This window comes from Lathamus discolor, chromosome 9 (assembly GCF_037157495.1).
Source record: "Lathamus discolor isolate bLatDis1 chromosome 9, bLatDis1.hap1, whole genome shotgun sequence".
Taxonomy (NCBI): Eukaryota; Metazoa; Chordata; class Aves; order Psittaciformes; family Psittacidae; genus Lathamus; species Lathamus discolor.
The window spans coordinates 4608889-4751492 of record NC_088892.1 but is presented as its reverse complement, the minus strand read 5'-3'; the positions used below and the strand labels follow the sequence as shown (position 1 = coordinate 4751492).

Below are 142604 nucleotides of genomic sequence, written 5' to 3'. Positions count from 1 at the left end.
TTACTGTACGGGCATCCATCACGCATTTGAGACCTGTACAGCAGCACGCACCATGCAAAAACTGTGGAGGAAAGGCAAATAAAAGACATCTTGGCAACTGAACAGCTGACGAAACTACTCATTTTTCTTTTGTGCTTTTCTGGCTTCATTTTAGTAGTAGTCTTAGCTTTGACTGCTTTTCTGAACTACAACTTCTTTTAAAGAACTAAAACTAGAAGAAAGAAGAAACTAAAAGAAAAACAAACTTGCTGCTGACAGTCAGTTTGTCTGACTGCAATGGATTGAAACTTCTAATGTGTATTTTATCTGTTTAATAAAAGTCTCCATTTACTTTGGTGCCTGCAGGCATCCCTTTACTGTCAGGGATCAGCTAGGCAGCTGTAGCTAAGCCAAAGATTTTATTGAAGTAAAGATGAACAGAGTCAATGAGAATCCTAAACCAGCCAACAGAGTTACACCCTCACGTTCCCAAATTAATAAGCACTAAATGTTTCATTGCAATCAGTACTGAATTTGAAACATAAATCAATTTTTACCCAGGACAAACTGTAAGATTAACCAAGCACAAACATCTTCCACAGATCAATAATCCACTCATCCCAAAAGTTATATAAAATAAGGCCAAAGGACACTTCAAATGCATAACAAGAAAATGCGTTTTGTGATATTTTGCCACAAAACAATGATGTATTAATATTACTTGTATGTGCCATGACTATGAGCACACACAGAATCCCAGTTCCCTTGCCTATGAATTCATGATTGTGGGGCTGCTGCACAGCCAGATGAACCAGGCTGAGGGTTTGTCGTGTCCAAAGCCCGCATCCTGCCTGCTTCTGGTTTAACAAGAGGCGTCACAGCAGATTTCACATGGCAGCGAGGGAAGCCTCACTGTGCCATCACCATGCTGCCACCCTGCTGATTCCAGAGACAGCAGTGTTGAAGAGCAGCACAATCACTGCCTCTTCAGTAAGACCAAGTTTTCATCCATTAGAGATGAATGAATCAGGGAGTAAAATGCCTTGGGCCTGAAGAGCATGACTGTGAGATCTGTGAGAGCACTGAGATCCTGTGGTGGAATCTCCTAATGCTCAAAACTTTAGTGAATTTTAGACAAAGGAATAAGAAAGCAATATATCTAACCGCCTATTTGGGGAAGGCTAGAAGTCAGTCACCTAAGAGTGATTTTGGTGTATTTTGCCTTTATTAAGGAATACCTTGATCTGCTTCAGGCCAGGCAGGTGATCAAGGAAAACATCGTCAAGTACTACAGATCTCCTCCAACATCAGGAACAGGCTTTCCACCTCTGCAGGACATTCCTGCAAATAAAATGCAAATATTAGTACTGAATTTTAAATCTGTGCTTCATCTGCAGTGTGCATTTTGATCCAACCACCTGTCAAGCAAGTTGTTCAGAAGATCTTCATGGACTCTTCAACAAATTCCTGTTCCTTTTCCACCAAAGTTCCACAAAGACTTAGCAGACTATATAGAAAGAATGAAACAGTAACTGCAGGGAGAGGGGCGAAACCTCTCAAGGTCACTGACAAAAGCAAGAGCAACACAACCCCTGTTGGTAACGAAGAACCTCTGCTATTGAAAGTACTGCTATTGAACTTCTTGCTCTTGAAAGAAGACAAAGAGCTCTTGAAATGTGTTTCAGACAATTTTTGGTTCAGAAGATGGAGAAAACTATTGAAAACGCTATTTAAAATCTTGATTAGTACAGGAGAACTTGAAGGGGACATTATTAACAGGTAACAATACAGGAACATGCTCTATTTATACATACTGGAAGGAAAAACAAAACAAAAGAAAATCTTATTACTGACAGAAAAGAGGAACAAATAAAGGAAGACACACACAGAGAAAAGCTGTACCTTTCACTTCAGCCTTCAAATAAGGTGAATTGCCACACAGCTTTTTTAGGAAGATGATAGCAACAGGTAGCAGCAGGAAAGAACAGACTAGGTTGTATCTGGTTATGCGGTTACACTGAGATGCCTGGACAATGCACTTCCCAGTGTTTACGCCAGTCAAAAATCATGGCATTTGATGGTTCTACATTGACTAAAGGAAAAGTGGACCTGTGCATGGAAAACTGCTCAGCCCAACTCCGAAGTCCAGGAAGGTAATGAACTATTGGCATATAAACCCTTTGAGAATGAGGTAATGTAAAAAGTGACAAACCAGAAAGTCACCATGAATTTGTCCAGAATAGGGGGAACAGATGTTCAGAAGCAGCACTGGAAGGGATCTGGGGATTACAGGGAATCAGGAAGAGTCTGAACCAACACGGTGAGGCTATTGCAAAGTTGTCAAATGCTGCGCTGAGGCAGGTTGCCTGATTAACCTGCTTATGGGATAGAGGTGTAAGGAAGAATGCAAAGTTGAATAGTCCAGAGCAGGCAGAGAATGAGAAAAGGTTAAGGAATTACAGCCTATGAGGTCATGACACCAAAGAGAATTTGTTCAGCCAGAAAAATGAAGTTTAACAGGGGATATGGAAATATTATGCACAATGGATAATACCATGTGCAATGACACAGGATCTAAACAGGTAAGTGTAAATTGATGTTTATTAATTGTTCTTTGGATCTGCTGGACACTGGATGAAGAAACATAAATTCACAATCAAGGTACAGTTTCAACGCTGTGGAAAACCTTGTGGTTTAAGGAGAGCTGAGTGCTGCAACATGCCACCTCGGAAGACTGCAGAATGTCCTTTATTGTAGGTTTTAGAAAGGGATTAGACTGGTTTTTGGGAGGAATAGTCAAAATTTCAGAGCAGCAGCTCCTGCTGTCTTAGTTACCAGGTGTTTTGCTCCTAAAGGTGGTATTAATACACTTCTTTTGCTCTCCTTACACAAGATACGGTGGAAACCCTGACAGAAATCACCGTTAGCTACAATGGAAATAAGAGCAAACGTTCCTTAAACCCTGCACAAGTCGGAGGCTTCACTTTATGGCCTACCTCAGAGTCTAGGCCCAGCTCCAGGGACGATCTCACTCGCCTCAGCTCTGGTCTCACAGACCAAAGGGCACCTCAAAGCCCAGCCTGGTCCCACAACTCCCCGCTCAGCCGCTGCTCGGCCCCGGAGGCTGCTGCACTCCGCGGACACCCCGCTTCTAGCCGGCAGGGCCGGGGCGGACAAAGGCCGCGGCCCCTTGGCGGGCTGAGGCACACGGGGGGGGAGCAGCGGCCCCTTCCAACAGGTACCGCACAGGCGGGCAGCCCTGGCCGCCGCGGGCCGGCCAGCTCCTCCCGCCGCCCGCTCTCTGCGGCGAGGCCGAGCGCCCCGCGGCATGGCGGCCCCCCGGCGCGGCGGGAGGGCCAGGGCCGCCGCCACGGCGGCCATGTTGTCGTCCTGCGGCCTGTGGTAACTTTCGGGGAAGTTTCTTTCCCGGCCTCTGGGGGGAACGCGGAGAAGGAGGCGGGGGCGAGCGGGGGGAGTGAAACCCCGCGGGCCGCGGCGGGGCCGCCCGCAGAGGCGGCGGGCAGGGAATGCAATGGGGTGCCCGGCCCCGCTGCCCCCCCCCACCCCGCTCCGCGCTCCGGCCGCGGGCCGCGCTGGGTCCGCCGGCGGCGGCGCCGTATTCACCGCGCGCTTTAGGCCGCGGCGCTGCGCAGACAGCGTACCGCCGCCGTCCCTCCGCCCGCCAGCGTCGCTCGCGCCGCGGCCGCCGCCCCGCCCCTCCTCGCCTTCGCCCCGCCTCCCCGGGCCGCTGCTCGGCCGCCCATTGGGCGGCGCGGCCGTCAGTCGGCGGCTGGGCCCATCTCGCGCTCCCCATTCATGCAGTTTGGTTGCGTGTTGGTGTATTTTACTGTTTGCAATAAAGAGGGGGGGATTTTTTTTTGTTCAGTTTCTGCTGCAATTAACTCTTGGTCCCTTTTATACATCTTTTTTTTTTTCCCCCTTTTTTTTTTTTCTTCAATTTTGCAGAACGGTTGAAACAGTTTGTTGGTTTTTTTTTTTTTTTTCCTCCCCGGTGGTTACATTTATTTTTTTTTTTTTTTTTTTTTTACATCTTATCTAGATCTATATATTTTGCAATCAACTATTAAGGTGCAACTATGCCCAAAAGAAAGGTAAGTCCGGAAATCAGGACAAAAATAGGGGGAGAGAGAAGGGGAGCGATTAAAGCGGCGTTCGCAGAATTATCCGCGGGGTTTTGCGCGCGCGCGTGTGCGTGGATTTTGGAGTTTTTTCCCTTTTTTTTTTTTTTTTTTTTTTTGCATTTTTAATTTCCCGTGCATGTCCTAAAGCGGAGCCGGGGACGGGAAGGAGAAGGTCTGCGGCGGGTGTGGGGCTACCCAGGGCGGGCAAAGGGAGGCCGCGAGTTCACTTCGGGCCGTTTTCGCTGGCGAGGAGGAGGCTGAGCAGTGTCTCCATGCTGGATTACAAACAGCCATGGTGCTGCCGCTGCCCCTGTGGAGAGAGCACAGCCCGGCGCGGCAGGCTCCGCCGCTCACCCACCGCCCAAACCATGGTCCTAACCCTCCCGGCCACCTCCGGGGGTATTTTAGGGCAGATCGGGTCCTTCCCCGGGAGGATTTGGGTTTAAACGGTGCTTCTTTCTCCTGCGTTTGCCTTTGTTCTCCTTTTTTTTTTTTTTTTTTTTTCCTCCCACTTCTTGTCATACCAGATGGTTGTGCAATGGTAATTTGGAGCCATTAGGCGGCGCAGAATTTGAAACTGTCCTTGAAGGAAAGCGGGGAAGGGATTCACCACCATAATTAGGAACTTTGGCTTCAAGGCCAACACCGACCGACTATTCCCTTTCCTTTCCCCCCCACCTCGCCCCATCTCAGACCCTCCTCATTCCTCCCCTCAACCAAGGGCACCGAGGCCGCCAGCCGCCACTACCGGGGCCGGGCGCTCCCCGCCGCCTCACTCGGCCCTTAGGGCTCGCTCCCGACGCCCCGCGGCTGAGGGAGGAGGAGGAGGAGGCGGTGGTGCGGCCATCATGCCCCCCCCCCCCCCCCCCGACTCGCCTGGCTCCTCGGCCGCCTGCGGGGCTTCGGTCCGGTCCGGCCGCCCCCGGCCCATTGGGCCGGGGGCGGCCGGACCGGACCGAAGCCCCGTGAGCGGCCTCGACCGCATCGGTGCCGAGCGTCCGGCATTGTCCTTGTGAGGGGCCGGCGACGACCTTGTTGTGGCAGGTAATTTGGCGGGAACTTTTTAAATGCGGCGACGCCTCGGCGCGGTGACGTGAGCTCGGCGGCCCCGGGGAATTGTGGGAGTTGTAGTCTGAGGAAGGGGGGGGGGGGAAGCCCGCCATCGTTTTACTTCGGTAGATACTGGTCTTCTCTGTTAGATACCGGTCTCCTCTGCTAGATACCGGTCTCCTCACCCCGTAGGAGCAGGGAAGAGGAGCCAGGCATGGCGTTCATGTCTGCAGGGTGGCACTGGGTGTCCCCTGCTTACCCCCGGGCTCCCTTCAGGGCTGTGAGGGAGCTGACCACAGGAGATGGCGACACCTTCTCACCTCAGTCTCTCGCTTTCCTTGCAGGCTCCAGCTGAAGGCGAGGCAAAGGAGGAGGTAGGAGCTGCTGCTTCTGTGCTAGTACCCATTCCTCCAAGGACTTGGGTAGTGCTCCACATAAATTATGAGGCCCCCATGCCTTGTGCATGGCCTGCAGCCCTCAGGGGTGGGTTTGGGGTGCCTGTGCCCTTCACTTCACCTGTCACCTCAGGTGGGTTCTAGGTGTCCCCGCTGCAGCCAGTGGCTCCACTGGGCTGAGGCCACTGGGTCCAGCAGGAACACAGAATCATAGAATAGTTAGGGTTGGAAAGGACCTCAAGATCACCCAGTTCCAACCCCCCTGCCATGGGCAGGGACACCTCACACTAAACCATCCCACACAAGGCTTCATCCAACCTGGCCTTGAACACTGCCAGGGATGGAGCACTCACAACCTCCCTGGGCAACCCATTCCAGTGCCTCACCGCCCTAACAGGAAAGAATTTCCTCCTTAGATCCAATCTAAACTTCCCCTGTTTAAGTTTTAACCCATTACCCCTTGTCCTGTCACTACAGTCCCTGACGAAGAGTCCCTCCCCAGCATCCCTATAGGCCCCCTTCAGATACTGAAAGGCTGCTATGAGGTCTCCACGCAGCCTTCTCTTTTAGTCAGTGGCTCAGTGACAGGAGTCTTCATGGCACCACTCCTGCAAGTAAAGAAACTTCATTCCTTACAGTGGGGTAAAAGGGAGGTAGCATGGAGTGAAAACTAGAGAACAAAGCTGCGCTTTGGGGAAGTCATCGCCAAAATGGCCGTAATTTAATAAGTTCTGGAGTTTGTATGGGGCTTCAAAGTGCCGTTTTATTCTGGGTTGTAGTTCTGAAAAAGCACTGCTGTATATGCTCCCTGAATTTTAGTGACACGTCTTTCTTTACACAGCCAAAGAGAAGGTCAGCTAGACTATCCGCTGTAAGTATCTTTATTTACACTTTTCATATTATACTCATGTAGGATGCTAAGTTTTAGGGGACAGTTATAGCGAAACTATTTCATCTTTTCCCCACCAATATTGTGAAAGGCATGGTTAAAGTATTGCAATATTTAAAAGTAAAAATTCCCATTCTCTGTGTCTAGTCCTTGAGTATCAGCACATTACAGGCCTACTTTAGACATGTGTTAGCTAACATTCAGTCTGGATGCATGAGTATCCAGAGTCAAGGGATACTGATTTAAGCATGCATTTGTTCTCTGTAGGTCTTCTCCATGCAAATACCTGCTCATAGTGCCATAAATTACCTGCTGTCTTCTTATACTTGTAGTCTGCCCAATGAATTTATGGGCCCAGCTGTTGGGGAAACTGAGACCTAGAGGGTGTAAATCTGTCACGTGGGTTCAGCCCAAAGTCACAGCCTTAAACAGGCTCTTGGCAGCCTTTTCTACAGACACTCAGTGCACCCAGCCCTTTTTTAAGCCATCTTGGAAATGCCAAGTTTGCTATTTAAGAGAGGAAGTACTTAATTTTAGTGAAAGCTAAGCTGTGTATTCATACATAGGGTTATGTGCAAATGTTAATACCTTTATTTTTGACACACACTTGCCTTCACAGCAGACAGTAACACCCAGGCACAGTAATGATCCACTTACTACTACTGTCAGCATCTGTACCATGAATACCATAAGATAGATGTGGAGACATGGGTTCGGATAACAAACCATGCTGATCTGTCTCTGATGTTTTCTCCTTTGTAATACAGAAGGAAGCAGTCAGCTCTAAACTACTTTTTGTTCTATAGAGTTCAGAAGTTACCAATACGTTACTAAAACATGTATAGCATTTGTCTGACTGCTTCTTGTGTATGTTTCGTGCAGAAACCTGCTCCACCTAAACCGGAGCCAAAGCCCAAAAAGGCAGCACCTAAGGTAAGTGTTCAAGATCTCTTGAACTGAAGTTGTGCTTCTCTTTCTCAAGGTGTATATAGAGGTAAAAAACCCATCCACAACTAGCCATTTTGTTTCTTCATCAGTTTCTTTAAAGGTTTAAGATTTAATTATGTGAGTTAAAAGAACGTGAAAGATGTAAGGATAATTTTATCCTGTTCCTAGTGAAGGAATGTGGTAAACTGAACAGGTTTTAAATCGGTTGTGATGAGGCTTTACTGCTTGTCTGGCAAGGCCATTCTGAAGTTTCATGTAATGTATTGCTGGGAAAACGGTGCTTTGAATAGAGATCAGAGAGTCAGTAAGAGAAAGCATTCAAAATCATGTTTTTAATTACAGTTTCTTACCATGTTTTCATTGAAAAGCACATTTTTCAGTTAGTTATCAGTTTATCGGATTTTAATCCGGAGATGAAGTTCTACGTGCCCGTTTTCTTAAGCTGGATATATTTGGAAATGTCAAAAATATTGGCATATCTGACAGTATAGTTAAAAAAGAAACTATTTAAAGCTCATTTTTGCTTTGGAAGAACAGTTTGGAATTTAAAAGGGGACAGCTGTGCAATCCATGAGGTGTTCCTTATACCCCTTTTCTGCCAAACTCCCCCAGCGGTCACAGCTTGGAGTGCTTTTTTTTAGGTCTGTCTGTCAATATGCAGATTGTATGAGGATTTTGCAGCTGGGAAAAAGCCAAACAAATAAAACCCAAACAACCCAACCCCCAAAAAATCCCCCACCCCCCACTTTGGTGTTCTTTTTAGCCTGTTCCCACCGTACATTTTCCATTGTGGTTTCAGCAGGTCATACGGGTGAGTCACAGGTGCAGGAGATGCTAAAGTTACAGAAGGGGTTGATGGGCTGTGGACCAGGAGCTGTGCTCTGTATGTTTAAAAGCCCTTGCAATAGCATATGGCGCATCAGGCTTCCAGGTGATGAAAACTGTTCCACTTCCAAGGCCTTCTGTACTGAGCAGCAGAGATGTCATGAGACACGGACAAGGCGGAGAACCCGGCTTGTAGTTTTGGGGACCCCACGTCTCAGTTCTGTAACCGCAGTGCTGTGTAAAGCAAGTTTTTCACATTGGCGTCTCTGTGGTGCAGCCGGATTCCTAGATGCCATTCCAGAGGGCAGGGGAATCCAGGAACCCTGCTGCCCTGCATTCCTGTGGCTATCAAGCTCTGCATTGCATCTCCCTCTAGTGGCTGCTCCCCCGGGAGGAAGAGAGCCAGCCATGGGTGGTTGCTCTTCCAGCCCAAGTGGCAGAGAGCTGGCTTGGGGATCTGCTGGTGAGCTGTGCAGAGGTCAGTGCAGTTGCACATAATGCACGTTGTTGGTATTTTCTATTTTACAGGTTTTTTACGTTCAGTTTTTATGGCAGCATCTCAGGGTTTATACAGAGAAGCTGCATTAATTGAAAGTTAAAAAGTTGTGAAAGTAAGCATTCAGAAATCATAAGAGGAAGTAGTGTTAAAACAAGGGTAAATGGCTTTAGACTGAAAGAGGGTAGGTTTAGATTAGATATTAGAAAGAAGTTCTTCCTTGTGAGGGTGGTGAGGCCCTGGCACAGCATGCCCACAGAGGCTGTGGCTGCCCCATCTGTGGCAGTGTTCAAGGCCAGGTTGAACACAGGGGCTTGGAGCAAGCTGCTCCAGTGGAAGGGGTCCCTGCCTGTGGCAGGGGCTTGGAACTGGATGAGCTTTAAGGTCCCTTCCAACCCAAACCGTTCTATGGTTCTATGAAGTTAGGGACTGTCAAAACTTAGTTTTGTCCCTTACTGCACAAGCGGTATGGTGCGGTTTCACTCTGCATTCGTAGACAGTCTAGTTTTGTTGGGAGTGCTGCCTCGGTCATTGCCCTGCACAGTGTACACCCATTGGACTTGGAAAGCATTGGCTCTGATGCTGGTTTGAGGTCAGGATAGTTGAGCTCTCTAGAGCTCCTAATACCAGATCAATATCTGTGTCAAAGGTTATGTAGTAAGAATTGAGCAGGCATCTTTAATTCTTGTTTCCCCCAAGTGCTTTACTTTGCAACTTCCAGGTTCTTTAAATGTTTTATATTTGTGTGTCAGAAAAGATTCTCCCTTTTAAACTCAGACATATTGAAAAACATAGAGCTGGGGAAAAAAAATTATCACTGTGTAAAACACAGGACCTTATTGCTGAGTTGATGTTGCCATCTGTATAGAAAAATTAATACAATAGCATTAGCTCAGAACTAGCTGTGAGGATGGAAGGAGCTCCGAAACTGAAAAATAACATTGTTTCCTTGCATATTTTTTTTCCTGGTCTCACCCAGTTGTGGAAGGGGACTTGATCCCTTACAGAATAACTGTTACCATGTCCCCAGGAATCTCAGATCTTGCAGAACAGAGCAGAGATCCTGGAATCCTCACTCACAGCTGTGTGCTGCCAGACACTTTCTGTGGGGTTAGTCCAGCTGTGGAAGCCAGTTTCTGTGTATTCTCCTCAAATGCTTTCTTAAAAGGGGCTTTACTGGCAAAGAGCAGGCTACAGAGAATTACAGTTTTAGCTCTGTTAATACTTTGTTGTCTTTTTTTGATGGGGTAAGGAAAAGACACCCTTCTTCAAATGCCCCCAAGCCTTTAAAAAACCCTTTATGGCTTACAGTGGAAGAGCAAGTAGCTAACACAGCTGTGCTCTTGAGTATGGAGCATACTACTGCTGCTGGAGGAACCCCTCACAGTGGACTCCTTACTTGTGCTTCAAAGGTCTGAGGAGATCTGTTCAAGTGACAGAGAGCAAACCAGCACCACAGTAGTATTGCAGTTCTAAATCTTACTGCCAAACAGTACCAGTACTTGGGGGCTGATACTACTGTGATAGTTCCCTTTTTTTCTGCCTCTCTTTAGTATTGGAGGACTGTTCAGCCAATGGAGGGGAAAAGGAGTGAGTGGAGGCATGGTTTTTTCTTTCCTCCTCTGGTGGCTCTTCCTTCTCTTGGAAAGATCCACTCCATATCGCTGATAAATCAGGCCCCAGGGATGAGGAGAGGCCTGTTGGGAGTGGGCACAGCCGGTGAGAAGGGGTCTCCTAACACTGTATTGCAGTAGAGTTTCCCAGATGGGCTGAAATCCCTCAGCAAGGTCAGACTGGGGAGCAGGAGGTTAGACTGGACCCTCACCCATTTGAGTGCTGCTAACCTCCCATCTTAAATTTTCTGCAGTTACTGTATGATGTGGTATTCATTTTGGTGAACTTTTAATCACCAGAATCATGGGAGAATTAGGTGACTGCCCCTTATTATATTCCATATCCAAGTTCAACCCTTAGCAAGCAGCTAATTTTTAATATGAATTGATTTTCTATATTAATGGGGTGTTAGAATAAGAAAGTATACTTTTTGTAACTTACAGTCACAGAGGCAACTCCCATCTTCTGAGTAGATCTATATATATTCAGTAATTTGTTATCTTCACTTCCCTGTGAGCAGTAATTTTGCAGATACTTATGGTTCCTTTGTTGGAACTAGGTTAATCAAGCGAGGAACTAAGCTGGTTTGCTTAGTGCAGTTACTTAGCGGCAGCAAGAGGCAGATCCTTGGAAGTGAAACTAATGAGAGTTGTGCTCATTAATGCACTGGGGTTGGGATCTGACCTTGACATATAGAAAACTGTTGCCACCAAAGTTGTAGCATCAAGTTTTGCTTTGATTTAGCCTGATCCACGTATGAGAATCTGCACTTAGATAATAAATGCAAAGTTCTTGTTATCGAAGTGATGCTGTTGAGCCCCCAGCTTGTCTATCACACAAGTGGCTTATTATAGTAAGGAATATTTCTGGCAGGGAAGGGGGAAAGTCCTTTGACTACAGCTTTGTTACAGTTTTCTAAATAGGCATTAATAGCACATCTGAAGTATTCTGGTATTTCCACTAGTTGTACATGTTCTTTTTGTTCTGTGGTATGTCTTTCAGCAGCACAGCAGAAATACAGGCCAGTTCAACATTTTTTAGCTAATTTAATTGAATTCCTATTTAAAATAGGAATTCTTTTAACCCCAGCCATGGCTGCTTTTATATTATGTACTTCCAAGTAGCACATTCAGGACAGAACAGAAGGAAAGCACTTCTCCTTAGGAACTTTGATCTCATCTTTGTCAATAGGAAGTTCAGTGAGTAGAAGGGGGTTGCGTAGACTGTTTTGGAGCTTCGAAGGTGCTCATGCGGATGTACACAGTGGAATGTAGCGTAACCGTATCATGGTCTGTTTTCTTAACAGAAAGAAAAGGCAGCAAATGATAAAAAGGAGGACAAAAAAGCAGCAACAAAAGGGAAAAAAGGAGCCAAAGGCAAAGATGAAACTAAACAAGAGGATGCGAAAGAAGAAAACCACTCTGAAAACGGAGATACCAAAACTAATGAGGTACTTTAGTTACAGTAAACACGGGACTAAACACAGATGTATTGGTAATAGAGCTGCAGGAGCTAATGGCTGGGCCTCCTTGTCAGAAGGAGGTGTGTTTCACTGCAGTCCTGTAGAGACAGACAAGCCGCAGTATCTGCACAGGGCAACTGCCAGGGAGAGCCTGAAAGAGTAGCATTCTCCTTCAAACTCAGTCCTGCTGTATGCTAGAGCCCTTCCACAGGTGGTCTGTGCTGTTGTAGTGCCCCTCTTGGGGTTGGCACAAGAGCAATGCAGAATATTTGGGGAACAATAGAGCTCAGTCAGATTGCTGTCTAACCCTGAGCTGACTATGCATAGCCTCTCTGGACTGCTGGATTGCCTCTTCTGCTCAGCACGGGTTGGTACTGTGCCAGAAATCTGGTTTTAAGTTTTACACAATTCTGTAAAACAATTCTTCGCCTCAGAACAATTCAACGAGAGATCTGCAAAACAAACTCGGTCTTGTCTCTTGATCTGCAAGCCTCTTTCCGACAGGTTCTTATTGTATCAGCTGCTTACCTAAGAGCTGCCGTTGGCTAGGACTGGCTACAAGCTTCAGTGAGCTCCTGGTGGCCTTTTCCTAGCAGATTTCTTGCTGATAGTAGGAGTGCAGCATTTGCTGCGGGCTCCCTTTGCCCCTGTAGGCACAGACCAGCCTCTTGTGTTCCGTGTTGCTTTTGACTGCCAGTTGTCTCTCTTTATGTGTCGAGTATCGTTACCCAGTCAGCAGCTTGTTTCTTCTTTCAGTTTTAAAACTAAACTTCTTTTAGCTTCTTTGCTACAAATTACTATGGGACTAATGTGTTACGTAGGATCTTTGCAGTTTGGATGTGTTGACTTAAAAGGTAACAGCTGTTTTTATAGAGAACAGATGAGAACCAGTTTCCCTGAAGTTTGGACAGTAGACAAGTATCATGGGTTTATGTGTAATTCTTATACTTCCCTGTGACTTACAGAGATGAGGACTTGAACTTGCCCTAGTGTATGACTGATCCTAAGCTAAAATACGTTCTAAACGTCTGCCTCTTTGGAGGCACTTAACATTCCCAAATTAACTCAGATATTAATGAATACTCATCTGTGTGTTAAGTTTTAGATTTCTCAGCTGACATGGTGTTGTGTTGATGTTTTCTGTAGTGGCTGTGTGTTCTTGCCTGTCTACACAAGAAGTTGTCCATGTCTGTGCTAACAAACTAGTCTCTTTGATGCTTGTTAGAATGGAATCCTATTAGCATTACCAATAATATTTCTGTTCTTCCCAAACACTTTCATAGGCACCAGCTGCTGAAGCATCTGATGATAAGGAAGCCAAGTCCGAGTAATGTTAACCCTGCCCTATATCTCCATCATTTGGTATCCGTACCTCCATGCTGTATTGTTAACAGAGAGGAATATTTTTATCAACTATTTTATAAATGCAGGTTTTTTTAGCATGAATTTAATTATGGAACATCTTCATCTCGGTTACTTGGGAATTAAATCCCTAACAAAGAAAACAAGACAAAAAAAATCATTGTTTTTAAATTTTGTGATTGTAATAGTTTGTATGGTACATGGAAAGAATAAGTGGTGGTAGCTTTTGACTTCTGTCAGTGTGTCCCTTTTTGTGTAAGTCATGCTTACAGACTCCAGGTTTTAATTTTCCCCTTGTATGTGTTGTATGGTTTCTTAAAGTGGGGAGGTCTCAAAACAAATAACCGTGTTAAACATTCCAGTGGTTCTGTGGGTTGCTTTTATAAAGAAGGTGAGCTATTTTCATGAAAAAAAAAAAAAAACCTAAGAGCTGGAAATCTGTTGTTTCCCAAATGTAATTTTATTTTGTCAGTTTTGAAAAAAAAAAAAAAAAAGAAAATAAAATAAAGTGTAATCATGTTTTTAAACGAAATACAAACATTTCTTTTAAAAGGGCAGGTTGGTTGTATGTACCCACTGTTAGGAATTTTGCTGGATTTATCTTAATAAAAAAGACTCCTCAAAAGCTGATTGTGGTTTGTTGCTTGTGCTGCAAACGTACTGCTGGAATGCTATGGAATTCCTGCAGTAGTACAGGGCTTGGGGCCGAGGGGACCTGTGCAGCCAGAATGCTTTGGGCCATAGCACGACTGGGGCTGGAGCCCCTCTCCTCCTCAGGTGTGCAAGTGGCTCTGCGAGCCAGCCTCCCGGGAGCTGGCGTAGGAACAGGCAATGGCAGAGGAACCGCAGAGCTGGGAACAGCTTCCAGGTGGAGGCTGAGCTGGTAAACTTCAGTACTTGCTCAGGCCAAGGTGGGATGCTTGGTGTGGTCCAGCACGCCTTGAGCTGTACAGATGTTACTGTAAACTCTGAAGGGTACCATCTGCTTTGCTTTTATGTGTCTGTTAACTGGTGTGATTTGAGGGGGCTTCTTTCCTTAGAAACATTGCAGAAGCTTAGAGACTACCACGTTTACATCAAACCCTTATTGGTACAGAATAGTTTTCTGTTGGTGTAGGAACGTTCGTAGTCCTGGTAAACATCCATGCTTTCACAACTGCTATTTGTAGTTTTCTTTAACTGTGTATTACTCCCAGAATGCTTTCTTAGACTCATGTAGCTTCTCCTAGCATGATAATGTGTGTGTACAGAAGTGCTTTCCACCAGTGCAAGCTTTATTATTGTGGGAAATGACAGCTAGGCTGGCAGGTAGTTAAGTGGGGCTTTAGTATTGGTTTTTCCTTGCCTCATTTTTGTTGCTACGGCTATTCTATGCGCCTTTATTTAAAGACGCTTCAAGTTTTCCTCTTAAAGCCTCATTTTATATAAAGTCTCTTCACACTGATGACCAAATACATTATATATTTCATAAGAAGAAAAATGTCTGCAATGCAGAAACCTTATCTTTCGCATTAAATTGTTTCACAGCCCAGAAATAGGAAATTCCAGGAGCTTGCGTATTTTTATCTGATATCCAAAACCGAGGCATTTCAACACATAGCATCCTGTATTAAATGTGTGTTTCAGGATCAGTACCCCAGGGCATCAGCTGCTGGATGATCTTTAATGTGGATTTAATTTTCAAGGCCTAAAGCACCAGGGATTTTTATTCCTGCTGCAGCACCTTCATTTGGCAGAACTGCTCTAAACGCATCAGGGTTAACTGGGCCAGAGCTCCCTCAGCAGCAAAGGTGAGAGTACTTAGGGGCATTTTCCTTTGCAGGATATTCCCTGTCTGCAGTGACTTTCAGGCATACTCTGGTCTCTGCTGCAGTGAAAGCTGATGGAGAGAAGTAGCTGGAATCCCTTCCCTGGTGGAAGCGTGGTGAGATGTGTGGATAAAACTGGGGAGATTCGGAATGTCCCCATTAGAAGATGAGCCAACAATAGTTCAGGTGTCATCCTGACACTTTCACATCTAAAAATGATTGACTGGATTTAGCCCGCTTTTGAGTAGTGAACAATCACAAGCACAGCAGCATGCTCTGCATATGTGGTACAATCATTTTTAGGTCTGACTGGATACCGCTTGAAGCTGATGAGAAATACCAATGGGCCTCTACTGCCTCAGGGAGAAAATGCACATTGGAGTGAAATGCTTTATACTTGTGTATCATCTCCCTGCCCCCAGTGTTTCTCTAAAAGGGTTTGAAATAGCAGCTCCAGGTCTGCAAGGGAGGTGAGCTCCTTCTCCAAGCCTTGGTACCACTGAACCATTTCTCTTTAGCTTTAGTCACTGAGCGCTTCAAGCACTGCTATTTAAATAACAGCAGACACTATGAGTATGGATGATAGTCTCAGCAAAGGGCTCATCTATATGCCAAGGTATCACCAGCCCCTCGTACGCTAATTGAGGTCGTTCTGTATGTCAAGGCATGTTTCTCCATTTTCATCCGGAGGTTGTTGACCAGAACATACAATTGAGTGGTTGGTTTTGTTTAGTTCTTCCTCTCCTAGTGCCAAGGCGAGAGTTGTTCTTAATTCTATAACTATTGTTATAATCAGACTCCTGTTTCAAATAAGTACAGAAAATTGCTTAACTTTTCAGACAAACCTCGCTCAAATTCATAACTTTTCTGAGCCATGGGGTATTGAGCGAGTTGCACAACTGAATAGATCGCCTGCCTTGTGCCAAGTCTTCCTCATCTGTTGGTCCTGATGTCTAGACACCGAATCAAAGGCAAGCTCCACGTCAGCTTGCGAGCTTTGCTTAGCTTATGGTTGCCCCAGAAGCAGAGGTTTTGAAGGGAGAAAGCTTTTCCACTGACCAGTCAGCTGGGTGCACCCACTTCTGGGTTCAGCTGCAGTATGTGGGAAGCCACCTTCCCCATGATCCTTGGGTGCCACACAGCAGTGCCCTGGGTGCGGGTGGGACATGTCTGCCCATTCCAGTGCTGTTTATGAAAGGCTGGGATTGTTGCTTGGCAGGCAAAAGCACTGCAGGAGCTTGATTATTGCTATTAATCGTAACAATTAGGAGCTTAGAAGATGCGATGTGGTGAAGAGATTCATGAGTCTAAAGCTAGTGATGGTTCCGAGGGGATATAAGGATGTTTTTAGCTGGGGGGAAAGATTTACAGTGAGGTTGGGAAGAACTTGCCATAGTGAGATGCCCATGTAGCTCATGGGTCATCAGACAAGACATGGGTACAATTGTTGGCTTGGATTTTACAGTGAAACAGGGTGCAAGGAGGCATTAATGCTGGTTATAATGTTTAGGATACTCTTTTCGAGGTAGTTTGAAAACCTTACGACCTGTTTATCATGCAGACAGTGAGCACTTCTGATGCCGTTACCTGCTAAGCAGGAAACCTGCCACTCCTCACGTGTCACATGCAGAGAAAACCCAAGGTGAATGCAGTCTGCAGTGCGCCCCAGCACTGGGAACCCGAGTGACCAGTGCCAGGCCCAGGACAAGTCGTGGTGCTGAGAGCAGGGGGCTGGAACTGGATGAGCTTTAAGGTCCCTTCCAACCCAAACCATTCTGCGAGAGGAGAGCAGAGTGGTTACAATGGGAGTCGGTGCCTGGGGCCACGTTAGCCTGTCCCATAGAAACACCGACAGCGTACAGTGTCAGCGTCAGTACAGTGAGCTGACAGTGAACAATGACCCCATTGTAGTGCAACACTGAGGGGATCATGTTAATGTTTCAGACTTGCCTTACTGCTGAGGGGCTTCCTCATAATGACTTTATTTAGTAGCAGTCATTGGGCAAGTAAGGCTCTTCACTAGGATTTCTGTTTTGTCATCCGTGCCAGGCTTGGTGCATTACTACAGCTCACGATGTAACTTCTGGTGCAGGCTCCTAGCTCAGCATGGGGACGGGGGAACTTCAGATGCCTTTGAAATTTGAAAGAAAGCGCTGAGACTTCCCATTCCTTGCCATAATGCATGTTCTTGTTGGATCCTCAACAGGACTTGGGCAAGCGTTTGCTTATTGTTTTGTCAGAACAATGAAAGGCTTCGAAAAACACGGATCACCATCCTGGAAAGTGAGGTCTGAAATAAAAGTGTCTCCAGACTCCTTCCTGGTGTCCACCATCAGCAATGTGCTGGGGCAGCAATGGGAGAGAAAAAGCGGGGCAGAAAAGGAAAATCACAGGGAGGTACCTGGGATTAAAACGAACGGGTAAATGGGAGAAAGGAAAAACCAACCCAGTCCCGCCATACCACCACCAAGGCAGGGTTTTCGGTGCATCCTGCATCCACCTTTGCTCCTTTGACTGAAGGGACTGCACACAGGAGCCAGAAAATCCGACAGGTCTGATTTGCAGAACAAGAGCAACTCGCTGGTAGTTAATGGAGTTACAGTGGTGTTAATCTGATGAAGCAGAAAGAAAATTGAATCCCCTGAATAGAAACGGGTGGCTCTTCTTTCTAACTGTCCCACTGGTGATGTTCCTTCCCCATGCAGCTGGTGTGGGAGCCCCTGCTCTGAAACCTGATGCTCTGGACAGGCTCCAGAGAGCCGAGGACACCCCGTGGGCCCCGCTGCTGCCGGGCTCTCCAAGAGCCTCTCCTTTGGAGAGAACAATGTCAACGTGGCGTCCGGCCAGAGACCATCCCAGTGCCCCAGGGAAACGGGAGCTGGTCACCAGCACGCATGGAGCCGGGTGACGGCAGCCAGGGCTGTCTCTGTGGGCCACCATCCCCTGCTTTTGAAGCCGCGTGGGTAGGACTGGGCTCAAGGAGGGCTGCTCCCACAGCCTTCATCCACCCCGACTGAGGCAACACTGCTGGAGGAGGACAGCGAGGAGCGAGGATGGCAGGGGAATGCAACGCTGCCTTCCTCCTGTGGCACCAGCGAGGGGATTGCTTGAGACGTGTCAAAGGGAAACACGCCTTGGGCGACACGGTCCAGGGTGAGGTGTCCGTGCCCATGGCAGGGCATTGGAACTGGATGATCTTAAGGCCCTTTCCAACCCAAACCATTCTATGGTTCTATGTAAGTGATGTCCAAATGTGCTAGCCTGAACTTCAGAGTGACGTAACACCTGAAAGCGGTGAAATGGAGTAGGTGCTTGTGTAATATAAAGAGGATTAAATCACAAATTAGAAAGCTCTCTTTCTGAAAGAGTGGAAATCAAACTGACACTATAAAGGCCTCAAAGGCATGTTAATACAATTGGACACATGTTAAACATTTCCAGACGGTCTTAAAAGAAAGAGGGGGAAAGAAGCATAAATAACACAGGCAAAAATGCTGCATTGAAACCTAAAAACAGAGTGGTCAAGATCACTTCTCCCTCCCTGTGCCAGCATCCCCAGCGGTGGGTGCCCATCCCAGGGCCCGGCTCCTTGCGTTACCATTGGGAAAAGCCTCCCGGCCAAGCGAGGTGTGTTGCTTTCATTAGCGATGAAGGGTAATGCAAGCCCGGAATTCACAGTCGGAGCTGCTTGTGAGTTATTTGAGAGCCAAACCCCAGAAAAATGGCCGGGGTTTTGTTTGTTTAACATTAACAATTCGGGGAGGGGGTGGAAGTACATTTCTTGGAGCGAAAACCAGATGTGAGGCATCTCGGCCACAAAGCTTTCTGCTTCTCTTCTGTTTGTTTTTCCCCCGCTAAGATAAAAGAAACTGCAGAGCAGGTTTAGATTGCGGCACCGCTCGGATTTCATCCTGGCTACAAGGGTTCTGGCAGATGCTGCTCTGCAAGATCACAAATGATCTCTTTTACCGATACGGGGCCGCTCTCCCCCATGGCACACATCTCGCAGTTAGAGAGGGGTTGTCGCTGAGCCCAGGGCTGACCCTCATTTCCAGCTGGGATGAAAGTTGGTTTCCTCCTTCGTACAGCCGTAACTACCTCCGCAGAGGTGCTGGCTACATCACAAAGTTGTGGTTCTGTTTCTCATCTGCTAAGGAGGAAAAGGCTGGAGTCGCCTCTCCGAGCCTCGACAGCCCTGTCCAAGGGAGATCCCGCAGGATCGGCCTTCCCCTAAGGCCACCTCCTATAAATCTTCCTGTGCTGCAAACAGAAATGTGCAGATCTAGGCCAAGCTTTCCCTGCTCCGGTTTCACCACCCGTGCTGTTACAGACTGGGTGCATCAATGCGGCTCTTTGGACTAAACACTGACTTTTCTGCTCTGTGTTTACACCTGTGTAGCCCAGTGGGGTCTTCACTATACCTGGAGCATTACCCTGGGAGTAATTAAAATCATTAACAAGTGTAATTAACTGTTGGAGGGAAAAGGAGAGTTTTAGCACATTATATCACCAACAATTAAATAAATTACCCTTTTTGTCTTGAAAAGAATTGGCAGAAGGGGGAAAAAAGGAGGAGGGAGATGTATCAACTCATGCAGTGGCACGGAGAAAGTGAATAGGGGTCGATGGCTCTTGTGTTGGAAGACAAAGCAAACAAAGAGGCACCAAATGAAATTACCAAGTGGCAGATGCAAAACGAACATATTTCGCACAATGCGTAATTAAGCCGCGGAACGCGTTGCCCAAATGGATCCCCAAAATCGCTGTGGTTTAGAAAGCGATTAGACAAATCCTTGGAAGATGACCCAGCGGGGCTGTTGAACACAAAGACACGTCCCCAGTGCAGGACCGGGGCCAAGCAGCAAACCATGGGAGGATGGGAGAGGACCTGGAGCTATCCCCTGGCTCTGCCCTTCCCCATCACCTCCGGCTAGAGCTGGAGGTAACGGGACACAGGCTTGTGCACACCTTTGCAGGAGGAAAGCTGGAGCACTGTCAAAGCACATGGCTCTGGCTGTTGGTGGGGACAGACACACAGCGTGGAGGTGACCGAGGTACCGCAGACTGCTGCAGGTGTCCCTGCCAAGCCCTGGGCTGCTGCTGGACCCTGGCTTCTCAGCAGCCGAAGCTGAGGAATGCAGCTGAAGGTGGCCCGGATACCCATCTCCCACTGCTGCTCGATTTGGTATTTCCAACCCCCTTTTTGGCCTGTCTTGACTATGAGTCTTTCTAGCTTCATTTAGTGCTCTAGCCTCTAGGTGGTGGTCACGTCTGAATGTTCTTGTATAACTGCTGCACAAACCTAACTTGATAACCAGGGCGGCTCCTGTGGGTTTGAGGTTAATCAGCTGGGCGGGAGGGTGGCCGCACTGTGAGCAGGAGCATGTTCCACGGCTCCTAACACCGCTGGATTTAACACCGTGTCTCCAGGGATGCTGCTGTGCAGCACTGGGTGATGTGGCGGGAGCATCTGTATCCCAGCTGCCACACTGGAAACACCCGGTGAGGCTGTACAAGCACAGCAGAGACCACAGGGTCAGCCACAGCCTGAGCTGGGGCTGCAAGGCCAAACGCATCCGCAATTCTCCCCCATCATTTGGAAGCACGACATCCCTGCGAGAGCCTGAACCCTCTGGGGTGACAGTGCTCCTCCCTGCAGCCTCTTCAGTGTGGAAACCTGGGGTCCACGTGTCCCCATCCTCTGCTCCTCACATCAGGGACCAGTGGTTGAATTTTGGGCGGCCACTGCGCTTTCCCTCGGGATGCAGGAGAACCTGCAGGCACTGTGGATTCCCAGTGGGATGCTCACACTTCCCTGGTGCCCCGGTGACAGGGATGGTGGTTTGTGCCAGTCCTGCGGCGGATAAGAAGCAAGAAAGTGCTCTTGTTTCATAATATCCACATCCTACTTCCTGGAGTATGTGAGCTTGGAGGGAAAAGAATCAGCAGTCTGTCGAAATCCAAGTGGATACAGAGGTGCGGCCATTGCCCTGCGGCAGTCAGCAGAAATTTCTCCATCAGGTTTAACAAGGTGAGGATTTCATTCTCTAAACCTTTGCACAAATGTAACGTGCTGGATGAACGGTGATACTTGTTATTCGTAATGAAACCATGGAACACCAGGCCAGCTGGCCAGTGAGGCCGAGGGTCATCCATGGAGGGTATGGGAGTTGAGCATGGCAAAGCCTTCCTGGTGCCTGCTCTTCTTCCAGAAGTTTTCCACCCACAGCAGCAGGTGGAAAGCAGCAGCAGTCACTTGCTGTGTGCTGAGATCTAGGTGGGATCAGACAGGACTGTCCTAGATCCACCGGTTCCGCTTCAAGCGTGCCGCTTTGGCTCAGCTGCCTTTTTGGCTGAGATCTAACACCTCTCACGTGGTCTATCTCTCAAACAGATGTGTTCTCTTCTCATTTCTTCCTTGGGCTCTTCAGTCCACGGGCAGCTGCAACCAACAACATCAAGGTAGAAAACTTGGTCCTGCCCTGGCTGGTTCTGCTCTAGCAGCACCTTACCCTCTGCTATGCCCAGCTGTCCATCACGACACAGCCAGGAGAGCGCTCATTGATTTATGTTTATTCAGGATATCTCATATTTATCTTCCAGGTTTTGCACAGAAGAAACTTCTTTAATAAAACAGTGACCATAGGGGAGATGAAAGAGAAGACCAGGGGCAAGCAGGCTGTTGTATCAAGGTCTTCTGCGCATCCAGCCCTGCTGCCTTGTGTGTCGTGGGAAATTCGTCCATCTGACGTGAAAACAGGGTCACAATCATCCGAAGGAGAGACTATAGCTCATCTTTAATTTAAGACTGATTTTAAAGATCCCTACTTTGGTCTTAAATGAACTGCAGGTGCCAAAGTGCCGAGCTGCCCTTTGATCTTGGGAGTCATCTTTCCAGAGAAGGAGACTTCGTTTCCATGTTTGCAGTGAAGAGTTGGGATCCACACAAGTCTGTGGGTGCTCAGCTCCGTAAGAGACGTGCAATCTGGTATCCGAGTGTTCAAAGCTGTAGTTAATGGCTTTTCTTGCACCAAGAAAAACATACATAAACCGGGCTGGAAATGATCTGTGCTGAAATACCATGAGAACACGGTCCTGCAAGAGCAGCCTAATGAAACCCAGAGCAGTGAGCGCTAGGAACAACCGCAACAAAACCAGCCTCCCTCTTCCCCAGCCCTCTCTTGGCATGCAGCTGCGAGCCCGGTGGTGAATTCGGGGCAGACGGTGTCCTGCTGGTGCGGGGCTGCGTGAGCCGGGTCCGACCCACCGCCGCTGCCGCTGGTATGGACGTGGTGTAGAAACAACTGGTTTAACGGTGCTGGGGGGCATGGGCCAATGGCTGGAAGACGTCTTGCTTATGCACAGGTCTGTGGTGGCTGCTCCTGGGGATGCTGTGATGGCCACGGGGCTAATCAATGAATTAAAATGGGTCCATGAGGGCAGCTCACCAGCGCATTCTTCAAAAGACAAATGTATTTGATGGAGTGGAGAATAGCTGCTCACTGCTCTGATTTCCTGGGTGCTGGCTCGCTCCCTGTGGCTGGCATCTGTCCCCTGCCTCTCTGGGATATGAGCTGAGCTGGGATGCCCAGTGTTGGCTGCAAAGTGTCCTGACCTCAGCATCCCAGCATGTCCTTGGGAGGGCAACAGTGTGCCCATTGGTGCTGCAGCAGTGGGTATTACCTGCTATATTTTGTTTATAGTTCATATGTAATATACATCATATATATAAGGCCTTATATATATGAAATATACCTGTATATATATGTATGTATAATGTGGTAGTAGGTCCCATTTTTTAAACAGGAGTGGCTCCTGTTTGCTGTCCTCAGGGGCTGTCCACCCCCTTGGCAAGTGCCCCCCCAGCTGCTGCTGCCCCGGCGCCCTCCCCACGCTGGTTTTCCTCGCCCATCATATTTGGTTATTGCCATGTTGAGCTCTTGACTCTCCAGCTCGCTTCAGTCAAGATCTGCATGACAAAACCACCGGCTCCAGCTCGGTTTGGTGACCGCTTCACCGGGAACCTTAGGACTTTCATCAAAAGCTTGGATGATTTTAGGGCCTAGGTTTTTATTCATTACAGCATTGCCTGACAAAGCCCATTACATCATCCATTTGGAAGAGAAATTCTCTGCAGCTGCTTGTGTGGCGCGGGGGGGGAGTTGTTTTAAAAATAAGACAGATTTTTGTTTTCTTTCTTTCAGGGCAATTTTCCTCCCAATTGCTGGAGAACGGTATGCTGAAAGGCTTAAAAAGTGGAAAGGAAAAGGGCAGCACGCAGCAGTTTGAACCATTCATTTTTTTTTTCTTATTAATTACTTTCCAAAGACCAAGGAGGGGGGGAAACAGCCCCATTACCCCGCGCATCCAGCGTTCCCAGCCAGGCGTGAAAAGCAAAGCCAGTGTCATGGCAATGGCAGATGGCACGAAGTGGGAGGGAGGGCTCCATCCCGACCTCCGGATGGACCACACTCCTAATTAGCTCTGGAGCACAGAGTAATTAAACCCAGAGGTAAGGCAAGTGATTACTTTTCCTCTTGCAGGGCACTTGCAGGGGAGAGCCGGCAGGGATGCAGTGCAGGCACGGGACTCCAGCCCCACACCAACACTGGGAAATGATTTCTATCCCAGCTCAGCCCTCCTGTGCTGCCAGGGAGCAGGGAACCTGCCCCAGCTACTCCTTCTCCAAATGACCACAGGCTGCAAAAGATGAAAGAAAATGTGGCATTGCAAGGAAATACCAATGGAATGGGGAGAGGCAGCATCTGGACTCCATGCCAGTGACATTCAGATGTGCCATATTCAATTATTTGGTGCTGCTGTGGCATCTCACTATTCAATGCACCTACTTGAACTAGCCCAGTGTCAGAGCTGTACTTTGTCTTTCCTACTCAGTTGTTCTGGAGTATTGTGTTATGGTAGATAATCTCATTGCTTTTAATCCACTTTCTTTCCTTTGCTCCAAAAGAAGCAGTTGGAAGTGAATTATTTTTGTTGCAGTTGAAATGGGGCAAAGCTCTCACAAAGCAAGGTTTGTGAGTGAAATGCACACAGAGTACTACCAAAAATACGTGAGTTCCTCATTCACTGCAGTCAGAAGAGTACCGGGGGAACAAGCCATAACTTGGTAGCCGTGTGTCACTGGATATCAGTGCTTTTAGACTTCACCTTGAAAAAAGCCCAAGCCAATGAGCGGCAGCATCACCACACGCATCCTGCTCTGGCTATCTAACCCCAGTCTCCTCTCTGTCAGGTTCAAGCCATTCCCCTTGGCCTGTCCCTGCATCCCTTGTCCCAAGCCCCTCTCCAGGTTTCCTGCAGCCCCTTTAGGCACTGGAGCTGCTCTCAGGTCTCCCCTTCAGGAGCCTTCTCTTCTCCAGGTTGCCCCAGCCCAGCTCTCTCAGCCTGGCTCCAGGGCAGAGCTGCTCCAGCCCTCGCAGCATCTTTACGGCCTCCTCTGGATGCTTATTCTCCCTGGGAGGATCACAGGGAAGCACCAGAGCACCAAGGAAGCGCTTTATTATTGTAAATGTTGTTATGTTTGCAGCAGCTCATCTCTGCGCAAGCCGGAAGTCCCAACGTGCCTCCACAGCCACGTCTGCTGGTGCGTCCTGCCGGGTGCGCGGGGCTCTCCTCGGGTTTTATGAACAGACTGAACTTTGCCAAACAAATGGGAAAAAGAATGGCTCTGCAGAGCCCTCAGCACTCATTGACACATTTACAGCCAGCCGCCCTGTGCCCAGCGCGCAGGGAATGGCTGGGGTTTGCATAACGCCGGCTGCCTTTTTACTCAGCTTAAAATAGCTCCGGCCCTGGGTCTCCCATCACCCGCTGGAGCACTGGGTACATCTCTCCATCTGAATCATTATCAAAGTCCCTGGGGATAAGTACGATTTTCAGCATAACGTGGCAGCGTATCATCCTGATGAACTCGAAATCAAATGCCACCAGATCTCTGCAGCCTACCTGAAACACCAGGCAATTTCTGTTTCTTTTTTATACTGGATTAGTCAAGGCTTGCTGCAGGGCAGAAACACGGGTGCTGTGCTTCCTGTGGCCTTTATGTTTTACCCCATAAATGCTCTTTGCCTTTGACAAAGAGGAGAGAAGCCGAACAGGACAACTCCTATTTGCTGCCAGGGGTTCCTGGGTAAGGAGCCGCCAGTGCTGCTCCAGCTTGGTGCAGTGCACAGCATGATTCCCATCAAGGCTTCTCTGGCGTAGAGATGGCCAAAGCTATTCGCTCCAGTTTCAAAAGTGGCCAGGATTATCAGAGAACTTGGGAGTACCAGCAGAGCTGTGGCTGAACCACCATGGTCCCAACCCAGCTGGGAAGCCAACGGGATGAAAAAAGGCTCTCATGAGAGAGTTTGATATTCCCAGATATAACTATGGAATTTCCACCCATTGCTCCTATTTAATGCAGAAACAACAGCAAAACAAACCTGGCTGGAGGGAACAAACATGGAGCCAGCATTTGGGCCTGTCTGAAAGAGGTTAACACTATGTCCATGAAAAATACTTAGCCATAATTAGTCCCCACTCATTGCCTTGAGCTTCACTATTAATACTCTGGATCTCACATCTGTCAGAATAACTTACTTATCAGCAACTCTTGGCTTTTCCTGCTCCGTGGCAAATGCATATTAACTTCTGTCTTTAATGGGGTTTGTGATTTTTTAACACAAGAGAATAAAGACCGAGCTGATGGGCAGTGGCACGGAGGGCTCGTTCAGCAGATGGGGGGAGCCAGGAGCAGCTCCTTGCTATCCCTAAAGCAGCTACATCTGCTCCTAATGACGGCCTTAATAGCCTGATTTATTTCAGTTACTAGAGAAGGGAATCTTAGTAAATTATGTCAGATGAGTGGGCTCTTTCTTTTCCTGAAAAATAACCTGCCCCCCCTCCCCAAAAAGGAGGGGGGTGGTGGGCTGATTGGCACTGCTGCACTAAGCCTATTTACTGTACAAAAGGGATTTAACTCCAAATTTCAAGCACAATTTAAGGCAAATGCTAAACATGAAAATGGTGCTAGCACCACGCTATTAAGAAATGGGTATAAAATGCATTTGAAGTCTAAGCTGCTGATTTCTTTTCCCTCCTTACATTGGAAAAAGCTTACCTGTAACTGTAATGTGCACAAGGTTATTTTTTAAAATCCAAACAAATAAGAAAAGACCCAGAAAACTGAGGCTGAGCTCAGCTGCCAGCCTTGCCCTCGGGGCTGGATACACTGCGCTCCACCACAGACATGGGCAGCATCCACCAAGGAAATGCCCATTAAAGAGAAGGAACCTCCCATGGGCGCAGACAGGGATGTGGCCAGACGAGGGAATACAACTTGTCCCTGGGTCTTCTGTCTTCTTGTGGTTGCATTAGACAAGCCAAGAGAGTAATTAGCTTCATCAACTGCTTTTTGGGTTTAGAGATCAGAGGCAGCTCCTCACTAAGTTCCTAACAATTTTATTCTTTTTCTGTTGAACACGGTGGTTCTGCCACTCACCTTTCCTTTTTGCAAAGGCATAAAATAGCGACTGTGTTTCTCTACGGGATTGGCTCACATCAAGGTCAAACTTGGCTCAAATTGAGCCATGGCTAGGAAAGCCCCTTTGCCTTCATGGGAAGTTGCAGAGGTAAAGCAGAGCTGGGAAAAGACAAGCAGGAATGCCTGTGAAGAAAGTTTGGACTTGAAAAGAGAGACTTAGCAGAGATGCTTATCAAGGGATGCTGGACTTCGGGTCTAGGACCTCATGCTGCCCATGAAGCACCTGCCTTCGTTTCTTCCACTAATGTAAGAAACCCTCAGGATGTGATCACTCACATCAAGAAGGGACACAGCTGCTATCAGAAAGGGAATCCCATCTGCAAGGGGGCCGGCTGAGCGAGCTCCAGAGCATGCTGGGCAAGCACTGCCAATGCACGGATGACCTGAAAGACTGCACAGATACAGGGAAACCTCTGCCAGCTGCTTTCCAGGGGGAATGGGCTGGGAGACAAGGAAGATTAAGATCTTGGCTGGAGTAGAGACTACAAACGCTGAGGTCAAATCATGAGATGCAGCTGGAACACCTCCGACTGAGGTGGTGGGATGAGGAGCGCAGGTCGTGGAGAGATCACAGCCTGGACATGGACGGCACAATGGGTGATCCACAACAACCCGAAGGTGACAGGGAGGTCCCTGGGGCTTGATGGCTGTACATATTACCCATCTTCAAAAACCAGAAGTGGGGAATTACAGAAGCAGGAAAAAAATACTAATCAACTTACAGTGATCCTTGGAGATTAATAAACTTATAAAAAAGCAGCTGGTGTGGATCTGTCAAGACCAAATACCATCAAAGCAAACGAATTTATTTTATAGTTGGCCCAGTAGTGAAGGGAGGAGCAGTGAGCATATTGTGTCTTTTGAATGGTTTCTGACAGCATCTTATACACCAATTCTGACAGCATCTTATACACCACTCTGATGGGTGAATGAAGACAGATCAAGGCTCGGCTCAGCACAGATGTGCCCGGTGCAGAAGAATCCTTCACCTCCCACCGTGTCACTGTCACCGCTCTGTCACCTCTCCTACAGCCTCAGGTAAGGGAAAGAGCAAAAAGGAAGATCCATGTCCTACATCACTGCTTGGATGTAGGTGTTATCCTTCCCTCTGTATGCAAGAGAACTTCATTTAAGAACACAGAAGAAAGTGCTCAAATACACGAGTCCATTCATTTAATCTTAATTAAAACCCATCCACATCTGCATTCATGGGGATCTTCTACCCTACCCTGGGAGGAAAAGGAAGGTAAAAAAGCCTGCACAGACCATTAGCAGTTTTGCTTTCATTCTGGCTTTATTTCAGCCCACAGTACCGTGCTATTCCTGTTAATTGTGCAGTAATGACCCAAGGCCATTAACCACACCTCACAGAAGCATTCCTGTATCAGCTTTATTAAAAGATTCCATCAAGACAAAACCTTGCTCCTCTGAGAATGCCCACATCTTGTGCCCAGTCCCACCTGGAGATGGAGCTGAGCTAAGGCTCAACCCCACTTCACCCCCTTAGTGAAAAGCTAAAGGGCAGTTCAGTCACCAGGGGGTTATGACCTGGTTTGTAAGACCTGTGGCATCCCTTGGGGAGCTTCTTTAGTGCTGGAGATTTGGTTGTGTTCAGTTTCATTTCATTGTTGAAAGAAATTGGATTCTTCTGTATCTGCACCAGCATCTAATAGGTTGAGAGCTCAAGGAAGCAAAAAATGTATTAAAAAAATAGGCTCTGTTTTTATCTGTTCTCTGAGCATGTAAGATTGCTTTCCAATGCACATTTTATTTTAAGGTGAGTTATTTCGTTGCCATAGTAATATTATTCAGGTTCTGAACCGCTACCGTTGTGGTTTTCTTTCAGGCTACACTTGTCACAGGCGGTCAACATCCCCAAACCCTTCCTAAACCAGACACTGGCTTCCCATGGTGGTGCAAAATACCTTGGAACATTAGCCCCAGTCTGCATGATGAAGCATCAGTGCTATAGAATGGGGGGGACATGGGACCGTGGGCAGTCAGAGGGGGGAGTGGCATGGGGTGAGGGTGGCCAGGGCCATGGTAAGACTTAGACCAAAACCACATTTCTGTACTCATTTCTTATCCGTTCTCCTCAGCCCTTGCAATGTGAGACTGTGAGAAGGTCAAAGACAACCTTTGGTGGCTTTACTAATTGGCACTTACTAACAACACTCATCTGGCTGTGGTGCATCGTGCGCACTGATCCTCCTCCAGGCTCCAGCACACTCAAGAACAAACTCAAAGAGTTAAAAATCTCTTTAAGTCCTATTTGTTGCTCCACAGATGTCTTGTTTCTTTATCCCAAGCCTAATGAATTTATTTTATCACTAAGAGAACTGCATTAAAATAAAGACTTTATATACAAGGATCTGGAATGACATTAAGAAAGATGTAAAGAAAAGGGATGTAAAGGTAAAGAAATATTATTGTGGTCATCTGGGTGAAACAGGTTCTGTAAATTAGTATTTAATTTGAGAGACTGAATATTTAAACAACCATGGCATTTAAATATTTAAATTTAAATTGGAAATGCTTTTCTTGCTCTAATTCATTTAATTAAAAGAGGCACAGTGTGCCACATAGTAGCCTAAAACCTATGACACAAGCACCAGAGCATAGATATGACTGAGAGCCCGTTCCACTGCACAGTCACAAGCAGCTCAAGCAAAGCAGTTTTAAAGGTTTCTTTCCTTTTAAATTTCAAATAAACCATTTCCAGATTAACAAACCAAGGCTACGTGCCTGTAGAAGACCTGAGACCCATGTAAGCCTTCTAGAGACTGATGCATCTGGATAAATACAGCAGAGATTAAAGCAAAGCTTTCATTGCACAAACTCCCCCTGGAATGAGCTGGATGCTCACGACGCTGGGAAAAGGACAGAGCTGGGAATAGCGGGCAGTGGATAACGGATGCTGAAGTCAGGCAGAGCGATTTGGTGGCAGAGGCGTGGAGGCAGCAGTCCTGCGCTGAACATGGTTGTGTTGCAGCTCTCTTTGCAGAGGGAATTACCAAAGCAGAGCCATTCCGGGAGCATTACAGCCGCGGCAGTTTCTGTGCTTCATAAGATTACCCATGGCTCTCCAGCTCCCGACAGAAACCCTCGGAAACACAACGCTGTGCCTAAACACAATAGCAGCCTAGAATAAAGCAACAGCCCTAACAATGAGTTTCTTTGCTGTTATAGGTTTTAGCAAAGCCCATTGTGTTGTTTTAACACCCTTTTTTGTATTTAGATTTCTAATGTCTTTGACTGGGGGAAGGGTGGAAGGGACAACCAATTTAATTCAGTAATCCCCCTAAGCCTTGCTTAATGCACTCTGGTTTGCATCTGTGAATTTTATAGTGGTATTTTGGGTGGTTGTAGCACTGCACTGGAAAATGTCCCATCATTTATTTTGCAGCTATTTGAGCGAAATGGTTCCCAGTGCCGGGCTGCCTGTTCATTAGATCCATATTGTCCAATGAAACCAACGCTGTCACCCCAGATGGGGCTGGACCTCAGGGCTGCCATGCTGATTCCTTGATAAGGTAGCTCAGGATCTGGGTGCAAATTGCCAAAATTAATATTAAACCACAAGCAGGAGACTTCCACAGCTAGGGAAAAGTCTCATTTTTGGCTAAAGAGGTGGGTGGGCTGCAGGGAACAAAGGAAGTCCCCAGCTCAGGGATGTCTGTGTCACCCAGGACAGTGCTGATGCAGCAGAATGGGTCCTCCTCGCCCCCTGAACGTGATCACTGCTCAAGGTGTTTGCCCTCAGGGAGGATGGGATGAAAGTGCTGCAGGAGAAAAGTTCCAGCAAGAGTTTTTGTCCTATTGCTTTTTTTCTCCCAAGAGGGAGGGCGTACTGCAGCGCATGTTGTTTTCCCACATCCTTATAAGAAAGACAGTATGAGACTCCTTAAAGACTATAGAAGCACCCCACAAGATTCTGTTCTCCTTAAATCCCTACACTGGTGCTCTCAGCATTTCTCTGACATTTGCTCAAACCTGACACAAACCTGAATAAGAACCTATTCCAAGAGGTTAAGCATCGCTCTCCCTGGGGTTTTTCAATTTCCCATCTCAGGATGCACTCTGTCTCCCAAGGAAACATTCCTCTGCTGTTCCAGAAGCATCTTGAAAAGAGATTCTTTAGACCTAATGTATAATATGGGAATAAACAAGAGATGTTTTTTTTCACCTCTACAGTTTGTGCAAATGAAACACCTCATGAAAGTAAAGACCAATGACAGAATTCTGTCTTTATGGCCGCTATTTGCCTTCATGGCTTCCCCTCACATCTACTGGCCTTGCGTGTTATTTTCCATCAATACCAGCCCAGCACTCAGCCACAGAACTCAGGGACTTCACAAACTGTAAAGAAAAACTCTCTTATTGGTGCAAAAGGAATGAAAAGGAACAGCCAAAAGGACAAGTACTTGCAGGTGCTGAAAAACACCAGAGATTAAATCAAATTAGCACTTCTATCAAGTAAAGCTTTAAGGGACCTTCCAAGAATGCAAGTCGTCTCCAAATGGAAGTGACAAGGAAAACATATTCTATCTCAAACCCCAAAAAGTTAAGACCCCTCCAAAAAAAGGGAGATTCTGAAAAGTGAACTCCTGAGGATATCAGACTTTTCCCAGAGATAAGGACTGGAAGGCTACAGGAGAATGTATATGTCCACAAAATGATGGAAGTACAAGAACTAAGAGAAATATGTGACTCACTGTTTACTATGGAGGAATTTATGGAGGTTTCCACGTTAAAGCCTTTCTTTATGAGGGATAAGATGGAGAAGTTATCTCAAACTGAAGATCACTAGAAGAGGCTTTAAACTGAATAAACACAAATAAAAGGATCAAAATTCCTGTGTGGGACAGCATTTTGAGAGCTCCAGAGAAGTGCTCAAATATGAAATGGCCAGACCGCTTAAGCCTAGTTTGAAACCCCTGGTCTAAATTGGGCCTGAGATTTAAGGACTAGAACCACAAGTGAAATTAAACTTTGATGGATGCAAAATCATACAAATCACTACAAATGCATCCGAACAGGCTCTGACCGACTACCGCTTGCTGTGCTGGCATTGTCATAGAGCTATGCACAGTGCTCAGGGGCAGTCAGAAGGCAAACAGATGTAAGGAATTATTAGGGAGGACACAAGGAACAAATCAAAACAAGTGTTCCTACAGCCCTGCAGGAGCCTGTGGCATGCCCGCATGTTTCAGCCATCTCTTTACAGGGTGGATACCCAGAAAAAGTGGAAACACAAGAGGAGGGAGTAGTGGTCTGCAAAAATCACCTTGTGGGGTGAAACAGAGTAGGGCTTTCTTATTTGGAAGAGATGCCTAAAAGAGAATACAGCAGGGATACATAAAGAGCATGGGGAAGGGAGGTGACTTCTTGATTTGGTTTTGGTTTGTAATCTCGGTGTTATTGTGACTCACACAGCCCCTTCCATTTTCCTCATCGTCAACCTGAAGCATTAGTTTTAGTAATGACTTAGAAAGTTCATGAGAAACCCACAGAAGTATTAATGAGCTTATTTACAACATCTACCTGTTATGGATATCAATAAATATACAAAATACCTCCAAAAACTTCTATTTCAATGAAAGCAGCACTTTTAAAATCTGTTGTGACCTGTGTGTGCTCGCTCTCCAAAATAGCTAATACTGGCCAAGAGAATTAAAAGACATAAAAGTCCTCATAACTTAGCAGAGAAAGAGTATGGGATACACAGGGACATAATTCTATTTAAATTATATACTTAGTTGCTGGAGTTCCAGTGCTATGCAAGGAGAGAGGTGCGGAATTTACAGCTGCAGTCACACACTGTACCCAGGCTCACAGCTCTTGAGCACTTCCAGAAGTGGATTAGGCCCCAAAACCCAAAAAAATCAAAAATCAAAGGATTATTTAAAAAAATAAATAAATAAAAATAGGAAGATTTGAAGTTGCTGAATTAGTCCCAGGAAATATCAGGTGGTGTTTCTGGGGTGAGAGTCCCTTTTGAGGGACATCACGACCCCCCACTTGGCTACAGCCCTGGCCATCTTATGGGAAGTGCTAGGCTGTTGGGAAAAGGTGGAGATATGTGCTCAATCCTAACTGGGGAGCTCCTGGGGACACAGGGTCAGAATCAGGCCCTCAGATAGGGATGTTGCCAACCACAGTTGTAATACCAACATTAACAAAAACTGCCTTGTTGCTTATAAATAACAGTAATCCAGAGGGACCTTGACAGGCTGGAGAGGGGCCAATGTCAAATCTGGAAAGTGGGTTTGACAAGGGCATGTAGTGACAGGACAAGGGGGAATGGCTTTAAACTGACAGAGCAGAGATTGAGATGAACTCTTAGGCAGAAGCTCTTCCCTGTGAGGGTGCTGAGGCGCTGGCACAGGGTGCCCAGAGATGCTGTGTCTGCCCCATCCGTGGCAGTGTCCAAGGCCAGGTTGGAGGGGCTTGGAGCAAGCTGCTCTAGTGGAAGGTGTCCCTGCTTGTGGCAGGGGTTGGAGCTGGAGGAGCTTTAAGGTCTCTTCCAACACAAACCATTCCGTGATTCTATGAATTTTTCTGCTTATAGAACTTGCTGGATTAAAAGCACTTTCAGGTATAATGTTGAAATTCAGTGATGCTGAATACACTGGAATACTGACACTATTTACCCAGTCCTTCTGCTTACAAAGCTATGAGCTTATAACACAGATCACTGTTGCTCGTTTTCATATGCATTTCATCCATATTTGAAATTTTGCCTTTCTATGTAAAATATAGACATAATTCAGAGATAATTAATTTATTTGAAAACTAGGCAAACAACAAGCTTCCACAGCTGCAGCAGTGATGTACATACCATCTAGCCAATCAACAGCTAACACCACTTAATGGCTGCCATAAGAAATATGAAATATGGATCGGTCCACAGAGTAACAGATGATACTGTTCCAGGCAGGTGGCACTTTAGGCTCTAGCAAACGGATTTTAAGATTCTCAAGAGGAAGAAACACTGTATTTACATTATGCAGAACAAGTAATCTATCAACTGAGATGAAGTGTTATACGATAGAATTTAGAAACAAAGGAGAGTGGCGTCCTGACTATTTCCCAATAGCCTTCCATATGGGATAGTATTACACCCAACTCTTGGGTTTCGGGCACCATCTAGAGGAAAGATTGGCATGATGCAGCAAGGAATTTAAATACTATTTCTTTAAAAATAGCAATAAACCTAGAGCAGATCTTGTATAATACCCAGCAGCTACTTAGTTATTATTTAACAGCTCTTATCCAGGGAGAAAGCTGTATGAAGGAGTGGAAATATGGAGATTTGTCCCACAAGACGGGATGGCAGTGTGCATGCAGAATCTCTGCACTCAAGCAAAGCCCATGACTATAATTACCGCTAATTGTTTGCAACTCTTTTTTTTTTTCTTAAGAATAAATAAGCTGTGATACCTACATTTAATTTTTAAGTTGCCACATTTAGAGATAATCCTAAAATAAACCTTGACTTTTCCATATTCATGTTTGCCTACGTGGTAACTGCATAGTACAAGGTACCAACTCTTGAATTCCTTCTAAATAGCACTTATTTTTCTACCAGTTAAACAAAATCTTGGGACTTCATTTCTGCAACAATTACAAATCCTTGTTTGCCACTTAGCTGCATATGAAGGGCCCAAGATAAGCAGGATGTACATAGAAATGTGCATGGAAAATACAGGAAAAAGTTGAAAATGTTTAACTCGCTCTAGTGTTTAAACCCATATGGATTCAGACATATGTATTCCCATCTACATTTACTGAAAAGGAAAGGAAGAATCCAGGCACACCTGCAGGATTCCACTCTAAACCTTCTCTTTTTGATTTGCAGCAGTACATCTTCGTCTGGTTTGTGAAAAATTGCAATCATGTTTTCACACTAAAAGCAGGTCAGAATCTGACCCACTGGGACAGCGTAACACTAAAGGAAAAAAAGACATTTACCTGGTGTTACAAGCTGACTATTGGGAAGTTAATTTAATTTATAGTCAAATTAAAGAGGGATAAACTCTGCTGGCTTGCATTTACTCTCAACTGCAGTAACAGGGCATGATGGGCCATTTCATAGTGGAATACAGGTATGAGAAGCACGCTGACTACAAGCACTAGTGTAGCCTGGGTGGATCAGAAAGATGCAAAAAGATGAAAAATGGCTTGTTTTCAAGTGCTGAGAGGTTTCTACAAAACCAAATGGGTGGAAGGGATGGGCTTTTGAATACTACCGGTTTCTACTCCTAATATCCTTTAAAGGCTTAAATTTCTACTTATTAAAAGGCTTTATTTTCTACTTATTTATTCTTTAAAGAGCAGTATGGAAAGAAACTGTTACCATCCAGTTTCCTTCTCAAAGCACCTCTGCTTCTGAATATCTCCGTTGTCCCTTAACAACGATTACCACGCCAGTTAATGTGTTCCTCACTATTTGGTGCCGCTGCTTCTGTTGGCATTTACATAATAAGAGTTCTGCTTTGGAGAAAGATGAATAAGCACAACCATAAAATCTGGCTTTCACTAGGAGATTTACTATCATCCCCCAGCATGCTGCTGCTTGGACGCAGAGGATCCAGAGAGAGATGAGTCATGGAGCTGCAAGATGCGCGTGTGGCTGCAGTGTGCTGTGGAGACAGAGCTCCCGGGGAACAAAAGCTACACTTGAGGATGGGCATTACTCGCCAGGCAGATGACTCCTTAAGGGGGAAATCCGGGAAAAGTGGGAAGAGGCATCAGTCACAGTCCTTATAGCAGCCTCAGGGAATAATAAAGCAACTGGGAAAACATTAATGATAGGAAGCCAAGGTGCCAGGGAACCAGCAGTATGGGAAGAGGCTCAGGAGTCACTCTGCAGAGCAGTAAACTGCAGCCACAACGCACTGACGGAGCCCAGCCAAGGGAAGAGTTATACAACAGCTGTTTTGGGCATGACTAACACTCTGTTTGTATTCACTGGACTGCAGGATGCCTGCGCACCTGTACTCTGCCACACACACACAACAAATAGTTGGGTGATTACTAACATGCTCCTTTCTTGTTGATGCATGAATCCATCTCAGCAGCAATGAGCATGCAACACAGAGCAACACAGAGCAGTGAGGTCATGTATCTATAAGCATTTAAGCAAAGAGCCTAAGTGAGGCTTCTGTATGGAATAGTGTAGGAAGGACATACATGAGGAACAGAGAAGCTTCCTTTGGGGACATTTTCTATCCCAGGTTTTCCATTTCAGAGCCTATTTTAGCTACCACAGAAAATCCCATCAGCTCTACAGGCCCCCAAAGAATAATCCTGCCTATTGTGGTGGCGCAACTTCATGTGTTGCCACCCCAAAGCTCAAATAAAAGCACAATTTCATAAAGAAATGCACTGGGTAACTCTTAGCAATAGAACACACCAGAACATGGTGCTATACAATATTTATGGTGCTGTGATTTCTCTTGTCACAGACTGATACGTAGTTTCAGGGTATATTATAAAATATTATTATAAAACATACATTTTATGCATACCTGTCATGCATAAAAAGATGAGCTTGCAATTCTCAGCTCTGAAGACAGGTGGGAAACATGTTACCTCTAAGGACAGTGAGTATCACCACGCTCTTTTCCTAGCTGGTAATTTCAGAACTGCAGTTTTGGACTGTCTCTCTCAAAGGAAGCACCCTTGCTGGTAACACTGGAGAGGTGGGAGAGCTGTTACTATCCCTAGAATGGAGGTTTGCAGCTTGGCGAGGCATCACCTTGTGTCTCTGTGGGTGACGAGCTGATCAATGAACCTTAAAATGATTCCAAGAGTGACTTTTTTATGTATTTAAACTCTCATGAGCAGCTTGAGAACTTCAGAGAATGAAGAAATGAGGTCTCCACATCACTCAGTGAACTCCTGGCACAAAACAACTCCCGCGGCTGTGTAAATGGGTGGGTGAGTGTAGATGAAGTACGCAGAGCAGTGGAATGTCAAGTGCCCAACTCCTCCAGAGAGCTCCTGTGCTTGGCTGGGCAGCCTGAAACACCCCAGCAAGAGGCTTCCAGCAGGAAGGATCACATCCTGACAGCAACAGCAGGTAGAACTCTGAAAACAGAAAGCCCAGTCATGCTCAGAATGAATTTATTCCTAATGTTTCAACGGCATTGACTGAGGATGATTCAGCTCTTGGCATTCAAAGCATAAAGATGAGTTGTCTTTTTTCATTTTCCAGTTATGACACTGATTGTTACACTGCCAAGGCTTGGGGAGTTCTAATACCCAATGTCAAGTATATATGGTGGCAAACCACAATTTTACACTAAAGAATGCTGCTAGTTCACTTAATATGTTTGAACAACTTATTACTAAGGTGGCATAAATTTCTGGAGCTTTGACAGGATTATTTCCCATCGAAAAAGTATTTGTTTCCCTCGAGAATATTGACAGCGACTGATATTGAGCCCTTTTTTCCTTGGAGGGAACATGTGCTGTATCAATCATATTTTCATTTCCTGGATACTGGGAGCAAACAATTTTAATTTGGCTCCTGCAGCCTCCCATCCTGCAACCTTGGCATGGCCATGCCCCTCAGGGTGTAGTACTGACTGTACCTGCTGACACACTGGCACTGCCCACTCCATGTGAGACGCACCACAGCCCGTCTGAGCGATGAAACACTTCTCCAGGTGCCCAACCCCAGGCATCCCCATCACACTTTGTTTATGGGGCATCAGCACCTCTATGTTTATGGTGGATTAAACCATGCCATGAGCACAGCCAGTGCCTGAAGGGGTCCTACAATGGTGCTGTAGAGGGACTCTTCATCAGGGACTGTAGCGATAGTACAAGGGGTGATGGGTTCACACTGAAACAGGGGAGGTTCAGGCTGGGGATAAGGCAGAAGCTCTTCCCTGTGAGGGTGCTGAGGCGCTGGCACAGGGTGCCCAGAGAAGCTGTGGCTGCCCCATCCCTGGCAGTGCTCAAGGCCAGGTTGGACACAGGGGCTCGGAGCAAGGAAGGGGTCCCTGCCTGTGGCAGGGGGCCGGGACCGGATGATCTGAAGGTCCTTTCCAACTCAAACCATTCCATGTTATCTGTGCCTCCAGCTCTTCACGCCCGGACACCGCGTCCCTAAAGATCCCTGCGCTTATTAACAACTAATTGTTCCCCGGTCCTCCGCTTCCCAGCGCTCGGCTCCTACGGCCACGGCGCAGGGCCCAGGCACGGCACCACCACCGCCGCCATCACCACCGCTCCCTCACCGAGCCGCCGGCCGGAAGCGCCGCGTGACGCACAAGCACCACCCCGCTGCGTCACACCCTCCTCCTTCCGGCCAGGCGCTTCCGCCCCGTCCCCTCCCGGCGCCGCTTCCCCCCGTCGCGAAGCCGTGCAGCGCCCTCGTGCGGCGGGCGGCGTGCCCTGCACCGCGCTCGGCGCCTGCCTCTCGGGCCGGGATCTCTATGGGGCGACCGGCGATGCGATGAGCCCGAGCGGGAGCCGGACCGGGGCTAGCGCCGCGCACGGGCAGCGGGGCTCCTCCATGGGGGCTCTGCCGCAGTAGGAGCGGCGTCTCCCCGGGGTGCTATCCGCCACCCCCCCTCCCCCTCGGGCCTCCTGAGGAGGATGGCGACGGCGGCCGCCCCGACCCAGCTCGAAGCCGGTGGGTATCGCTGGCGGCGGGGGCTGCCCTCCGCCCCGCCGGCCCCCCCCACCCCGCGTTGTAACCGTGTCCCCTTCTCCCTCCCTCCCTCCCCTCCCCTCCGCAGAGCTCTACTACCTGATCGCCCGGTTCCTGCAGTCCGGACCCTGCAAGAAATCCGCCCAGGTGAGCGGGGAGCCGGGAGCTCCGGCCGGGCCGGGCGGGGACTGGACGGGCCGAGCCGGGCCGGGGCAAGGGGACGGCAGGCGGGGGAGCCGCTGCGCTGCGGGCGCCGGATTCACGTCCTTTGTGTGTATGTGTGTGTGTCCGTGTGTCCGTCTCTCCCCAGGTGCTGGTGGAGGAGCTGGAGGAGCACCAGGTAAAGCGCCTGCCTCGGCGGGACGGACGGGGGAAGCCCTCGGGCCGGGGGGCTGTCGGGGGTTGCCCTGCCCCGGTGCAGCCAGCCCGGGGCTCGGGAGACCCTGCGGGCGGCGGGCCGGGGGCAGCGGCGGAGGGGCTCCTCCCCGGGGCGGGCTGGCACCGGCGGGGCTCCGCTCGCTGCCCGGGGAGGGGGCGCTCGGCGCGGGGCCGGTCGGGGTCTGACGGCCGCCTCCGTCCCCGTTCCTCCTCCCCTTCTTCCCCGTCTCCCTCCCGCAGCTGATCCCCCGGCGCCTGGACTGGCAGGGCAAGGAGCACCGCCGGAGCTTCGAGGACCTGGTGAGCCAACTTTCACTCCCGACTTCCCCGACAAGTTCCCCTTACTCCGTGCCGCCGAACCGTGTGCCGCTCCCCGTGTCCCCCCCCCCCGACCCCCCTGCCGGTCCTCCCTCAGGGCTGCGCCCCGCCGAGGCCGCGGCCGCTGCCGGGCCGGGCCGCGGGGGTGCGGACGGGAGGGAAGCGGAGGCGCGGCCGGGCCGGGTGAGGGGGGACGCACACAGCGGGGCGGCGGTGGGGGCTGCTTGGTGCCGACTGACTGCCGGCGACGTGCTATTGTGGGGCTGGGAGGGTTATCTGAGGGCACGTACCGGGGCCCAGCCCGGCGAATGGCGCCGCGTCTTACAACGCGGAGAGCGGCGGGAGGCGATGGAAGGCGGCAGCCGATTGGCTGCGGCGCCGCGGAGGAGCTGGCAGGGTGGGCGGGATGGGGCGCGGGGCGCCGGTTCCCCCTCTGGACCCCCCGGCTGCCCTGCGCGCCCCTCGCCGCTCAGCCGGGGCGGCCCCGCTGCGGCCTGCAGGGGGCCTCGGGGCGCTTCGGCCGGCTCCCGGCACTGCGGCGCCCGTGCGCCCGCCGCCTCACGGGGAGGCGGTTTGACAGGCCTCCCCCCGCCCTGCGCTGCCGGCGATGGGGCTCATAGGGCTCATAGGGCTCATGGGGCCCGGGTCTCCCCCCCACCCCACGCCGCAGCAGCGAAGAGCAACGCGGCCAAACCCCCGCGGGGTGGCGGAGGCCGCGGGAGCTGGTTCCTGTCATTGCCAGGCCCCGGAGGCTGCGGGGGCCGCGGGCAGCGGGGGATGTGTGTGTGTGTGTGTGTGTGTGTGTGTGTGTGTGTGTGTTCCGTGCCGACGTGCCGCCGGGCCCGTCGCCGGGTTCAGGGTTTACCCGGCCTGCGGCAGCAGCCGGGGCTCAAACCCTGAGCCAAGCCGGGGCGGCTGGGCCTGCTTCAGTGTAAAAAAGAGTGGGTTTTAGGAAATGATACATTGAAACTATGAAATGCCGGTGAAATACATGGAGTAGCTGCTTGTGCTAGGTACAAACCACACGGATCTCTGTCATTGAGAAAGGACAGTTTTCTTCTCCGCTGCCCAGGGCCCGGTCCGTGGGGATGGACGATCTCCCTTTGCGGCCCTGCGATGCGCGTGTCCGTGCTGGCCTCCCTGAGACAGTAGCGAAACCCCAGAGTCATTCTGATGTGTTTCTGAAGGGTACAAATGGCCTTGTTTCCATTTCTGGGAGCTCTGGGCAATAATGTCTGGTGCTGATTTAGCACTTTGCAGTTGGAATGCGGTAAACTTACTAATAGCTTTTCTAATATTGATACACTGCATGCATGTGATCATTGCTGTCTCCTCACCTGGAAGGAATTGAAAGTACATCCTTGCCTTTCCCGTCTTGCTCAGTGCAAGGGTGATGTGGCGTTTTGACATGACTGTTGCTCCAACTGCTTTATAGCTTGCTCAACAGTTAGTTTTCCACTTTAGCAATGTTGCAGAAGCTCAGACACAGATGGAAAAGCTCCTTGTGTCGAGATGAGGCATTTGTACCTGCTGGCTTTCCTTTGCCAAAATGTATTACGAATTTAAGATGAAAGTCATGCTTCATCATACCTCTTGTGGATAATTCTGGGACTGTGTATTGTGTGAGCTGACACAGAGTAAGTACTGCATTCAATACCTTTTAATGCTGAATTTACTTTAAATTTACATGGACTGTAACTATGGGCTGCTCAGGTTTAGCTTATGACTATTGACAGTTTCAGAGGAAACTGACAGTATGAAGTCTCGTTTCAGACACACTGGTTTTGCTTAGTTACAGTAGCATGTGCGTTTTTCCCTTTCGTTCTATGGGGTGTGAATAGAAAAGCCTTAAAACCTTTTTTGATGTGTGTGTGTTGCGTGGTGTTGTTGAAACCATGCACTTTAAACTTTCAGAAACAGGAGATAAACCCTTGTAAAGTGAGGATTGGAATTAATGGGAAATTGCTTCTTGCTGTATAGAATTATCAAAATTAAGTATAGGATTTTTTTTTTCCTCTTGTATGAAATTAATAATTCCTTTTAGATTGCCTTCTTATTTAGTACTATATATTATTATTTAGTAGTATTTAGTGGTAATGACTGTTACTGAGTATTATTTTACTTTCTATTATGATTTACAGTAAGGAACAGGACTATGAATGAATCATTACAGTGAGGCAGGTTGATGCTGGGTAGGGTGAACTGAGCTCCTCTCTATTCATCCTCAGACTGAAGCTTTCACTGCTGAGGTTGTTGAAGAAAGGCTGGTTTTTCCCCTCATTGCTTTGGGTTTGATGTATTTGGAATTTGGACCTTTGGTTGCATATGATTGTATATTAACCTGAACTACTCGACTTCAGGACTAACTAGATATCTGCATGTTGTGTTTAGAACAAAGCCAGGATTGTGAAGAACACAGATAACTCCAAACTTTGTTTGAATTATCTCAGGCACATAGTGAACCGAAATAAATTGCAGATGCTAGCAATTGGAGGTAGAGTCTTTTCTACCCATTTCTCCCTGTTGCATACTTCCAGACAGAAAACCATATTCAATTACAATCTCTGCCCTGTGTTGCAACTACTCTGGCCAGGCAGGCCTGAGATAGTCGAACGCAGTGAATTTAGAGAAGTCTGATTTCTTTGGTTGCTTGCCCAGTATCTGCTTTGGTGAATCCAACCAAGTATTTCTTGGTTTAGTTGCTGATGTTTCAACTTTGTTTTCCATTCTCAGTTTGACTATTCAGGTTGGTGTTGGTATGTTTCAGAAAATACACCGATACTCTTTCCATTGAGTATGTTACTGCTCTTTTGGAAATGATAAAGATGTAACAACTGAATCTCCTATTAGGTGGCTTTTATCTCGGGAATGTTTACTCCCACTTCACTCCAGCTTTTAGTCAAGGTCTGAAAACTCTCTGTTGAGATTTCTTTTTCTTTACTTTTTTTTTTAATTTTTTTTATTTGAACTTGGTCTTTGACTTTAAATGTCAGGTACCACAAGCAGAAGAGTAGTTTAAGATACAATAAGAAGAATCACACCTAATGAGCAAAACCGTGCAGAGAAGACTCGCTTATGTGTGTTTGTGTTCCCATTGTCGTTTCTCTTTGTTCCACTTTGGAGTACTTTTTATGTGCAACATATGGCTGCCTGTCTAGGTAGTCATCCAGATGTACTCCAAGGTGGGTTTTATTTTGTTATTGACTGCTGGTGGTCTTGAGGCATGAAACATGTTTGTAAAGGGAAGGGTCATCACTTTCCTTATGAAGGCCTGAAGTATGTCAAACTTGCACACAATTAGTACACCTATTTTAAATTAACCATGGCCATTCAGTGTAGAGTCAGCTGTTGTACAGATGAGTCAGGCTGAACCAACTCAGCTTATCAGAACAGTCTCCAGTGGACTGCTGTTTGAAATTATCTCTCTTTATTCCTGATAAAGATGACTGGCTCTGGTCTGGATTTCAAGAACTTTGACAGGCTGTCTTTTCTGGCTCAGCCTGTTTTGGTCTTTGTGCTGAAGATAAGTATAATTTCAGGAAAAACAGAAAATCAGCTATTGTTTGACACTGTATTCAAGTGGAGAATTTGCATCCTTGAGTGGCTGTGCTGGTATGGAACAGCTTATGGGATTTGGCTTTGAGTTTCTGCCTGCCCGTCTGCATTGATTTAAAACTAGCTTTGAGTCCGAGGCTCTGTTATTTATAGGTACCACCAATCCTGCATTAGCAGAGAAGAGATGTTACGGTTTTGTCACCTCAGGAAAATGTCATCTGGCAGTATGGTAGTTCCAACCTGTTCTCTCTGGGGAATCTGGTAATGGCTTTTCAAATTCATGTCTATTTGCATACTGTTGACATCTTGTGCACGTCCAGTATCTGAGCTCCTTTTTGCTGAGATTCTGTATTTGAAGTCTTGAATAATTTCCTGCTTGCTCAGCTTGGTCTTCTTGGTCTCCTCTACTGCCTTTTTGATACAGTTGTCAATTGATTCTTAATTGATTGTTATTTTGGCAAACAAGGGAAGTGTCGTACGACTGCCTGGAGGTTAGAAATCTGCTGCTGCTGCACAACTGCCCACAGGGGACTGGCTACAGTGGAGCCTTCGAAGGTCTGTGTTGCAGCCTGCATTGCTTCCATAATGCTGGTCTTGTGTCACATTTAGTCTGTGCTTTGAAGCAATGTTTTACTGGGCTTCCCAAAAGAGATATTTCAGAGCTATCTGGTTCTGATCCCTGGGAAGACAGGCATCTTATAAGTAGAGCTTGCAACGAGTCATTTTTGTTTGTTTCCTCTGTTGTAGGAAATTCCTTCCTTGGAGGAGAAATTGTCAGGAGTCATACCAGGGTATTTTGTTTGTTTGTTTCTGGGATCAACAAGCTTCTTGCCTGTCTTCTTAGCTGTCCAGTGAGAACCCTTTGCCCAGTAGTCTTTGAGGTTACATGGTAATGCTTCCAACAATAGAAGCATGAACACCTTTAGGGGTATGACTTTCTCCTAGTCCTGATATGACTTCACTAATAGTTCTTTACCTAGTTTACTTTACTTGGAGCTGCTTATCACTGTAGCAACTTATGTCCATACTGGTTCAAGCAGGCATGGCTGTGTTATATTTGCCCGGGGTTGTTTATGTAGATTTGTTTAAAAGAATGAGTTAACTTTATGCAATTCTTGACAGATTTTTAGATCCAGAAGACCTGTAGGGTTACGACGTCTGAGAACTCTTCTGTGTTACTGTGGCATGTTCTTGTGCTTTCACATGTTAACCATTATAGGGTTTTTCACATCTTAAGGCAACAAAAGGTTTTTCCCATCACAATTTATTCCAGGGTGCAGAACTTGCTCTCACTTATCACGTTTTCAGCTCTTCTGCATTATTCAATGACACACTTTAAAAAGTTCTTGTCAGGCATGTTTTTGGCCTGTATTACTTGTCTCCAATTTTTTTTTTTTTTGAGTTTTCTAAAATATTTTCTAATACTCTAAAAAATATTTTCCCATGTATTTGAGGAGGTGATAATATCCGTGTATGGGGTTTGGACTACCACACACTAAAAGGTGTGGCTATAACTGATGCTAAGCTTTGCCTTTTTCCATCCTTCTTTCAACGAAAATCTGATTTTTCAGAAATCATTGTTTCTCTCAGCTCTATGTTTTCAGCTTCATGTTTTGGAAAGATACTTAGAATCCATTTACAGCTATCTCATGCAGAGGTGAAAGAAAGGATTTTTGTTTCAAGTTCTTTCGGGAACCTGAAAACAGGATTGCTTGTTTTGCGTTGGGCTGTGGTTTAAGCATTTTGTCTGGAACTTCATATGGAAAAATATTCTCCAGGAGAATTTGCTGCTCTTGCTGCCTGCTTTGCTAATAACAACAACGACAATATTCAGGTTAAGGGTCATTTATTTGGGCTCTTCTGGCTTGTAGAAACATGAAAATGTTCAGGTAAAGAAGTGTGATACAGCATTTCTTCTGTAGCATGGCATGGTTCTGATTGCAGGTGGCAAATCTGGTGAGTAGGACGTGTTATGAAAGTGAATGGTCACTTCAGTGTGTGCCTGGTCTGTGCAATATGCTCCACATTAACTGTTGCTTAGAAAAATTTACAGTCTAATAAAATTGTGCCAAATCTAGATTCCTCAGCAGCATGCTTGTGCCGATTTAACTCTGGCTCCACGGTGGAGTTGCCAACTTTTCTGGTCTGGGCTGCAATCAAGCAGATGTCTGGTATCCTGAGCTGTTTAACGTCTGGATGTCCCAGGCAAATTACCACCAGGCATGTGCAGATAACTGCCACATGCTCTGTCAGTCTGGCGCATCCATCTTTCATCTTTGAATGCTGGCCGATCTGCACATGTGTTGAAGTTCTCTCTCTCTGCTATTCCTTATAAAACTGAGGCTTAACCTGCGGATCTTTAACCAATAAAGTCCCTTTCCGTTTCTGAGTCGATGCACTGAGCTAACCAGGACTGCTCTGTCTCCATAGTAGGTTATTTGCTGCCAGGCTGAATTCAGCACCTTTCTCTAGACATAGAATAGCAGCGATACTTTAGAAGGAGCATGTTCCTGAGTGAAAGGGGAAGTGTTTTGCTGCATGACGCTAGGAGAATGGTTTGGACTTTCTGCGAAACTGTGTATTTCCAGAGACAGTGGTATGGTTTGGTTTTTTCCCTGCTCTAGAAGTGTAAAATTCCATAGCTTCTGGATTGTTTGCTCTCTTTCTTTTAAATCCTTTAATCTTGATAAATTATTAGAATTGGCAATTGTGGACTGAGAAGCATGTAACTAATTATCAGAGATGTAAAAAAGGATTTCATACTCAGATTTTATTAAATTGCAGATTCACTCTAGAATAGCCTTTGTTTGAGATGCTTTCAGATCTTTTACATACTGAAGGGAGGCTAGAGCAGGATAATAAAATACTTCATCTCATTAACACATTTGTAATATTTCAGAAATGAGTAAGAAGGATAGGCAAATACAAAAGTTCAGATAATCCTTTTATCTCATTTTGACTTCTATAATATCGTGTAATTTGCAGTAAAAGACATTGTAAATTACTTTGTAATTTACAGTGGGAAGGTACTAATGCAAGTTTGGAAGTCTGTGATTTTTCTGGGAAAAAGAAATGAAGTTAGAATGGCTGGAGGAACTGGGTCAGTGCAAAAGAGCATTCATGGGGTCATTCCTTGATGCTCATAGTATGAAAAGCAATGAAATGGGACTACATGAATGTATTCCTTGAGATTATTGTTCCTGCAGAGCTGCGATTCTTTTGTTTCCATCAGAAAGCCAGACACTAGCACCCAGTGACTGAAAGGATGTGTGGAGAAGACTGACTCTCTTCTGTCAGTTTCCATCAGATTGGAAGAGTTTTCAGTTGGGTTTAGTCTAATGATAATTTGTATATATGATTAGAAAAGCCCTTCCTTTTTGTGTTTCTTTGGTTAAAATCTGATTTGTGGGATGGGGTTGATCCTGCTTGTGATGCAGGCGGTTGCATTATACAAGGTGTGACTCACTGCGCTGAGTCTGTAGCACCACTGCTGTTGCCCAATTGGAGTGAACAATTTCCCAATGACATGTATTAATGATATGTTTGATGACATAGTTCAGTGAACAATGTTTTGGCAGCAGGTTGGAGTGAAATACCTTTTCCTCCTTCCCAATGCGTGCTGCTCCCTTCGGTGTGCTGGGGCAGGAGCTGGGCATATCCTTGTGTCTGAGTAGGCCGGATACCTGGGCCTATCTGATGGTGCTCTGTGGAAAGAAGTGGTCCTGGACCTTGCTTTCTACCAGCTCTGTCCCTTCTGTGAATCACAGTCAGTTTTGCTAAACCTGGCAAAAACCCTTCTTCTGTTGGGTAAGCCTTCCTAGCCAGGAGAGCTGTAACTGCTCCCTCTGAGTTCCTAGCCAGGAGAGCTGTAACTGCTCCCTCTGAGTAGGTGAGCACTGGAGCTGATCCAGATGAGAGCTTGGTTGTGGTGTTAACCAGATTGGGGAATCATCCTGGATCACTGCAGCTGCACAAGAACTTGTCCCATGCCACTGGGAGGAACTGCATGGGCAGTGAGTACTTCCAGCCCTATATTGGCCTGTGACTGGCCACATTTGAAGTGGTCATGTAAGAGAGAGGGTGGTGTGCAGGCATATGCCTGCTATTATTTCTTTACAAAGAGCACTGTTCTGGCCCTTTCAGGTCAGCTTTAGTGTTATTTGGCATTAGTTTGTGGCTTGGTAAACCAAATGAAACCCCTGGTTTATGACCACCTCTTTCATCATAATATTGCAACAGAAAGTTGGAATAGTTCTAATACAACTATTTTTTTCCGTCGTGAATCACAGGTACTTAAAAGCTGAGTGACCTGTTACTGTTGAGAAAGGAGATAGATGTAGCTGCATTTCCTATGTTGAAGGAGATAAATAAGCTCTGATGTTGAGTTTTTGCTGCCAGCTAGTAAATGCAGTAAAAGTTAGGCAAGTGCAGGACATACTGGATAATGAGGCAGAGTTTATTTGCTGTTTGAACAGACTGTTGGAAAAAAGCTATTGTCTCACCATAGAAAACAGTCTCTGTCTAAAGGGAAAGAATGTTGTCTTGACATTATGAATTAGGAACCTACACGTGTGGGTCCTAAAGATATATACTTCCAGCAACTAAAAACTGGAGATTGGCTGTTGCTTTTTGAACAATGTTTAGGGCTTTAGGCTTTAGCACATGTGCTTCTTGCAGTAATGTGTGTCTGGCAAAAGTGCTTCAGCTAAGCAAGAAATGTGAAAAGAATGAACTGGAGGGTAAAAAAAGGTTTAAAGAAAGTCCTCAGGAAAGATGTCCTATTCTTTGTTTGATCAGAGAACTGCACTGAGTACACAGAGCACTACTCTGAATTTCAGGGGGTTTTGTTATTAAGGGATATCCTACATTACAACTGTAGCTGCTACCACCTGGAATTTCTGGTCTGACTTTTTCAACATGCCATGTCACTTTAAAAGACATTTTTGGTATAATATATTCTCAGGGGGCTTTCAGGGGTATTAGACTTGATTTCAGTAACTTCAACACTGAATACGAACCAAACAAAGAAATAACAGTAGAAGCAAGAGTAAAACCATTTCCAAACATCTTCATTGTTTATATGTTTAGGTGGCTGTCAATGCACACATCCCTCCGGATTATCTTCTTAGGATCTGTGAGAGACTTGGACCCCTTTTAGACAAGGAAATCCCACAGAGTGTCCTAGGTGTGCAGACTTTGCTAGGTGTCGGGCGCCAATCTCTACTGAGGGCAGCAAAAGGTAAGATTCTCAATTTGTGTGTGACTGATTTTTATTTCAGTGATCAAACCCCCTTTTGTTTCAGTTCATACTGTGGTATCTGTATGTGTTTGCATGAACCCTGGTTTGTCTCCTATGCTTGTCAGCTTTTTTGTTGTAGTCTTGCTAAAGTGCAGTTATTGCTGGTCCTGTTACATACATGTTTCTTTGGTTGAAAATGCCGTCTTAGGAGCAGCTCTTGCTTACAGTTGCCTGATGTGGTTACTTGCCTCTTTGCCTCCCCTCCACAGCACATTGAACTGGTGTTTGTGTAAATGATGTGATGAACTGGCCTGGATCCATTTGATCCATCTGAAAAACAGCCATTTTTTTTATATACATACACACATGCCTCGATCTAAATTAACCCAGCAGTCTGTGTTTTTTGCTGGACTATTTTTCAGGCTGATTTCTTCCATTTGTTCCATTATTCAGTTCCCTGGCTGTGCAGACTGGTGTGTCAGCTCGAAGGGCAGGGTGGCATTTAGGGCAGTATTTAGAGGGTGGGAGAAGGTGAGACTGATTCAGTGATAATTCTTGCTTATCCTTGCTTAAAGTTAATTTCAACCAAAGCCTCCATTCCTTTCATGAATAGAGCACCAGTCCTGTTTCTTTTGAAAAACTGCTCTGATTGTGCTAATGATCCTGAGAGCACAGTTTTATGTTATAACTAAACAGATCTGAGAGCCATCTGCTATTGAAAAGAGTGGTTCCTCCCTTCCCTCCTCACTCCATGCTGCTGCCACTTCTTCCGTGTAGGAGCCAGAAGTTACTTGATCCTGTGATGTGTTGATTCAGAGAGCTAAAATGTTCCAAAATTTGTTATTGCTGTTGTAGTGAATTAAATGAGCTCATGGAAGGATCAGAGTGCTGGAGGTGACACAGGCAGCAGGAGCATTCTTCTGGGAGAGGAGGAGGGATGGGAGAGCAGGACCTTCCTGTTTCAGTGGCAGTTGAGCACTTAATTTACCTCATCCTCTGAAGTCACACTGTGATGTTAACAAGGTCTTTTAGCATTCTGCTCATCCCTTGGATGTCACCTGGAGGGATGTGCTGTTTGCAAACACATTTCCTTACACAAAGTTTGGGCCTGAGTCTTGTTTTGCTTATGCTGTGCCATAACTGGGTGGAGAATTTCGGGTTTGCAGAGAGGCCTGCAGAGAACCATTTGTTCATTTCACATTCAGTTTGTATCTTAGAGAGAAAATAAACATTTTTGTGCAGAGAAACAGAAGTTTCTTAGGTGAGCTAGGGGACAGAGGCTAGATGAATCACTGAAAGAAGTAGTGCTTCCTAAGCCACGTGATAAATGCATTGCAAAAAGATTTCTGGTAGATTTAGGGTGGGATTTTTTCCCCTTCAGAAGAAGGTGCTGTGATATTGTGCCATTTGGTGTTTAAACACACTAATACAAGAGAGCTTAATTTTTCTAAAGTTAACGTACATGCATTTTCACTCCCCCTAGTTGTATATCGGTATGAAGTTTCCATTTACCATTAGTATTTATGGCTATTTTGAGCTATTATAGAAAGCATGAGTGCTGTTTTTAATGTGTATCATTGTAATGATCTGTGATACAGTTTGGATTTTCATCAGAAGGTGCTCTTGGGTGTCTGTTTGAGTCATGGAAGCTTGTGCACTTCATATTCAGAGATCTAAATGGTGATACACAGATCCACCAATCTGTGGCACTGTCCTTCTGTTTCCACCCCTACTCACCGTAAGAAGCTCATTTCCCTCCTTCCAGATGGCCAGAAATGGAAGAAGTCCAGGTCTAATTTCTGAGGCACTCTGAGCAGTCTCAGAAAAATTGCTATTGTTCTAGAGAGGAGGCTCGCTGAGGGCAGTTGGCAGCAGAAAGCTGGAGAGTGTTTAGAGAAAACAGTCTTCATTTAAAAAACAATGTTTTTTGGGGGGTGGGGTGCAAAGGACAGTCTGAAAGGAAGGCATATTGCCACCAACTGCAGGAAAACACATTTATAGGACAGAAAAAACCAAACCTTTTACTTCTGCCACTTTCAGGGAGCAAATGTATGTGTGTATTCTCAAATGTACAGTTCATAATGAAAGGTCCTGTATGTGCTGTGATTGCAGGAGGACTAAAAACATGCTGCAGTTCAGTCCTGCCTCAGTACTGAGCACACCTATTGTTTTCATTTTCTTTCCATCAATTTAGACTCCCTGCTCACCAAAAGAAGGCCAAAATAAGCTGAAATAATCTACAGTCATATTGCTTAGGAACTAGAAATCAGAGTAGCAATCTTCTGTAAGTGTTAGATCTCTGACAAACTGCTTAAAAAGACAAATCTTATTTTGGGATGCTGGGAGTTGTGCTTGGTGCTCTTGATTCAAAGAAAAATAGGTCGGTTGGACCCAGTTTGGCTGATTGTTTCACTAACCCACTGTTCATCTTGCTGGTACAGACTTCAGACATACACTATGGAAAGGATCTGCATTTGCAGCTCTTCACAGAGGCCGGCCTCCCGAACTACCTGTAAATTATGGGAAACCACCAAACGTGGGTGAGTTTTGAAACCTACATAAGGTGTTTTTTTCCTTCTCTGTATTTTTATTACTGTTCCAGCTGAAAGTTACTCTTGCTGACTGAAACACTACTGTGGGCTTGCATTGACGGCTTTTTTGACATTTCACCATGAATTAGTCTGAAAGAGATTTCTCACTGACAATAGAATAGCCCTTTATGTATTATTCAGGCTTGGATCTTCCCTAGTGTGTGTACACATGTTAAAATGTTGTGGCCACATTGAAAAGCTTTGCATGTTAACTTCCTGTTTGGAGGGCAACATGCTTGAGGATTTTTTTATGATGTGTACATAATCTGTACATATGCTGGTAAGATTGAACAGGCATGGTCACAGGAGCATGGAGACAATCTTTTCATTCAGTAATCTTAGCCAGAACAAAGCGCCTGGCTCCCAGGGAACTTTCTGGACCCAACCATTCATTTTAGTTTGATTATGACAGAAAACAGACTGCTTGCAACATCCCTCTCCAAAAAGGAAATAATCACCAAACCTACATTTGGGTTACTTCAGTGTTTCAGTTAGATGAAGAACTTGTATAAAACTCAGATATATGTAGGCATTCAGCTTGCATATCATCGCAGAATTTCTGTGTTTGCTTAAACTGAAAAGTTTTCTTTGTATGGTCTGAACTTGCATTAATTATTTCTATAGCAAACAAATTTGATTCTTGTAGGCATAAATATAAGTGCTGTTGGTCATGGTTTTTTTCTTCTTAAGAGATTTTATCTGTATTTACTGTGTGTTTGTGCAAATGTAGAGACTTTTCCAGGTTTGTTAGGGAATCCATTCACGTATATTTCTCCCATTCCTTTGGTGATGTAGGGATGATGATGGCAGTCTTCAGTTTCTGCCATGTCTGTTCTGTTTGTGCTTCTGCACTTTCTCTCTCATTACTAAAAATTAATCCTTGTCAGACATTAAAGCGCCAAAGCCCAGGCTGTTTGTGGTTGAAATCAATAGCACGCTTTGCATAAGGTCTGTGGTGGCGTGGCAGCAGTGTGACGGAATAGCAGAGTTAATTACAGGTCTTCTGTATGAAAAAGGAATGGCTATTTGCCTGGAACTAGTGCATAGGGAGCTGTTGCATTAGTGCTTTTCCTGCTTTTGTCAAATAATTTATAAGTCATACTGTGGGCTTTAAAAAAGAGAAAACTGGTTCCATATATTAGTACTTCTGTACACATCTACGTGTTTATCCTGACTGGTTCTGCAGTTCCTTTGCTGTTACCAGTTGGGCTGATGGATTGCTAATAGGCTAAACTACAGATTTATTGCACACACTCAGCTTTTACAGTTCTGTATTTCTGTAAGGACTTCTGAATCAATTTTTCACAAGAGGAGAATCAGACTGTGTGTTTTTGGAATATGCAGTATTATTAATGACCCATACTAGCAGACTGGACTTCAGCATTTACTTTCATGGCAAAGGTCTGTGCTGCTTGCTTGGTGACTATATAGTGACTTAGAGAACAGGATGATTTGTTTGGTTTGGTATTTTCCTATGAATTGGGTTTAGTTTGTGGGTTTTTTTAAGAAATGCGAAGGTGTTGTGTGGAAATGGGTCTTTTATAGCCAGGAATTAATTCTTGTAAGTATTGGTTCCTGGAAGAATAGTCTCCTCGGTGTAGATACATAGTAAGGGAGGAAAATGTGCACATGTATTAAAATAAGGAGTTGACTATAGTTAAGCTGTACAGGAGGCAGGAGTTTGGTTTTAGGATTCCCCATTTTTAACCCTGAAGTGGAGATCACAAAATTCGTCTGTGTATGTTTGTGCAAAATAGGTGTTTTTCTTTGAGGAGTAGTGACAGCCACAAATGTTGTAGTTTGTGTGTATGTGTGTGTCTTGTTTTAAAATACAAGATGAAGAAGTATACCCAACCTCTTTAATATTATTGGCATAATTGTGTATTCCCATACTGTGCTGGCTTAGTCAGATTGAGTTTTCTTGAATTACTTGCTGAAGTAGTTGGGCTGAAGAAATAGACACCCATAATAATGTGTGTTCATGAGTGAGACATAATGATTGTGTAATTGCCTGCGTAGACGGGTAAATAAGGTACAGAATGAGCAGCTAAAAGTATTCTTGTATCTTTTCCCTCCCAGTTGGAAGAGTTGGCAGCTGCAGTGATTTGCCTTTATCTGGTTGAGCTTGGGGTGTGACTTTGTCATCTGTACTCCAAAGGAGAAGGTGATGCACAGTGGAAGCAGAGCAAAAGATCAGTTTTACCCTTTTCCCAGCATGTCTGTGCAGAGCTGGAATCTTCTGGCTGAGGGTGCCTTTGAGACGTGCTGAGTTGTGGAGTCATTCTCAGGAACATGTTGTCTGTTGAGTCTTGGAGGTCTGTGGTGATCTGCTGGGGGAGGAGAGGAAGGGAACATGCTGTCAGCTCTCTGCTGCTGACAGGATAACACAGTGAATACAGTGAGGATGGTCTTTTTAGACTGTTTCTTTGCAGGCTTTGCAGTAGTGGTATGTTAAAGACTCCCTTTGTGCTTTTCCAGCCAGAAAGGTGGCAGCATCTCAGCAATGGGAGTTATTCACATGTGATGTAAATATTTTCTATAGCTATTTTTTTTAATACAACTTCAGTTTTGTAAGGACTTTTTTTCTGCAGGCAACACAAAGCAGATTAGAAAGAAGGCAGTTTTCCCGCTTTAGTTGGTTACTAGAGGTGTTCTAACCTGAGCAAGAAAATCTTTATGTATCTCTATCTGTTGTTACAGAAAGTAACACAGAATTTGGAACTGGAAAATTCATAGCATAGTCTCACTGAACAAGCATTTCAGCTGTATCGAAATGTGCAGTCAAGGTGATCCAGCTACTTTAGGGCTGCCAAATAGCAGTACTCTGTTGAAGTCAGAAATTGATGATGTTTCTCTGCTGTAAATTTGCTCAGTGAGGTCAGCAGCTGGAACACTTTGTTCTTCTTGTGCTTTTCCTGGGTCTAGCTGTCTTTGTGGACACATCCACTCTCCGAGAAGATTATTTTACATGTGTGAGCCAAATGTGTTTATTTCCCAGTCATCTTATCGGTACCTGATCTCCATGCTTGATCCAGCCCTATGATGGGGTCAGAGCCTGATCACCACATGTCCTGGGCTGTGTAAAATGTCATGTCCTCATTCTGAAGCTACAGTGAAGTTACAGTTTCAGTGGGTAAAATAGTATAATGTGAAGCCATCACTCTTAATACTAGAGAAACTACATTTAAAACAATATTTTTGCTTGCAATACGTGGAACGAGACAAGGGTTTATAGGGAGAGGAAGGAAACTGCTGCAGCTAGGGGACTTTGTCCACACTGAAACGTTTTCATTCCTTCTCAAGTTGTGACTTAAGATTGAAATTTGTGGTGTCTGATGATTGCTTTTTAATTTTTGTTTTCACTGATGGCTTATTGGTGAAGGGCTTTGGTTTTATCCTTCCCAAGTGAGCTTTCTTGCAAGAGTTTCGCAAGAAACTCTGCCGTTATCTTTGGTAGAATGGATTGTGATTTAAAAATTACTGTTACAGCGTGTGACTTCTCTCTGCCCCAGCCACTGTGCCCGTACTTGCACTAAGGACTGTAATGCTCACTTTTAATGTGAAAATAACATCTATGCAGTTATTACAGTTTTTCCTGTCAGGGCATGGTGAGGGGGTAGAGTTGGCAGCTGTCATGCCCAGTGTGGTGTGAAGTATAGCAGCTAATTTGATAGGTTGCTAAAAGTTTTTAGGGTTACTCTGTTGCTAATTCTGTGTGGGATTGGTTTGAGGTGTTTTTTTTTTTTTAAGTGCTTTTAGGCCTTACAAGTACAGTAACTTCATTGTACTGAAGAGAGCAAAATTCACGGGGATTTTTGTCATGTATAAGTAATGCCCTATTTAGACATTGTGTATTAACCTTCTACCAAAAAATACGAGAACTGGAAATGGGGATGTTTGTTTTGCTTTGTGGGGAGTTTTTTACTTTGCAGGTCCTTTGAAGGCAGTGATAGTTTGAAGACAAAAATCCCAATCCCAGCTTTGTGTTTGTGGCATACGTTTCTCATATACCCAAAGCATTTTTATAGTGAGGATCAGATACATTGAGTACTTGTTACCTTTTGTTTGAAGATGCTGTTGCTTTGGTGAAGATGGTGCTTCTCAGGGCGCACCAATAGTTTGTATTTCTCTGAAACTTGTGATTGAAGCATTTCATAAGCAGAGCTTTTTATTTTTTAATTATCCATGGGAGATTGAGGAGCCTTGTCCCCATTGTTCAAACAGGGAAATGGACACAGCAAAAGGTCAAATTCCCTTTCACATCCTCAGCAGCTGAACTGATTGCAAGTTTGGGAATTGACTGGAAAAGTTAGGTGCCAAGTGCCATATGAAAGGCTGTGTGAGTGAGTTAGTTGCCTGACTGTTTGTTATACCTTTTAGTGTTTCCTTGGAGTGATTTGCAGCAAATAGCAGTGCTGTATTTTCAGGATTGCACGGAAACGCTGTAGTGCATAGAAGGTATTGAGATTATTGGGAGTATTTTGAAATGCAGGTGTACCTTTTTGATTCACGCAGTCCTTTGTGTGGTTAGAAACGATCTTCAAAACCATTTGAAATTGTTGAAAGGCAGATACATTGTTGTTATATATTTAAATGATTTAAGCATTGAAAGGCACAGCAGAATTACCGTATCGCCAAATGACTACATCTGTCTGTTGGCGTATCAGTGTCCACAGTGTGCCGGAAAGGGAGGTTTAATATTTTTAAGAATTTAGCTGGTAAGCTGGCATATTTCAATAGTAAATAAAACAATGTCTAGCAAACCTGACAGCGTTTATCTCGATGGGATCTCTGCACTCTCCTGTGAGAGGTGGGGGAAAAGGGTTAGAGACTTCCTTTTTCCTTTGCTAAGGGGGACAGTTTCACTTAACAGCTCCTGTGTAATATCAGGTATCAGTTGAACAGTAGGCAGATAGTAAATTAATTTGGCTTTGTGTGTTTTGCTTTTTTAGTACTGCTGAATATGTGTTTTTACATGAAAAACAAACACTGAAGGTGAGGTCACATTGGAAGTCTGATTTTTGCAAGCATCTACACCTTTTGTGCAACTTTTTCTTCTTGTTGTATGTAGCTTTCCAGTTGCACCGAGTGATTAAAAATAGTCCAAATTTCAGAGCATAAAACTGGGAAATAAGAAGACTTTTGTAAATCTGGAAACAATTTCTTTTCATTTCCAGTTAATCTCTTTGCTTGTGTATAAATTCTTCAATTATAGAAATTTACAGGCGGGTGTTATGTGGTAGTAACCCTTTGAAATTATGCTTTTTGACTTTGTAGATTTTTGTTAGCATATTCCATGAGGGTTTTTTTTTATGCAGATAGGCAATGATATGGTCACACAATGAAGAAAATGGGTCAAGTTCTTTGCTATACTTTTAATCTAAAGTATTGAAAGGCACTGAAGAGCTTCTTGCCACTCTGGTGAAGCCCTGCCTACTTCAATGTGCAGTAAACAAGATAAGGGGGTCCTTCAGGGAGCTGCTATGGAAGGGACTCACAGAACCCATCAGTACAGCAATGATGGGTCTTTAAGTGCCATTAGAAAAAAATCTCAGAACTTTAAAATCAAAAGTTCAAGTAGTATGAATTAGGACAGATAAAATGAAATACCCCAAATGGTCTCAAATTATATGTGAAATTGAAGATGAGAATTAATTTTTGTACTTTGCAGCCACAGTGCAGTGATCTTCATGTGGTGGCATGTCCCAGCAAAGGCACATGCGTGCTTCTTTTCTCCTTTTCTTGCCTAGTGGAAAGATTATTGTTATCATCAGTGAAACTGCCAACCGTGCTTTTTTTACATGGTGTTTCTGTGTGTTTAGATTTCAGGCTGTTCTTGCAGCAACTGCTCCGTATTATAGCAATGTGAAATAATTTATTGTTGCAGTTTTTTCTTGTGCCTGCCATTCTTTTAACTGGGTTGTGGGTTTTTTTTTTTTCATAGAATAGAATAGAATCATAGAATAGTTAGGGTTGGAAAGGACCTTAAGATTATCTAGTTCCAACCCCCCTGCCATGAGCAGGGACACCTCACACTAAACCGTCTCACCCACGGCTTCATCCAACCTGGCCTTGAACACTGCCAGGGATGGAGCATTCACAACCTCCCTGGGCAAAAGGGAGTGCCCAGTGCCACATATTTCTTATTCTTCAATTACATTGCCATAGAATTACAATGATGATGTTGCTGTTTCTTATAATGAGCGATTTTGTGAGAAACATGTGGATAGGTATTCACCCTCACATATGACCTGGAACCCATTCCAGGGGAAGTTTTTCTCACAAAACACCACTTCAACTAATATTATACTCTAAAAGAAACTTTTTGTAATTGGTATTAGTAACATATCATTTCCTTATGAAATGTTACGAAAGTGCAGTATATGGTGTGGTAGGTATTGACAGGCTTCATCAGGAGTGGGCTTTTCTTTTCTAGTACTGTAGAGAACGTTCTGATAAGGTGGAAGAGGTTCAGATTTATGGGTTATATATAATAAAGTTGTTACCAAACATTATATTTGATTTAATATTTACTTTGGGTTCTGGACAAAATTAACATCTTGGTTTTCTTTTTGTTTTGGTTTTCTCTCCCAGTAAATATAATTTCTGCCAGGCAATTAACTGGATGTGGACGTTTCAGCCACTTGTTCCCAACATCAACTTACCAACACATGAAGATGCACAAGAGGATTTTGGGGCATCTATCATCTGTTTATTGTATAGCCTTTGATCGCAGTGGGAGAAGGATTTTTACAGTAAGTTGCAAAATCATACTTTTCTTTGAAGATTGCTTTGCTTCATTTGATTTCTCTCTTTTGAGTCCATCAACAGCCTCTTAGTTACTGATTGAGATGCAGACACAGCTTCCAGAAAAACAAGGGAAGAACAATCTTGAAATGTATGAAAAGCCCACCTATTTCTGTGCTGGTTTTCACTTTTCATTTGGCTTGGTGTTTTAAAAGTGGTCGTGGCTCTGGTAGACTTATTCAGCTATTTACTTCCCCATGTAGAACTGTACAGCAGGGTTGTTCCGGTCCGGAGCTTGCAACTCTCACTTGGCACATACAGTTATTTTTGTTTCTTTATCATCTTTCTGACTGAATGGCAGCTGTAGTACCCTGGGGTTTGGAATTAGTTTGCATGCTGCTTTCTGGGTTAAATCTTAACTCTTTTCTTAAAACTCCATTTTACCTTTTGATAACCTTGGCAATGCTGGCAGTTCCTTGCCTCTCACTAAAAACCTGATGGTGAATAGAAGACCTCATTACTTCATCTGCAGTTTACTTCTCTACTAAATTTACTTTCTAGAATTTGTAGTATGTCAGTGAATGTATGAATAGTAATTTAAGGTGTTCTCCAGAATATATTAACATATATTTCAGTGATAGTGCCCTTGCTTTTTGTTGTGCCTATTAAAAAAATAACAGGTTTTTCAAATTAATAATGCATCTTTTAATAATTAAAATTACCTGTCTTGTCTCATCTTTGACTTTGTCTCTTATCAATAGGTGCTCAGAAGCAGATTACCTGGAAGGCTAATTTTTGTCTTTGTGTTCTTGCTAGCTTGTCCACTCATTATAAATTGGTCAAATAGAGATACTGTTATGATGATTACTCTGGTTCGTAATGAGGGCCTTTCTGTTGTTGTTTATGCCATAAAGAAATATTTCTCCTCTGCAGTTATATGGAGAACTGAAAGTGATTTGTGTTCAAATTTAGCTGCAGTTAATAAAATGTGATTGAAAGTCAAATGATTCAGTTTTATTGTGCTATGTTTCAGAATATACAGTAGCAATGCTAGCAACTAATTTTGGTATTCTTTGTAGTATCTGAATAGTGGAAAGGGCTGTGAACTGTCTAAAAATTCCTGACTGTACTGGCATTGACTATAAAATTATGTAGCTGCTACTGTAGGTGACAGTATTCTACAGTGACTGTGTTGGACGTGCTTTTGAATTGGGTCCTGTCCTGAACTGAAACCTCACTGACGTACTACATTTCAGTTGCACATGATGTTGCATGCTTTCTCTCTTCGAGTGGTTAAACTTTCTCCTGTTAACAGAGATTGAACCTCAGGGTACAGCTGCCCTACAGTTCTAGGAGCATGACAGAGGCTCTGAGAACCCTCAGATGCTCAAGTGCTCATCTTCCTTAAAGCTTGAATCTTCTGATCACTTCAGTTTTACTACTGGCTTGATCAGGCTCACACAGATAAATACATGTTTTAGTAGTGTGTAATGAAGCATTTTATTTTCATATATTTACCATAATTATTACTGAATTGTACTGTGAGGAGCTGCATTAACAGTGGTAATTATATCTTAGTATGAAACATAAAGTAGAAGCCACTGTCTTACAAACATCTAAATCCTTGATCCAATAAGATGATCCTCAGACTCCAATAGTTGTGCCCCTGTGGAATCCCACTGAAGTTGTTCTTCTGACAGGTTCATGGTGCAATGGTGTTCTTAAATACTTGTTCATCTGCAGTTGTCTTGGTTTAACTAGAACAACAGTGTACCTGTGCATTGTGATGTACACGTAACACATGTATATTATTTGACATAATCTTTGGAAATGTTTGTGTGGCATTAGGGGTCAGATGATTGTTTGGTCAAAATCTGGGCTACAGATGATGGGCGCCTGCTCTCAACATTGCGAGGACACTCGGCTGAAATTTCTGACATGGCTGTTAACTACGAGAACACGCTGCTTGCTGCAGGCAGTTGTGATAAAGTAGTCCGAGTATGGTGTCTTCGAACCTGTGCCCCAGTTGCAGTGCTGCTGGGCCATTCAGCTTCCATTACTTCCATACAGGTAAGGAATGACATTATTTTTTTCTTAAATCCTTGAATTAAAGTGGTAATAAGAGATGTGCATTAGCAGTTGGGTATAAAACTTATCTTTTCATCTCTGTCTGGTAGTATAGATTTGCCTGAGCTTGAGGGTGTTGTTTCTTGTCAAGCTTACTCCTGTGCAGTGGCCAGCTGCTGACTGGAGAAGACAAGGCTCTGGGGAGACGTTATAGCAGCCTTGCAATATCTAAAGGGGCCTAACAAGGAATCCGGAGGAGAGGTTTTTGCAGGCAATGTAGTGATAGAATAAGGGGAAAATGGCTTTAAAATGACATATAAGATGTGAGGAAGAAACTGCTTCCTGTGAGGGTGGAGGGACACTGGTACCGGTTGCCCAGAGAAGCTGTGGCTGCCCCATCCCTGACAGCGTTCAAGGCCAGGTTGGACGGGGCTTGGAGAAACCTGCTCTAGTGGAAGGTGTCCCTGCCCATAGCAGGGCATTGGAACTGGATGTTGTTAAGGTCCTTTCCAACCTAAGCCATTTTATGATTCTTTCTGCCTTTAACTGTGTGGTCCCATTGCTGCTTCCTTAGATGTAGCAAATGCATGGTCTCAACCAGCTGAGCTGTAGAGGTATGCCTGGCATCTTTGATGGCAGTCCTTGCACAGCAACTGCCTGAACAGTTCACAGAGAGCACTTCTTTGTCTGAAGAATGCTGTCAGCTAAAAGTCCATACTCCACATTTGTTATTTGCTCGTTGTTTTAGCCTCTGCTGTATGAAGCAGACAGAGACACTGCAGCAGCCACAGTCAGGGTTTGCAGGGAATTGGTCCTTGTGCCCATGGGGTTGCAGTTGTGTGGCAAGTGTCCAGTGAGTTACAGTGGAGTAGGAAAAAAAAAGATAGCGCTCCAGTGGTGGCACAGTCAATAACGCTAGGAATTTGCAGTTTATTTGCTTAAAAAAATCCAAACAAATGTAACATAACTGCCAAACAGAAACCTCCAACAGAACAAAATTCCAGGATAAACAAGACAGTCCCTGCAATCTGTCAGGTTATGCATGGAGAGGGGCTGTGTGCCTCAGAATCCCTCTCTTTGGGAACCATGCTGCTTTTGATTCATCACAATCTTCTCTATCTTACCAGTAGTCACTGGGAGTATCATTTCTACCCCTGTTGCCTACACTTCCAATATTGTCTGATTTCAACTGTGTTGCAAGTTACTTTAAGGTGATTGTTTTGGAAACATTTTTTACAACCTGGTTTGGGGGTTTGTATATTATTTGTTTACATACACTTATGCTTCTCACAAGCTTTTTGTCAAACTCTGGTGATTTAGAAAATAATCAGTCATGTTTTTTTTGAGGAAACAGTGCTTGATTTCTTTATCAATTTCCAGGTATCCAGAGGATAAAAGGTATTGCTGCAGTTATGAAATTAAAGAGAGAGACTTTAGAATGAAAAGCTTTCCCACTCTTTAGAGAGGCAGAGTAGAGGTTCAGGAAGAAGGAGGGAGTGGGAGTCCTGTTGTGCTGTTGTTCTCTGCTGAGCTTGGATGCAGGAATCATTTGTCTTTGTTACTATGTTTGATCCAGTTCTATCCTAGAAAGAATTATTTCTTCATCTTGTTGCCTCATTAAAAGAGCCTAGGCTTGTTTCATTTCTCCAATTTACTAACTTTTGTGTGGTAGAAATAAAGGCTTGCTAGTCAAAATGTGGGTGCTTTCCAGTATTTTGGCTTTATTTTCATGGAAGTTCAGATTCAGTGCTTATCCCTGATACTGCTGTCTGTACTCCTGGGGAGAAAGCCAGTATGTTCGTGAAAAACATTCTTGTCAATGTCCATTCACAAGATTCTAACATGTAAGGGGAGAAAGAAATTAGCTGGTTTAACTGTTACAACTTTATTTTTAGTTCTCTCCAGCAAGGAAAGGAACAACACGATACCTCACTTCTACTGGTGCTGACGGAACAATCTGTTTCTGGCAGTGGCATGCTAACACCATGAAATTTAAGTAAGCCTGTTTAGATAATTGTTCTACATAGAGGATGAATTTATTCTGAGTTTTAGCATGGAGAGGAGTGTCTGCAGTATTACATAAGGGCACGTTCTTTCTCAATAAACAACTTTTTGGGGGTATGCGTTGGGCGTATGCTTGTAATGCCGTATGGCATTACAACCTGGGGGGAGGCAGAGAATAAGGGCTGTTGTTTCTGGGCTTTGTACTTTGCAAGCGTTTGGAAGAATCTTCAGTGTTTACACTTATGACTAAATCCTTGTCCAAAATGTATAGATGGAAGAATTAATTTGCTTTTAATCAGAAGATGACATGTATGTAGATGGCATCAAACCCATAATTAATAAGGAGTAAATGCTATTAGAGTAATAGTTTCCCAGGTTCTGTTTTAGATAGAATTGGTGAGCATCATGATAAATAAGTTAAAATCTCTTTTCAATTTAGAAAATGATGGTTTTCCTCATCAACTAATGAAGAAAATTACTAGAATGAAAGATAAGTTCTAGCCAACTTAGGCAAGAATTCTGAAATGAAGAAATTTAGGATGAGCCTGTTGACCTTAAGCTGCAGAGCTGTAGTGCACTGTTCTTGTTGTATGGCATTGGAGTCAAGTAATGAAAAGTAAAAATGTTGTGTTGTTGCATATAGGGATCGTCCTGTAAAATTTGCAGAGAGGTCCAGGCCTGGGGTTCAGATATCTTGTTCATCTTTCAGTTCCGGTACGTATGCATTGTAAGGTAGCTGAAAGTATTTTATAATTCCTTTGGTGACAGTACTGTTACTTCTTTTTAAACACCAACGGTATTAAACCCTTTTTCAGTTAACATAGTACTGTCAAATTGTGATTGTTAGAAATTTTCCATGCTAAGCATCTGCCTCAAGCTGCCTTTTATTTTTTCTATAATTTAAGCTAAAATATCTTGACCACTTCCAAGGAAGACTTCTTTCAGTCTGTTGTTTTTCACATCAGAGATTCCTCTTTGAAACATCCTTTGAAGGTTTTATCTTAGAGAGTTTTTGAGTAAAAAGTTCTTGAAATCTGGCAGACAGGTGGCCTCTGTTTAAAGGTTAAACTTTTGCTAATCTTCTGAATTTGGCTAAGTTCTAGGAGGATTAATTCAATGTGTTTGAAAATACCAACTTAACAGGCATCCTTTGTTGCAGCTTTGAATTCTCAAGAATAGTGATTCTTACAAACTAACCTAGGTAATTTCTCATTAATTTTTGCTTTCTGGAATTGAGAGCTATTCAGAGCCCCTTGAACCTTGCCCATGTTCCTTTGTTAAAACCAGAAATCCTGAAATAACTGAAACTGTTTCAGTGCAGTAAACTACACAGTAGTGCCCTTTTGTGGAATATTGTAGATAGAACAGACATTACAAGAAAATAGCTTGATCGCTGACTCCCAATTCAGCAATAATTTCTCTGAAGTGGGTCAAGTAGATATTGAAGATGCACTTAAATATTTTCTTTGATATTTACCATTGAGAACATGAAACTATTCCCCGTCTAATTTTCCACATAAGCGAATGGAGATTGCTGTGTTAATTTCTGAGGGAAACCAGAATAGTTTGTGTGATGAATGTTGTAACTTGCAATATTCTCTTCCTTTGGTCGGAAAGGTTTGCAGCTGGAAAAGATCGTAGTTACTCTAAAGCTGATATAGTCTGGGAAAACACAGATCAAAGTCGAAGTTACCAGAGTTACCTTCTTTGTTCAGGATGTATGTTTTGATTCTGTTTAAACTGTATTTGCTGCGTTGATGATAAAGCAGTAATTAAAATAAGTTGTTCCTTGGATAGCTTTTCTTCTCACAGAAAACCCTTTCTTTCTTAGGTGGCATGTTCATTGCAACAGGCAGTACTGACCACGTGATAAGAATTTATTATTTGGGCTCAGAATCGCCAGAGAAAATGGCCGAGTTAGAATCTCATACGGTAAGAGACAAATCAGAAAGCAAATCTTCGTTACCCCCTGCTTTACCATATTTCAGGAACTTGGGTTTTGTACATCCTGTTCGACTGATTGTTTTTGTCTGTGGAGTCTTGTTGCCTCTCAATTGCCTGGAAATTTGTGGTATGTTTGTTTTTAAATTCCTCTAAGGCAGGAGGTGTGTGCAGAATATGCTTTATGTATTTCATTCCACCAGGGAAACCGAGGGACTAGGTGATTTTCCCATATTCTTGCAGAAAGTCTGTGTTGGAATGAGGAATTGAGGCAACTTTCATGCACAATGAAATTTTTTCATGTTAAATTTACTGTTGAGTATTTAACTTTAGTTGGGACCACAAATCCACATAACAACGAAAACAAAGTAATTCTAGTTTTAGAGTGTGCTGTCAAACTTTGAATCATGGTGGTAATTTCATTTAAAAAATAAAGCAAGCTTAAAAGCACCCTTTCTCAGGTAATGGAGAAGGGTTCTTGTAAGATATCAAACTATTTTAGATATCTGTGTGATGACTTTCAGTGTTAGTTTTCAAGTTTGAGTCTTGAGGTTTTAATAAAACCATTGAATGTCTCCGTTTTAATGAAACGCCATAAAGAAGCATCACTAAACCAGCATCATATCTTACTTTGTTTCTTAGTTGTTAATGAGAGCAGGTGGTGATTGCATTATTATGTGCATGGTAAACAATATATCAAAAAGGGAAGCTTATAGCAACATTGGTAGGGCTGTCACTTGTGAGAAGTTTGGAGCATTTATCTTTGAACATTAATAGCCCAGCTGCCCACTTTAACAATATTTTATGGATTAAGGCTGAGGTCTGAATTGATTCACTGAACTTCGGTGGGAGTTATAGATCTCACATTTAAGTCTCAGAGCTCCAAGCCAACAAATCTAACAAGTATTTTGCTCAGAAAAGAAAAAACGTTTTCTGTATTCAGCAGTTCACATTTGGAAGAAACTGCAATTCCTTTAATTTTTTTGAAATCTACCTTCTTAATACCACAGTCTGCTCTCTGACGTCAGTGGGAGTGGGAGATAGCAAGTGCATCTAGCCAAAACAAGTATTGAGCAAAACGAAAGAAGACAAAACCATGTCTAAGCCATAACATTTGTTCCTTTTATTTCCATTTAAACATGGAAATAAAGCCAAGGTTTGCATTTTTCTGATTAAATATTTCGATGTGCTTTAATGTTAGGTGTAACATAATGTAGGCTGTGATCATTTATTGGGTTAAGTCACTCTTTCTCCATTTTGTTGAGTGCTGTATCTAATAGGTACCTTGTGAGCTCCTGGAGTTCTTAATTCCTGCTGACTCTGTGGAGCCTAAAAGATGCAGAGCTTACCCCAGGTTGTGTATGGTCCTGTGGCACTGTGCAGGAAGACTGCTCAGCCAAGAGCAGAGCTTCTGCAGCTTCTTCCTCCTGAACGTCTGAGTGTCAGGGAGACTGAGTCAGAAATCATTTCTGTCTCTGAGATACTTCTGGAGCAACATGAAACCATCACCTCTCTGAACTTCTCTATTTCAGTGTTTTAACACAATACATCTGGGGAAGCTTTAACTGCAAATATGACTTTTCCATTCTTGAATTTGCGAGATAGTGTGCTGTAGGAGATGTATGGGAAGATGCAATTTGCTAAAGAGAAGCTCATAGTTAAGATCTATTTGGATGAATGTTTCAGCTTACAAAGCACTTACTACTGTTTTTCTTCCTTCCTCCTCTTTAGGACAAAGTGGTTGCAGTCCAGTTTTGTAACAATGGTGACAGGTGAGTGGCTGTCCTGGGATTTTGGCATGAGAAGTATGGTATTTAATTTTCCAAATGGCACTTAAGAGAAAATTTGATGCAACAGGAAGACTGCACATGGGGTCTGATTAATCTTAGACAAACTATGTAAAGTATGTTGCAAGATGTGTGTCATGTCCACAAGCTTGGGGTTGCTGTCCTCTGCTGTAACAACAACAATGTTCTGTAGCGCTGCTTCTGCTTTGTAAACAGCAAATTGGAAATTGGATGTTGTATCCTTTCTGTGTAAGTGTCTTACTTCACAGGTAGCCTTGCTAAGTACAGAAGGGATTACTTCAGGAGTAAGAGCATTATAATAAATGTAGTTCTGAGCAAAAGTTAGAACTGTTACACAGACACAGATGCTGAGACAAGTAAGCCTGCAAGGAGCTGTGGTCTGGCAAATATGTGAATTTCTAGGCAAATATTTGAGTTTCCACTTAATTAGTTTAGATGATAACAGTAATCCTTATCGTTTATGAAGCGAACCATTTCAACCTGCAGAGCTTTCAGTTTTTAAAACTGTGATAAGTCAGGATGCTCATGATAAAATGTATAAAGGTGCTCATAGGCTTGTTTGTGTGTTGAGCTCCTGTCACACAGCTGTGTTGGAGAGTGGTGTGACAAGCTTCAGTTAGTGATCAGCATCTTAGTGTGAATAGGTTTATGCCAGCTTTTGCTCATTTTCCTTATTTTGCTTGGCAGGAGTTTTAAGGGATGGGTGCAAGCAGGAGCCTTCCAAGCAAAATTATACCTTTGCCAGTGGAACTGCGCCTGTGCTTGGAGATCTTTGTGTGTAAAATTATGTGGGAATGTACCAGTACAATTGTACTAATAGTTCCTTCCAAGCAGTGTGAGAGCACAGGTCTTGGGGAGGGAATTAGGTCACATAGACGCTGAAAATTACACGCTAGAGTGATGTTTTTTAATGGAAAAGTAGTAGCTTCCTTAACATAAGGAAGTAAAAAATGAAAAGAAACTTGTCTCAAGCATCTTTAAACACTTTTTCACAGTGATGAAGAAAATTCAGGTCAAAGAAAGTAGAAAGGTGAAACAATAAAATAAAAGTGAAGCAATTAAAACAAAATTGAATAGGTTTGCCTTTTACACGCGAGTTTGTGTACAAGTGGAGGATGCTTTAAAGGTGTTGGTCATTCTGTGAAAATGTGATACTTGAGAAGCTTCTTCCAAATTTTTCAACTAAAGTGATTTCTGTGATACCAATGGCCAAAGCATTGTGAGGCAGTTAAATGCATCTGCTGAGTGCTTGAATTCTTTAAACAAGGAGGAGTTTAAAAATTAAAATACTTGTATTAAACTTGACAGACAGGGGTACCTACTTGTGTTCAGTTTGGGCATTTCCCTTCTCTGTCTTCACCCTCTCCCTAAGTTAATGCATTATAATTTATGCTAGACTCCTGGCACACAGTTTCTTTTTCTTTGCTGCCACTGTGAACTGCTCAAGGGATTTGCTGATGTCATTAAAAAGGGAATGTGCAGCTCATATGAATTACGACATTGAAGTCATTCCAAGGCCATCTGCTAGCTGTAGCCAAATGTAATTAATGTTGTGGGATATAAACTCTTTTGTACCATACAAATACATCTGATACGAAAATTGTAACCTCGCTGTCTTTTAATTACATTCTCTAGATCAGAGATGCACAAACAATATAAAGAATAAGTGTTGAAAAAAACATGAAATATGTTCTAGCTTCTGTGCTGGTGTGAATGGGTGTGCTCTTGGCTTGCCAGCCTTTTGTAGCTGCCTGTTTCCTCTAGCAGGAGTTCATGGATATTTTATGAGTTGTTAAGGACGCATGTATGTGGGCATATAGAGAGTAAGGCAAGTGTGTATACACAAATATACAGTTCATATATTCATACACATATATATATACTTGTGTGCATGTATGCGTGTTTGTTGCAGAAAATGTAAAAGTAAGTGCTTGTACGACCTTTCCTAAGGTGAGTGGCAGTCCTCTGCCAAGCTCCTAAATATTCTTGCCACAGGATTCAGCATGCCCACACTGTTGCTGAGGATGGAAAACTCCATACTGAGTAGTGAGAAAATAAGATGCAAAGATGGGCATGTGGCTAATAGACCAAAAGCAGCAGTCACTTTCCCTTAGTCAGAATTTCATTACTTTTTTTTTTTCCCCCAATAGCTTAAGATTTGTCAGTGGAAGCAGAGATGGAACAGCAAGAATATGGCATTATCAGCAGCAAGATTGGAAGAGTGTGGTCCTGGATATGGCTACTAAAATGACAGGGTAAACCAAACTGAAACAGAACATGCTTCATAGCCACATTTACACACAAAACAAAGTCTTCCATTATATTGAAAACTATTTACTTCTATGTTGAGTAAATTTTAGGGTTTTGTGTACTGGAAATGCTATGGCTCTATCTGTTAAAATTACACAGTTAATTAGCATCCAAAAGAAATCATTCATACATTGGTAGTTCCCTACTCTAATGGTTGGGGAATACTTTGTATTTTACATGTGAAGTAAGAATGTCAAACAGAGTTCATCTTACAGAAAGAAGTTTTAGTAGAACCTCATTGATCATATGTTGTTAGCTAATATATATATAATGAAGCATATTTCTGAACATTGTGTTTTTCCTTAAGTTTTCAAGTAAGAGGTGAGATATGGTGATCTGGTTCTCAGGTTCAATTAGGATTTTGAGTTTTTCTTTTTGTGATCCTTAGATGACTTCTGTAAGCGGCCTTGTAATTGAATATGCACAATAATGAAGAGCAGAAATGGAGAAATCCATCTTTTGAAGAATGATTGGGGTTTATATAGCAGGTTCTTGCTCATTATACAGCATACTCATATTGATGACTGATAAGAAAAATGTCTCGTATGAAAAACCTTAATAGAACTGAATAGCTTGAAAGAAAGAATTGGGGTAGGAAGGGTAATTGCTTAAAGAAGAACAGAAGGGAAACTTGTCCTTTTTAAAAAAATAGAACTCTATAAATCTTAGTGGTTCTGAATATTTTCTGTATCTGGTTTTTACCACTGCAGAAGACATCCTTCATCCTCTGCGTAAGTCAGTGGTTACAGTGGGGGCAGCCATGCTCTCCCTAATTTCAAACTGAATTAGCACCATCATATGTTTCTGTAGTTACTGATTAATTTCTTCTTTAAATTATTGATTTCCTTAGAAACAATGTAGCATCTGGGGAGGACAAAGTGACTAAACTGAAGGTTACTATGGTGGCTTGGGATAGATACGATGCCACTGTCATCACTGCGGTCAACAATTTCCTTCTCAAAGTGTGGAACTCATCCACAGGGCAGCTTCTTCATAGCTTATCTGTGAGTAAAATTCAAGCAGGTCACCCCAAGTGGCTATAGTTTAACTCTGAAATTGATTTGAGGCTAAGCTGTATCATCATTCCCCCTGACGAGGAGTGTGTTGTTTTATGTTTATTGGAAGGATTATGTATTATGGGGAAAGGACCTGGTGACCAAAATGCTGCTAAACCCTGGTGGTTGCTGGCTAGCAAGGGAGCACTTTGAAGGCCACCATTTATGTTCAGATTAGTGGGCTGCAGCTGTCCTTGCTGCTGATTTCTCCTTCCTCCCTGTCCCTCTCCATCCCAGCTGTGCTGAGCTGTAGTCTAAGCACTTATAAAGTGGGCCGTGATAACAGCAAGCTGCTGTCAAGTACAGTTCTGCTCTAAGATCCAGTAAATTGAGCTGTCATGGATGACTACCTGAACAGAGATGTCCTCATATTAAATACTCTAGTTTTTGGAGATATTACATGGAGAATTATTACTTCCTTTTTCACCCTGCTCTCATTGCAGGGTCATGATGATGAAGTTTTTGTTCTGGAGGCCCATCCGTTTGACCAAAGGATTGTACTGTCAGCAGGTCATGATGGAAATATTTTTGTTTGGGATATAGACAAAGGAACAAAAATTCGCAATTACTTTAATATGGTAAGAATGGTCAGAGGAGGGTTGTTTGTTCTGTTGTTGTTTTGGTTGGGTTTTTCCCCCACATTTGTGTAAAACTGATCTTGAGGCAGATTTCACTATATTCCTGTTGTGACCTGTGTTGCAACAGGATTAGGGGAAAAGTCCTACATATTAAAAAGAAGACTGTACTCTTCACTAAGCAATACCAAAGTATGTTTTTGCATATTGTAAGCATAACAGCAAGTCTTTCATGGGATCTGTTACATCTGAATATTATTCACATGTATACACATGGTTATACCATGCAAAAATTTATTGTGACTCCCTAGGTGGAGCAATGAAACCCAGTAAGCCTGTGTTGTAGCACAATGCCGTGGTCTGCAAGTGGCGTGGTTTGCTCTGTGCTGCATTTACCTTAATGTGCTCTGTGCTGGGTTTGATTGTTTGGTTCCAGTGCTGGGCAAATGCAGTTGGACTGCTTCAGGACCTGAGCTTGCCTCCTGGCATGTGGGCCTTGAAACCTCCTTGTGTGAAGCCAATACATGTCTGAGATCTTTGGTGCAGGCTTGCCCTTTGTCTTCCATTAACATAAAATATAGTCTTCTAGGTAGTTTTTTCAGAACATACATTATAAGCTGTACTGGAATTTCAGGATTAAGAGAAAATGCAAGGTTTTGCTGCATTGTTCAATCTAGCTTAATTATTAAAGTGGAAGAATATAAAGGTATGAATCAGTTTTTAGCGAGGTGAGAAACAACAGCATTAGGATTGAGTATTTGTTGGAGCACAGGTGAAATTTTCACAAAAATGCTCTTATATGGACTGTATGATTGTGAAAGGAATGCTTTGTGCTTGTATCCAGATTGAGGGACAAGGCCATGGAGCTGTTTTTGATTGCAAGTTCTCACCAGATGGACAGCATTTTGCCTGCACAGACTCTCATGGACATCTGCTACTATTTGGTTTTGGATGCAATAAATATTATGAAAAGGTGGGTTGAATGAATTTTAGACTCTTCTGTGTCTTGACCTGATTTTGTCTTAGAAGTATTTGTGTTACAGTGTATTCCGTCACCCTGCCCCTGACAAAATAGTAATTAGATCATGTAGCAGTTGCTGTTTACCTAAACCAAAAAGATTTAGACAAGAGAATATCTAGACAGGGGAGCCAAGCATTAACTTCTGTCTGTTCACCTCTGCTGGCATACTTTACTATTGAATTTTTGCATCAGGCCTTGGTAATAAAACACATTTCTGGTAGGAATCTGGTAGGAATGTCGTAACATTTCTTCTGCTGATACTAAATGTAGAAGTTGTGGTTTATGGGCATGGGAGCCATTCCAAAACAGCAAGACAGCTGCAAATGGCCATTGATTTATTTACTAAATTGCTTTTCTTGCAGATTCCAGATCAGATGTTCTTCCATACAGACTACCGACCACTGATCCGTGATGCAAATAACTATGTGTTGGATGAACAGACTCAACAGGCTCCACATCTTATGCCTCCTCCATTCTTGGTGGATGTTGATGGAAATCCTCATCCCACGAGATTCCAGCGGCTCGTACCAGGGAGGGAAAATTGCAAGGATGAACAACTTATTCCTCAGCTGGGATATGTAGCTAATGGTATGGCATATAAAACTTGTGCATAATGCATGGATTGCATAGTAGTGAGCACCAGCTCACTAGGATGGTACTGTAAGGATTTGTTTGTTTCAGTTGTCTTCTGAAACTAGTGGTTTAAGTTCAGTATAGAGGTAGAAGAGGGTTTAAGGTGGTTATATGGCATAAAGGGACTATATGGAATAAACTCCCTGGAAGCAAGACGTGGAGGCTCTGGTATTTCAAAATCTGTGAACTTCTACCAGGCATATGGCAGCATGCTTAAAAAAATTGTCCCAGTAACCTCAGTGTAACTGTGTATGTGAGTAAAGAAGCAGAAAGTTAAGAAAGACATGGAAAAAAAAAATAATTTTCTTTTAAAAAAGGGCTTTTTTTAAAATTATTTTTTATTGTCCGTACAAAGTTTTTCAAAATGCTGGTCTCCGGAAGAGATCTTCCATTATTACCTACTGAAAAGTGATTTCTTCCTGCTCTTTCTAGGGGTTTGTGTATATATTTTATGTGTAGTCTGTAAATTTAGGTTTTTATTGTAACTTCTCTTTTAAACTTTGCCTCCATTTACTGCACGAGAGCAGAAGGCCAGCTGGTGATCAGATGTTTTCCAAAGCAGACAAATAATTGTGCACAGTTTTACATTTGGTTGTTTCTATGGTATTCAGTAAAACAGTAATTAGTCATTTTATAAGCATTTGTGGCTTTTTTCTTGTCAAGGTGATGGTGAAGTAGTTGAACAAGTCATTGGGCAGCAAACTAATGACCAGGATGAGAGTATCCTTGATGGAATGATCAGAGAGCTACAGAGGGAACAAGATCTGAGACTGATTAATGAAGGAGAAACTCTTCCAAGCCCTCCACTCAATAGATCCCACTCTGTAAATGGAGGTAAGTGTCATTCTGTTACTGCCATCATTTCTTTTCCTAAAGCACAGTAATGTACTAAACAAAACATGTTAATGTAAGCTCTGAGACTGTGTCTTTGAGGATGCTTTTCTCTCCTGTTCTTATACACATTATTAACCTGTGTGGAGTGGTTGCACATTCCTCTGATGCTAGCAGAGGAATTAAAAGTTTAAGGTGCAGCTGAGGGCACATGATGGTCTAACTGAACTGTATCTAATTACCTAGAAGTATTAAACTCTAATTATTCCTGTTATAAATCTTTCCTAAAAAATAAATATAAAATTCCCTGTATTGTCTTGATGCTAGTTACTGCAGAGATGATACTTTGTAACTGCATAATGACAAGATAACAGCATATAATTAGAGAATGTCAATGGAATAAAATGTTGTGACAGACTAATGGCTTCTTGTTGCAGCATAAATGCTAAGGCAGAGCATCAGTGTTTATAAAATAAACATGTCTGCTCTTAGTGTTTCCTTAGAAAGCTTGAGATTATTCTCCTGGTAAGTGTTGTGCTACTGTGATTTTATTCTTAATATAAAAAGTGATTAAAAATTTAAAACAAATTCAATCAGATGTGAACAGCTGACTGAGTGCAGTTGATGGAAGAGAGCAGATGCTGTGGACTAGTGCTGCAAGTCATGTTGAGCTTTTAAAAGATTTACATCCTCTAATAAATTAGTTCTAGCTTAAATAGAACTTAAATAGAACTAATAGAACTAATGATTACACATGTTTGTATTAGACTTCCTGGAAAAGCTCATTAGGATTGCTAGATTTGGAGTTGCTTGTCTTTAAATTCAAGAAAGAATAGGAAAAATATTAGTGAAAAGTACCAAAATTACGCTTTTGCTTTGGTCTAAATTGGTGTTATCAAGAAAGTGGCCTAGATGCCAGCTTCAACTCACCAGAATTCTTTTCTGCTTCTTATGATCAGTTGATGTGTTGTGCAATCCCAGCTCTCAATTTTATTTGTATGTCCTTGAAGCTGTGTGAAAAGGAATTTCCAGATATGAGTGGTATAGAAATTAAAGTTGTTAGTTTCTAGAACTTCATCAGTGCTGCATGAACTGCCCATTTGTGTAAGCTGATTAGAGTATGTATAAAGTACTTCATATTTAAATGGCCAAATATTTTTATATAGGATTGCAAACCCGTAAATGCAGTATATTCACATGGTTAACCACATTTAAGCATGTGGAAGTCACATTGATGCATTCTCAAATGATGAGACAAATACAGGCAATGGTGGCAGCGATTCTGGTATTATCAGTCTTTCTGTCTTGCTTTGCTACCTGAAGTGTCTGTTTTCTCCTGTGCATGTAGAACTGTGTTGTGCTACCTGATAAAGCCTGAAGCAGGAGCAGTGCCTGTGGCTCAGTAGATAAGCATTACAAATACAGAACAAATGGAGGTACAGCAGAAACCTTAAACCCTGCAGCAGTCTTACCTCAGATGTCAATCTCATCTCTTCTCTAACTATAGAATTTAAGATTCATGATTCTGGAACCTTAAAGCAGCTGACAAGACTTTGATTTGAAGGTCACTTAAGAGCCTTTAAAACTTTTCTCATAGATAATAATCTTTGCTTTCCTCAGCTATCTCTTAAGATATAGCAAGCCACAGTGATGTTGCTGTAGTATATACATCTCCAGTAGCCCAAGGCCAATACACACAAATGTTAATCTGAAGCAAAAGCCAAGGCCGCTTAACATAGAATAAGTGTTGTTTATTGCAGAAAAAGAACCTCTGTGTAGTCCTTAAGCTTTAAATTCTAGATTTCATTCATGGTTTATAGAAGTGAAAAAAATCTTTTTCTTCCTTAGCTCTTCGAAGTCCAGGTTTGGATGTTGCATCTCCACCAAACGTTGGTCTCCGGAGAAGTGGTCAGATCGAAGGGGTCCGTCAAATGCATCACAATGCTCCCCGCAGTCAAATGGCAACTGAGAGAGATCTCATGGCATGGAGCAGGAGAGTAGTGGTGAATGAGCTTCCTCCAGGCATCAGCAAGTAAGATCCTAAGTGAGACAGAGAAAAAAGATCAAATTGTGTAATTTTTAGTGATTCTTCTGTACACCTGATATCAGGTTTGAAATGTGAGGTCTTAGAAATATGTTGGCTTTTGGGAGTAGGTTGGTTGGGTTTTTTGTTTTCAAATCCATATATTAGGATTGGAGTAGTAGCCTCTGCTGGGGAGTTGAAAATAGTAATTCTGTCTCTTCACAACTGAATCTTTCTTCAGCACTTCAAATACCACATTTTTCTGAAGCCTTATTTTAAAAAAACCCAAACTTATAAATATTTATAATGCATTTAAATTTACTTAAATAATTATGCATGCTCAACTAACAAGTTTGCTTCTTTAACATGTGATTTGAGGAATGAAGAATGTATGGACGCTACTAGGAGGACTTGTACACAGACTTCTAATAGCAAGGGGACCAGAAGTATTTTAATGTGTATATTAATGAGATTATCAAGTTATGTGATGATTCACTGAATAAAGAGGATGTTTCCTATGTGTAATTAGGGTCCAGGAAGAATGTCGAGCTGCCAAAGGTGAAATTGAAATTAGTTTATACACTGTTGAAAAGAAGAGAAAGCCATCCCACACCTTACAGCGGGTGAGTTTAAATCACTAGAAGAGGAATCCTGGAGGTGAAGCAGTTCTGAGCGCTGGGCAATAAAAGAAAAAGACAAACAAAAAAAAACAAACCAATTTTATTAAATGATTTAGAAGATGTCTGACTCTCTGTCTTCCTTCTGTAACTAATTTGTCTGCCTTTATACTCTGATATGCAAATAGCAGTGTTAAATCTGCATAACTTCCTTTCTAAGGACTGCTACTTTAAAAAGTATAATTGATATTGAACCAAAAAACCATACCTGGACATCCACTAAAACGAGCCACAAGTGTATAAAACATATCTTTTCAATTGTAGGTCTAGATTTCCTAGTTGTCCATTGTAAATGGACAATCAGTGTACAATCACCTTAATGAGACATCCTTTAACTGTGTAATTCACTATTAAATCTCTAATCTTTTTCTTTTTTTCCTTCTGTCCCATGAAAGAACGATTACCAACCAGGAAGTGGAAGGTCTTTGAGAAGAAACCAACGCAAACGCCAGCATGCCTACCAAACACGCTCCACCATAGAACACAGTCAGCAAGGCGCAAGTCAAAATGCCTGTGCACGGGGAGAATCAGACAGCTCCTCAGAGGTCTGACACGTCACACAGTTCTTTCAATAGGTTCCCTGTTCACAAATATCAGGGCTTGACAACAAATGTGCTGAGCCATTAAGGCTCCAGGTTTCTCCGTGTAGGAAGAAACACTCAGGTCATTGAGTCTTTTGGGTTTGTGGTGTTACTGTAGTATGTTGATCTTGGAGACCTAAGGACCATTTACCTAAATGCCAGCACAGTTTTCAAAATGAACTTAAAACAGGTTGGGTAATCTTGGAAACTTGAAACATTTTTCAAGTAAATTTAACTGGGTTATGTTAAACCACTTTCTATTTCGGGATTTCACACAGCACATGTATTCTAGGTCATATTCATCTGCATCTGTAGACTGCTGTTGAAAGAGATTGAGTATTGCTATTAATCATTGATACTGGCAAACGAAGAACCTAAACCATACCAGATTAAATATAACTTGTTCTCATTAAGGAAGCTAGCAAAGTAAAAAGAGACTGAACATTGTCACTTTGTAAATGCGTTGAACATAGGGAATAGCCATAAAGCTGGTCACTTGACACTAAACATTATTGGTCAAGCACATAAGCAAGAACTAATTTCATGGTTCTAGTACCATTAAAATTCACATCTCTTTCTATAGGAATTATATAAGCGTACAGTATAATTCTAATTCATATACAGAAAGAAATTGTAGACTTATTTAAAGTTAAATCAGTCCTTAATTAGAAATTTTCACTTGAATGAGACAACTCACATAACTTGCTTGCAAACAAAAATGATACATTTTAAACATGGCCTCAAAGTGAATCCTTTTGTTTTTCATACAGGAAGATGAGACTGTTGGCACAAGTGATGCGTCTATGGATGATCCTGTGGCAGCATGGCAAAGTGAAAGCAGTTCCAGGTATCTGTACTGCTTTCTTAATTGGTAACATTAGTTTATTACATAAATTAAATAAGACAGGTGATACTGTGTTACCATAACTACAACTCAGCACAGATTTGTTATACTGACCTCAGCAAAGTGTTTAGTACACTTTGGTAGTTTAAAATGGTAACCAACAAAATTTGTTGAGTCTGTGAACAGACAAATAATTTTATCTATTTGAGTGACTAAGTAACGGCGGAAGTTTTAATAACAGTATTTAAGTCTGAAAACTTCCTAATTTGAAGACTTTTTTTTTCCAATTCTTTATGAAACATTTTATAATGTGTTTTTTTTTTTTGTTTTGTGAGGTTTTTTACAAAGTCATAAACAGTCTTGAAAGACCATTTGTAAGAAAATGTTGTCTTTAATTAAGAACTGCTTGAAAAAACCAATGCTAGTTTGACAATAGAAATACTGACAGAAGTGCATACATATCTTCTATTCATACTTCAGTATTTCCTAATTTTCCTGTTGTCGGTATATATTTGTGTACAGTTTCTACAGTCTCTTTGTTTTCTTAGTGCTATGCTTTTATGGCTAGAATGGCTATGAGCTAATATAAATACTGCACATGTTATCTGGATATTAAAGAAGTCAGAATTAAATTTTTAGAAGTGCTCTAGTTTTTTAAGTTTTTCATGCATTTTGTGCAGTCTGTTCTCATGAAGTCAGTCTATGAATCAGTGAGATAATTAGTATGGAAATAGGTATCAGCCATAACTGTAGTTTCACTGTGAGTTCGCAATAGATAAAATAATTTGATGAAATACACAGATGAGAGGGCCCTTTTGTTTCCTTTAAATTCACCTGAGAATGAGATTTTTTGCCAATCCTGACATCTGTTCCACACAACCAGAAGAGCAGGTTGAATGTTTGGACTTTTCACTCTATTGTGTGAAAACTGAAGTGCTGTTTTCTTTCTTACAACTTTTTATTATCTGCAGTGATTCATCAAGTGAGTATTCTGACTGGACAGCAGATGCTGGAATTAATCTCCAGCCTCCAAAGAGACAGACCAGGCAGGCAGCTCGGAAAATCTGTAGTAGTTCTGAAGATGAAAATATGAAGGGAACAAAAGAACTGGAGCCAAAACGAAGGAAACTTAAACAGCCTAGAAAAAAGGTTAGTATTTTTAAAGTTTTGGTGTCTTTTTTTACTTTATGAATTTATGCTTTTCACTACAGTTAGATTTACTCCAAGGTGGTTTTGGAGTAAAATTACAATGCTTCTGTATTGCATCTACATTGTCATCCTTTTAAAGAAGATGTTTAGAATGTTTCTAAAGAAATATAATCTCTTTATGGATGGGTGTTTTAACCTTCTATTATATTTCTAACAAACATGACTTATTCCCTACTATTTAATTGAGGCTTTTGGAAGTTTGAAATTCCAGCATTTGCTTTACCTTATATCTAGTTCTCTTTGATAACTACTGTATGATCAATTTTCATATGTTCTGCCATATTAAATAAAACTTGTATTCTAAATTTAATGTAATATATTTAAGAAACCAAGTGGACTGCTTTCGATGGAAGGTGAACCCAGTGAAGAATGGCTTGCCCCCCAGTGGATCCTGGATACTATACCCCGCCGCTCACCTTTTGTCCCACAAATGGGAGATGAGGTACTACTGATTGTAGCAATTCTAAATACCCCAACTAGGCTGATGAGCTCTTTTTGGTCAGTACTGTTATTCCTAGCAATAATTTCCGTGAGTCATGCTCAAGATAGGCTGAAATATGATAACTTTTATTTTATTCTCAAGCAGTCTGTTGTTTACAGATAGCAGTCCTGTCTCTTTTTGTGCACGTGTAACTTGTGAGTAGCAGGAAGAGTTGATTGTGCATCTTCAGACAAACCTGCACACTTCTTAGTGATCCCAAGTTAGAAAACACATAGCAGGGTGCCACTGATCATACTAATATTTTTAAGGAGGAGCATGCTTTAGAATGAAATAAAGTGTGCAGTATGTTCTGAAAGGGATGATGCCTGATGTTTTCATAGATATTTTAGAATAAACAGGAAAAGGGCTATCAGTAAACTAGTATTATTTTTTTATTTTTGTTTTAAGATCATATACTTCAGGCAAGGCCATGAAGCTTATGTGCGGGCAGTAAGGAAAGCAAAAATTTACAGTATTAACATGCAGAAACAACCATGGAACAAAATGGAACTCAGGGTAAGTTGAGCAAATACTTCAAAGAGCTGAATGTCTCTGTAATGTTAAGTAGACACTAAAAACCTGCATTAGTTTAAAATGTTAATATAAATTTAAAATTGTAAATCTTAAAGTGACTGTTTCATTAGACAAAGCCTTTACATCTGTTCAATTCCTAATAATAGGAAGCCAGAAGGATATTAAAGAATGTGGAAGTTTATCTAGTGTGGCATTCTTGCTTCATAGATAAAAAAAGTAGAATATTAAATAAAAATAAAAAGTCAGAGCGAGAGTAGATAAGCACTGGAACAGATGCCCAGAGAGAAATGGAATCTCCATCCTTAAGGGCTTCTCAAAGCTTGAGAGGGAAACCTCCATGTGGCTTGACCTAACCTAGCTGTTAGATCCTGCCACATGCAGGATTTTTGACTTGATGACTCTCAGGGGTCACTTTCAACCCAAAATATTTTATGACTCTGGATTTTTTTCTTCATTCATTTAGAACCCCCCACTCAAAAGCTGTTTATAGTTTTATCAACACTCCACAATGACCTGAACGTCTAGGTTCTAATTAGTGTTTTTAATGCTGTATTAAGAAGACATCATGGTGTAAAGACCCAAATGTATGCACAATCTCTACTAAACAGTGGATCTAGCTAAACATATAATTGCATATCTTCTTAAATTCCTGGAAGACAGTATCTTACAACATATTTTTACAAAATAAAAGTGTTATGGATTGCTTGGGTAAATACCAAGTTTGCATAATTATGTTGAATTTTCTTATCCTTTTGCTTTGAACCACTGAGTCCCTTAATACTTAATCCACAGTGTTGACGTATTTTTTCTGCTTTACTCAGATTCCATACCAAGAGCACATAGATGTGCTCATTTTCATATATGCATATAGCAGTGGTTCTATTAATGAAAATAATTGCTTTACTGAAAAAATATCCAGTTACTAGTCCTATGTATTCAGTGATTCCAGCTGTAATCTTCAAAGGCATCATCAGGAAAAGGAAATAGCATTTCACTTAGGGTAGAGATCTTACCACCAGCTGATGTTTGACAGGATGAGAACATAAAGGCTGTTGTTGAATTTCCGCTTTAAGAGGAAGCATTTCCTTTTACTTCCCCTGTAAATTGCTATGTGAGGGTGAGAGGCCCTGGGCTGGTCAGGTATAACCAGAGTTGGTGTGTTGCTTAGCACTTTATTACAAAAGTTATATAGTTTGTGGGTATCCTGTTCACAAATTCACAAAGGAAATGAGCACCGTATATATTTTTCATTCATCTTTTTAAGATGACTGTCATTGATTTTTACTATTTGAAAGACTTTTATGGGTGAAATTACCTAGGCTGTCAAGTGGAAACATATTTGGTTTTTATTAATATGTTTGGTACTTTAACGTGGATGGTTTTGTTGTTACCAAGTTAAAGTAATACGGTTCCATGCTTATTGATAAATAGGAACAAGAATTTGTGAAGACTGTAGGAATTAAATATGAAGTTGGGCCTCCTACACTCTGCTGCTTGAAGCTTGCATTCCTAGATCCAATCACAGGCAAGATGACAGGAGAATCATTTTCCATAAAGTAAGGAATTGAAATGCTGATTACATTCTTCAGAAGATTTTCTTGCTGTTTCGATGCTTGCCCCTACCCTCCTTTCTTTTTACTCTTGCAAAGCATGATGGTGGCTTTAATTAGTTATTATGCCAAACCTGAAAACAGAATGCATGAAATTTTGTGTTGGAGACTGTATTGTACATGTGGAACTGTGTTTATGGGTTATAGAAGCAATTGTTTTTGTCTATTTCATGAAGGTACCATGATATGCCAGATGTTATTGACTTCCTTGTGCTGCATCAGTTTTATAATGAAGCCAAAGAAAGGAACTGGCAAATAGGTGACTATTTTTTAACGCTTCTGTATGTTTTGCAACGTTTCTGTACTGTTTAGTAGGATACAGTATCTCTATTATGCAATGTAAAGGGTTATTGATAAATAGGAACAAGAATCTGTGAAGACTGTAGGAATTAAATACAAAGGTGGGCCTCCTACACTCTGCTGCTTGAAGCTTGCATTCCTAGATCCAATCACATGCAAGATGACAAGAGAATCATTTTCCATAAAGTAAGGAACTGAAATGCTGATGACATTCTTCGAGAGATTTACTGCACATGCTATTATAGTAATCATTGGCAATTTTATTTGATGTTTGCTGCAATTCCTGTAGCAGATAAAAGAAAGAGAAATGAGGGAAACTGTTGCAAGCAGAACAATCTGCTGTTATATTGTGATTTGAGGCATGGAGGCAGCTGTGACTATTTACTAGAGATGTGAAAGTCCGCCCTTTCAGGGAAGAGCTTGATTCCTGTAGTGTAAAATGTAAAAACTGAAGTTGTGCATTTATGAAAGATGAAGTAGATTCTGTAAAAAGAAGTATTTAACAATTATTTATGTTGTTCTTTTGCTGCATGCAATCTTTTTCCTCATAGGGGATAGATTTCGCAGTATAATAGATGATGCTTGGTGGTTTGGAACTGTGGAGAGTCAGCAGCCTTTCCAGGCAGAATATCCAGATAGTTCCTTCCAGTGCTACTGTGTTCAGTAAGTACTTGCATAGCTGTAATGTATCACACATATTTACATGCTCTGGGTCTCCTAGGCATTTACATGCGACTTAAATGTGTACCTCTAGAACTAGGATCCTTTTTTTTTTCCATTTAAATACATGAACAGCCACTTTATTTATTCAATAATTAACTTAGAAAACAAAGCTTTTCATGTGAGCAGCTGTGCAGTGGACATATAGGAGATACAAGAGAAAAGTAAGGAGTTGGAACATAGCTAGTGTCATGTCTTGTTTCTAATAGACATGACCTTTTTGATTTAAGTCTGGCAGAGAGAAGGTGTATCATTATATTCGCCTCTAACTTAGGCATTTGAACGTATTTTTTTTTAATAGCTGGGACAATAATGAAAGAGAGAGGATGAGTCCATGGGACATGGAACCGATTCCAGAAGGAAGTAAGTGTGTGTTGAATTCATGTCCTTAGGCAAAGTAAATAATTTTTGCCACTTCTGGTACTTACTGTTGTTCACTTCCTCTTCAGCTGCATATCCGGAGGAGGTTGGTGCTGGAGTTCCTGTGACTCCAGATGAGCTGACAGCTCTTCTCTACAAACCCCAGGAAGGAGAATGGGGGGCCCATTCCAGAGATGAAGAATGTGAACGAGTAATCCAAGGGATTGAGCAACTTCTTTCCCTTGGTATGTTTGGAGAGAAAAGGGGGAAGGATTAAGAATACCATTGTGGTGGCGCATGCCTGGAGAGTAGATAGGATAGACTGCTGGGAGTTGGTGTGGAATATTTTAAATGTGTTCAACTAAATCATTGGAAAAGAGCCTTGAAAATTTCCTATGGTGTCTTTTTCAGGTATACTCCTTTTTTTTCTGGGGCTTGAGCTACTTCCTTTCAAGTTCATGGGGGTTCTTAGTGGGTCCCATCTAAATATGAAAGAGCAAAACGTTGAATTAGACCCCTCAAAAAAACAACCAACAAATCCTCACCAAACATCCTCACCAACAAATACATTGTAACTGGTTTGTAGCTGTTTAATAGCACACTATGATTTAAATTCTTTCCTATATTTATACACGTCTATACTCTTAGTTTATGTTGCTTGTAATGTTCCTGTAGCAAGAGCATATGCCAGGTTGCTTTTTAGCAATATGGATGCAAATTTCAGATGTGATACTTACACAAAAAATGCTTTTTCAAGAGTAGTTAACAGATGGTACAAGAGGAAGAATCCTACCCTTTGGGTAATGACATAGCCAGCTGTAGATCTGTATTGCTTTTGCTGAAAGAAAACTGAGAAACCATTATAAGGAATCTAGTTCTTAAATCTTCCTTCTGAGGCATCTAAATTATTTTGATCTTTTGTCTTTCAGACATTTCTAATCCCTTTGCTGTTCCAGTGGACCTTAGTGCCTATCCCATGTATTGCACTGTTGTTGCTTATCCAACTGACCTCACCACAATCAGGAGGAGACTTGAAAACAGGTTTTATAGGTTAGATGGATTTTTATTTGTAATCTACTTTTACTACAGCCCCATTGAGGACAGTATATCTAGCTGAATACCATGTAATGCCATTTCTGCAATATATTTCTTTGGTAAGCCAACAGCATCAGGTTCTATTTGGCCTTGGGCAAAGTAAGTCTTCCTGAACAATAATTTCTTTTGGCCACATTGCTAAGGCAGAAGCTGGTTTATCTGAATCTGGAGTGTCTTTTTTGTGAGCCTTACTCCCTGGATGCCTTGCAGGCAGAGCGTATTTACTTCATTGCAATCTCTACTGCCTTTGAAGCAGATGCTTTGCCTTGTATTTCACTTGCCAGCAGTGGGCTAAATAGTGCTGTAAACTGGAAATCTCAGTTTTTCCAGTGAAGTTGAGGATAGATAATGTTCTGCTCCTTTTTTTTTTTTTTTTTCCTTCTGAGGACCACTTTACCTCTAAGGCTTCCTCGAAGTGGGAGCAGTCAGCAGTCTTCTTCAGTAGGTTTGTTTCCTCTTCTCATTCCATTCACTGCTGATTTGAAGAGGGACATTTTTTTCCACAAAGCTGTTGCAGCCTGGCACATTGGGACTGTCAGCAGTATGTGAACAGAAAGCACTTACCTTGGTGTCTAGCAACCTGTTTCTCCTGGACCTTAATTACCTAATTCCTTTTCTTATTGAGGAATCCTACTGAATTCAGAAAGAAAAATGTGCACCTTTCCATCTCTTTTGTTTGTGTTTTTTTTTTTAAGGAGAATCTCTGCCCTGATGTGGGAGGTACGATACATAGAACATAATGCCAGGACCTTCAATGAGCCAGACAGTCCTATAGTCAAAGCAGCCAAAATTGTAACAGATGTCTTACTTCACTTCATCGGGTAGGTCTGGTTTTTGCTTTATAGACCTGATGTCTTGAGTTTCTGGGATACTTGATTATACATTTTGGCTTTTGTTATTGTCCTGCAGGGATCAGAGTTGTACTGATATATTAGAAATATATAACAAGGTGAAAGCAGAAGATCTAAGCAGTACTGATGAAGAGGAGGAGGTAAGACCATTAAGTCTGATCATCACAACTTCTTGCCTTTTTAAATTCAGCAGTTGTAAGAAATTTGAGCAAAGATTGTTGCTGAGTCTTTTACTTTATGGGTAGTTGCACTGAGTTTTGAGATCAGCCTATTTAAGCTATTCATGTTGCTCACCTGGGGAATAAGCTCCTTGTGTAAGTAGAAATGATTCCTGAAACTGCCTATCTTTGATCTTCTCTCAGCACATGATGTTCTGGTGTGTGAGGAAGTTTTAGTAAGTAGGGGAAGTATAACCTAGAGCAGTTACTCAGTCTGCCAAACCAGAAGGACAACAGCTCTGCTATTGTTAGCAAGGCAGCAGAGCTGGTTTTCTTACGTAATTCCGTGCCATTTCCCATCATTTGTACTGTGGAGTGAAATAACAGGTAGAAACCAAGTTTGGCACCACTCGCGTTAACTTTTTCTCTCTCCTTACCTTCTCCCCTTAAATGCAGTTTGTAAACAGTTTGAAATGTGCCGTAGTTCCTGTTGCAAAGAAGTGACCTGTTATAACCCCCATCACTTGGTTTTGTTTTACTTTTTCAGTGTTGCTTTCTAGTACATGAGCCAGTATAAGATTTAATTAGGGAGTTTCTTGTCTTCTTCCTTCCCTAAGACATACTTCATTGTTGCAGTTTTGAAATACTTAAGTTAAATCTGACGCTGCTTGAAGACCAATATGCTTATTGCTGATGCCATTGTCTTGGATTTATATTACAGAATCATAGAATGGTTTGGGTTGGAAAAGACCTTAAGATCATCCAGTTCCAACCCCCCTGCCATGGACAGGGACACCTCCCACTAGACCAGGTTGCTGAATCTATACTGCAATGTAATAGTTTAATAGCTTTTATAAAACTGAAGATATATAATGGTATCTATTTTCACAGATTATTAAAATAGTATTTTGAAGAAAATTAGGGATTTCCTTGACTTAAATAGCAGACCCTCGTTTCCCAACTTAACCTTCTTGCGCCAGTTGTGAATCTCATCTGTTCCATGTCAAAAAATGATTGGAAGTGTCCAAAATTGCTGATATATGCCATTCCTTTATCTCCAGCTTTTCAAAGACCTGGTTTATAATATGCTTTGGTTTATAAAGTGTTTAAAAATAAGAAACAAATTGCTTTTAGATTTTTTTGTAGAAACTTTCCTGTCCTCTCAAAATTATGTATTTTTAATTACTGCTAGGAAGCTGTGTACAAAGGAGGTTTTATTGTAATTTCTAAATCCAGATTCTGAAAAGAATATTACTTACACTTGGTGTAAGTGCGCCTACATGAAAACCTGAATAAACTCAGTACAGCTGCTCAGAGCATGGACATTTAGGTGGCGGAATACAGCTCTGCATGACTGGGACTGAGTCTTAAGGACTCAACATTCATATTTCTCACATGGTTTATATATAATTTTTATGAAAGGAAACTGCGAAAAGAGATGAAACAGCTTATCCACCCAAGTTCTTATTTTTTTAAGTTATGCAAGTTCTAGTTTGAAACTAGTTTCTGGTTTTCTTTAATCATTTGTTGCATTTGACTAGTTTAAAATTGTGTTTGTTGTTGGTATCCGGTTTTTAACTTTTTTTTTCCGTGGCTGGGGATGTGTACAACATGCATGTGTGTAATCATTACCATTGCCTTTAGGTGGCAGAAGTAGATGAAGATTCAGATGCTCCGGGAACTTCCTCTGGAAAAAGACGAGTGAGTAAACGTTTCTGCTGGGTCTGGCTTGTGAAGGGAGATAGACCAGGTACTGAAACACTCATTTAGGTCTGGAATGGTCTAAATTTGTCATAGCTGACAGTCTGTAGGACTAACTGTGTGAATTCAGTTGCATGTACATGTGAGTGTTGGCAGACTAAGGAAGTTATCATGCAGGAAAATTTACTTTATTGCTGAAGAATCTTTTTTTTAATTTGATTTGAAAGACACTAGAACAGATTCCATTTTCAGTCAAATTTGGATGAAAGCTGGTAAAAATAACAAGGCTGGATCTGAAATACTGCATACCTCTCATGGGTTTGAGTGGTTCTGTTACCAGAAAAGGCATATTTCTGCAATTTGCATACTGCATATTGTTGTGCCATCAGCTACGCTTTCATCTTACTGCAGTTCTGGTTTTAACTGTGGAAATCTGCTTCGAGTCAGAAAGCTGGTAAATTAATGGGAACTGAAACTGAAAAATATGAATAGTCTAAAAAATTATGAAATCCCTCTGTTTCCCTGCAGGTAAGACGACGAATAAAAAGACAGCCCATGAAAGCAAGTCCTGATGCTTGGAAAGAGCAATGCAAGCAGTTGTTAAACCTGATTTACGAAAGAGAGGACTCTGAGCCTTTTAGACAGCCAGTTGATCTCTTCTCCTATCCTGTAAGTACTCCTTCCACATGCAAAGTTAAAAAAGTCTATTGCTCATCCTTTGGCAAAGCATGCATGTTGGGCATGTTTCTAACCTCTCCCTTTATGAGCTGGAACACACCATGTTCTGTGCGCTGATGTTTTAAGAGAATTATCTGCAGTAACTTTCAAGTAGAAATAATTACTTGAACCACTGTTGTGGATGAACACTTAGGTAGTTTTATTTTTATTGACAGCCTTTATTATTTACTTGTGTATTCTTACAGGATTATCGAGATATTGTAGACACTCCTATGGACTTCAGCACTGTGAAAGAAACGTTGGAAGCAGGAAACTACGTTAGCCCCTTGGAATTCTACAAAGATATTCGTTTAATATTCTGCAACTCTAAAGCTTACACTCCTAATAAAAAGTCTCGAGTAAGTAGTAAATATTAATGCCTTCTTTACAAAAACTCTGGCTCCACATGGATACAGTGTGTGGAGTAAGTTCTGTGTCTGAAGAGCAAAGCACTGCATTGTGAAATAAAAGTAAGTATTTTATGTTAATTCTGGGAGCTATGGTTATAAATTTGCTTTGTTCTGCACATGCAGATCACTTTGGAATTTTATTTTCATCTGAACTTAAAGGTTCTCAGAAACTGTTGATGCAAAACGGAATGAGAGCAGTTGATGTGTTCAAAATATACTCAAAATTCTGTCTACTTTTATGTTTCCAGACGTTAAATTGTACTGACCTTATTATTGTAAGGAAAAGCTGCGTATTCAATAAGATGCTTAAGTTGTGACAAAATCACTTCTCTGAAACACAACATTTAGGATAGATAAGGTGTCTGGTCAGAAAGTTGCCTAATATTTCTTATGTGGAAACAGGAACACTTATAAACTACTAAGAAATGTGGGACTAGACAGAGACACTATTACTTAAAGCAATAATACAATACAATACAAAACAATGATACATAGAATTTAATACTATCATAGAATTTTCATGTGGCATCTAACATGGTGTGACACAAGGTGCTGTCACGCAGGAGAAGGAGCAGCGTGTGCTGCAAAGAGCATTCAGTGCGAGTGTAAAGGGTATTGGATGGGAGCAAGCAGGAGGTTGAGCAACCTTACTCATCGTTTGAGGAGTAATAATCTTAGCTCATCAGTGGAACGACTACTACTGTGTTTTGTGTAAGCAGGACAATGAGAGTAGGCCTGAAGTAGGCTGGTGTTGTGGGAGAAGGGAACTGCAGCCAAGTGTTAGTGAGTGTGAGAGAAAACACAAAGTTGCAGTCGCAGAAGGTAAATTGAACTCTCGGTGTTGAATAAGGGCTGAAAGGTGTGCTGTGACTAAGCTCTGCAGGAAAGACCAGTAACTTTTGCTCGCTTTAATAGAAGGGAAATCAGTAGAGGATTACAAGAAGAAAAGTGATTTGAGGGTGTTTTATGTGTGCTTGGCATCAGTGTAATCTTGGTGAGTTATTTACTGCTGTATGCTCCCTGGGAACTTCCTTGTGTATTAATAACTGAACAGCTTGTGAGTCAAGTCCCAAATTACTTTAATAGAGTGGCCCATCAATGTCCATTTGTTAAATACTGTGAAGCGTCTCAGTGAGGTGATCCTTGCTGGAGAGCTGGGACACACAGCTGGGCGTTCTGCCACCACAGGTTCTTGTGCTGCCAAATGTGAGCCAGCATCCTGAGGTTTTCTAACCCATTTTACCATCTCTGCAACAGCATCATGAATGGGGGCAGGAAAGATAGGGGTCTACATACCAGAGCTGAAGAAAGAGACATTGCTCAAATACAAGGGTCTGGTCAAAAATTAAGTTACATGAATGTAAAGAAAACTCTGTGTCAAAGAGATTTTATGTTCAGACAGGCTGCAGGAAATGGGAGATGTCTGAGTGTAAGATGATAACATGGCCTTGATGGTGTTTACACAATTTGCAGAAGACTGAATGCAGCAGAAGGGTATGAGTATGAGGAAGGAATCAAGAACTTTGTTTGGCTTATGCTAAGTTTGAGCTATTAGTTTGTCAAGACTTAAATACACCCAATGTAAAATCTTGAACAGAGGTTAAGTACCGTCTGAAACATGGAGAAGTAGCCAAGAGTGAATTTGTGGATGAGGCTACACAGAGGGAAGGCCTAGAAAGAGGACAGGAAAACAGTTTAAGGATTTTGACATCTGTCTTACAGAAACTAGGTTTGATGACATTTTAGTTTGTTTCTGTGTGCATCTCTGTAGGGGTGGTGTGAGGATGCATCACTAGGGAATTAAAACAAAAAACAAAGGTGAGGGTGCAGCAAAGTTTGATTGTTTATCTGTTGGTACTTCAGGTTATCTTATGACACAGTTCCATGTGTTCTGGAGCTTAATGTTTCAGTAATCCAGATACTCATTTTCCTTTAACCCTGTAAGTATTTTGTACTGTAAGCAATTACATCTTTTTATGAAAACACTTTCTTTTGTGAGAATACACATGTATCATAGAAGGAAATTATCTTTAAAGAACCTCGTAGCTGAATGTCACCATGATTTTTTCTTCTGTGCTACAGAGTGTGGGTATCTCTGCGATTATTTTTTTCTTCCTTGATGTTCTAGTTATTCAACTTCTAATAAGTATGACGATGCTTTCTCACTCCAGATTTACAGCATGACACTTCGACTATCTGCCTTATTTGAAAATCATATGAAAAATATCATCTCTGAGTACAAGTCAGCAATGCAATGTCAGAAGAGGAAAAGGGCACAGTACCGAAAAAGGCTAAGAAGCAGTAGCAGTTCACCCTCAACTAGCAGAGCATCTAGGTAACATAATGCTAGTGGGTCTTGCTTTCAGTGTCATTTGAAATGCCAGCGGTAGACTTGCCTTTGCGCATAAGCAGTCAGCAACAATAGGTCTCCTTTCCTGGTGCAGTTGCTCTATTAGGTAATAAAATCATGAGCTCAAATTCCATGCTCAATCTATAGTTTGTACATAATTCTAGTAAGTGGAAGACTTCATGATTAGAAGACCAAGTTTCTTTTTGCCTTTGTTTAGTAACTCTTGAAAAAAAATGTTGTATAACACTTCGCTGACTTGTGTGTAATACATTATGTAAGTAAAGAGAATATTTGTTTTAAAAGGTGAGACAAAATCTTGTTCTTGCAAACTCATATGCCTGTAGGAAACAGAATGATATTATAACTATTTTTAGTGTTACTACACCTGTGCGAGTACTGGGAAAGGGATCACTTATGTTATACATTTGCTTCAGAAAGCAAGGAACTTTGCAGGGAAAATTGATTTTGTATTTGAGTCTTTTGGTGCTAACAGTTTTATCTCTTTGGGATATTTTGTGTCTTCAGCCCAAAAGGGAAACAGAAACAAATGAAGACTCAACCTAAACCCAGCCAGAATACCTCACTGCCTTTGACTAGGACTAGTTCTTCAGTTTCATCTCATGGTGAGAAGTTTTCTAAAACGCATCTTTTCTCTTGCAGCAAGTAGTATGTGCAGATCAAAGCTTATGTGTCATGAGACACGTTCAAAACCCACCTGTTGAAAGAGCAGGTAGCAAGGTCATGGAAACATGTTATCTGTAGATTGTGTTAGCTGAAATTGGCCCTCCAGCTGTTGGTAAGTTATTGATAGGAGAATAGGGAACATGGGCCTGTCCTGGATAAGGATTAACCTAGTGAAAAGAGCCTGGACTTTCTGTATACAGGCTTATCTCATGCAAGAATAACAAATACATTAAGTTTACTTTGGATTACACCCCATAGCAATGTCTCTGTTCATGACTGCAGAGGCAGCTTGGCAAGATAAACCTCCAAACTTGGGCTATTAACTCAGGTGATGCAGAGCCTCCCCAGGACACCTTGCGCTACAATTCTGTAAGCGGGGATAAAAATTACTTTGTCACGTTAGTGGTGTCCTGTCTAAAGTTTCAGATACAGCAGAAGAACCTCTGGGATCAGCCACTGGTGAAGATATGGAAGGTCAGCCATCGTCCTCAGGCTCAAATGCACAGAACCGAAGTGGAAATACCACTGACCCAGGGAAAAGTAGACCAATCAGGAGTAAATCTACACCAGTGAAACAAGGTGAGAAATAATAAGTATTCTCTTATTTGAATGACTGATTTCACTGGAAATATAAGCTGTTGCTTCTGTCTGATGCTTATGATATTCTCACATGAGTTTAGCGTTATACTGTATTCCCAAACCATACCAAAGAATTGAACTTACATTATTTCTTACAGTACTCTCGTTTGAAGAGTGGCATGCACATGATGCCACATGCCCTTCAGTGAGGTCCTTTAAAATTTCTCTGGATGGAAAAGCTTGATTGCTCTTAAACTTCTGGAGAATTACAGTCCTTCAGGAATTACAAAAAGCAAAGCAAACTGAAGGAACCCCCACCCTAAAACCTTGGCCTTTTATTAATCAAATTGAAAACAAGTGTTAAAGAATTTCAATGTTTTTATCATAATCAAGACTAAATGGTTGTGATTAGAAGGGGAACACTGTTTGTAAACTGTAGTATATTGTCTCTGGGACCTATTAATCAGACTTTCCAGTGAGGTAGCATTGAATGAGCATCGGCTAAAACCCTGAAGCCTTTATCAAGTCCATACTACTATACTGTAGCAGTGTTGTGTGTTGCAGGTGAGCTTTTAGTATCCTGTATCTAAGATGATATTTAATCTTCAGTATCAGATTCGTAACTCTGAAAACATGTAGTATTTTGGATCCCAAGCCAGCAAGATATTTTGTACCTTTTTAAATTAAGTGAGCTTTCTTAGGTTATTTACTGTCTTGAAATTTTGCTTACCAGAAGTGTTCCCCGGACTAAGCCTTTTAAGAACATGCATTTGATGGGGAATAAATACTGCTTGCACAGTGTTATTTTAATGTTTGAAATGGATTTCAGCGGGTTTTTTCTGCCTTGGCACCTTAGGGAGGATTCATGTGGCTAAATGTTAGATACTTGTGTCTAACCTGCTCACTGGGCTCCTTTTATTGACTGGATCTCTTCTGAGCTCCTAGTCAAGAGTTTTCAGTCCTTGCTTCCAGATGAGATGAACTGTGTTTGCTTGTATGATATGTTTTCCCCTTAGAGCACCTGGCTGTCTTCACAGCATATAAAGGTCATCTGTGGTGAGTAGGTCAGAGTTGGATCATCCCCAGAGCACACCGTGAAGGCAAATGAGGCAAATCCCACTTTTTATATCCTCTTTGGCTCAGGTGTGATGATGATAACCAATAGGGTTATTTTGTGTTTGTTTAGATCACTCTCCTGATGGACCACTTACAAATGGTGATGGCAGAGAACTTCGGACAGGCGTCAAGAGGAAGTTAGTAAGTGCATCAGAAGAAGATGAGCACCTGGAGGAGGTGGAGGAAGAGGAAAAGAAAAAGAGAGAATTAAAGGAAAAATCTGGTTTATCTTCATCAGAAAGCGGGGAGTCGGGATCCAGTTCGAGTTCTGAAAGCAGAAGTGGGTCTGATTCAGACTCTGAATCAACATCTAGAACAGATCAGGATTACATTGATGGAGACCATGACTACAGCAAAGTTGTGCAATCCAAGAAACCCAAAAGAAAAATCAAAAGAAAACTCACCGGTGGGAAACGGAATTGGCAGGGCAGAGGGACAGGGAGGAGAGGTAGATGGGGGAGGTGGGGGAGATGGAGCAGAGGGGGAAGAGGTGGTAGAGGTGGAAGAGGCTGTGGCAGAGGAAGAGGTGGTGGCAGGGGAGGTAGAAGAGGCCGAGGAGGCAGAGGAGCCTCGCGAGGAGCCACCAGAGCGAAACGTGCCCGAATTACAGACGATGAGTTTGAAAACCTGTTTGGAGGACAGTTTGGTGAAAACGTGTTTGGAGGGCGGTTCAGTAGACCGCCTCGAATCAAAACAAGGAACGAGGGCAGGAGAACTGTCTTGTACAATGACGATTCTGATAATGACAATTTTGTGCACACCGAGGATCCGTTGAACCTTGGTACTTCCAGGTCAGGCAGGGTGCGGAAAATGACAGAAAAAGCCAGGGTCAGCCATCTCATGGGATGGAACTATTGACAGATGAAAAACTTTGGAACAATTTTAAAAAAGAACTTCAATGGCCTTCTACTGCAGGGATTTTACCAGAAAAATCTACCAAGCAAGTTGTGCGGGGACTCCACTCACCTTCCACAGTGGTGCTTTTCCATTTTGTCAGTTTGTGTTTGTTTTAAAACTTCAGATCGCCACACTTCATTGGTCAAAACAAGCCTTATTCATTAGGCCTTAAATTACAGAAATTCTTCCCCACACACTACAAGTTCATCACATTAAAGAGGCTTCCAGCTTCTCGATAAGAACATGACATTTGAAATCACAAGTACAACTTCTCTCCCTTGTTTTGTTTTTGTATTATAGAAATAGCACCTTCTTACAGAGTTTGTATGTGGTTTCTGCCATAAATCCTTATACACAGTAATAATTATGACTTTTGCACAATACACCAATCCTAAAGGCAGCTATAAAATGTTTACAGTTTCTATATTGTAAGAAGGATCTGGATTATTTTAATCTTCCCAGGCCAAATGTTCATGAATTGTGCTGAACTGAAGTATGTCTATACTACAGTTACGGGGGTCCTGATGTGCTTTCTATCGGTTCTTTATTCATGTAAAAAGTGACAAAGGGTTGGTGCCTTGTAAATATGTAGCAAACCTTTGATGTGGTGTGTCCTATGTGTGCATTAACTTTATTAAAAAGAGAATACTTGAGAAGTATGAATATCTAGACAAAAGGTGCCAAATGCAAAAGTTACTTGCATCTATTTTCTTTTTGTCCTCTCATATTTTTATAGTATTAATAGAGATTGTGCAGCTAAGGGGTAACTTCAACATTTGAAAGGTTCCTCCTCTTCAAAGCATAACGTGATTTTTGATAGTAGCTCAGCTACCTCTATTTACAACTACTGGAAACTTAAAAGAAAATAGATGCTATTATTCAGTACATGTTGAAGAAGAGGCAAGAAGGAGCGTAGAGGGCTAGAATGGCTTGTGAAGTTGTGGAGTAACTGTATCTTCATTATATTGACACAATGAAAACAGATCGAAGTCATTATCTGAGTTTTCAGAAGCATGATGTTATCAGCAGATGGTGATTTGTTTGTGTAGACAGGCTGACTGCCTCCCACACATTTCTGCTGCCACTTGCTTGGTGCAAATCTGTGTGTGGTTTAATTTGCCCCTCGAAGGTGATGAGGGAGTTGAACGGAGCTGTGGTGCTCTGGTGGCAGTATGGAGAAGCTCCTGGTCGCTTCCTCCAGATGGACTCTTGTGTCTAAAGCTTCCAGAAGAGAGTTTGTGTTGCACTGTACTCTTGTTAAAATGCTAACTTGAAAACAGAAATTGTTTTGGTAGTAATAGTACAGGATGTGACAATGTTTGTAGTCTTGCTCTTCGGTGAACAGAAAGGTGCTTGGCATGGGCTGAGCTGAGGATGAGTGGCCTCTTGCTTCGTAGGATGGAATATATATGGGACTTCAGTTTTCTCCTGTTGTCTAAATGAGTCTGACAGTTCTCACTTGGTTAAGAGAGTGAGTTAGATTACACAGAGAGAACAAACCCAAAAAGAGATTAGAAAGTTCTGGTGGAGTTTTTCAAAGTTTTTGGTTTTCTTAAACTTTCATCCAGTATCCTTAAGTTCTTCCGTGCACAGCTTGGTCAGTAATTCTGGAAAACCTCAGGCAGCAAAGAGTGACCCATGTATATTCTCAGATGCAGAAGGAGTTTAATTTTTGACTTTCTATATTAAGCACTAGCTATTTTATCTCGCTTTCCAAAAATTCTAGTTAGATGCAAAATGACTTGAAAAAATGCAGAGGTTTAGTTTTGTGAAGGAGGAGAGTATATCCTAAATCACTCAGAGCATTAGTATGAGCTTATGGTACAGTACAAAAAATCACACTTTTAATTTTGTAACAAATGTTTTGAATTGGCCGTGATCTGTTTCTGGACTTAATTTAGTTGTGTTCTGATGGGAGGGTGAGGAAGTACAGAGACTCTCCTAGTTCTGTATTGGGCTTTAAAATATAAACACCTGTCCTGTCATCTCTCTCATATAAATGTATATATATACACACATATATATTTATAAGAAATGTATTATTTGTTTGACTGGTTGGTCCTTCTACATATGGTAACCAGGAATAGCATGTATGCATCAGTTCATAGTCAGATTCACACCCCTTCTAGATCAGTCCCGTTGAGCTCATGTAGACACTATGGTTTCTGTTCTAAAGCCTGAAAATCTTGAAATGCAAAAGAAATGCTTTTCATATATTTCTGACTGGCCGAAGATCCACTTACTTATTTATTTTGTGTAGGGGTTGGGGAGAGAGAAAACATGGGATTCCAGAGAAATCATTTTATAAGTTTGTGTATTTTAGCAGCAATTAGAATAATATTAAATATGTTCTTAAATGTATCTTTTCTATGTAATGAAGTACTGTGAAGATAACAGTGAAGCATCACTTTACTGTGGCGTAAGTATTAATCTAATGTGTTACATGATTAAGAGCTAGACAGCAGGGTGTGCTAGAACAACAGAACTATTGCTTATTGTAAAAAAAAAAAACTGGCTTTTTTTTGTGCATGACAACCTTTTATAAGCATGAGAGAAATAACTTGGGTTTAGAGATGTTATTTTTACTTGGTTTTGTATCTGGGTTCTTTCTCTGAGTTAAGCAATTGATTTCTCGTAGCCTCGTTCTGTGGAATTACAGCTTCGTAGTAACTTGGACACTTTTTCTCAAACCCCAGATCCTATCAGGAGCCACTTGTAGTTGCAGAAAACTTAGTGTCAGCCCAACTGGTGCAGCAGGAGCAGTACAGTGGTTTAAATCTTTTACCCTCTCACTCTCTGATCCTGATCCGAGCCTGGGTGCTCAGCCAGCACCTCACTAAGCAGCCAAGCTCCTGGTCTGCCCAGTGTGTTGCAGAGTCAGGACCGTAGTCTTTCTCCTTGCACTTTTAACAAAATCCCCCAAGACTCTGCCTACGCATAGGGTTTGAAGGTTTGATTATCAGATTCCCAATGGCAGACAAGGTGTGTGGGCAGGCCAGGGGTTCCCCTGCTGCTGCAGGGTCAGTGCTTGCACATTGGTACTTCAGAGCTTTCTCTAGCTGTGCAGTCTTGTGTGATCCCTCTCCCGAGTTGCTGGAGCACTTGAGCCATTCGGAGACACCTTGGAAAACAGGACTTTACTAGCAGCAGCATGTGGGCCCATGCAGTCCATCCTCTGGAGATGGGGCTGAACATCTTGTGTCCACCTTTGTCTGCAGATTGCTCCTAGCTATAAATCCTCTGGCCCTGAGTGCTCCTGTTCCTTTCCGGATCAGGGCATGAATGACGAAGCGTGTTTTGCAGTAGTGATGTGCTATTGTCTCAGTTCAGCCCAACTTTGCCTGCTTTTTATTCTCTTTATCGCCTTTTGGTTTTCCTCTTTACCACACTCCACCTCTCTTCTTTCACTTCCCTTTATTGCTCCTGTAGGCTACTTATGATACTCTTTCAGGAACTTAGGGTATCTTAATGAATTTTTATTTTTGCTAGACTGTAGGATTTAATTCTGTCTTTTTCCCCAAGACTTTCCATATAGTTTAGATCTGCCTTACTTTACTTACTAGCAACACTCCCAAATTGCTGGGGGTGGATTTAATGAAGATGAGAAGCTTGAGGGCTGGCTTCTTGGCTGCTCTGGGGCTATCTGTACCCTGTGTGGAAACACTGCTGGATCAGAGCAGGCAGCACGTGGCTTCCCTTGCTCAGACATGGGCAGTTGCAGGAAGCATGGCAGTGGAACTACTAACTCCATTTGTGCTTCCTTACACATGGCTGTGTATAACAGCACTCAGTTCCACCTGGTATCCCTTACCATGCATGCTCCGGGTCTCCTGAACAACTCCTTTTTTCCCTTGCTATGTGAATAGCTGCTAACATAACCCTTGTAGAATTCATGTGCTTCCAGCCTCATGAGGAATTTCTGTTTTAAATAACCCATGAAACTTTTATGTTGGTGCTTGAACTTCAATGGGTCTGTGCAGTTTTATCACTCCTCTGACTTTCTATCACTCCTTTAGCCACAAACTAAGCAGAGGCCACCCCGTTATCCCAGTCAATCCCACCCTGCACATAATCCAGCTAAACAGCATCACGAAGAAATAATTTGTGGAGGATTTTTGGCTGCTTGAAATGTTGTGTCCTGTTGCATATTTTAATTTCCCCTAAATGTTTCCTTCAGCATGCACATCGGCTGCTTCTCCCGCACAAAAGCGGAAGGACTGTGCAGTACGCAGAGCGCTGACAAGAGCTGACTCTGGGTGCGTAGTAAAGAGAGCTTCCAAATAACTTAAGAAATGTGGAAAGGCAAACGACAGTGTGTTGCTTTTGACAACGTTTGGAGGCTCTCTTGACTGCAAAAGGCAAGATGAACCTCAACAAGCACTTGAAAATGCTGCTTCTGGGTGTCTCCAGAATGTTTGTGACAACTGTTCAAAATCACATAGCAGTAACACGAGAAAATAAGCTTAAATGGCTAGTTTGGGATAGGAATTTGATTAATACTTCCTCTTTAAACTGAGCAGTGAATGACAGGGAAGACGGAATAGCTGGAGGTCTGCGGATCTCTGCCAGCCCTGGTATGGCGTGTCCTGCAGTCGTTGGTCTGCGTCCTGAATCCATTTGTGTGTTTACATTTCCTGACTTGATTTTCTGTTTTCTTAAGCCATCATGCAAAGGTTTATACAATGCAGGTTATTTGCCTGATAGACCGAAGGAGCAGTTAACAATCCATGGACAAATCTATACTTAGTATTGTAGGGAGCTGTCATTGTGTTCTTACGAGTATGTATTATAGAAAATTACTGCGCATGTGCGATAGATAATTTTCAAATATTAGTATATCAGAGGTTTACACATTGAAAAAAGAAATCTCCTTTATGTACAGTAAGTAACAGCCTGCAAAATTTAGTCTAAAAGTTGTCTTTTTTAGTATTAGAAATGCAGAGACCTGTTGGAAGCTTGTACATTTTTAATGTCATGTTCAGCCCACAGCAAACGTACACAACTGTGCTATGAATCCCTGAAAAATTAGATTTCCAGTGGAATTGCTGTCTCAGCCTTAACTCTAGTATTATAAAAATGGTGCTTAAATACATTTATGTGCATGGATGTGGGTACCTGATACGAGTTTGTGAGAATTTCAAGGAAAACGGAGCAGCTTAGTGCTGCCCTTGCGAGTTAGTACTTCCTGGCAGATAACTGCAGTCGCATTTGGGAACCGACAAATGTGTAAATACTTGGGAAATATTTAAACCAGTGGACAACTAAGAGCAGTTTCTCAGTCTCGGGTTATTTAATTGGCAAACACCGCAGTTCCCCTGATCTCTGGCTCTGTTGGAAGCAGGCAGGATGGCAAAGGAGCTGCTCTGGTGGCTGCAGAGTGTTGGCAGGAGGGGTTGGGGTTCCTGCTGCATCGCGGCTGTCTAGCTCCTCGGCAGATAAACTCCAAATCCTCCATTTCTCATCCCAAAAATGCCTCCTCAGAGAGTGGTGGCTGCTGGGCTATTTTCAGAAATCAACATCTGATGACTATTCTGTAGAAATACTAACACAGGCTTGTCATTCCTCCATGAGTCATTATAGCAGACTTCATTTCCAAACACCCGTTGATGTTGGAGCGATGAAATTCATGTGGTTTAGACTCTCCAGGTCACGTTCTGGATGATGTATATTACTCCAAAACATGCAAAAATCTATTAGAATTATGTCTACTTTCTATATTGATTTTTTTTTTTCCAGGTGATATTTATGCCCATATCTTCACATCCGCTATCTCAGGTCCCTTTAAATGAATACTTCAGGGATTTTGATGCCACTTGTTGGCAGACCAAATGTAATATTTATATGCAATGAGCTGTTAGTTTTTGTATTGTACAAATGTAAATTTGTAAAGATTTTTTTCTAGAGTTTTTTTGAAGTCACTTATGTAATCTAGGATGTTTCATTTTCCAGCTGTGGGGATTGTCTTAATAAAAAAAAGAGAGAAACTCTTACTTTGGTTTTGCATTACTTGCTCAGTAGTTTAGACATGGAAAAGACTGAAAAAGACTTAAAATTGAGGTTTTGACATCAAAAGAAAAATGCTTTTTGATTCAACTGGATAATTTTATACTTATTGAAAAGGAAACTTTTATAAAGTGGATACAGAAACCTCTGTAAACTGCAGATCTCGAGGAGGACAGGACAGAGCCCTCACCTTGGCCAAAAGCAAGCGCGAGGTCTCACTGGGGGTGGGTCACCCAAATCATCGTCAGGTCTGGCTCCAAAATACCATTTTCCTGGGCAAAAGGAGAGGAGCAGCTGATGCTTTCTTGGGAAACTATGTGGAAAATGCTGTGCAGGGTGATAGGACTTGTGCAGAGCAGCACCAGAGCAGGTGAGGAGGAGGAGGAGAAGGTATCTGGGGGAGGTCCCTCCTGATGCTGCAGGACACTGATGGGTTCAGGCATTGAGATCTGGTTCCAGGAGGAGCTTGCACCTATTTTTAAGGAGTTAATGCCAAAGAAAGAACTGCTCCTTTTCATCACTGCTCTTGTTAAATAGCAGCAATAATATTGTTCAAACAGGGCTTTTCCAACACGGATGGATGGTGTAAAGCTGCCTTGGCGGAACGGCCAGCACAGGCTGGGGGCTGCCGGGGGTCCTTGGCTCAGCCAGGGGCAGGCGATGACCCTCACATGCGACGGGGCTGCCCCAGTGTGAGCAGGGAGGGGTTTGGGGCTGTCTGACCCCCAGGGCACACAAGCTTTAAAGCCATCATCGGGCACAAGCGGTTTCATACTCAAGAATGACTGTTAAAGGTACCCAAGGAAGACCAGCCTGCCTGGGGTTTAAAGCCTTCTAAGGTACAGTTTTGGCTGCCCTCAAGCTTATCCTGCCATGTCCCGCTCTCGCACACACTACTTTGCCTTTTCCCCATGTTAACCTCCTGACTTACTCGGCATTTTATTGCACCGATTCAAACGGGCTGAACGGCAGTTCCTTCCAGACGTGAATGGGTATCTTCTTTTTAACACAGCGCTCAAACTCCAGCCCCCAGGAACAGAAGGTTTGTTTAATTTTCTTTGCCTTCCTGGTTACAGAGAACAAAATCAAACTTGTATTGCACCGATGCTGAATACCCGCGCTAAGGACATCCATCAATGGCATTAGAGAGAAACTACTCTCCCTTCAGAGCTGCTTTACTTGCTTTAAACCAGCCTTCGCTGTCACTCCTGTTGGTATTATCACAGGTGTTATATCACGCACTTTATATCATCACACGTTTGGGTTATATATGCTAATACGTGTTATAAAGTATATGATATGTCGATTTGCTAGAGGACAATTATTCTTCCAAATCACTTTGGAAATGCATTTTATGGAAGTATTCTTTTTAACGGTGGCTTTTGCAGATGATTTAGAATGAACTTGTGATTTTTACGTGTTTCAGCAGTGTTTGGATAAACCACTACCATTCCCTGACGTGCAGGAGAGCTGTGCTATCCCAGTGCTCATTTCCAGCCTGGAAAACCCTCAAGCATCCTCTTCCATCCCTCCGTCAGCTGCTTCCCATGTTGGTTGCTGGTTGCAGGGTGGTCTGGCTCTCGGAGCCTTGCTGACCCTCGCAAGAGGAGGAAGCTGAGCTTTGCCTCCATCCCAGCTTCTCAATTTAAAACAGGCACTGAGAGAGCGCGATTCCCCTTCAGCTGTCCTGTCCTCATGGGGAGCTGCTTCTTGAGACTCGTTATGAGGTGTTCAGGTGCTGCGGTGTTTGAGACGTGCCCTTTCCTCCTCCGAAGCTGTTTGAAGCCTGTTTCGGGGTGCAGGCAGAGATGCCGACACCACAGGGCCCTGCAGCAGGAGGGGAGGCCGGGGGACCCCCTCCTGTGCCCCCGGGAGCCCAGACGGTGGGGTCGGTTTGCTGGTGAACAAAAGCCCTTTGTCTTAGCGCAGGGAGGACCGGACACGGAGCCAGGAGCGCCTGGCCCGAGGCAGGACTGACGCAGTGCTGACGGGGCTGGCAGCCCTCCCGCCCCAGGCTGCCTTCTGCTGCTCTGCCCCCCAGCAGAGCCCCTTTCCCCTCCCTGCCGCCGGGGCGGTGCGGGCCGGTGGGTCCGGCCGGGCGGCTGACGCAGGGCGGCCTGCCCTCCTCCATCAGTGTTTGCTCTGGTGTCAGCAGCGATGGTTCTAAAGCTCCGGCCGACACGGGGAGCTCCGGCCTCGCACCTCCCCTCACGGGGCTGGTGTGTGTCTGTCCCGCTGACGGTGCCGCTGGCCGCTGTGGACCATGAGGGACCGGCTGGCGGAGCTGCAGCAGCGAGCGGCGGCCGAGGGCAACCCGCATGAGGATGCTCTGTGCTTCGACAGCCCGGTGTTCGCCGGGGACGACGCCAGCCCCGTTAGCCGGGCGCTGCGGGAGGCAGCCGAGCTCTGGCGGGCACTGGACCGGCTGGAGCAGCTCTCCGAGCGCATCCACAGGCGGCAGCAGACGGTGCTGTGCTGCACCTCCGGGGAGAGCACCGCCCGCGAGAAGAGGGGGCTCGGCACTGCCAGAGCCGCCTTCACCCGCGAGGCCACGGCCCTGCAGCCCCGGCTGGGCGCTCTGCCGGCAGCACCAGAGCATGGGACGGGGCAAGCGGGGCCCCGCGTCCGCCAGACCCAGCAGTGGCTGCTGCTGCGGCGGTACCGCGCCGTCCTCGCCCGCCACTACGCCCGGGAGAGCCACTACCGGCAGAGGCTGAAGGAGCAGCTCGAGAGGCAGGCGGAGCTGGCGGGCATTGACCTGGGCACCGAGCACCTGGACCACTTGGCCAAGAGCCCCGAGGTGCCCCGCATCGTGGGCCGGGACCTGGAGGCAGTCGAGGCCGGGCAGCACCTCGCCATGGCCCAGGCGCGCCAGCGGCAGCTCCTTGACCTGGAAGCGCAGATGGCGGAGCTGCACGTGCTCTTCCTGCGGCTGGAGGGGCTGCAGGCCGAGCAGCACGGGGCCGCCGACAGCGTGGAGCACCACGTCCTGCGCACCCTCGACTACGTCGCCCAGAACAGCGGCGAGGTGAAGAAAGCCTTCAGGTACCAGCGGCCGTCGCGGATCTCGGCCCTGCTGGCGACGGCGCTCAGCATCTGCGCCTGCTGCGCCTGCCGGCCCTGCCTCGGGGGGACCCCGCGGTGAGCCCGTGCTGCAGCGGGGCGGCCGCGCAGCGGCTCTTGCCCAGCTTCCCCTGCATCCGTGCCAGAAGCGGTGTCACGGGAGGCTGCTGCTCTCTTGTGCCCCTCGCACAGCGGCGCAGGGGCGATGCACACCGTGCACGGCGCCATGGGGGCCACGCAGAGCCGGTGTGACGGTGCGAGGGCTGCGCACACATTGCATGGCAGCGCGGGGACAGGCGCATCTCCAGCGGGGGCGCAGGGACCGCGCACACCTTGCACAACAGCGCAGGGACCGCGCACACCTTGCACAACAGCACAGGGACCGCACACACCTTGCACAACAGCACAGGGACTGCACACACCTTCGGACTACGGCACAGGGGCCACGCACACCTTGGTTGATGATGTGGGTGCCACACTTGGACTGCGGGCGCCGGGAGCACTGCAGCGCCTGACAAAAACATTTTTGATACTGTGACACGTAACTTATACAATTTAATGCTTCTTGTTATGACTATTTAAAGGGGGATGAAGCCTGATGAAGTTTTGGCACGTTTGGTGTTACATCCGAGGGGACCCGATGGCTCCCCATAGAGCAGGGTGGCAGTTTCTGGGGTCAGGTCCCAGCTGTCTCGGCTGCCCTTCGGTTTATTTTCTTCTTCTAGCTAGGCCTTAATAAAACCGTTTCTCAATCACCTGCGCTGTGTGGATGGGTGAGTTACTCCTTGCAGCAGGTAGCCCAAAGTCAATGAGAAGTGGAAATCGAATGACTTCTGGTTGTGTCTATGAGGTTAAATTCTTATGAATCTTTCAAAACTTCATTTGCAGGCTGGTGAGTGCACCTCTTTTTCCCTTTATGGATATCTTCTCTTGACCTGGAAGACTCCCAGCATCAGGAATGTTCATCCTTGTGGAGTGGTGGTGCCCTAGGGGCCAGGCTGGATGGCCTCTGCTCCTGCTGCTTCCTTTATCCTTTTCTTTGTGTGTGAGGTTTAAATGAATGTTAGTTCTTCGTTCAAAACGTGATGAATGGAAGTTACCTTTTTATTTAATTTTCATTAAAAAAAAAAAAAGAAACACAACTTTGAGAGAAGAAACGGGTTTTTCTCTGTTGCAGATTAACTGCAATGGAAATCCAGGACAGCACTGGAGGAGGCCAGAGGTTGTGTTTGTTGCTCAAAGCTGGATGAATCGTATAATTAAAGATGACCTGAAAATGAAAACATGCACGGGGTGCAGATGTGGGCTCTGCATCCCAAATGATGTACGATGCGATGAAGATGGGGATAATGATTTTGTCACCAAACCTTCAAAGAGAAGTGGCTTTTTCTTGGTTCCTCTCCTGTTTGTCCAACAACCCTAAAGGAAGTTTCCCAAAATGGAAATCAAATGAAGGCAGCAAGCAAAAGGGTGAGTGTTGTTCAGCACTGCCAGAGGTGCTATGGTGACTCCTGCTCCCAGCCAGCCTCGCCAGCATGGGGCTGGGTCCGCTTGCCCTGCTGCATCTCGTGTGGTCAGACAGGGAAGCACCCTCTGCATTGTATATTAAACCCCACATTTAATGTTCAGATTCCAAAGCAGCCTCCTGGGAAGCACTGATGACTACTTACGGACTCACAGAACAGAGAAGGGGAAGAAAACCCTCAGCGAGGTAGGGGAGGTGGCGAATCCGAGCACAGCACAACGCGTTTAACCACGCTCTAGGCTGAAGCCTCTGTGCAGAGACAGTGCCGGCCTCGGGAGAGCCCTGGCTGGGGCCACCAGGCAGCATCCAGCAGCAGCAGCCCTGCAGAACCAGTTGAGCCACTCCATAAATGTTTATCCATAAAGCACAGGAAAAAGCCCAGTGCTATCGTCAGTGCTTTCCGCCCAGGCACGTTCCCAGGGGGTTGCATGGAGCACAATGTCCTCTAGAGCCTGGTACCGGAGTGGTGCTGCTCTGGCACAGGCTCCTTGGCTGGTGGGGCTGCAGCTTTTCTGCTGGCAGCGCGCTCTTCCTCGCGTTCAGAATTTCCAGGAGAATAGCCTTGATTTGTGTTACGAGGGCCAGTGGGAAGGTAAAGGACAAGGAGAAGAAGATGAGAAACTTTGCAGCTGTTTCCGCTGATGGCTTCAGCAGTTTACAAGACTTTCTGAGTTTAATAATCAGGGCTTGTTGTGGTTTCTTTCTGATGCTTCGTGGCCTTTCATTAAATATTGGCCTCATATGGAGAGTGCTTACTCAATAGCAAAGTAAGTAATAGTACTGTAATGTGGGCATGAACATTTGACAGGATGGGGAAGTTTCCTTTCTCTTCTGAGTGAAGGCTGGCATTTCATTTGGAGCACGTTTGCTGCACGAATATTCCTGGAGATGATGAAGCCAAGGTGGAGGACCTGCTTTAACCATTCAAAGAATACCCATGGGAGGGCTGTTTAATTATTTCCCAAATGAACACCATAAATGTAGAAAGTTCATATTTAAGGGGAAAATAAAGAGAAAGCCAAACATGTCAAGTGAAAATCAGGCTCCCCAACCCCCTGGGCTCTGTTCTGTAATGACATGCTCAGAATGAGGTTCATGAAAGGAACTTTTCGGTAAAACGTGTTAGGAGCTGGCTTAGAGGCACAGAGCCTTGATAACTGCTGGCAGCACACGCTGCTTTCCAAATGCGACGTCTTTCAGTTGAGGAAATGGCACTGAAAACAATCTTTTATTTTTTTTTTAAGAATGGAAAATCTTTTCCCGACATAGAATCATAGAACCACAGAATAGTTCGGGTTGGAAAGGACCTCAAGATCACCCAGTTCCAACCCCCCTGCCATGGGCAGGGACACCTCACACTAAACCATCCCACACAAGGCTTCATCCAACCTGGCCTTGAACATTGCCAGGGATGGAGCACTCACAACCTCCCTGGGCAACCCATTCCAGTGCCTCACCACCCTCACAGGAAAGAATTCCCTCCTTAGATCCAATCTAAACTTCCCCCCTTTAAGTTTTAACCCGTTACCCCTTGTCCTGTCCCTAATGAAGAGTCCCTCCCCAGCATCCCTATAGGCCCCCTTCAGATACGGGAAGGCTGCTATGAGGCCTCCATTTAGACATTTAGACACAAAAATAATTCCAGAACAATTTAATCACCCTCTAGAGCTCTTTCTTTAAGGCGAGGTAGGTTACGACAGCCCAAAAGTCTGTTGTTCCTGCCCGGAGACCCAGGGATTCCTTGTGCATTCTGGTTCAGACATCGAACTTTTATCCTTTCAACGCTGATGATTTTTCACGTCACAACAAATAACCCCCAAACAGCATTTCTTGTAAATGCATCTTTTTAAAAGCCTCCTGAACGGGAGCGAAGTTCCCTGAATTCTGTTCAATTTGCAGCATCTCTTTGGCCAAACCTCTGGAAATACATGTTTATTGGAAAAAATGGAGGGGAAGGTTCATGAGCGTTTAGGACTGTAATTCCCTTTTGTTGCAGTCCAGTTGCTCTCAAATAACACACAAAAGCAAGTCAAACTCTTAATTCAAAATATTTATATGTTTTAATATGAGATGAGAGATTCATTGAGTTATATTTTCATTTTCCCTTTGAAAACCACCAGCCAATATTTCCACTTCCAGAAATTTCCCAAAAAGCCATGTTTTTTTGGTTCAAAAAGGCTTTTTGTACCAAATCACACTTGGTATTTTTATTCAAGCGCACTTAACGTCAGATCAGAAATTCATTCGTCTGTGTGGGCTACCGAGTTATTGCATCGCTTCAAAACACATTTTGCATTTCATTCACCGACACAGAAATGTGCCAGCAGTTTAAATTGTCTTGATTTGTTTTTCCCCAGTTTTTCCTGTGTTTTCCAGCGAATCAACAGCTCTATTCATAGAGCTCATCAGAGCTGCCTGTCTCTGAAAGACGCGGGGAGCTGGCTCGTAAGCCTTTCTGCAGGAGGAGGGATCGCTGCCAAGAGATTTGGGGAGTCACTTCTTGTCTTTGCAGCAGCAGGTTGGAAACTCCATCCTTGGGTCTCGTGGGCAAATTGGGCTCATTTCAGTGTCATTTAGTGCTGAATTCAACTGGATGTCTTTGCTGCCCCAGCAGCCTGGTCTGCATGGGCAGCACGGAGCAGGCTGCATCTCAGTTTTAGATCTTTTTTAATGGCATTTCTCTAACAGGCATGAAATAAATCGTGTTTTCCAGAGTTCAAATATTGCCATTGGATTTCCCTTGCGGGGATAATGTTTGATTCCGCCCCTCTTCCTGCAGCCAACTCATTCAAAATCTACTAGAAACGATTTAGGATGCAGCAGTTCATGTTTTTACGTGGCTCTTTATCTAAAAAATCCACTCCTTCGGTTTGTGGTTCTGCAGTTCCCTGAATGAGAAGTTTCTATGAAGTTTTCTTCGACACTGCCTTCTAGTGGGTCTTTATGGATGGCACACAGAGTTAGTGGTGATCGTAGTGAAGGGGGTAGATTGACAGCAACACACTGCCTCTTCCAGGTGAGACCAAAATCAGGTTTTGGTGATTTTCTTTGTATTCAGTGCCTTTTCAGCCTTTTTCCCCCCCCTTTCTTTTATTAACAACGAATCTCTTCCCATTCATTCAGTAAAACTGCGCCAGCAGAGCCTGAGCAGCTTTGCATGGGGAAGATGCGCAGAGAGCTGCGGTGAGGGGAGTCATGGAATAATCATCTTGTGAGTGCTGAATTCAGGCACCTGGCTGGGAGCAAATGGACACGTGGAGAGCAGGATCCTCATGGGTCCTTCCTGTGCGATTAAACCCTGAAACCAGGGGAGCTTTGCCTTGCTATGCAAGCCCAGGCTGTGGGGAATGTCCCCATGTGGGGACGGAGGACCCAAGGGCTGAGCCTGCCTTCAGCCAGGTCCAGGAGGTTTTCCATGGTCCCTACCCACCCTGGGCTCGCCAACGTACCAGTCCCTGCAGCTCGGATGTGTTTGCTCCCAAAGGGAGGTGCTAGATGCTTCCCGAGCTCCCCAATAAATCTATTCATTGCTCATTGCGAAATAAGAATAAGGGTATTTTTCTCTATTCTTGTTTTCTTCCATGTTGAATATTTCCTTTTGTTTTGTGCGTTGATCTTGGCATGTAAAGCGCGTTTTCTTTTTTTTCCATTTTCTTAAGTGCCACTGTGTCAAGAACATCCATTTTTTATGATTCTTAGGGAAAAAGTATCTCCACAACTCCTCTGACATGAATGATGGACTAAAATCTTCCAAAATGATCATTCATGAACACACAATTTTTGCTTGATTTCCTACACTGCCTTGCAATGGTTGTGCTGCCAATTAATTATAAGCAGTAAAAACAAGTCTTGAATTTATAGCAAGACTTATTTTCCGCTTAAGGTAAGGCGAAACTCTAAAATCTTGTATGAACAGTAAGCAGGCTGACCGCGACTAGATTTTTATTTCATACTGCGGGCAATGACTTCTGTTGAAGTGACCCCATCCACGCTTCTCATCGGAATGTGCGTGTTTAAAATTCTATCTTTTGAGATTCTTAGTCTAAGGTGTTAACAAGAAGGCTGCTCAGCCGGGCAATAATGCAAACACACACATGTTCACAGCCTGCTTGGATCCTTCTTCTTTTTAAAATCAAGGGAATAAATAAACCCTGGAATTTTGGTGGGGTGATGCAGTAGTGGGGACACACAGAAACCGAGGAGGACCAGATGCTTGCACCAGCGCAGTCCTGAGCTGCCCGGGCTGGGTGAAACCACCATGCAAACGGCGTGATGGGGAGCTCAGACTGGAAATTCCGGATTACCAGAGCTTGAAGCCTTGTCTGCACGAATCCTTTTGTGTTTTGCCAAGCAGAAACACAAGGAGTTCTTCAGTAGGGCTGATTTGCTGTCTCTGCTTGGACGGGAGGGCAGAGTAATCGTGATGGGAGAGAGAAAAAAAGGGATTTGTGACAATTTATTAGAGTCACAACTTTCCATCACGCCACTTCTGAATGGAAGCAGTGGATGCGTGTTGTGGACTGCTAGAATCTCACATCAGCATCAGATGATGAGATGAGTAGGTAATAGCTTCTCTAGGGATGATTTGGTTCTTAACTGCTATTTGTAAAGGTTCAGACAGATCCAGAGGACAGTTTGATGTCGTTGCCAGCAATCTGCATCACTGAAGTACCCGGAAGCTCAGGAGTGAGTCACACATGGGGACAGGAGAGTGCCCATGGTGTGACGTACATGCCGTGGCGATGCTGCGGCTTCTCTTCAAAACACGGTACAGAGTCACCTTTGCTGCCCATGGAGTGACCATTATTAAACAAGGCTTCAGATGGTCCCTGAATTAAAGCTCTGTACAATCCTACCTTCACATGTAGTTTTTCATTTGGCAGCCCCTCTGGACTTTGTAATTTGGATCAGTCTGGTTCTAATAAACCAGGGTTGATTTTAGTGGTTTTGTCAATCCATATGCAGTCTGGGTAGCCAACCACTACAGAATTTCCATTAAAGTCTTAAATAAAGCCTTTCGCTCACTCTTAATACAGAATTTTTCATGTTGGATTAACAGTGAGAGGGAAAAAAACGGACTCTGAATTTCCTTTAGAAAATAGTGTTCCCATGCGCTGGCGTTTGATGGTTCATTGCACAAGCATTTGGGTAGGTAACCTGGAGCCTTTGTGTCCCCTTCCAGCATACGGATGTTGCTTATCGGAGCAAAGTCAGAGCAAGTATCGTCTCTTTAGCGAAGCTGCATCCCCAGTATCCCTGAAATGTCCTCAGCCCATAGCATTTCCTGCATGTGTGATGTTCCCAGCCAATGGGATGTGGTTCTCTCTCCTATGGGTCCAGGCACCTGCAGCCTTTCAGCTTCCTGGGAATTACCCTAAGGCATCTCCCCATTTCTGCCTGCGTTCCTTGCCTGCTCTGCACAGGATTCAGATTCAGCGCTTTGCTCCCAGCTTATTTCTCCTTGAAACCTTCCTTGGATTTGCTCATCATTACTTGTGCACAACCTGCTTCTTGTCTTTGACGGGTATAAATCATGTGCAGACAAAGCAGGATAAATAGCACGGTTCCTGGCTGAACCCTCAGTGATTTGCTATTGCAGCACATTGCAAAACAGTGTTGAAAAGAGTTCCTATTTATTCACAATTTGCTGCGTGCTGGAGCAGTGTGAAGAGAAGGGAGCTTGGTGCCCAGTGCAGCTCCTTCTGCCTCTCAAACTCGAGGTGTTTGCTGGGCAGCTCCATCACATCAGCTGCTTTTTGGGTTTAGTTAAAGGATCAGAGCTGCTTGCTGTCTGAGCTTGCTTTTTAAGTGTATAGGGATGGCTTACATCCTTAAAGATCTCCATCCATTTATCATGTATTCTTCTTTACTATTTTGTAAGGCAGAATAAGCTGTTTCTTATTAGCTTATGGGAGAACAGGCTCGCAGGAGCACGTGTGTGGGAAATAAGGGTGGCAGAAGCTGAAAGAGAACATCAAATGCCATGCCATGGTGTTTTTCGCTGTAAAGAATCACCAGCAGCTTTAAAGGCAGATTTTATCGAAGGGAGGAGCCTAACGAGGTACAGCAGACACAGAACAGACAAAAACCTGAATGAGGAGGTCCCAGTGAGCGCCTATGTTGAAATGCAAGTACCAGAACAACTCGCTTCTGACGTCAGAGTTTTATTAGGGAGAGTAAACAGGAAAGTGGCTGGAGCTGACAGGTACAGATGATCTGTATCGTGGCAAACCATTCCCCAGCTCAGGCAGAGGCTGGATATTCTGGTGCCTTAAAATAGAGCGAGGCGAAGCCATGAGTCACCTCATCCACTGGGCAGGAGAGCAGTACCTGGTATCGGGACATCTTTTTTCTATCACTGCGACTTCATTTAGCTATGCTGCTTTAAATGCGCACATTTCCTAAGAAGTAGACACAGGAACACATAAGTTTTTCCACTAATATTTTTCAGACCCTAGCATGGCATGAAATGACGTAGCTCCATTGGCTTCTTCACTATGTGTGTGGCTTCAAAACGGTAACAAATGATATTTTAAATGAAAAATAATCCCCTATATACATGACTATATATCCCATCTGAACCGTGGTACACATACACGACATTTGCTGTACCTGAGTGTGAACCACGGTATTTCAGGCCATGATGAGGTGGTGGGTGACGCAGGGGCCGGGATGCAGCAGCACTGCAGCAGAAGGTGTTTGAGGCATGTGGTTCACTGTCCTTGGCCACAAGGAAGAGTCTTGCTCCCTAATTCCAATTTACACCCCATTTCAATGATTCATTCTTGCTACCAACGTCTATTTACAGCTCTGTAGCGTATAAAAGAGAATATGCCTGGAGCAACTGCAAGCTTTCTTTATACCTTGATGTATATTTTGGGCACATTGTCTTTCCGTCGGGGGCTGTCTCCCATGCAGGCAGCGGGTGGAAGCTGTCAGACTTGCTGCAGCATTGAGAGGGTATCAGCATCAGTCTGACATCTCAGCATGGTTTTCAGCCTGAGCCTCAGGTCGTCCCATTGCACAGAGGAATTACTGAATCTTGGTACTAAGAACCACACTGAAGTGACAAGGGCACCCGTGGAACATTTTTTCAAAGCAGAGAACCCACTATAACAGAATCAATTTGATTGGTATTTGTGTGGACTTTCTTTCATCCCTTGCACATTCAAATATGATCAGGATGCTGCAGGGTTTTTTGTGACGGGAGTCTTTTATTTTTGCTTTTACAGATGTGCACATTAGCATTCATTGTCAAAACACATCTGTTATGAGAGCTCTCTGGCCCTTGAGACCTCAGGCTTCTTTCTCTCTGTTTATATCTTTGTTGTCATTTTAATTATTACTTCAGAAGGCAAATGTCTGCAAATTTGCTTGCAGGTTAAAGGCAGCCACAGGCTCGAGGTGGTTTGGTGCCTTGCTAAAGAGAGAAGGGGTAGCTTAGAGGTGCTAACATGAAGTTTTGGAACTCTGACACCCCTAGTATGGGTCAGACATGCAGTAAGGGGTGTGCATGGGTTTTGCTTATCCCTGTGGTGTTGCCCACGTATTCTTGCTGCGGCAGAAAGCTGTGACGTGGGAGCAGTGCCTCCAGTGAAACCTGCTCTCAGCCCGCCTGCCCTTCAGCCAGATGCCAGCATGGTCGTAATCAGAGCAAGCTGTCCCCTGCTGCCAGCAGCTGATTCATCCTGACTCATACCTGCACGCCTGTTTGCAGGGAGGAGCACAACAGTAATGTGGTTGGTGATGGAGGCAGTGTGTCCTCCCTGGAGTGGGTACAGTCCCTGCTTCCTCCCCTGGGCACAACAGACTGTCCGTGTGTCACTGCACTGACTGCAGTGTGTGGGTCGGGCACAGGCAGGGTCGGGTGCAACGTGTGTGTTTTCAGTCTGCAGATGTGCCCGCAGGCTGCGTGTGCATCCCACTGAAACACAAGCTGTAGCCCTGAAAGCAGAGCTATGGTGACAGAGGACGTAGCTGCTGGAGTTGACCTTTAGCACTTGTCCCAGCGCATAGAAGGAACTCACCCTTTGTTATTGACCTCCTCTAGCCCGGTCAGGACCAGCGAGCAGGCCACGCTGAGGAGGTCACATCCTCTGCCCGGCACATCTGGGACAGTTTGCTGTTGTGCCTCCTTGGTTTGCTCCAACGACTGCTTCGCACAGTGTGCTTATGAATTTGGGCTGGAAGATGTTGAAGACCCTTCCTTGGCCCAGGGCCATTTCCATGTCCTCATTTTGACTTATGAATACTTTTTTCCCTTCAAAAGCAGCTAATGGGTGAAGCTGAACATTATTGTAACAAATACACTTCAGAGTGAATTTTACCTCCCATTTGGAGTGACACAAAGCTGTCTGTAATGAGAGGGTATTTTACAGCTCAGGTGTGCAGTCTGGTTTGGAGGACCCGTCTCCAAGAGGTACCCTGTGCCATTTGCATTTTATGGGAAAAGGAGGTGAGCTCTCTGTCCTGCAGGAAAGTCCCAGGATTTCTTATTCCTCACAAAATTAGGGCAAGTGAGTGCTGTCGTTACCCTTATATTCCTCAGTAGAGGATCCTGTCTCCAAAATATTAGCACTGCGATAAACCTGACACCCTTAGAGAGCTTTGGAGGCACTGGCTGACTGCTTGTGAGCTTCTCGTGGTGACTTTCGGATGAAATTGTGGGCAGAAAGCAACAAAAAAGGAGCAGTCAATATCAGCAAACATGGTTATTGAAGTACATCATCCCGTGGGCCACGAAGAACACGTTTTACTTGGATGTAATTTTTGTCAGGCAGTCAAGAGCTTATGAGATGTGAATCAAACGTGAAGTTGGAAAACTGGAAGAGTGGCTTCCAAAAGCAACCTTCTTTCTCCTCTTTTGTGCATTTAGACGGCACAATGTAGACCTCAGCAAAGCCAGGTCCTCAGACCTTCACTGCCTTTTTGCCACCAAGCTATATTCTTCGGAAGGTGGGTACTTCTGCATTTAATTCTGAAGGGAAATAATTGTGTCAGTGCCTCTCTGAGGGATGAAGACAGCCTGTGACCAGCAGGTCGAAGGAGGTGATCCTGCCCCTCTACTCTGCTCTTGTGAGACCTCACCTGGAGCATTGTGTGCAGTTCTGGTGTCCTCAACATAAAAAGGACATGGAACTGCTGGAACAATCCCAGAGGAGGCCACAAGGATGATCAGGGGCTGGAGCACCTCCCATATGAAGACAGGCTGAGGAAGTTGGGGCTGTTCAGCCTGGAGAAGAGAAGGCTGCATGGAGACCTCATAGCAGCCTTCCAGTACCTGAAGGGGCCTATAGCGATGCTGGGGAGGGACTCTTCATCAGGGACTGTAGTGACAGGACAAGGGGTAACGGGTTAAAACTTAAACAGGAGAAGTTTAGATTGGATCTAAGGAGGAAATTCTTTCCTGTTAGGGTGGTGAGACACTGGAATGGGTTGCCCAGGGAAGTTGTGAGTGCTCCATCCCTGGCGGTGTTCAAGGCCAGGTTGGACGAAGCCTTGTGTGGGATGGTTTAGTGTGAGGTGTCCCTGTCCATGGCAGGGGGGTTGGAACTGGATGATCTTGAGGTCCTTTCCAACCCAAACTATTCTATGATTCTATGTTAGCGAGACCCGCAAGTCAGGAGGCTTTCCACATGAGGATGATGTAACTGCAGTGAAAAGACTGTTTTGCTTCCTGTTTTACACTCAGCTCAACTCTGAAAGGGCTACTTTTCAAATCATGTACCCATTTTATATGGAGCCTGCCATGCTTCAGAATAACTGAAGTGGAGAATATCAAGAATAGAGGAGCAGGGAAGATAAACAACCTTGATGGCACTGTATATAGGCTGCTTGTTCTGTGCTGGAACGGGAACATTCAGGCACTTTTTCCAAAAGAAGCAATTAGCACTTTTTAAATAGCTATATTATGCAGTCAAAAAAGAAATAAAAAATTGCTGTGTCTCCTGTGCTTGGGAATGTATTTGGTTTATTCACGATAACAGAACGGATTCTGTTTAAGAGAGAGAACAGATTAAAGTCTCGAAAACTAAACTTCTGTTGGAAGTTAGTGAATAAATAAAACTGAATGAACGAGGAAACTAGGCTGATGCAGATGGACAGCAGATATTAGTAGGTTTGCTATGGAAGTTTCCATAGTTTTGTCAAATTTCCTTAGTTCTTGCCCCAGCATCCTCAGAGTTGAAATGTTTCCAGATGAAGGGGGTCTATAGGGATGCTGGGGAGGGACTCTTCATCAGGGACTGTAGTGACAGGACAAGGGGTAACGGGTTAAAACTGAAACAGGGGAAGTTCAGATTGGATATAAAGAGGAAATTCTTTCCTGTTAGGGTGGTGAGGCACTGGAATGGGTTGCCCAGGGAGGTTGTGAGTGCTCCATCCCTGGCAGTGTTCAAGGCCAGGATGGATGAAGCCTTGGCTGGGATGGTTTAGTGTGAGGTGTCCCTGCCCATGGCAGCGGGGTTGGAACTGAATGATCTTGAGGTCCTTTCCAACCCTAACTATTCTATGGTTCTATGATTCTATGAACTATTTCAATGTGTTGCACATGCCTTCGTTTCACAGGTAGTGAGCATGTGGTACATATAGATGTGCCTCCTAGTAGAACTACGCACAGCCCATGGGTGTGACGCAGCAGTCAGGATTCCCAGACGGAATCTGAGAAAGCTCTATTGTAAGACTAAGGTCCAGGGGAAGGTATGAATTGTTAAAGCAAAATGAAGGTGTAAATGTGGCCTAAGATATGGTTGAAGTTAATCAGAAATGAAAGCTCAGCATGGTGCTTCACCTCCCCATCACTGAAGGTCTTTCCTGGAGGAGAGCCAGAGCAGCAGAGCCCTATACTTGCTCTTCTAGTCAAAACCTGGTGAGCAGATATGAGGCAATGTGACCTCCAAGCAGTTTCTTCCTCAAATCATGTAAAGTCAGAGCAGGGAGGGCTCCTGAGCACCTCTGCTACTCTTGCATCAGGCCCTAGGGAGCTGCATGGTCCTCTGGACTCAGCCTTCACCCACCCCTGGCAGTTGGGTTTCCTCAGATGTACTGGGATCCGCTCTGTCCTGCTGGCTTCACACCCACACCATAAACCCCGATACCACAAACACCTCCCCTGTGTAGATGCTTCTCACCTGCCCTCTCTGCTTCTTGCTGCCTTCTTTCCTTGTGCCCTGCTTTATCTTTGCTCTTAACCAGTTTCTTTTCCAGTAATGTCTCTCCCTGCCTCACATTTTTTTCTAAAGGAGGGTTGTTTTCCATTGAAAACTCCATAGCAGGGACAAAGAAAGATGCAAAAGCATCAAAGTGCGTTTCACCAGTCCTCTCTCTGATCTGTTTGCTGTGTCTACATACTTCTTAGCTTCCTCCACACTTCATCTGTCTATTTTTGAAGGCAACGAGTAGTTTCAGGGTTGTTTTTCCTGTAAAAGCAGAAACTTACTCTGTGTGTCTGGAAGGTGCCCATCTCACCAGGCTCCTGCTTTTGAGTGGCCCACTGGAATATTCTTACAACATGGATAATGATAGGCAGCACCATCATCTAGCCATCATAAGTAAATTAACCTTGGCTTTCTAAAGCCTAAAGCTCCAACCTGCAATTAGAGTTAAGTGGCTAGGCCACTTCAGCATGCCACATCTGCAATGCAGATGGAATTTGGTAGATAATAACCATCAGCAGCGTATGAAGACCATGGTATTTATAACCTGCACACTTAACACTGGTTTTGATTCAACCTTATTTATAATAGCAGCAGCAGGAAGTCAAAATCACAGCAGTGTTGATTGGAAGGGACCTGTAGGGCTCATCCAGCCTCAGTGTCCTACTGAGCACCCAGCTATTGCCAGCACCAGCCCAGGTCAGATAGGGCTTTGCTCAGCAAAGTCCTGACAACCTTCAGGGGTGGAGAATCCACAGCTTCTGGGGAAGCCACCCCTCCATTAAACCAAGGTTTATTTAATCAAAGGGCCTATTAAACAAGTTGCTATTAAAAGTTTGGTGAATACGAGGAAAATTCAAGCGCAAGTTGGCTGTAGCCTGGGCACTTGAGACATTTCCTCTATTTCTGTTCCATTTTCTTGTATTTTAACCGTGCCTAGTTAAAGTTTAAAAAATGTAAATAACAAACAGAGCAGATGTGCATCAGTATCATGAGCAGGAGAGAAATACAGTATTTTTTCCTTTTGTTTCAGAGTTGTTGAGAAAGCATTGGAAGAAGATTGTGGAATAGGCGCACCATATATATATATATACCGCAGTACAAGAAAGCATGCCCGCTCTCTTGTGCTGCCACATAATAGAGTTAAAAAGAAATAAGTCTTATTTCCATACTGAGTCATTGCTTCCACTTTGTTTAGCGGCCATTGAATCGAATTTCATTTCAGCTGGTTGTGAAGCAGGGACAGGTGCAGAATATGTTCTTTTTGTTTTCGTGGCAGATGCAAGCAGGGGAGAGAGCAATGTGTTTCTCATCCATAAAGCAGCAACAGAATAATGTTAAATTAAGACTAAAACAGTTCTGATGAATAAAGGCTGAAGCACAAAGTTCCAGGAAGAAAATGCGTTCCACAAGGAACTGAAGTTTTCAAACTTGCAAAATAAGAATTTGTTACAAGACCAGACATTTACAATTTATTTTAATGGGGTTTTTTTTGTGACTTATGTGGCAACTGACAACATAGGCAGTATGGAAAGGACAGATTTTCTTCCAGTGCCATTTTTGCCTCTTTATCAATGGCCTTGGACAGCAGAATGCAACCGTGAGCTCTGGGGAGGCTTTGAAGAAATTCAAGCTACATGTGCTGTTTCCTCAGAGGTGAAATGGACACAGACACAGCCTCACATTTCGAGCTCTCCTCTGCTCTGCAGGTCTGGTCCTGCAGTGGAGCAGAGGGCAGACGAGGCAAGAGTGGCCAGTTGGGATGTGCAGATACCCATTTCTGCGGTGCTGGCCTGGTTTTAGCAGCCATTCATCCCCTGCCGGGCTGGAGGAGCAGGACGTGGATGCTGCCACTGCTCCACTCCCAGCATAGCCACGTGTGGTGACTTCCATGAAGTCACCCAGCCCAGCACATCTTTGTGCCAGGATGTGCAGCCTGGATGCCAGAAGCTTTCCATGATTAATGGGTATGCAACAGTGATGAGCAATCTGTGTCCTTCCCTCCCCAGTCTCCATCCAGGCAGGAGCCAGAAGAGCTGGTGGAACCTCTTGCATCCACTAGCAAAGCTGTGGGTTCCTGGGTACGTGGGAGGTGTTATTCAAATACATGGACCTCAGTGCTAGCTCCATGTCCAGCACACAGCCGTTGGTACCTGGAACACGTGGCCATCACCATATCCCCCATTTCTAGACATCAGCATCATAAGGGAGTTGGGCAGGTGCTAGTTTTTAAGGTCTTGAAATGTCCCTGACACATACCAGAAAGTTAAAAAAATTCAGTTTCTTTCAGGTGTTTTCATCATAATGTATTTTTTTACATGTCTTTGCTAAATGTATTTTGGGTTGGGTTTGGGGGTGGTGGGGTTTTTTTTCTTTAAATGGCAACTTCTCATTTAGAAAAGGCTGAAATAAAAGTTCTCAACATTTCAGAATGCCGCCTTGATAAAAGCAATGTAATGAATCAAATGGACCATGAAAAATTTTATTAACTGATAAAATGCTTTTTCTTTATGAAAAAGTTACAGAGAGAATCAAACATTGGCAAAGCTGGAAGATACTTTCCACTCCTGTGCATCCTTCTGGGTTTGGGGACAGCCAGTTTTGGGGCAGGTAAATGTACAAGCACAGGCTTCCTTCAAAGGAAAACCCAAGTGACGGTTTCTGTCAGGCTCCATCCCGGGGCTCACATCCTTCCTCAGTTTATCCAGCCGGGAATAAACGGTGAGCGGTAATTTCATGCCAGTTCAACCTCTTCATCACCTTTTTTAGCCAGCACCATGCAGCGTCCCACAATTACACTCCTGCGCAGGGGCAACACATGCAACCACTTAGCTGCCTGGCAGCACCAAGGATGCTGATGAGACTCCTCCAGCCCATCTGCTGTGTGGGTACCGAGGACTAACGTCTGCACCAGTGGTGACACAAGGGACTATTTATGCGTGGCTTCGCACGTGCTCCTCCTGGAGCACCATGGCAGATGGGTCACTCCAGAAGGGTACAAATCTCTCACTTAGACACCTCCTGAGCTGAAGGGAGTGACTGTTTGGGCAAGGGATGATAGAGATGAAGGCTGGAGCCATGCCTCATCCTGCCTCATGTCCTACTCTGCAGACGGGGACAAAAACCTGGCCAAGAATGGGGGCAGGTCTGAAGATGCATTTTGGAGGAGCAAAAGTGCTGGGAAAGATGAAGGAACTGGGGGCAACATGGATGGTTTCAGGGAGGCTGCATGCTCTGGCATGCAGGTGCGAGACAGCAATGGGGCTGAAGTTCTGGCTTGTGAATTCAGCCTGCACCATCACTGTGCAGACCCACCACACTGACCGGATGGTGCCAGGGCTGGCCTCAGTCAGCATCCGTGGCAGGACCCATGGGCTGTCTTCACCCGTATGTTTTAAAACAGTGGCTGTGACTGCAACCGCTACTACTTCTGCTTTTCCTGTGTGCACCTTCGCTAATTGTCTGAGGGGTTTAATCTAGAATAAGGCCCAGCTTTCCAAAAGATGGAAATTGTTGGACTAAAAATCTTCCTTCATTTCCTCCAAACTCTTTTCTGTGCACCATCAAAGAGCGCCCATGGTCATGCAGAGAGGGGCTTTCTGAGGCCCCTGGGGACATCACCCAATCTCCTTCATGACCCACCACCCATCACCTTCATCACCCAACAGCAGTGACAACCTTTTGTGCACACAACCAAGATGAACTTGAGAATGCTCCCCCCCCCAATTTAAACCCAAACCAAAGTGATTTCTGTGTGTAATTAACCTGTGAGTGAAGACACTGAGGGCAAAACCCTGTCTTTGTCTCTGCTGATGGCCACGTTTCAGTGCACAGATGAGAGCTGAGCCTCCCACTCAGCTTCACCCCAAGCTGGCTTATTTCTACCAGCCTTCAGTGTAATTAAAGTATTTTATGCATAGCAATGGTTGCACTAATTAAACGTTGCTGTTTATTATTAAATAATGAAACTCATTAGCATACCCTGTGCAGCTGAGATGCTCGTGGCTGAGCGCCAGTGCCTGGATGTGCTGGACTCTACCTTGGTAACCTGTAAATTCAGTGCTGCAAAACTGGATGATCCCCATTTTTTCCCCGTTTTTCTGAGGGCATTAAAGCATTTTTACTTGTTTGGCCAGAAGTATTTTACTTTGGGTACATTTTGATAGACCGTGCAGCAAAACATCCACGTGCGTGTCACTTTGGTCACTTTTGATCCCTTTATAATGTTCCATAGGCGCTGGAAAAGTCTGATATTTCACACATTCCCAAGGGAACATTTTTGCATTTGTACGAAGCTAAATTGATCGGAAGCGTGCAGCCAGTACTATGACAAATTTAAGCTTGTTATTTTGCCGGTACATCACATAACAATGTTTCTGTGAAAGCTGTATCGTCACTACAGGATAATATTCACGTTTCCTGAGCTAAGCTGAGCAGTGGTGCATTAAAGATCCAATGCGTGTTGAAATATTCACAATATGAAGTCTTAACCAACACCCAACAATAACCTAAAGCATTCCAGCCGTTGGGTCAAAATAGAAGCCGGGGAAAAAAGCCACATGGAGCAGTGCTGAGAATCCAGCTTGGTTTTACCACTCTGCTGCACACAGCCCTGGTGAATCAGAAATTCCCGGTTACTCCTCATTTCATGTGATTTATTAGCAGAGGGGCCAGCTGGGACCACTGTGGCTAAAGGCTTGTCAGCATTTCCATTACCCAGCACTTTATAGCTCGGCCATAGAAATTTAGTCAAAATCGTGATGGTCCAAATCTTCACTTAGGAAGACACTTTTTTTCCCCTTGAAACTTTAAAATAAAGTGATTTAGGAGCCATTACATTTCAGAAAGGAAAAGGGAAAATAAAAGGATTGATATCACCGATGGTAGATGCTTTTTCATAGCCTTCAGGAGCAGGATGGCTGGCAACAGTGGCCGCTATGGGCTGCTCCTTCCTAGTTGCTTGCTTGCTCAAGGTGCTTCTAGCTAAACACACACTCTTTGGAAAACAGCTTTATATCAGGAGCAAATAGGGAAAAAATGTGGGGTTTGTGGTAGGTTTGTTTCTGGACAACCACAGCAGTGGAGCTTCTGCTTCTGCAAGGCAGCGGCTGAACTGAGGTTCACAACCTGCACCATCTTTCCCTTTAGGTTAATGCTGGATGCAGTGCCTTGAAACTACAAAGAACGATGAGAATAGGAGCAAATGCCCTTTTTCTGAAATCCATTCCTGAACACAGTAGAATAATTTCATTCATAACATGGCAAATCATTCCCACGTTGGAAAGCATTTTGCTCAGACAGTTTGCTAGCAAGGAAACAATGCATACATTTTGTACAATAGCCAAAGAAAACACACATTTGAAAGAAAAGCGGTTCAGAGACTCAGTGCCAGTATGCTGAATGCTTCTTTAATTCAATACACAGCCTCAGAGCACTGACAAGGATCATTGCAACACTTTATGCCAAGCCCAGAATCAATAGGTTAAAGCTTTCTCATTCACTTTGTACTAATAGGTTAAATGAAGCTTATTTTTCTCTCCAAACCCACCTTTCATCTTTTTTCCGTAGCATCAGAGAGGAAGGGGTTCCCTGCAACCTATTTCCTGCTTGATGGAGTACTAATAGGTGTGCAAACATACCCAGTGTTGATTTCTTCCCATTGTGAGCAGTGAAAGGAGAGGAGGTTCGACCCTGCCTTCCTATTTACTTCCCACTAGTGGACCCCATTGCAGCCCATTGAATGAGATTAGAAGCCAGCTCAAAGCGCACAAACAATTCCTTTTGCTACTAATAGCCTTGATAGTAGTAGGAAATAACTGTTCATCTCTGACCAAGCAATCCAGGTCCTAGGGTCACCTATATTGGGCAAACGCTTGGAAAGTCCCTTACACTATGCTGACATTATCACAGTGACAAATGCCAGGATGCCAGGAAAATCCCATTTCTTAGCACTGCCTGAGACCTTTCCAAGAAAATAAAACCAAAACCAAGTATCAGGGAAGGAGAAAAGGTGTTAAGTGAGCAAGGCAGCAGCAGGGGCTGCCAGGAGGGATGCAGGGCTGTTGCGCATCAAGTGATGCATATCATGGGCTGTGGTGCATCCAGGAGCCCTCAAACGGCACATGAGACTCAAGGAAATTATCAGCACAGCTTCCACACCATCAAAAGAGTTCCAGTCCTCCGTGGAGGAAGCATGGAAACCTCCAATGCTTCCAATCACTTCACCAGGCAGAAGGTGCAGGTTACCTGTGAGGTGGGGTATCCATCTGCATCTCTGCAGTTTTGGAGTATAATGCATTATGGACTATGTATATCAAATATTGTCACATCTTGTGCCCAGCACTGCTCAGAGCCACAGTGTCCCACCGGGAATATATAATTATGAGCAGATTTTTGGGAAGAATGGGGAGGGGACTTGTGCTGCAAAATTAAATTGATTTCTTATATAAGATATCCTTCCCTGGGGCTCTGCTTCTGTGTAACTATGTGTGAGTGTGCTGTGCCACTGAAGTGCGTGAGGTTTATTCTTTCATTAAATAAAAACCTAATGAAAATAAGAATCTATAAAGTTAGAGGGTTGTAATGACTCTGTTGCCTCTGGAGAGAGGCAGTTAGCTCTGTCTGAGACAATTTTATTACCTATAGCTGCAAACCACTTCTATGTTCACAAAAAAAATGGCTATATTTGGTCTGGTAGCATATGGTGGAGCACTGCAATGATCTGAAAGGTAGGTTGATATTCTGTATTTTCATGCACAATACAAAATGCAGAAATATACATCAAAATGATGTATATTCAACCATGACAAGTGCAAGGTCCTACACCTGGGTCGGAGCAATCCCAGGCACAGCTACAGGTTGGGCAAAGAAGAGATCCAGAGCTGCCCTGCAGAGAAGGACTTGGGGGTGCTGGTTGATGAGAAAATGAACATGAGCCGGCTGCAGTGTGCGCTCGCAGCCCAGAAACCAACCGTATCCTGGGCTGCATCAAAAGGAGCGTGACCAGCAGGGCGAAGGAGGTGATCCTGCCCCTCTGCTCTGCTCTTGTGAGGCCTCGCCTGGACCATTGTGTGCAGTTCTGGTGTCCTCAACATAAAAAGGACATGGAACTGTTGGAACAAGTCCAGAGGAGGCCATGAGGATGATCAGGGGACTGGAGCACCTCCCGTATGAAGACAGGCTGAGGAAGTTGGGGCTGTTCAGCCTGGAGAAGAGAAGGCTGTGTGGGGACCTCATAGCAGCCTTCCAGTACCTGAAGGGGGCCTATAGGGATGCTGGGGAGGGACTCTTCATTAGGGACTGTAGTGACAGGACAAGGGGTAACGGGTTCAAACTGAAACAGGGGAAGTTTAAATTGGATGTAAGGAGGAAATTCTTTCCTGTTAGGGTGTTGAGGCACTGGAATCGGTTGCCCAGGGAGGTTGTGAGTGCTCCATCCCTGGCAGTGTTCAAGGCCAGGTTGGACAGATCCTTGGGTGAGATGGTTTAGTGTGAGGTGTCCCTGCCCATGGCAGGGGGGTTGGAACTGGGTGATCTTGAGGTCCTTTCCAACCCTAACTATTCTATGATTTTGTGATTCTAAAACTCAAAAAGACTTTTTTTGCTTACACAGCACAGAAGCCGCCTCCGCTGCTACCAACCCTGTAAGTCCTGCAGGAGCCAAGCTCTTCTCTTAATGTGTTTTTCTCACGACTTGGCAAAAAAGTTAACTTTTGAAAGATTTTCCTTTATCCATACAACACCGTCCTGTGTCCCGGTAAAACCTACGTGACGTGCTCTGAGCTGTTAGACCTTGGGAGTTGATGTACCATGACATAGCAAACATCTGAATATGAATAAATATCATTTAGACAAATTGCAAGAGTTAGGATTACCTTTGCTAGTATTGTCACCGGTATGCAGAGGGCTCGGGGAAGGTCATTATGGTGTGGTTCTCCCCCTCGTGCCTGGTCGGTCTTGATTCTTCTTCCTTATTGAGTATCAGGCTTAACAATTACTATTTTGTAGCAACACCTCAAAAATCAGCAATGGAAATATTGAATCCTGCAGCAGGATTACTAGATCTAGTTTCAGTACCCAGGTTCCAAATGCATGTGAAGATCCACACATTCATCCTGGACCTGGAGGCAAGCAGTGTGCGTCTGACCTGCTGACATCTGACATGGTGTCTGCTCCGTTGTATCACCGTCAGCAGCGATGCTTCTCTGCCTGTCAAGTCTCTTGATATCTAATTGGATGAAAAGTGGGTATAAAAGGGAATATTTCAGGATGGTGAAACCAGGGCCCTGGGTGGCTTGGGGGAAGCAATGAGAACACTGTTAATTGGGGAATTCCCACTTAGAGGAGCTCACAGTCAGCAAAGCAGTGTGGTAAAAAGGGAAGAGAAGGAATAGGCTGAAATTGCAGAGCAGACACTCTGCGATAATCCTCTGAAGCAATTCTTACCCTCACAGCAGTCAGGGATGCCGTGCTGAAAAAATAGAAGTAAATGGCACCAATTGTTTCCATAAGGATTACGAGTAGGGACAGGATGGTCTAGTGACATAGCAGCATTAATTGGATCACCTTTCAGAGGCTGGAAAAATTGCATAGACAGAAAAAACACGTGGATTGTGAAGTTGGTATATAAATAATTGCCATTTACGTGCTTTAAATAGTCTTGTTTCAGAAGAACAAGGCACGAGGCCGCAGCCTCTGTTCACTGCGATGCTGCTATAGCATCAATACTGCAACGGGCTCCACAGCTGAAATGGAGAGAGAAGTGCTGCTGCTGAAAGTTAAATGAAGAATTACCAGCAATACCTATGAGGAAACACTTGGGAAAGTCTTAGGGCCGACTGGCTGCTCCTGCACACAGAGCTCATTTCATGTCCGGCCAGGCTGGAATTTCTCCTGCTCCATCCCATCCGTCATGATTTTATCACTGTAAACTTAAAAGGAGTTAGATTACTTCTGAATCGATCTCCAATTAATTACCTCTGCTGAACATTGTACAAAGGACCAATTTTTTATCTCCTCCCCTGCCTATGTGACTGATATGCTGGTAATGGAAATCTTTGCCTACAGGCAGTGTATTTCAGTAACGTCAGCGGCCGAGTCTTCTGCTGCCCATAAAACTCAGAGAAACTGAGAGATATTGCTTGCTTTTTCCCCTATTCTCTCTTTTTTTATAGATGTCTGCGTTCAATCAATCACAGCAACTGTCTTCTCTAAGTTCCTTGTATATTTTCTAAAGGTCTGAATGGTGAAATTCCTTAAGGAAGTAACGGGAACATGAGTGTAAACTGGCAATTAGTGGGAAGCAACACTCACTTCTGATTTTTCAGTAATTTCTATGAAACATTAAGACTCATATTGTTGAAACCTGCTTATTTGTCTTTCACTGAGAGCTCATCAGAAGCCCTTACATTGCTAAATTGACCAGCAAGCCACATTTATTGGGGTAATTTAAAACCAAAAATACCAAGTGACTTATAAAATGCAGATGCTTCGGCACGGGCTTTTTCGTTTGTTGGATTTTCATCTTCCTGCCACTGAAATCACAGTTAAAACCAACAACTTTAATGGCAACAAATCATGTCCCTGAGGCTTATAAATTTAGAGTAGACAGAGCTGATTGCTCAGAACCCTGAAATATTTGTGGTATTACGAAGGACAAAAATAGGACTCGGTTACCACCAAGCCCCGGAAAAGGTAGGGTCAAAGAGCAGCCCTGGTCTTCCATGCGTCTCTCCAAGGGTTGTGTCCTCCGACCAGCGGGACTTCTCCCACTACATGAAAGGAAAAAAATCATGCATAAAATGGAGACTCTCGCCTCCCCCCTGCTTTTCTGAGTCTGTAAGGAGAAAGCTAACGATCCCAAATACTGGAATATGAAGAGAGCAGACCAAGGGGGCAGCTTCAGGGCCGAGTGTTTCATGAGGTATACCATTGAAAACTGAACAAACTGGTCCTGGCTTGGGGTTGTTCCCTTGAGGCTGATTTGTGCCCTTGGTGGAAGAAGAAATAGTTAGAGAAACCAATACAGGTTCACAAATGATATTTGGAGGTTTTCTTGATCTCCTGTGATTCAGTGAAACCTATGTAAAACAAGGGTACTGCCACCAGCTTAGGAGGGTTCTGAAGCTTAGTTAAAGGTCTTTAAAATGCTCCAATAGACGATGTGAAAGAGCAGACAACTAAAGCAAGCTGATTATTTAAGGATTACTGAACACATTCGGGTCAGGGACATCAGCTGAAACTTGAGAACCCTATGGAAGAAAAGGAGGGTTTGAATGCTGATGCAAATTGATGCTGGAAACAAACCAGTTGTGCCCTGGTCTTCACCTGGAGTTTGAGCTGGGAGGATGATGGCAAAAATTCACACCACCAAAATTATACGCTCGTAGAATGGTTTGTGTTGGAAGGGGCCTTAAAGCTCATCCAGTTCCAATCCCCTGCCTTGGGCAGGGACCCCTTCCACTGGAGCAGCTTGCCCCAAGCCCTGTCTAACCTGGCCTTGAGCACTGCCAGGGATGGGGCAGCCACAGGCACCCTGTTCCTGTGCCTCAGCACCCTCACAGAACTTCTTTCTTATATCTAACCTCAGTCTCCTCTGTGGCAGGTTAAAGCCATCTCCCCTTGTCCTCTCCCTACGCACCCCTGCCAAAACCCCCTCTCTAGGTTTCTTGTTAGCCCCTTTAGGAACTGGCAGCTGCTTTAAGGTCTCCCCAGAGTCTTCTCCTCTTCTCCAGACTAAACAAAATCAGTTGTGGTGTCTCTCTTGTGGCCTTTGCAGTCTGGACTGGACCTTAAATGCTCCATTATGGAAATTCTCATCTGAAAGAAAACCAAACCTATGTTGTCTATATTGGGACATCCTTTTGAGGAGTGGAGATAACTGCCTTTGAGCTGTAGAAAGATTTATGCTGGGATTAATGACTTCTAAATGTCAAAAGGAGGGTTGTGTTTGTGGATGCTTGCCAGCAGATAGCTTGAAACATAAAGTCTGGCCTAAATCAGCATGTATTCAATTAAACTCTCCTTAATGGTGAAAAATAACATAGACCTGATGAAAACGGTTCACCATGGATACAGGACTAGCTCTGGAATGCTCCCCTGCTCTAATAAGTCATTAGCATGTGAGTTAGTCTTTCATAGAAGAAGCTCTCTGCGCTTGTTCTTGTGATGTGTCTCCGAAGAGGACCCATGAAGCAGAGTCCCTGGATGGTGCTGCCACCGAGTACTGGAGAAAGGGGAAATATTTCACCTTAATCAAGAGAGGCAAAGACTTTGCTCTAAGAGCCAGAGAATGGGTGTTCTCCAGTGCGCTGCAGCAAACCTTCCAAAGACTTTTGAGAGTTGGAGTCTGTGAAATAATGTTTTCTTGAATAGAAGCCCGATCATTAACTCTAGGAGTCCTTTCCATTTAGTGGCTACAAGGAGTATGTCTCATTTCAAAGCATCTTCTTTCAAAAGCATCTCTCCATCCTTGTTCAAAGACTATCAAACAAGGCGCTCAAGTGACACACATGAGTTTGCCACCGAAGATGGCCAAAACATTAAAATTGAAAAAAAGAAGACCTGTGGGGCATGAAACAGACCCCCCCCCCCCAAACAACCAAACAACAAACCAAAGCAAAACGAAAACCAAACCACCAAACCCATCCTGCGTTGGCATTTGCAGAACTCTAAGCAGAGACAACTAGTAATATTTGATCCTGGCTTTGTGTCGGGATGAAGTGCGTTTGGTGGAAGATGAGGAGGGAGGTGAGCGCTTGAAACCAGCGTCTGGAACTGTGCTTGGCTGAAACGCCTGCACTGCTGGTTGAAGTGAAGCATCAGCCAGCCTTGCAAAGGTCTATGCAGAAAAGGCAGAGAAACCATAGCAGCAAAGAGGGGTTTGAATATTTTGTCTTTTCCACTCAGAAATCTCTATTTGGAAGCATGAAGAGAGTTATGTGCAAAGGGAAGTTCTATTCGATGACAAGGAATATACATTAATGGTGTCTTATTGTAGTGCTTTCTTTCACTTAAATATTACTGTTTTATGGAAAGAAATGTAGCTGTACTAAAACACCCACGTAGTAGAAGGCTGTCGGTTGTAGCATGTAGTGATTTTTATCAATTGATGGATCAAAGCCATTTGCTCTGAAGAATAGGCTATTCTCCCCACGCTGGGGACATGCCCAGAGGACTGGCTGTGTTTCAACAACAGAAGAATGTGTTCGGGTTTGCTCTTTCCTCCTGCCTCAGCAGGGCCGGGCAGCCTCAGCCCTTGCTGGTACTTGGTTATCCTCCTTGCTCATAAATAATGGAGTGATACAGAACAGGCAGAGTTTACACACATATTCTTTTAGACGCAGGTATTCTCCACTGGAAAAATACCCAGTTTAACTGCACTTCCATTTTATTATTGATCTCTCTACCGTTAATAGTGTCAACCAGGAAGATTAGGATTTTGGAACAGACTCCCCAAAAACCTCCATTAAAAAGCCATTACTTTCAAAAAAAGAAGTTTGTGAATTAAGAGCTCCAGAAACATGGTTATTCTGCTTGGCTGCTATAAATACTTCATGAAAATGTCTACTCTGTCAAAGAGAATATGAATTTGCTGAGTGTTGAACAGAGCTGCAGAAATGCATATTAAAGATTCACAAACCAGACCATAGGCTTCATTCAAGAGAGTCTTTCTCACGATTTTTTTTTCAGTTAATGGACATGAGAATATTTTCATCTTCCTTTGACTAAAAAGCTGGTTTAAAGCACAGCTTGATGGTGGTATTCAAACAGATACAACTTTCAAAGACGGCAATTAAGAACTTGGGATTTTGGCAAAGGCGTCACATCCCCACTCCTGAAATATTCAACACTTTGTGCTCACAAGCTTTGTCTCACTTCCTAAGGATTAACACTGGGTATAAGCTCTGAATCTTACTCCAGATGGCTTGCAATGGGGCTGTACAGCTTGTGGGTCATCAGTACTGGGGACCCAAGGGACATCATTTTTCCATGTCTCCCTCATGGAATACAAAAGTTACTCTAGAAATGCTTACCTGTTAACAAAGAAAAAAAAATACAAAAAGCAGGGATTTGGGATGGGTGAGCTGGAGATTATTGCCTTATTTTCACACGCTGTTGATTGTGCAGGTATGTGGGATCGTTTGGCCCCACACCGCTGTGGGGTGGGCACCTTCTCCAGCCCCATGGCTGGAGCCAGAGTTCATGCTTGGGCTGCTCAGCTGCACGTGGCAGCCCCACTCATCTGCTATGCTGCTGTTTAATGGTATGTGGGATTTTGAGTTGTATTCTAGCTGGCTTGGGTATTTCAGAGGCGCTTATTTTTACGGCAGCTAAGTGCAGTTAGTCCTAACTGTGAGCATGTTGCGTGTAATACAGTGCATGCAGATTCTAATTAAATCCTGATTGCTATTTGTTGATTGAAGCCGAAGCTATAGCTGTATCTGATTTTAACCAATATTTTTTCCCTAACAAAGCATGATTTATCTGAATGGATCCTGCAATCAATCACTCAGGACAGCGTATCTCTCAGCGGCCATTTGGACTGCTCTGTGTCTTACTGTGCTTGCTATTTGTTTAAGGAAAATGAAATCTTCCACGTGTATTAGCATAATTTCTCATGAAAGCGACTGTGCTAAAGTCACTGACTAATGCAGTTTGCAAACCAGAATGTTTTTCAGGGCCATCACTTCCTTCTGGGGAGATATGCAAATACAGTCTTCTTTTTATTCAAATATCCTAGGAATTATCAGTAGGAAATGAGTTTGTGATTGTTTTTGAATCATTATACGAGCCACTTGTACACTGGCTGCATATACGAGTAGTTATTTGTAACAATTCATAAGTCAACTCAGCAAAGGTCAGATAATATAAATGGCAATACTGGATTCACACAAACATGATTCTTTAAGGATTAAACATCTACCTAATACCAGAAAACCACAAAAGTAGCTACTTGGCCTTCACTAATTTCTTTAAGATAAACATCCTTTAGAGTTCTGAGATATTTTATCTATCATTTGTGCAGTACAGATCCAAGGAGATATCAAGTATTGACTGGGATGTTTCCAGATCAAGCCCTGGGGTTTTATGGATCACCAGAGGTTGAGAGCTGACGAAGCTAAAGCCCTCATATAGTGGTATCTGATGACAGGGTGACATAGCTAAAGTGAGATAAAAGCTGCTATTCCAAAAGTATTCTCAACGTGTTCAATATTATGCAGATAAATAAAGTAAATCGTGGCAATATAGAGGTAATTTCAGTGATTGCCACACTGTACTGGACAATGTCAGTCCCGTAGTAGGTGTGAGCCGGGGAGCCCACCTCCTTCATACAGCCCACAAGCGACCAGTGTCCACAGAGCATTTTCCAGTGCAGCAGCATTTCCGCTTTCACATTTCACCATGAAAGATCTCCTTGTGCCTGGAAGTTTCCAGCTAAGTAGCAAGAGAAAGCAGGTTTATTGTTGTTTTGACAAACTCCCATTAAAATTCAGCTGGAGATGTATCCTGCTTAGGTAAGTTGCTTTGGTGGCAGCTCACCCCCTTGGGCATGTCTCTTGTAGGATGGACACCACCAAGTACAATTGAAGAATAAGATTTTTATTACTACAGACAGGGTAAAATAAGAAGAGATAAGGGGGGAGAGGGAGGTAATCTTTACAGACTGAGCAAAGGAGAAAGAAATATTATTAGTGGCTTGACTGAGCTGTCTGCCCAAGGCATTGGAAGTCCACCAAAATGGCAATTGCTTCCTGCCAGGACAACATTTAGTCACAGTAGTAAATGATCGCCTGCGCAGGGAGGTCAATCTGTGCAAGGGAACAACACAAGGGAACGGCAGCTCAGGTTTGGCCAGTGCCTGCTCCAGCACTGCTCAAGCCATGGGAAGTTTTTAGTCCAGTCCCATGATGAGGCTTCTTACCGTTTGCATTCACAAAATAAGGAGTGCCTTGAAATTCTGCTCATCACGGTTAAGCCAAAAAAACCACCAACCAAATACAGTCCAAGTCTGTTTTAGAAAAGATTTCTCTCTTTATGAACTTCTCTCAGGTGTGGCAAAACACCGCTGGAAACCATCAGCTTCATCACTCAGCCAGCCCATCCTCTGAGAAGGGGAGCGAGGCTGGCGTCCAGCATCCTGCTCTGGTCACCATGACAACATGATTGCACAGGACAGCAGAAGAAAAATCCTTTGGAAACCTCTGGGGCTCAAGAGGAATCTGAATAATCATCAGCCTGGACTTCTGTCTCCAGGGACATCTGCGAAGGACCATGGTGACGCATGCTCTGATGTCAGCTCAGAGCCCCAGCAATCCCACCGTAGGAATTCGCTGTCAGCAGCACAGATACCAGCTTCTGGCCATGTCCCCGGTGCCATTGGTGTCACACAGTGAATGACAATGAGCAGAGGAAAGGTTCGCTCCGCATTAGGACCTGAAGTGCTAATGAATGTTAACAGCTCATAAAACAGCCTGTGCTCCTGCATATTAATAACTCACCAGAAGCTCTGAGAGGTGATTGTGCAATAGAAATAATAATTGCAATATTTAAGGGGAAATAAATAGGTAAGTTAATGTGAAAGTTCACTTCATTTGCACGGCAGAATTTTGCTTTTTATCTTTGTATGGGATGTGACTCAACGTGGGATGGCAGGGGAAACGCGGAGGTGCGGGTGACCTGTCATTTGCAAGTAATAGCGTTCTGGGTATTTGGCTGTTAGGATTTGAAGCAGCTCTTCTTTGAATGGCGGTACAAAGCAGACCTTGGACAGGGCATGCTATTTCCCCTGACAGCTCCAGATGTTCTTTACTCTCGGTCCTTGTCATTGGTGGAGTGCATCTGCCCGACTGCATGAAGAATGATTCATCAGGCACGGTGAGGTGGCACACAGGGTGTTTTTGGCTCTAATTCAGGTTTGGGATTTCAACAGCAGAAGGCTTTTTATTTGGAGCAGAGGTCACAAGTGCAAGGTCTTTCTGCAGTGGTTTTGAGCATCAAGAATGATTTATTTATAAAACTTATTACACAGGTTATTCGTGTAACATATTCAGGCAGTGCTTTGGAGCCACTGCAGCTATTCCCGGTTAGAGCAGCTCAGCCCTCTCTCTATATATGTATACCTTGCAGATATATACAGCAAGATAGACTCCTCCTGACCTTACCCAGCCAGGACTTGCTCTCAGCCCTAAACTTTGCTGTTTGAAGGGGCTGGTGTGCATCTGCACAACAGCCATCACAGCGCTGGGCTTCAGAGATCTGGGGTACATTACAGCTTAGCTTCCTGCACAGAGAAAGAAGCAAAGCCCAGGAAAATCTGGACAGCAGATTTAGGAGACATCTGAGCAGAGAACATTTTGGTGACAGGAGCTGCTTCTTGCCCAGCCTACACCGTAGAATTTCAGCAGCTACACCAGGATCAGCTGCATATTTTATGGTGTTTTTGAGCAAGCTGAAGAGCAAAGGTTGCTCTTTGCCCACTTCATAATGCTCAGCTGGGAAATCCCTAGGATGTGGAGCAGAAACAATTGGATATGACAAAGTGGCATTATTGTGTATTACGGACTTTCTGCTGAATCAGTACATGTCAGAAAGCATTTTGTAGCCCAGACCTATCAGCAAAGAAAGGTCTTCATGGTATTCCTCCAAGCTTAGCGTGTTTCTTTTCTGCATAGACTGCCTGTATCGAAGGAGCAGCTGCAGGAGCTCCAGAAAAGAGCACTGCTGTTTGTGCCCAGGTCCCCTCTCCTCAGTACATTTCCACTCTGTTTAACAAATGGCTTTACTTAAAATAGCCTTCTTCCTCTGAACTCCTCCGCGCACTGCGCCTGAGCCCTCAATGAAGAAGGGCGGTGGAGCTGGTAAGTAAAAAGAGCCCCAGGCAACCACTTGCACATCCATGACACCCCAAGAGAGGGATCTCAGCATTTCTCATTCCTGACAGGCAGCAAAATACACCAACATTATCGATACACAGCAATATGATGAGAAATAAACTTTAACACTAGGTGTTACATCAAATGTAATCTCAGCTTCTGTGAGGAAAGGTGCCCTTACCAGCACAGGCAGGATACCCAGCACTGCAGCTGAGCACCCGGTATGTTATTCAACAGGTGACAAATGACCTGACTGTTAATTAAAAGCTGATTATGTTCTGCAAGAAATTGCTACCAGGTGCTCTTGGTAAATAAAAGGAAAGGCTGGGCTGCACTTGGGAGTTGCCTTTATAGAGCTGGGGCAGAAGATAGAGTGGAGGTGGGTGGCTGGGGGTGAGTGTTGAGCAATGGGCTCTGTGGGTAGATATTTGCCTTTGATTTTAAGGGATGTTTATATTTTGTTAGGTCTTTCCTTGTGGCTTGGGTATAGTGTTGCTTTCTGGCTGATGCTGCAGGCAGATGCCCTTTACTTTTCCTCTGGGATTCTCTTATTTCTGCAGATCTAAACATTCTCTGATGTTTCTGTCTTCCTGAAAATCATCTAAGAAATCAGGATAAGGCTTTGATGCCTTACAAGAGCTGGCTATGCTCAATACTTGTCTCCAGTTGTCTGCCAGGTGTAACACAGCCTAGGGGATGGGGCTGTTCTGTACCTTGAGGCAGCGGTGGGAATGTGGGAGGAAACCCTCTGCTCCAGCACTGCGTCTGGGGTGGTAAAAGTGCTGCTGTGCCCTACCTAGGTGAGCTTAAAAACTGCGTTGTGCTCTACATGAGCATATATAAGTCTTCTCCATAGGATGCAAAACCTGATCCTGCTCTGAATCCTCTGAGCGGTCAGCTCCCCCAAAATCTGGATGGGGAAATGCTTTTTAGGGGAGTGGGGGGGCTCTAGGGTATAAAGAAACAGCAAATACTCTCCCCCCAAAAGATGTAACAGCCCACAAACTATTGCTAGCTAGCAGAGGCGATACCAGGGGTCATCGCATCCTTCCTTGGGCAGCTCCTGTTTCCAGTGCCATGCAGCTGCTCTGAGCAGGTCCCATCTACCGGAGAAATGATTATTTCTGGCAGAAACACCCAGAATTTTGGCTGTCGCAGACCCTTGGTTGTGATTCACTAGTGGATGGGTGGTTGTCTCCTCTTCATTTTCATGCTTAGGTAATGGAAGAGGATGACAGATCTGAGCTACTCCTGGGTGAATTACACCGGGCAAGTGGAATTCCTCATGAGCACCTGAGTAACACCTATGAGAAAAGAGCAGTGTGAGCAAAAAGTGGTGCTTGGTGTTGATGTGTATGTGGCATCGTGCCTATGAATCCCCTGTAATGAAAGTCTATTTTATTTCCCCCTCAGCACAAATAACTATATGGTGAGTCTAGGACTCTTTCTTTTAAGATGTGTGTTATCCCAACTGTAAAAAGGTTTATATGAAAGATTTATGTACTTTTATGTAGCAATAGGAAAAGTGGAACACAAGGGGGAAAAGAGGGACTAGGAAAAACCACCCTGGTACTCATAGCACAGGTGACAGACTTAGGTTTATCTGTGAGGAGAACCAAGGATGAACAAGGTCTGGGGACAGATGAGGGGTAGGTGTGGTGAATGCCTCCTGGGCACCGTTTGGCATCCCTACCTCTGTAATATGCTTCCCCCATCATATGTGAATGCCTAAACAGAATACCTGGAATGGCATGCGAAGTCAAGGAGGACTCATCCCTCACAGCCAACAGTAACCACGTGTCAACCTGACCTGTCACGACATGATGCCCTCAGGTATTGAGAAGTTATCTTTTCTATCAGCTGGTGCTGTAGCTGTGGATGCTCGCAGGATTATTCCAGGCTTGGTATAGTTTTTGTTCACCCTTTTAGAAGGGCCATGGGGAAGATACCATCCTCAGCAGTAGCCATGCATGTGTTTAAGTTGTTGATGTGATAGGAGCCCCTCTTCTTTCCACCCCTAGAAGTAATTCTTGGTGATACTTAAAATGGATCATTGACTGGAACTAGCAAAGTTGTTCTGATGGGTCGGGGGGGAAGCTGCAAAATCTAAATAATATAAAATTCCCCTCTTTATCTCAACAAGATGTTTCTTTAAGGAGCTAGGATGTAGCTACAGAGTGGATATAAAGGCAGTTTCATTGCCAAGCAGCGGGTACCTTATGCAGCAGTGAAGTTGATGGTGGACTGTTATTTCCTTGATAACACGATTTTACTTGCTCAATATATATGCATTGCCTCAGACTGTCGAGAGGCTGTGTTAAGAGGTTTGTGTAAATTGCTGGGATTACATTTCCAGATGAGTTTTCTGTCCCTATGCTGTTGCAGCACAGGTAACACTGGGTTGTACTCAACGGGCCCTATTACAGGAAAGGGAGGATTTAAGAAATACCTTTTGTTTCGCATTGCATTTAAAACTATAAAATTTCAAACTGCTTTATAGGGAAACTGCTTGGGCGCTTCCAGCTCCTGGTGTCATCTCCTGCTCCGACCGGGTTCCCCTTCGTGCCTGCCACCAGCCTGAATCATGACAGCTCCTTCAGAAATCTCCAGCTGGGATTTGTCCCCAAAGCCTGGTGTGAAGTGCAGGAGTTCAAGCTCTGCTGAAGAGCTTTTCTATTTCTGGTGGGTGCTGCTGATCCTCTGCCCTGCTCGGAGCAGGCTTGCAGCTACCCAGGCACTCACTAGTGAGAACTATTTGTACAGTGATTTTTGGTTTGGTGGGTAGGAATGGTGATTTTTAGTTAGCGTTTAGCCTAGAAGGGAGATGTGCAGGCTCTTAAAGACTGGCTGAGGAATGGAAGGAATATATTGCTCTGTCCTTGAAAAGAGAAAGGTGATGCTTGTACCAGAACACATTATCTTTGCCCTCTTCCAACTGAGAAAAACACCTGAATCATTCATGCACCAGTTCTTGTGTCCTAAATGTGATTCTCAGGATGCCTTAAAGCCCATTAAAATGGGCAGAGTTCCTCCCATGCTTTAAGCAAAAGGAGGCTCCAGTTTGTCTTTCCATGCATTAATATCATGTGCCATTGACATGTACATTCCAGTCCTCGCCTGACCCTGGAATGGATCAAGAAAAGGTTGGTACAATTTCAGTTTACATCATTTATTTGTAAATTCAGATGCCTTTAAGCACCAAATTAACTGAATTCCTTATTATTCTGTCAAACAGAACCTAACAATCGTTTCTTTCGTTTCAGTTTGGGGGTATGAAGCTATTTGCTTTCAAAATTTAGTGCATGTTTGGTTTTCTTTTTCTCCCTGAAGTGCCTGTACTTGGTGACTGACTACCCAAATATTTACCAACTCACAGATGACAAGGTGGGAAGAAAAGCCAGTTTCATTCATTTAGCCTGAATCCCTAGGCAATGTACATGACGAGCTGCTCTGTTGCCACTTAAATACTTATATAGTGGCATCAGCTTCTTGACCAGTTTCCTTCTACATTAAATATATCCTCCTTGCTAAATGAATGCTTCCATTTATGTTGTGATTTAGAGCCAGATCCAATGGTTCCTTGTGATTTAGGGGTGGCATTAGGTTTTACCTTAAGTAATCTTCTGGGTATGAACTTTTCTTACAGTCTGATGTATCAGTATTCCAGCAAGTGAGAGCCCATGATCCTCCTTGCCTCTCTTCACTGCCTGGCTTTAATTGGCCATTTGGGAAGCCTGCATGGGAAGGTGAAAATCGTAATATTCTGAAATTCTTCACCTTCGTTTTACCTTAATGTATTTTTTTTAGTGGTTTTCCTGATTGGTTTGGAGTTGTGCTCTTTAAATTCCCTTCCCCTCTGCCGTTTTCTTACATCTGTCTGAAGGAACCCGACTGTTTCTGCAGCCTCTCCCCTTGCTCTGCCCTCCGTCATTTTTCATTCAGCTCCTCAAAGTGATTGATGGATCTTTTCAGTTCAGGGCTATTAATTACTTGTTGGTGTCTCCACAGCAGACTCCTAACAAACATTCTCTAAGCAGAGCTCACCATGCGTGTCTGGTTTTTATTTTAATATATTTCTATATTTTTAATATTATATATATAATATTGTATGTATTATGCATATAATATATTCTATATGGTTTATAATATATATTGTATCCTCACACCTTGACAAGAGGTGGGTGTGTTTTTCCAGTGATGATGCACAGCTCCTCCAGAGGCAGTTTGTTCCCATCCAACTCTTGCTGTGTGCTGCCTCCCGCTGCTCCTGAAAAGCCCATCCATGTGGATGCTCACCCAAGCATCACCCAAGTCCCCCCTTTACCCTACCAGGGAGCCATGAGCTGCAGCCAGGAGGGTGTGCTGGGAGAGGTGGCATTTTCACCCCTTCACACAACCTGCTTCAGCCTCAGCTCGCCTTCCCCACCTGCTCAAGTGTGAGACCCAGCACTTGGTGATTCATTAGCTCAAGTTTTCATTGATTTGCCAGTAAAAATGCTCTCAGCTCTGTACGTGTGGGTTTATACAGCCTTTTGGACTTGAGTAGCTGTTCTTTGGGCCTTTTGATGCAGTTTTATTCTTTTTATATATTTTGTTTGTCTCAAAACCCAATCAAACAAATAATGTATCATCTTTAAACTGATTTAAATGCATTAAAAAATAAAGGGGGGCAAAAAGGAGACAAAAGCAGTGACAATTTTATTTCAGGAGGCTCACCTTCGTGTCTTACCCTAGCTTGCAGGTAAGGTAGTTTCTCATCTGTGGCTCCAGCCAAGTAGTCAGCTCTCCTTTATCTCACCAGGAACTGCACAGCACCTCTGGCTGGACTTCCAAGACAGGCCCACCTCTTCAGAGGTGCCCAGTTGATGTCTCCTTGATGGGCTCCATATGGCTCCTCACACCCATTTAAAGACCCTTCATGCAGGATGTGAAGGTTTGAGAAGACTGGACAGCAGTCACAGAGGTGTCCCTCAGGTGGGGAGAGATAGCTTGGTTTTAGAGGAATAAAGGCTTCCGTGTCCTGATAAGACACAGGGGCTGGTTTTGGACAACAAACTTTGCAGAACAGTGTGAGCTGGGACACAGAGTTAATTTTGCCAAGCAGGAGCTTGTAATCCAGAGGGCTTCAGTTAATGATGGCTTCCAGAGCAGGCTCCTGCTTGTGCTGCATTATCTGTAGGTGGTGAAGGGAAGTGAGAATTAACGGCAGCAAAATAGCGACAGGCCATTGATGACTCTGTGGCACAACCCCGATGGTGTAAAAGGCACACTGCTTTTCCCCAGAGTTACTGTTTTCAGCTCTTTGAGTTCCTGTCTCCTTGCTCAGCTGGGGCTCCATGGAGCTGTCTGCTGTGTGCCACGTCCTCTTCTCCTGCCCCAGGGCACTGTCTTCTGCACTGCTGGGGTTGACCCAGGGGAGTGCAGGGCAGCTCAGAGATGCTGGCTTGGTAATGTTCATGGGCGCATTTTAGCATCGCAGCACCAAGAGCGAGCAGGATTTCAAGTGTCATTTTCCTAGCTCAGCAGTGGACTCTAGCCTGAGAATCATAGGAAAATTGGTAAGTGCACTGAACTATGTTCATTACGCAGCCATTAACTATAAATAGCCGCTTTGTAAGCTTCATAAGTGGGCTTTGGGAAGAAGCAGTAATGCATACCTGTAATAAGTGTGCATTGTGCTGGGCTGCAACACAGCTATGTCATGATCAGAGGAAACAGCTATATTTTATTAATTTTGCAGAAAATGTATTTTAGCCTCTGCCTAATGAATACTAATAGAACTTTTAAATCTCATTTACCAAATACGTGCAATTAAAGGACAATGAGAGGCATTACTTACAGAGCACATTCAAGCATTACTGAAATATCCCATTTGGTTATTGCAATAATTGCAAAATAAAATACATTGATTGCTCCGTATTTATAAATTCAAGAGCTATTTGGGTCTGCGTGCACCCTTCCTAATGTGTAATGAAGGTTATAAAAGGAACAAGCATCTTAATGTGAAACACAAGGAAAACTCTAAAACCGCATGAAATGCGAGAAATAAGACATTGTGAGTCAGTCATTTACTCATGTTCTCTCCCAGCAAAGAACAAGGGTGATGATGCAAACAGGATGTGGGAGGATTTGTGGATATTTATGAGCAGGTGCTCTTCAGCTGGAGTCAATTTTGAAGTAATTGACACCTGCGGGATTGATGGGCACTAGAGATGCTTCTGCAAAGTGGGTTTGGATTTACATTGTCCTCAGAGCCAGTTTTATCTTCTAGCTTTATATCCATTGCCCCTAAGAAGGGTGCTGGCCAGGTTGTGCCTGTGCCGCTGTCACTCGGGGTCTCTTTGGGCACAGCACCAACTGGTACATGGAGAACACCAACATACAGGTTCTGCTGGTGGGTCAGAGACCTGCCTTGAACAGGATGGGATGGGAAGGGTGTGGGAGCAAGTGCCCTCAAACCCAACCTTACACTAAGAGGTTTCCAGTCAACAGCCACCTGCTTCCTTTTATTTGCAGGCTTGAGTTATTTTGAGGTTCTTTCATATACAAAGACAAAAAACTTGATCGTTTTGTCTTTTTTTCTCTTTATACCAAGAAACAGCTGCAGTTTCTAACAGAGTAGTTAGAGGAACCTTGAGGACATCAGCGGGTGTTAAGGGGTGTCTGGGTACTGCGCGCGGCTGGTTCGTGTGTGGGGGTAACAGGCGATAGGCAGGGGGGATAAACAAAAGCACCACCAAAAAGATTAAAAAAGCCTATTGTATTTAAACCACAGAGCTGGGCCCTGGGAAGAACAATCCACAGTGACACAGCTTCTGCTGAAAACATCCACTGGGTACTGGGGTTTGGTTTTGGGGCATTGCGCACATCTCCATAACATCTATCTCCCTGCCAATTCACATATTCCCTCTCTGAAGCTGTTATCCCTCCATGGGAGCCTCCAGCCATGCTGGATGTGTCCATTATCATTTGCTAGCGAAGTGATTCCCCCCTCCCAGGTGAGGGAAAGCAGACATATGCAGTTCTCAGTGGCATTTCAGTCTTTTTCTTTGTTTTTTAACTGATTTCACAAAAATCTGTTTTCACGTTTCTGCTTTAGAACTGTAACTTGCCCCTACATCCCCCATCTTATTTCCCCTAGGCCAGAAATTACCATCCACTGCTCTGTGGGGGGATCGGCCTCTCAAAACGCACATATTGCCCCAAAACGGCTGCCAGCCACAGCCAGACCACGGTGACAGCATCTCTGTGAAATAGCTTGATGAGCAGCCCAAGAGCCACCAGCCCATCCATAGCAGCTGCTCCTGGGGCAGAATGGCTTGAGAAGTCTGCAGAGCCGATGTGTGCAGCCTTCAGGACAGGGATTTAATACCAGTATTTTTTTCTTCCAATGACCATTTATTAGCTCATTACAGAGATGTTTGCTTCTCACTTAGAAGCTAAAGCCATCATTCTTCATGTGTGCGTGTGGTTATAATGCCATTAAACTCTGTGAAAACCCATCTGCAATGATTTGGCCCCAGGTATGTACAGATGAGGAGGAAAAAGCAGCAGCGTTTTCTGGCTCATCTGTGGATGTGGGGAGCCCGGCGGGATCTTGTTGTGGCGTATTCTGGCTGGATGTGGCTCTTGGATGTGGTCACTACATTCCCTATGGAGCCAGGGGCTTGTGCCAAGTGGTGAATGGTTTTGACAGCCACTGAAATCTCCTCTAAATGTTAAAATGCTGATCAATGTCACTGGGACTGCTCAGGGAATCCTGGGTAAAGACGGAGGAAAGCTTTCACTTTGCTGTTTGGTCGTTTTGGGGTTTTTGTTGTGATCGGTTTGGTTTTGGTTTTTGTTTCTTTTTATTTAATGAATTCTTTTGCTTCACCAGATTTTGAGATGGGAGCACTGTTGAGAAATGAGAGGCTGCAATACCGCACACAGGGGTGGCAGTGTGAAAGGATTTGGAGCATCACGTTTATAAAACTCAGCTGAATCCAGGAGTGGTTTCGTGCTCCCCACGCAGTGTTTTTAGTAAATGTAGAACTTGGACTAGGCAGCAAACCTGTCCCAGGACGAGTGGCAGAAAGCTGTGACTCCTCACCGTGGTCCTGGTGCATCTTGTACGCATCCCCACTGAGGAGCGGAGCCAGGTCATTCCCATGACAACATTGCCAGCACTGAACCCGGGAAGGTATATGCCAGTTGTTAAGTGGTACTGACACTAATGATATAATTAGCTGTGTTAAAAGTCATGTCTGGTAGCATCTACTTTGTTTCCAGGGTGACTAAAGCACCATAAATAATGATGTCCAGCAGTGTTTCCATAGAGCCGCTGTCCCCAGCAGGAGCGGGCAGAGGGTCCTTCATGGTCAGCAGGCAGGAGATGGATGTGTCAAGTTTCCCCTCTGCCTCCCAGACTGGCAAAGCAAAGATCGCCAAATCTCACCCTGACGAAGGGAGCAGTTCTGAACTAGTAGCCTTCTTCCTTGGTTTTCCACAGGCATTGTGCATCACTTGTTTTGTATAATCTATTTCTTTTATAACTGGTGTAATTGTTAGTAACTATTCAATATAATGTATAATTATGAATAATTATTATAATTATTAATAATGATTTTCCTCCCTTTTCTGTCCTGTTAAACTGTCTTAATCCACAAATTTTACTCTCTCCCCCAACCCACTGTCGGAAGGGAGTGAGTGAGTGGCTCAGTGGTGTTTAGCTGCTGCTGGGTTAAACCACAACATCCTCTTCTCACTGTAAGAGCCAAGCCAACCAATTTCCATAAAGGGGTAAAGGCAAGTGACTGCCAGCCATGAGCTGCAGTGGCTGGGACTGAGCCATGCCCCTGGAGTTTGCACAAGGCTGAGCTGCTGGAAGGGTCATTGGCCTGGAGGAGGCTTCACACAGGAAACGGGGAGAAGAGAGGAGGAGGAAAACACACATTTTGAAATGAAAAGCAATCTCAAAATCTTCCATTCCTGTTAAACCAGAAGGAGAGAGCCACATGCACAAGGCTGAGCCTGATCTAACCCCCATCAGCATCGAAGGGAGGATTTCTAATGAGTTCCAGTGGCTCTTAAACTGGTTTTTACAGTGCCTAAGACACAACTGAATAAAAACCCCAAAGCCTCTACCTTTACTGTTCTCTTATTTACTCCAGTCGTCTTACCAGCTTTTTGTTAAGCACTACAACTTAATGCTGTAATACTGCAGTCAATTGCTGTTAGATGAGGTTCGTGAGACCTGTATCTGTGCAGTTTCCAGCTCTGCTGCCTTTGCTTATTCTTTCAAAGCCTACATGTATGCAGAGGAGGGGGTCACTGGTCCTGTTCAGGGCTGGACTAGCAGGGCAGAGCCAGGAAAGACTTTTCCACAGATTTTAAGCAACCTGAGAGCCCTTCGAGCTGATTGCCCTCTATAAGGATTTGAAGATGGAACGCTGTTAAAGTAAACCGAGCTAAACTGCCAATGCAGTCTGTCAGACTTTTCAAGCTGGGTTAAGGGAAATGCTGTATCCTTCAAACCAATTTCTCTCCAACATTTAATCTCAGAAGTTGTTTGCTGGGAGAACTGCTGCTTTGGAGAGCACAATTGCTGAGATACCCTGATACGTGCCAGGAGGTGGCATTTCAGTGGATGTGGTTTTGTTTTCACGCTGTCGTTGCACAGTCTCCACATATCAGTGAAGGAAGGTGGAGAAGTGCACAATTATTTAATAAGGGATTGTTAATGCAATAATAATCGAAAATGGCCCCATGATGTGGGTGTTCACAGTTATCCAATGGTGAGGTAGTAGCTGATTTCATCACATCTCAACTCCAGCAGTGACCGTGTCTGCATTCAGAGCATACATCCCTTTGCCCGGACTGCAGCATGAGCCCCTTACCGAGCACCCTCCCCTTGCCATTGCAGCTGCCACAGCGACGTTTCGTTAGTCACCCTTAGCTTATAAAATAAATTCTTTTCCTTTTGTTGTTCAGCACAAAAACCCACATTAACTAGCACACTGTTATGCAAATCCAAGTCATGTGGAAGCCAAAGTACCGTGAGATGATCTGCATTCCACTATTTACCAACACGAATGGGGGAGATTGATGAGATTTTTATATTCCCCAAATGCTGCAGTGTATTTCACATGATGGGCTCCCTGTAGGATTGTCCCTGAAAAACCATCATGATGAAGTGCCAGCCCACACCTATATGTCGCACATGTAGGAGGGAGGGTTTTGACACTCTGCATGATGTTTTAAGACGTAAGCACATCCCAGCACAAAACAAGTTGTAAAAGAGGAGTAAAAGCACGGGAAAAAAGAAAGTGCCAGAAAAAAAGTAAGCAAGAAACAAACAAAAAGTATTTTTAATCTGAAGATGTTAAAAGCAAGTTTTAATAGAGACAAATCACTGTTTTTAAAGCTGAAGAACAAAGCCACTTCCCATTTTGAAATGTTTTTTGCTTTATTATATTTTATTATAGCTCTGCTTTATCATCTGACTTAGTGAACTTGTTAACAAAAAGGGGAGCCAAGCTTTCACTTAAAACATTCTTTCCCCATAGGTTTTCATTACTTTTTGTACTCTGACCTGCTCTCTTGTTATGACCTTACTAAGAAACCATGGGAAAAATCATCTCATTTTAGTTCAGAGATGCCCAGAAGCATGCATACACCTGGATGTGTCCTGTGGGCAGCCCTGTGAAAGCCGTACGATGCATGTGCACGTTGGATGTAAAGACTTCTGACATTCTGGTTTCCTATAATAAGGGCTGAGAAATTAATTGACTGAATACATTATTTAATGAAAGACCTAATCGATGCAATAAATTATTCAGACCGTAGTGTGAGACCAGCTGTGCTTGTCCCACACTATCAAATTTGACAACTGCGATGCTGTTTCTTATGGTCATCTTCCTGCCTCTTGATGGAAAACACAACTAAACAAGTTGGGCTAGAACTTACAGTTGAAACAGCTTCTAAAGAAGTGTAACGAGTAGCTTGTACTTTAACACAAGAAGCTCACAGCTCTTTCTTCTGACCTGATGGGGCATGTAAGCCATTCAAGGTAGGCAACGAATCCAGAACCTTGATTGGAAAATGTCATTATCTGGGAACTGCCAGGGATAAGCAGGCAATACAATAAAAATAGATCTATTTCAAGATCCATTTTTATCTTCTAGGCAAAACTACGAGCTGCCGTTTCAGCCCATTGTCTGGAAAATGTCGGGACATGTTCCTCCTCCGATAAAATGCTGGAGGAAGAAACTGTTGGCACAAATAGCGAGAGCACCACAGGGCTGCATCAACATCTTGAGCTGAGACTTGTGCTCCCAGCACTGCCTCCCCTCCGCAGGGAAAGCGGGATGGCAAAGCCAGCACCAGGCAGCTGCCAAGGGCGCTGCAATGCCGCTGGTTGTGTCTGCACAGAAATACAGGAACATATGGGCAGCATCATGTTCCTGCCTGTTCTGGAAAGCAAAACAGAACGAGTGTGAAATAAATTCATATCAACAACAGGATGAGAATATTTACAGGGAAGCAAAATATAGGATGGGGAAGAGCTTGCTCATACTGGAGGGCAGGGCTTGCGAGGGAGCAGGGCTGCATCCCAGTGGGCTTTGCTGCACAGATGCAGTCCCACACCCCCAGCATACAAGGGAAATGTAATGGAGAATTACATTAACCCGTGTACATACAAGCACACACTTGCTCATAAGCATATATGCACATGGTCTGCAGTTTTCTGGAGGACTTTTTTGTTATTATCATTATTTTGTAATACATAGCTGAGTGAGCAGCCTTTGAGTGTATTTATTACAGTCTTGAATTGCTTTCCATGGTAACTAATTGTGATTTCAGAAACACAGGTTCTGCAATGGTACAATATGAAATGGAGCTGAGTATGGAAGCAGCTGGTAAGAAGAAAATCATTTGCTTATGTAATAGTATTTAATGACGGAGATTGATGGAGCTGAAAAAGAGGGGGCAGGCAGGGACTAGAAAACAGAACAGCCCTCTATCATCTTCATGTATTTCTTTATATATTGAATTCCTCAGGAAAACGTCTGGTGAATATTTAAGGAAAGGAAAACCCTCTCTGTGGGCTGCCTTCCCATTTCCCCACTCAACAATTTATCAAGAGCCAGATTATTGAAAATATGGCTGCATAAAAGAAAAGAAGTGGGCAGGAAGTGAAATTATGATTAAATTGTTATTACTGGTTAAAAAAAATGGGAAGACTCTTACAAAAATTAGATTGGATATAAGGAAGAAGTTCTTTCCTGTTAGGGTGGTGAGGCACTGGAATGGGTTGCCCAGGGAAGTTGTGAATGCTCCATCCCTGGCGGTGCTCAAGGCCAGGTTGGACAGAGCCTTGTGTGGGATGGTTTAGTGTGAGGTGTCCCTGCCCATGGCAGGGGGGTTGGAACTGGATGATCTTGAGGTCCTTTCCAACCCTAAATATTCTATGATTCTATGTTTCTATAAAATGCATCCCTTTTGCCCAAGGGAAAGCCGGCTGCACATGCAGGAAGTGGTAAAACACTGAAGACCATTTTGAGCCAATTTATGTGTGTCCCTAAAGCAGAGATTTGCAGACTCCCCTGCACAACAACTTGATTTTCCCATGCAATCTCATCAGGCGTTTGATAGAAAAAGGGCTTTGGGACACAGCTTGAAGGGGCTGGCAAGGGCATGGGAGCATCTCCAGCACCCTGAGGCTGCTGAGGCATGCCAGTCCTGGCCACTTTTCCTCCCCATTTCCACCAAACAGCAGCATCTTTGCCTTACGTGAACCACAGGGAGTCCTTTTACTGCAGTGCAAGAGGCTAAAAGGCAATAAACACCCA

General features: G+C 43.9%; 3 protein-coding genes and 3 long non-coding RNA genes across 11 annotated transcripts in view; 4 read left to right on the top strand and 2 right to left on the bottom strand.

Moving 5' to 3' along the window:
• LOC136019274 (uncharacterized) overlaps window positions 1–3627 on the bottom strand; it is a 5477-nt gene extending 1850 nt beyond the window's left edge. The window contains exons 1-3 of the long non-coding RNA XR_010614795.1: window positions 2976–3627; window positions 1218–1320; window positions 1–61 (exon numbers count right to left, since the gene is read on the bottom strand). The exon at window positions 1–61 is cut by the window's left edge and continues 1850 nt beyond it. This is a non-coding gene — a long non-coding RNA (uncharacterized LOC136019274). The remainder of the gene's footprint in view (window positions 62–1217; window positions 1321–2975) is intronic.
• HMGN5 (high mobility group nucleosome binding domain 5) lies at window positions 3076–13792 on the top strand. 3 transcript variants are annotated; one of them, XM_065689289.1, is made up of 7 exons: window positions 3076–3217; window positions 4040–4091; window positions 5516–5545; window positions 6408–6437; window positions 7338–7388; window positions 11645–11788; window positions 13084–13792. In XM_065689289.1, exons 2-7 carry the CDS (start codon window positions 4077–4079, stop codon window positions 13129–13131), a joined length of 318 nt encoding a protein of 105 aa, XP_065545361.1. In that variant the 5' UTR covers window positions 3076–3217; window positions 4040–4076; the 3' UTR covers window positions 13132–13792. The 3 variants fall into 3 exon arrangements, with proteins under 3 accessions (XP_065545361.1, XP_065545360.1, XP_065545359.1); XM_065689288.1 differs by lacking the exon at window positions 3076–3217 and having other exon boundaries at window positions 3821–4091; XM_065689287.1 differs by lacking the exons at window positions 3076–3217; window positions 4040–4091 and having other exon boundaries at window positions 5459–5545.
• A 19491-nt stretch (window positions 13793–33283) lies between these two features.
• Window positions 33284–39101, bottom strand: LOC136019649 (uncharacterized). The gene is made up of 2 exons (XR_010614990.1): window positions 38283–39101; window positions 33284–36610 (listed from the first exon to the last, which is right to left on the bottom strand). It is a non-coding gene; the product is annotated as an uncharacterized LOC136019649 (long non-coding RNA).
• On the top strand, window positions 37921–97143 carry BRWD3 (bromodomain and WD repeat domain containing 3). Its single transcript, XM_065690054.1, has 40 exons — window positions 37921–38165; window positions 38272–38330; window positions 38494–38523; window positions 38802–38861; window positions 47523–47673; window positions 50115–50213; window positions 56859–57019; window positions 58860–59081; window positions 60974–61074; window positions 61726–61796; window positions 62914–63014; window positions 64755–64795; window positions 66982–67086; window positions 67992–68145; window positions 68640–68774; window positions 69616–69744; window positions 70155–70380; window positions 71089–71259; window positions 73105–73288; window positions 73809–73902; window positions 74352–74501; window positions 75308–75384; window positions 76353–76530; window positions 76916–77032; window positions 77480–77587; window positions 79037–79161; window positions 79392–79474; window positions 80067–80178; window positions 80537–80598; window positions 80685–80840; window positions 81525–81645; window positions 82386–82511; window positions 82600–82681; window positions 84344–84400; window positions 84929–85069; window positions 85324–85476; window positions 87699–87862; window positions 88403–88500; window positions 88982–89140; window positions 90327–97143. Exons 1-40 carry the CDS (start codon window positions 38129–38131, stop codon window positions 91112–91114), a joined length of 5388 nt encoding a protein of 1795 aa, XP_065546126.1. The 5' UTR covers window positions 37921–38128; the 3' UTR covers window positions 91115–97143.
• A 2159-nt stretch (window positions 97144–99302) lies between these two features.
• On the top strand, window positions 99303–100318 carry LOC136019544 (syntaxin-1B-like). The gene has a single exon (XM_065689869.1). It carries the CDS (start codon window positions 99420–99422, stop codon window positions 100299–100301), a length of 882 nt encoding a protein of 293 aa, XP_065545941.1. The 5' UTR covers window positions 99303–99419; the 3' UTR covers window positions 100302–100318.
• A 29800-nt stretch (window positions 100319–130118) lies between these two features.
• Window positions 130119–131593, top strand: LOC136019469 (uncharacterized). 4 transcript variants are annotated; one of them, XR_010614897.1, is made up of 4 exons: window positions 130122–130150; window positions 130332–130571; window positions 130990–131093; window positions 131508–131593. It is a non-coding gene; the product is annotated as an uncharacterized LOC136019469 (long non-coding RNA). The 4 variants fall into 4 exon arrangements; XR_010614898.1 differs by having other exon boundaries at window positions 130123–130150; window positions 130438–130571; XR_010614896.1 differs by lacking the exon at window positions 130332–130571 and having other exon boundaries at window positions 130119–130150.
• Window positions 131594–142604: the final 11011 nt, after the last annotated feature.

Bases quoted from the DNA above. Each gene is read 5' to 3' on its own strand.
- HMGN5 (XM_065689287.1), top strand. From the start codon at position 5,474: ATGGCGACACCTTCTCACCTCAGTCTCTCGCTTTCCTTGCAGGCTCCA. The intron at 6,438-7,337 runs GTAAGTATCTTT...TGTTTCGTGCAG, and splicing joins GGTCAGCTAGACTATCCGCT to AAACCTGCTCCACCTAAACC. The intron at 11,789-13,083 runs GTACTTTAGTTA...ACACTTTCATAG, and splicing joins GAGATACCAAAACTAATGAG to GCACCAGCTGCTGAAGCATC.
- BRWD3 (XM_065690054.1), top strand. From the start codon at position 38,129: ATGGCGACGGCGGCCGCCCCGACCCAGCTCGAAGCCG. The intron at 70,381-71,088 runs GTATGGCATATA...TTTCTTGTCAAG, and splicing joins GCTGGGATATGTAGCTAATG to GTGATGGTGAAGTAGTTGAA. The intron at 79,162-79,391 runs GTAAGGAATTGA...TATTTCATGAAG, and splicing joins GGAGAATCATTTTCCATAAA to GTACCATGATATGCCAGATG.
- LOC136019544 (XM_065689869.1), top strand. From the start codon at position 99,420: ATGAGGGACCGGCTGGCGGAGCTGCAGCAGCGAGCGGCGGCCGAGGGC.